Source organism: Mobula hypostoma, chromosome 11 (assembly GCF_963921235.1).
Source record: "Mobula hypostoma chromosome 11, sMobHyp1.1, whole genome shotgun sequence".
Classification (NCBI taxonomy): domain Eukaryota; kingdom Metazoa; phylum Chordata; class Chondrichthyes; order Myliobatiformes; family Myliobatidae; genus Mobula; species Mobula hypostoma.
Genome location: NC_086107.1, coordinates 116,545,175 through 116,689,353, shown reverse-complemented (window position 1 = coordinate 116,689,353; position 144,179 = coordinate 116,545,175). Strand labels below are relative to the sequence as shown.

Genomic DNA, 144,179 nt, shown 5'->3' with positions numbered 1-144,179 from the left:
TGCAGTCTGTGGCAGAGCATCCTACAGATTCACTAATCTCTGGCTAAAAATATTCCTCATTTCCTCTGTCCATGCCCATATCTTTCCCGTGACGCCATAGGGTTTTATCCTGTTAAACAAACTCATGTGAGGCACCTCATCAAATGCCTTCTGAAAATCCAAGTAAATGACATCCACTGTCTCTCCTTTGTCCACCCAGCTTGTATCTTCCTCAAATAACTCTGACAGATTTGTCAGACAAGATTTCCTTTTACAGAAACCATGCTGACTTTGACCTATTTTATCATTAGTCTCCAAGTAGCCCGAAACCTCATTCTCAATAACAGACACCAACACTTTCCCAACCACTGAGGTTAGGCTACTGGCCTGTAATTTCCTTTCTTTTGCCTTCCTCCCTTCTTAAAGAGTGGAACCATGCCAGAATCAAGTGATTCTTGAAAGATCATGACCAATGCATCCGTTATCTCTTCAGCAACCTCTCAGGAATCTGGGATGTAGTCCATCTGGCCCAGGTGACTTATCCACCTTTAAGACCTTTCAGTTTGCCTGGCACTTTTTCCTTTGTAATAGTAATAGTAATGGCACTCACTCCTGCTCCCTGACACTCGCGGACCTCTGGCACGTTGCTCGTGTTTTCCACAGTGAAGACAGGTGCAAGTACCCGTCAAGTTCATCTGCCATTTCTTTGTCCCCCACTACTACCTCAGCAGCATCATTTTCCAGTGGTCCAATATCAACCTCACCTCCTTTTTATTCTTTATAGAACTGAAAAATCTTTTGGTATTATTGGCTAGTTTGCCAATTATTTCAAAGTTGCTGGTGAACGCAGCAGGCCAGGCAGCATCCCTAGGAAGAGGTACCATCGATGTTTCAGGCCGAGACCCTTCGTCTGATGAAGGGTCTCGGCCTGAAACATCGACTGTACCTCTTCCTAGAGATGCTGCCTGGCCTGCTGCGTTCACCAGCAACTTTGATGTGTGGTTGCTTGAATTTCCAGCATTTGCAGAATTCCTGTTGTTTGCCAATTATTTCATCTTTTCCCTTCTTATAGCTTTTTAGTTGCCTTTTGTTAGATTTTAAAAGCTTCACAATCATCCAACTTCCCACTCTTTTTTGTTACCTTATATGCAATCCTTAACTTCCCTTGTTAGCCACGGTTGCCTACTGCTGAACATGGTGTTCAGACACAGTGACTCACCTGAATCAACACTTTCCCCAGACAGACGAAGGGTGTGCTGACCTCAGCCAGAAAGAGGCAGCCCACAAAGTAGTCTCCACGTCCATCCCGTAGAAACTGGAAGAGAATAGGATAATGGTGAGATCAGCCATCTCAGGGGAACGCAAGCTCAATCCCAACTCCCCCACCGCTGTCTGCACGCAGCTTGCATGCTCTTCCTGTCACTGGGTGGCTTCCTGTTCCCTCTCACTTCCCAATGATCAGACCTCCTCCCCCTGACCCAGAGGCCTCAATGGGGCAAACAGCCTCTGTCTGATAATGTCCAATGAAACACAAGATGAATGGAAGGGCTGGCTGTTGGTTGGGATGAGAGACAGAAAGTAGAGAGGGAGGCAGGGAGAAGGGGAGGGGTAAAGGGGAGAGGGAGAGTTGGAAGAGGAGTAGAGAGGGGAGAGGAGGATAGGAGAGAGAGAATAGGGGGAGGTAGAGAGATGGGAAGGAAGAGGGGGAAAAGTTGGAGAGCAGGGGTAGAGAGGGGGAGAAAGGAGGAAGGGAAAGGGGTAAGAGAGAAAAGGGGGAGGTATGGCAGAGAGATGGACAGAGAGGAGAGGGAGGGGAAAGGGGAAGAGGAGGAAGGGGAGAGAAGTGGGGAGGGGAGGAGATGGGGAGTGCGGGGAGAGGGCAGAGAGAGGGGGAACGATGGTAGAGTAAGAGAGTGAGGAGGAGGAGAGTGGTGGAGGGGGGGGAGAATGTGATGGTGGGAGTGTGATTAGTATGGAGCCGATGACACTGGGTGCACTGTTCGGTCCCGTGTGTGATGTACACTGTATGTTACTGTGTGCGCTGTGTTAATATATTATACATTACTGTGTATGCTGTACAATATAGCGTACGCTGTGTCGCGATGTGGCGCTGACCTGGTAGAACTCACCACAGAGACGGGGAAGCAGATGGTGAACATCACACTGTGGTGAATGACCATAAGGAGGTCCTTCCTCAGGTAGGAGCGCAGAACACTGACACAAGCTTCCTGTTCCACCCCGTGCCCTTTCACACGGGTCCTGTGCCAGTGGCAGAGGTACATGGCATAGATATCATAGGCAAAGTAGGGAACCGCAAACAGCACATAGGTGTTGGTCAGCCAGTGCCTGGAAACACAGCAATGGGTCAGTTCTGCATACAGAGATGTCAGGTACCACACAGAGTACCTTTGTTCACCGAGGTCCCTCTGTCCTTCGATACTCCCCACCATTCACACTGCGTGTCCTATCCTCGTACACCGAGTTCCCTCTGTCCCTCTACACTCCCCACCATTCACACTGTGTGTCCTACCCTCGTACACCGAGGTCCCTCTGTCCCTCGACACTCCCCACCATTCACACTGTGTGTCCTACCCTCGTACACCGAGTTCCCTCTGTCCCTCGACACTCTCCACTATTCACAGCATGTGTCCTACCCTTTTATACCAATGTCCTTTTGTCCCTTGTCACGCCCAACATTCACACTGTGCATCCTACCCTTCTACGCTGGTGTCTGTTTGTCCCTCATTCACGATGTTTGTCCTACACTTGTGCGTTGAGGTTCCTCAGCACTCCCCATCATTCACGTTGTGTGCCCTACCCCTTGTAGACCGAAATCCCGCTATCCCTTGACACTACCCACTATTCATGGTGTGTACCCTACCCTTGCACCACGAGGTCCCTCTGACCTTCTGCACTCCCTACCATTCATGGTGCGTGTCCTACCCTTGTACACTGAGGTCTCTTTGTTCCACAACACTCCTTAGGATCCCACTGCTCACATGGGCAGGAAGGATTTACAGTGGGAGATTATCACTGAGGTATAAAACCAATTGCAGTCAGTTCAGATAGTGGCATGATCACGTGGTGATCCCAGTCACTAAGGTTTAATCCCACGGGACAGGGGTAGCTGAGCTGAATCCCTAATAGGCCTGCTATTCCTGTAACTTAACCAGCAGGACATCCTACACCCTAAGCAGTCCCTAATTACAGACTAGGGTAACCTCGCAACACAGGCTGGAGTGAAACACAACCCTCAGTGTGGAAACACTAGCACGAGAATCTAGGCCAGCCTGCCAGCTGCGAGGGACAGAGGGGTTTTCTGGCTGCCAACAAAACCCAGGCTCCTCGGGGAGAGAGGAGGGAATTTGGGGAGACTTATCTAGTAGTTGATATGTCGATCAGAGTTAGTGATGGAGCAGGAGGAGAGTAGACTAGATCCAGAGGGAGGTGTCTGTGTGTTAGTGAAAAGGGTTGTGAGGTGGCAGACAGAGTAATGTCCCAAGAGAAGACATGCGTGTTGGGAGTGTTAATGAGGCTGGGACACATATTGAATGATGCTGAGTATCAACCCGTAGACCAGAGGACACTGAAGTAGAATTAAGCCATTTGGCCCATCGAGTCTCTCTGCCATTCCATCATGGCTGATTAATTATTGCTCTTAACCCCATTCTCCTGCCTTCTCCCTATGATGCCCTGATTAATCAAGAGCATACAAACTGTCACTTTAAATATACCCAATGACCTCGCCTCCATAGCTGTCTGTGGCAAAGAATTCAACAGATTCACCACCCTCTGACTAAAGCAATTCTTCTAAATCTATGTTCTAAAGAGATTCTGAAGCTGTGCCCTCTGGTTCTGGACTCCCCACTGTAGGAAACTTTCTCTCCACATGTACTCTATCTAGCCCTTTATTTCTCCGATAGGTTTCAGTGAGATTCCGCTTCCCCTTCATTCTCCTAAACAAGCCCAGAACCATCAAATGTTCCTCATACATTAATCCTTTCATTCCTGTGATCATTCTCATGAACTTGCTCTGGGCCCTTTCCAATGTCAGCATATCCTTTGTTAGATTAGAGGCTCAAGCTGCTCACATTAATCCAAGTGAGGCCTCACCACTGCCTTATAAAGCCTCAGAATTACATCCTTGCAAGTTAACCTTTAGGAAATCCTGCATGAGGACCCCCAAGTCCCTTTGCACCTCAGATTTTTGAATTTCTCCCCATTTAGAAAACAGTCTATGTCTTTATTCCTTCTACCAAAGTGCATGACCATACACTTGCCTGCACTCTATTCCATCTGCCACTTCTTTGCCCATTTTCCCAACTTGCCCAAGTTCTTCTGTCGACTCTCTGCTTCCTCAACACTACCTGTCCCTCTTTATATCTCTGCATCAACCGCAAACTTAGCCATAAAGCAATCAATTCTGTTATTGAAATCATTGACATATAATGTGCAAGAAGTGTTCCCAACACCAGTCCCTGCAGAACACCATTAGTCCACCAGCGTTCAACCAGAAAAGACCCCTTTATTCCCACTGTTTGCCTCCTGCCAGTCAGCCAAACTTCTATCCATGCTAGTAACTTTCCTGCAATATCATGGGCTCTTAGCTTGTTTAGCAACCGCATGTGCGGCACCCCGACTCTCCTTTGTCTATCCTACCTGATATTTCCTCAAAGAATTCCAACAGATTTGTCAGGCAAGATTTCCCCCTGAGGAAATCATGCTGACTTCGTCCTATTTTACCATGTGCCTCTAAGTACCTCAAAACCTTTTTCTTAATAATGGTCTCCAACATCTTACCAACCACTGCAGTCAGGCTAACCTGCCTATAATTCCCTGTCTTTTTCCTCTCCACACCATGAATGGTGGGGAGTGTCAAGTAACAGAGGGACCTCAGTGTACAAGGGTCAGAGACATGTTGTAATGGTGGGGAGACTCTTTAACCAACAGACCTCAGATATCAAAATGTTCTCCCATCATCCTCAAAACAGGTGCCCCTCCTCCATGGCTGTGTGCAGAGCCCATTGCTCACACAAATCTGCATTACCAAACACACAGGTGATCACATTGTCAAGTTCATTGATGATACAACAACGGTGGGGCTCATCACCGACAATGATTAGGTGGCCTACAGAGGTGGTGAAAGAGTTTGTGGCCTGATGCCAGGCAAATAACCTCTTCCTCAGTGTCAACAAGACAAAGGAGATGGTTATTGATCTCAGGAGAACTCATACCACTCACACTCTTCTGTACATCGGCAGCACAGTGGTGGGAACTGCGAGCAGGATCAAACTCCTGGTGGTACACATTTCACACAACTTCTCATGGTCTCAGAACACATCCTACACAGTCAAAGAAAGCTCTACTTTCTGAGGAGGCTGAAGACAGCTGCACTATGCACATCCATACTCACGACCTTCTGTAGACGCACAGCAGAGAACATCCCAACGAGCTGCATCACTGCTTTGAAAGGAAACTGCACTGCAGCGGACAGGACGGTCTACAGCGGGAGCCACTCTGCATCACTGGCACCATGTATACAGAAAGGTGCCAGAAAAAAGCCCAGGATATATATATTTATATATCCTGACCCTTACTTCTCTCTACAGGATTTTGAACACAGTGTGCGCAAGACATCCCGAAGATGTACTGATAACTGGATGTTTGTTCAACAGTCCTGTCACCTGGCGTATTGTACACAGTTGTGGTCACCAAACTATAGGAAGGGTCTGCTGGTAATACAGAGGGTTCTGAAGAAATTCATCAGGAAGTTACCTGGATTGGAGGGTTGTTGTAATAAGGAGAGATTAGTTAGGCTAGATCTGTTCTCTCTGGAGTGTAGGAGACGGAGGGGTGATCTTACAGAGGTCTTTAAAACCATGCATTAGAGTTAGGGTTAATGTGCACAGTCCTTTCCCCTGGGCTGTGGAATCAAGAACCAGAAGGCACATGTCTCGGGGGGGGGGCGGGTAGATTTAATAGGGACCCGAGGGGCAACATTTTCATGCAGTGGATGGTCTGTATATAGAGTCCTAGAGAAGTATAGCCCAGAAACAGGCCCTTTGGCCCATCTAGTCCATGCCAAACCATTTAAACTGCCTACTCCCTCGACCTGCATCAGGACCATATCCCTACCATCCATGTACCTATCCAAACTTCACTTAAATGTTGAAATTGAGTTTGCATGCACCACTTGTGATGGCAGCTCGTTCCATACTCACATGACCCTCTGCATGAAGAAGTTTCCTTCATTTTCCCCTTAAACGTTTCACCTTTCACCTTTAACCCATGACCTCTGTTTGTAGTCCCACCCAGCCTTAGCATTTATCCTATCTATGCCCCTCATAATTTTGTACACACCTATCAAATCTCCTCTCAGTCTTCTACATTCAAAGGAATATCGTCCTAAGCTATTCAAAATTTCCTTATAATGTAGGTCCTCCAGACCAGGCAACATCCTCATAAATTTTTTCTGCACTCTTTCAAACTTGCTTACATCTTTCCTGCAGGCAGGTGACCAGATCTTCACACAACACTCCAAATTAGGCCTCACCAGCGTCTTATACAACTTCAGCATAACATACCATCTCCTGTATTCAATACATGATTTATGAAGGCCAATGTGCCAAAAGCTTCCTTTACCACACTATCTACTGTACAGCCACTTCCTACAAATTATGGACCAGTATTCCTAGATCCCTTTGTTCTACCTCTCACTCACTGTGTAAGACCTACCCTGGTCAGTCCTACTGAAGTGCAACACCTCGCACTTGTCTGCATTAAATTCCATCTGCCATTTTGCAGACCATTTTTTCAGCTAGTCCAGATTCCACTACAAGCTGTGATAATCTTCCTCATTGTCCACGACACCCCCACTCTTGGTGTCATCCACAAATTTGCTGATCCAATTAACCACATTATCATCCAGATCAGTGCTAGAGATGACAAACAACAAAGGGCCCAGCATCGATCCTTGTGGCACACCACTAGTCACAGGCCTCCAGTCAGAGAGGCAACATAAGACCATAAGACCATAACATAGAGGAGCAGAAGTAGGCCATTCAGGCCATCGAGTCCGCTCCGCCATTGAATCATGGGCTGATCCAGTCATCCCCACTCCCCTGCCTTCACCCCATACCCTTGGCTACTCAAGAACCTATCTATCTCTGCCTTAAGTTTACCCAATGACTTGGCCTCCACAGCCACTCCACAGAGTTACCACTCTCTGACTAATTTCTGCACATCTCTGTTCTAAATGGACGTCCTTCAATCCTGAAGTTGTGCCCTCTTGTCCTTGACTCCCCATGGGAAATAACTTTGCCATATCTAATCTGTTTAGGCCTTTTAATATTCAGAACATTTCTATGAGATCCCCCCTCATTCTCCTGAACTCCAGGGAATACAGCCCAAGAGCTGCCAGACGTTCCTCATATGGTAACCCTTTCATTCCTGGAATCATTCTCATGAATCTTCTCTGTACCTTCTCCAATGTTAGTATATACTTTCTAAAATAAGGAACCCAAAGCTGTACACGATACACCAAGTGTGGTCTCACGAGTGCCTTATCGAGCCTCAATATCACATCCCTGCTCTTATATTCTATACCTCTAGAAATGAATGCCAACATTGCATTCACCTTCTTCACAACCAACTCAACCTGGAGCTTGTGGTAGCATCCGTTAGTCTCGCGAGACCATGGATCTGTGCCTGGAAAGTTCCAGGGCGCAGGCCTGGGCAAGGTTGTACCCACGCAGCAAGTCTCCCCTCTCCACGACACCGATGTTGTCCAAGGGAAGGGCAAAGGCTGATAGAGCTTGGCACTAGTGTCGTCACAGGAGTTGCCAGAACAAGGTTGAAGGCAACGTCAGACTGCCTTAGGGACTTCCAGCTCCGGATTTGCAAGGCAGCGGAGGTTTGAAATCAGAGTTTTCCTTCTCTTAGATGGACTGCCTTCCCAGCTGACGAGCTCCATCTACCCGAAACTCTATACCTGGAGGATAATCTTCAGGGTATCTTGCACAAGGACTCCCAAGTCCCTTTGCATCTTTGCATTTTGAATTCTCTCCCCATCTAAATAATAGACTGCCTGTTTATTTCTTCCATCAAAGTGCATGACCATACACTTTCCAACTTTTTATTTCATTTGCCACTTCTTTGCCCATTCCCCTAAACTATCAAAGTCTCTCTGCAGACTCTCTGTTTCCTCAACACTACCCACAAATTTAGCCACAAATCCATTAATGCTATAGTCCAAATCATTGACATACATCGTAAAAAGCAGGAGTCCCAACACCGACCTCTGTGGAACTCCACTGGTAACTGGCAGCCAGCCAGAATAGGATCCCTTTATTCCCACTCTCTGCTTTCTGCCAATCATCCAATGCTCCACCCATGCTAGTAACTTCCCTGTAATTCCATGGGCTCATTTCTTGCTAAGCAGCCTCATGTGTGGCACCCTGTCAAAGGCCTTCTGAAAATTCAAGTACACCACTTCTACTGCATCTCCTTTGTCTACCCTGCTTGTAATTTCCTCAAAGAATTGCAGTAGGTTAGTCAGGCAGGATTTTCCTTTCAGGAAACCATGCTGGCTTTGGCCTATCTTGTCATGTGCCTCCAGGTACTCCGTAACCTCATCCCTAACAATCGATCCCAACAACTTCCCAACCACTGATGTCAGGCTAACAGGTCTATAGTTTCCTTTCTGCTGCCTCCCACCCTTCTTAAATAGCAGAGTAACATTTGCAATTTTCCAGTCATCCAGTACAATGCCAGAATCTATCAACTCTTGAACGATCACTGCTAATGCCTCCGCAATCTCTCCAGCTACTTCCTTCAGAACCTGAGGGTGCATTCCATCAGGTCCTGAGCACCTTCTCAGTCATAATTTTCACTGCACAAACCTCACTTCCCTGACACTCTTGAATGTCCAGTATACTGCAGATGTCTTCCACTGTGAAGACTGATGCCATCTCCGCATCTCTCATTACAATATATCCAGCGTCATTTTGTATTGGTCCTATATCTACTCTCAACTCTCTTTTACCCTTTATATACTTAAAAAAGCTTTTAGTATCTTCTTTGATATTAGTCGCCAGCTTCCTTTCATAATTCATCTTTTCCTCCCTATAACCTTCTTAGTTTCCTTCTACAAGTTTTTAAAAGCTTCCCAATCCTCTATCTTCCCACTAGCTCTGGTTTCCTTGTATGTCCTCTCTTTTGCTTTTACTTTGGCTCTGACTTCACTTGTCAGCCACGGTAGTGTCCTTCTTCTATTTGAAAATTTCCTCTAATTTGGAATTTATCTGTCTTGCACTACCCTCATTTTTTGCGGAAACTCCAGCCATTGCTGCTCTGCTGGCTTCCTGCAAATGTCCCTTTCCTGTCAACTTTGGCCAGTTCCCCTCTCATGCTATTGTAATTTCCTTTATTCCACTGAAATACCGACACCGTGGATTTTATTTTTTACCCTCTCAAATTTCAATGTGAACTTAATCATATTGTGATTACTGTTCCTTAGGGGTTCCTTAACCTTAAGCTCTCATATCACCTCCAGATCATTGCACAACATTCAATCCAGCACCCTAGTGGGCTCAACAACAAGCTGTTCTAAAAAGCCATCCCTTAGACATTCTACCAATTATCTCTCTTGAGGTCCCGTACTGACCTGGATTTCCCAATCCACTTTCATGTTAAAATCCCCAACAATTATCATGACATTGCCTTTCTGACACGCCTTTTCTATCTCCTGCTCTAACTTGCAATCCACATCCCAGCTGCCGTTTGGAGGCCTGCATATAACTGCCATTAGGGTCCTTTTACCCTTGCCATTTCTTAACTCAACCCATAGAGACTCTACACCTTCCAATCCTATGTCAACTCTTTCTAATGATTTAATATTATTTGTTATACACAGAGCCACACCACCCCCATCGCCTACTAACCTATCTTTCCAATACACCGTATATCCTTGGACATTCAGCTCCCAATGGCAGCCATCCTTCAGCCAAGTTTCAGAGATGGCCACAACGTCATATTTGCCAATCTGTAGCTGAATTTCAAGATCGTCCATTTTATTCCTTATGCTGCATGCATTCAAATATAACACTTTCAGTCCAGTATTTGTTGCTTTCTGTTTTAACTGCACCATGTCTCTATTGTAACTCATGCCACTGGCTGTGATTAAGCTTCATCTCCTGCTGTACTTTCTCTAATCTCTGTTGCACGCTCTCTGATTTATTTCTGTTTTCCCCCTCCTCAGCCCTATCACTCCAGTTCCCATCCCCCCACCAAATTAGTTTAAACCCTCCCTGACAGCTCTATTAAATGTGTCCGCCAGGATATTGGGCCTCTTTGTGTTCAGGTCTATTATCACTCTCTGGTTTCTTCCACAAAGCCAATGTCTGATCCAATTTAGTACCTCATCTTGAACACTGAGTGACTGAACCTTCATAACCAAACTCCCATGCAGAACCTTGTCAAATGCCTTGCTAAAGTCCATGTAGACAACAGCCACTGCCTTACCTTCATCCACTTTCCTGGTAACGCTTTTCAAAATCTCTGTTAGATTGGTTAGACTTGACCTACCATAGAAACATAGAAAACCTACAGCACAATACAGGCCCTTTGGCCCACAAAGCTGTGCCAACCATGTTCTTACCTTAGAAATTACCTAGGGTTACCCATAGCTCTCTATTTTTCTGAGCTCCATGTACCTATCCAGGAGTCTCTTAAAAGACTTTAACATATCCGCCTCTACCATCATCGCTGGCAGCCCATTCCATGCACTCACCACTCTGCGTAAAAAACTTACCCCTGACATCTCCTCTGTACCTACTTCCAAGCACCTTAAAACTGTGTCCTCTCGTGCTAGCCATTTCAGCCCTGGGAAAAAGCCTCTGACTATCCACACAATCAATGTCTCTCATCATCTTACACACCTCTATCAGGTCACCTCCCATCCTCTGTCACTCCAAGGAAAAAAGGCAGAGTTCACTCAACCTATTCTCATAAGGCATGCTCCCCAATCCAGACAACGTCCTTGTAAATCTCCTCTGCACCCTTTCTATAGTTTCCACATCCTTCCTGTAGTGAGGTGACCAGAACTGAACACAGTACCGTACTCCAAGTGGGTCTGACTAAGGTCCTATATAGCTGTAACATTACCTCTCAGCTCCTAAACTCAATCCCATGATTAATGAAGGCCAATGCACCGTATGCCTTCTTAACCACAGAGTCAACCTGCGCAGCAGCTTTGAGTGTCCTATGGACTCGGACCCTAAGACCCCTCTGATCCTTACCATGAGTCTTACCATTAATACTATATTCTGCACACACAAAGCCAGGCTAACTATCCTTAATCAGTCTATAGCTATCCAAATACTTATATATCCAGCCCCTTAGAATACCTTCCAATAACTTTCCCACAACTGATGTCAGATTCACTGGCCTACAGTGTCCTGGTTTATGTTTACATACGTTTTTAAACAGTGGAACAACAATGTCTATCCTCCAATCCTCTGGTACCTCCCCTGTCACTAAGGATGATTTAAATATCTCTGTTAGGGACCCGGGAATTTCTGCACTTGCCTCCCACAGGGTTCAAGGGAACACATTGTCATGCCCTGGGGATTTATCCATGCTGATTGGCCTCAGGATAGAAAGTGGCAGTTGTCATGGGGGATTTTAACTTCCACATAGATTAGGTGAATCAGGTTGGTGAAGGAAGTCTTGAGGAGGACTTCATAGAATGCATCCGTGACGGCTTTCTTGAGCAGCATGTTTGTGAACCTACAAGGGAAAATACTATCTTAGATCTAGTCCTGTGCAATGAGAAAGGTAAGATTAACAATCTTGTAGTCAGGGATCCTCTTGGAAAGAGTGATCATAGTATGATTGAATTTCGCATTCAGATGGAGGATGAAATAGATCTAAAACTAGTGTATTATGCTTGAACAAGGGAGACTACAACAGGATGAGGGAGGAGTTGGCTAATGTGGATTGGGAGCACAGGCTCTTTGGTAGGACAGTTGAGGAACAGTGGAATACTTTCAAAGAGATTTTTCACAGTGCTCAACAAAAGTATATTCCAGTCAAAATTAAAGACAGTAAGTGTGGAGAGAGCCAGCCTTGGATAACTAGGGAAATAAAAATTAGTATCAAATTAAAAGCTCATGTGTACAAAGTCGCAAAGAGTAGTGGGAGACTGGGGGATTGGGAAAACTTTAAAAAGCAACAAAGAACAACCAAGTAAGAAATAAGGAAAGGGAAGATAGAGTATGAAAATAAATTAGCACAAAATATAAAAACAGATAGCAAAAGTTTTTATAAATGTTGTATATAAAGCGGAAGAGGGTAAAGTCAACGTAGGTCCCTTGGAAAATGAGAAGGGAAAATTGATATTGGGTGATAAGGAAATGGCTGAGTCATTGAACAACTGTTTTGTGTCGCTCTTCATGGTGGAGGACACGCCTGATATTCCAAAGAAGGATGTTATGGACAAAATGGAGATGAGGACCTCGATAAAATCACTGTCACTAAAGAGACAGTGATGAGCAAGCTAGAGGGCCTGAAGGTAGATAAGTCCCCTGGTCCTGATGGGATGCATCCCAGGGTGCAGAAGGAATTGGCGGAGGTTATAGTAGACGCGTTGGTAATCATTTATCAAAGTACTGTGCTGTACTATTCTATGTTCTATGTTCTAAAATTCTCCAGACTCTGGGCAGGTTCCGGCGGATTGGAAGACAGCAAATGTCACACCAATTTTTTAAAAAGGATGCAGGCAAAAGACAGGCAACTATAGGCCAGTTAGCTAACATCTGTAGTTGGAAAAATGCTTGAAGCTGTTATTAAGGAAGAAATAGTGAAACATTTAGAAAGGAGTGGTTCCATTAGACAGACGCAGCATGGATTCAGAAAGGGCAGGTCCTGTTTGACAAACTTACTGGAGTTCTTTGAGGACATAATGAGTGCAGTGAATAGAGGGGAATAGCTGGATGTTGTATACTTGGATTTCCAGAAGGCGTTCGATAAGGTGCCACACAAGAGACTTATAAATAAGATACGCATGGAGTCGGAGGAAGTGTATTGGCATGGATAGTGGATTGGCTAATCAATAGAAGGCAGGGAGTTGGATAAATGGGTGTTTCTCCAGTTGGCTGTCAGTGGTGAGTGGGGTGCCGCAGGGGTTGGTGCTGGGCCCGCAGCTGTTTACCATTTACATTGATGATTTGGAAGAGGGGACTAAGTGTAGCATAGCAAAATTTGCTGATGACACTTAACTGAGTGGAAAAGCAAATTGTACAGAGGATGTGGAGAGTCTGCAAAGGGATATAGATAGGTTAAGTGAGTGGGCCAAGAGCTGGCAGATGGAATACAACATTTGTAAATGCGAGATCATCCACTTTGGAAGGAATAATAGAAGAGCAGATTATTATTTAAATGGTGAAAGATTGCAGCATGCTGTTGTGCAGAGGGACTTGGGAGTGCTTGTTCATGAATTGCAAAAAGTTGGCTTGCAGGTGCAACAGGTTATTAAGAAGGCAAACGGAATGTTGGCCTTCATTGCTAGAGGGATTGAATTCAAGAGCAGGGAGGTCATGCTGCGACTATACAGGGTACTGGTGAGGCCGCACCTGGAGTACTGCGTGCAGTTCTGGTCTCCATACTTGAGGAAGGATATACTGGCTTTGGAGGCAGTGCAGAGGAGGTCCACCAGGTTGATTCCAGGGATGAAGGGGTTAACCTATGAGGACAGATTGTGTCGCCTGGAACTATACTCTCTGGAGTTCAGAAGAATGAGAGGGGATCTTATAGAAACGTACAAAATTTTGAAAGGGATAGATAAGATAAAAGTAGGAAAGTTGTTTCCATTGGTAGGTGAGACTAGAACTAGGGGACATTGCCTCAAGATTCAGGGGAGAAGATTTAGGACGGAGATGAGGAGAAACTATTTTTCCCAGAGAGTGGTGAATCTGTGGAATTCTCTGCTCAGGGAAGCAGTTGAGGCTTCCTCACTAAATATATTTAAGATACAGTTACATAGGTTTTTACATAGTAAGGGAATTAAGGGTGATGGGGAAAAGGCAGGTAGATGGAGATGAGTTTACCAACAGATCAGCCATGATCTTATTGAATGGCGGAGCAGGCTCGAAGGGCCAGATGGCCTACTCCTGCTCCTATTTCTTATGTTCTTATGTATGTCCTCCTGCTCTGTAATCTGTACAGGGTCCATGAAATTGATGCCACTTTGCCTCACTTCTATAGACTCTGTATCCATCTCCTGAGTAAATACAGATGCAAAAACAAAATATTTAATATCTTCCCCATCCCTTTTGGCTCCACATATGTATTAGAATTCTGATCTTCCAGGGAACCAATTTTGTCCCTTGCAATCCTTTTGTCCTAAACATACCTGTAGAATCCCCTGGGGTTCTCTTTCACCCTGTCTGCTTCAGCAACTTCATGCCTTCTTTTAGCCCTTATGATTTCTTTCTTCAGTGTTCTCTTGCATTTTGTACTCCATAAGCACCTCATTTGTTCCTACCTGCCCATTCCTGCTCTGCACCTTTTTTTCTCTTAATCAGGACCTCAATGCTCTTGAAAACCAAGGTTGCCTACACTAGTTATCTTTACCTTTTATTCTGACAGCCACATACAAGGTTTGTATTCTCAAAATTTCACTTTTGAAGGCCTCCCACTTACCAAGTACAACTTTGCCAGAAAACAGCCTGTCCCAATACACACATGCCATATCCTTTCTGAGACCATCAAAATTGGCTTTTCTCCAATTTAGAATCTCAGCCCACAGACCAGACCTATCTTTACCCATATTTACTTTAAAACTAAGGCATTATGGTCACTAGATGCAAAGTGTGGCCCTACACAAATCTCTGTCTCCTCCCTGTCTCATTCCCCAATAGCAGATCAAGTATCGCACACTCTCTCTTTGCAACTTCTACATACTGAAGGAGGAAACTTTCCTGAACACATTTGTCACACTGTCCCATCTAGTCTTTTTACAGTATGGGATTCCCAGTCAATGTGTTGAAAGTTAAAATCACCTACTTCAACAACCTTGTTTCTGACAACAGTCTTCAAATTTGCTCCTCTAAATCCTTAGGACTGCTGGGTGGTCTGCAATATAGCCCCATTAACATGGTCATACCTTTCTTATTTCTCAGTTCCACCCACAACACCTCACGAGAAGAGATCTCCCATCTGTCCTGACAGAGCACTGCTGTGACATTTTCCCTGACTAGTAATGCCACCCCTCCTGTTTTAATCCCTCCTGCTATGTCACGTCTAAAACAACAGAACGCCGAAATACTGAGCTGCCAGTCCTGCCCCTCCTACAACCAAGTCTCACTAATGGCCACAATGTTATAATTCCAGGTCTCATCCATGCCCTGAGATCATCCGCCTTTCTTACGATACTTCTTGCATTGAAATATGGAAGAACGAGCTGGTAGAGGGCGGGTAAAACTACAACGTTTAAAAGACAGATGACTGCATTGGAAAGAATCACGGGGTTATGAAGCAGTGGCAGCGGATGGCGAATTAGAGAAAGGGAGGAGTGCGAGGGGATAGAGAGTGCATAGAGATCAGAGAAGGTCACAGCGATGAGGTGGAGAGTAAGGAGGGAGAGTTTTAGAGAAATGGGCAGGGGTGTGGAGTAGGGAACTATAGGGGGTTTCACGGAGAAAGGGAGAAGAGCAGAGGTTTCAGAGAGAAGGAGAGTGGTGTAGATGCCGAACAAGGTCACACAGATGAGGAGGGGAGTGGGAAGAGAGGGGTTTAGAGAAATGGCCAGGAGTATAGAGTGGGCAGGGAGTGATGCAGACAAGGAGGGGTCTAGAGAAAGAAACAAGTCACACACATGAGGGAGTGCAGGGAAGACAGGGAGGGTCATAGAGATGGGTAAGGAGGGGGCGGTGTTGGACCTAGGGAAACGAGGGTATCACAAGGTCGGGGAAGAGTGTAGTAGAGGGAAGGGTGATGGAGATGGAGAGAGAGGGTTTGACAGAGTCAGGGTGGGATGTAGGGGAGGGAGGGGGTGATAGAAATGGGGAGAAGTACAGGGGAGGGAAAGGGGTGACGGAGACGGGAAGGAGAGTGGGGGATGGAGGGGATAATGCGGAAGGGAAGAGGTGTAGGGGAGGGAGGGGGTGATAGAGACAGGGAGGGTTGTAGGGGATGGAAGGGGTGATGAAGACTGGTAGGGAGGGTTGATGGAGATATGGAGGGAGGGGTAGAAGACAGGGAAGGGTATAGGAGAGGGAGGGGTGGCAGAGACAGAGAGGGGAGTAGGTGATGAAGGTGATTATGGAGACGAGGAGGGTGGAGATGATGGAGACAAGGAGGGAGGGGTGACAGAGATGGGGGAGGGGTGATGGAGATGAGGAAGGAAGGGGTGATGGAGATGGGGAGGGCTGTATGCGAGTGAGGGGGTGATGGAGATGAGGAGAGGTGTACGGGGTGACAGAGGGGTGGGGGTTTAACGGAGATGGGGAGGGCTGCACGGGAGGGAGGGGATGACAGAGATGGGGAGAGGTGTAGGGGAGGGAGGGGATGATGGAAACGGGGAGAGGGGATGGGGGGGCTGATGGGGAAGGGTGTATGGGAGAGGGGGGAGACGGGGATAGGTGTGGAGTGGGAGGGACGACAGACACGGAGAGGGGGAAGGGGGTGACAGAGACGAAAATGGGTGTAGGAGAGGGAGGAGGTGATGGAGACATGAGGGGTGTAGGGAAGGGAGGGGGTGACAGATGGCGAGGGGTGCAGGCATGGGAGGGGATAATGGAGCCAGGGAGGGGATTAAGAGAGGGAGGGAGTGACAGAGATGGGAAGTGGTGTAGCGGAGGGAGAGGGTGATGGAGTCAGGGAAGGGCGTAGGAGAACAAGGGAGTAAGGGAGGTGTGGGTACGACAGGGAGGTGTGTAGGGGACGGAGGGTTTTACGGAGATGGGAGGGGCATAGGGGAGGGAGGGATGTTGACGGAGATGGGAAGGGGTGTAGAGTAGGAAGGGGTGACAGAGATGGATGAGGAGGGGTGACGAGATAGGGAGGGAAGGTTGGGAGATGAAAGGGTATGGGGAGGAAGTGGGTGGTGGAGACAGGTAGAGGAGTAGGTGATGGAGGTGGTTACTGAATTGGGAAGGGGTAAGAGGAAGGTACATAGGGGAGGGTGGTGGTGATGGAGATGGGGCACAAGGGAGGGGGGTGTCGGAGATGGGGAGGAAGCGAGTAATGATGGGCAGACTGTAGGGGCGTGAGGGGCTGATGGAAACAAGGAAGGGGGAATCAGGGATGACAGAGTTGGGGAGGGAGGGGTGACGGAGACGGGGGGGAGTGAAGGGAAGGGAGGAGGTGATGGAGACGGGGGAGTGTAGGGAAGGGAGGAGGTGATGGGGATGGGGAGGAGTGTAGGGAAGGGAGGAGGTGATGGGGAAGTGGGTACAGGAGAGGGGGGTAGATGGGGAGGGGTGTAGTGAGTGATGGTGTGACAGTCACAGGAAGGGGTGTAGGGGAGGGAGGGGGTGACAGAGATGGGGAGGGGTGTAGGGGAGGGGGGTGACAGAGAGGGGGAGGGGTGTAGGGGAGGGGAGTGACAGAGACGGGAAGGGTGTTGGGGAGGGAGGGGGTGACGGAGACGGGAGGGGTGTTGGGGAGGGAGGGGGTGACGGAGATGGGAGGGGTGTGGGGCTGGGAGGGAGTGACAGAGATGGGAGGGGTGTGGGGGAGGGAGGGGGTGACAGAGATGGGAGGGGTGTTGGGGAGGGAGGGGGTGACAGAGACAGGAAGGGGTGTCGGGGAGGGAGCGGGTGACGGAGATGGGAGGGGTGTGGGGGAGGGAGGGAGTGACAGAGATGGGAGGGGTGTGGGGGAGGGAGGGGGTGACGGAGATGGGAGGGGTGTTGGGGAGGGAGGGGTTGACAGAGACAGGAAGGGGTGTCGGGGAGGGAGAGGGTGACGGAGACGAGGAGGGGTGTTGGGGAGGGAGGGGGTGACAGAGACGGGAGGGGTGTAGGGGAGGGAGGGGGTGACAGAGACGGGAGGAGTGTTGGGGAGGGAAGGGGTGATGAAGACAGAGTGTTTGCATAAGCAGATCCTTTGATAAGGACTGAGATTAAAGCCTTTACATTACACGAGGTCATGTGCTTCTCTGACGATAATCTGAGTGGCAGCGTGTGGTGTGACTGTCTGCATGTGTGGCAAATCCCCTTGACATTTCCTTAACCGAAACACGAAAACTGGTTAAACCCCACTAGGACTCTCCGAGAAATACCTTGTGAATCACTCTCCAGACTCTCCTCTGCCAGCATCTGCTCCCTCCCTCCCTTGAGGGGCCTCATCAAGTTGCAGTTCTTCCTGTGTCACCCCCAGCGGATCTCTCACACTCTGCTCCGGGGATCTCAGTGATATCAGCACACATCCGCCCCACCAAATAGACCGTGAGAGTTTGTCTCAGCCTGCACACCCTCCACTGGCACCCCTCCCTCTGTTGCAGCCTCCATGCTCTCTCCCTCTAGATTGCTATCTCTGCCTTCTCTCCATCTCCTCTCTCTATCTCTCTCCTCTCTCTCCATCTCTCCCTTTCTCTCCATATCTCTTTCTCCCCATCTCTTTATCCTCTCTCTATTTCTCTCCTGCCTGCCTCCATCTCTCCCTCTCGCTCTCTATTCCTCCATCCCTCCCTTTCTCTCTCCATCTCTCCCTGCCTCCCTCTCCCTTTCTCTCTGTCCATCTCTCCCTCCACTCTCTCCATCTTTCTCTCTCCCCCTCACTCTCATAGCTCCATCCCACCCTCTATCCCCCTATCCGCCAGTGTCCCATCCCAGTCCCTCTGGTGAATGTCTCACCTGGTTTCCAGGATGTTATTTCGGCAGGACCGGACGATGATAAGACCTGCACTTGATGCCATCACTGCCTGTACTGAGGATACCAGCCTGTAGAGAGGGGGAGAACCATCGAACATAGAACACTACAGCACAGTACAGTCCCTTTGGCCCATGATGTTGTGCCAACTTTTAATCTATCCTAAGATCAATCTAACCTTTCCTCCCACATAGCCCCCCGTTTTTCTTTTATCCATGTGCTTATCTTAAATGTCCCCGATGTATCTGCCTTCAACACCACCCCTGGCAGCGTGTTCCACACACCCACCACTCTCTGTGTAAAATACCTACCTCTGACATCCACTCTGCACTTTCCTCCAATCACCTTAAAATTATGCCCTCTTGTATTAGCCATGTTCATCCTGGGAAAATGTCCCTGGCTCTCCACTCGATTTATGCTTTTCATTGTCTTATATACCTCTGTCTTCACCTCTCATCTTCCTTCGCTCCAAAAAGCCCTAGCTCACTCAGCCTTTCTGCATATGACACGCTCTCTAATCCAGGCAGCATCCTGGTGAATCTCCTCTGCACTCTCTCTAAATCTTCCATATCCTTCCTCTAATGACCAACCACAACTCAACACAATGCTCCAAATGTGCTCTAAGCAGGGTTTTATAGCTGTGACATTACTTTGCGGTGCTTGACTCAGTCCCCTGGCTAATGAAGGCCAACCACCATAAACTTTCTAAACAACCCAATCAACTTGCGTAGCAACTGTAAGAAATCGACGGACATGGGCCTCAAGATCTTTCTGTTCTTGCAAATTGCTAAGAAACCTGCCCTTAACCCTGTACTCTGCCTTTGTACGACCTTCCAAAGTGAATCACTTCACACTTTTCCAGATTGAGCTCCATCTGCCACTCCTCAGCCCATCTCCACATCATGTCAATATCCTGTTGTAAACTACAACAATGTTCTACGCTATCCACACCTCCAGTAACCTTTGTGTCAACTGCAAACTTACTAACCAACTTTCCCCTTCCTGATCCAAGTAATTTATAAAAATCATAAAGAGCAGGGGTCCAAGTACAGATCCCAATCGTCACCAACACTTGGGCAGAATACGCTCCATCTATAACCAATGTTCCCTCTGAGGTGGTCACAGGTGAACAAGCACACAACTTTTGCTACTAGTACACAAAGGAATTTAAATTGCACATGTTAAGTATATTTCATGATCACATTTCTTTTTCCGGTTTCTGATGTGGATGGTGTTGACAATGTGGAGTTTGTGATTATTTGTCTGCGGATTTTAGAACTGGCATATTTATACTGTTTTTATTGAAGAAATTATTCAGTGCACACATGTTATTGGCATTGGGCAAAAAATTGCACAGCACAAGATTTTTGTGCACACTGGTCATTACAAATTAAAGGGAACATTGCCTTCTATGGGAAAGTCAATTCTGCATCCATACAGCCAAGTTTCCCTGGATCCCATACCTCCTGACTTTCTGAATGAGCCTACCATGGGGCACCTAATCAGATTCCTAACTTAAATTCATATTCACCACATCCACTGCTCTATCTTTATCAATGTGCTCTGTCACATCCTCAAAGAATTCAATCAGACTCATGAGGCAAGACCTGCCCCTCACAAAGCCAAGTTGACTATTCCTAATCAGACTATGCTTCTCCAAATGCTCATAAATCATGTCTCTAAGAAGCATCTCCAATAATTGCCCACCACTGAAGATTCAGTTAATTAATTGGCTAGTTAAGCTCGTCATCCCTACAAGGGCATAGGCTGCCGACAGCAGATTGCCAGAGTTCTCCAATCTGGGCCAGACTGCTGGTGGTCCTGGATGATAGAAGGTTGATTGACCAGTGGCTTCCACGGACTAGCAGCTTTCGCTGCACGACTTCATACGTCTTCTAGGCAAAGATCCTTCCTCTCCCAGGAATGAGGTCTTCAGTGTTTCTGTAGCTCTGGGTTTTTATGGGATGGGGTTCATAGCCCCATGCCCAACTGTCCTTCTTTCTCAGCCGGACATGGGACTGTCCATAGCAAAGTTGCAGTTAGACTCACTGGTCTGTAATTCCCAGGGTTATCCCCACTCCCTCTCTTGAAAAAAGGAATTACATTTAGCACCCTCCAATCATGTGGCACTGCTCTTGTAGGCAGTGATAATGTAAAAATCATTGCCAAAGGCACAGCAGTCCCTTTCCTTGCTTCTCACTGTAACTTTCCGGGGTATAATCCTTCCGGTCCTGGGGACTTACCTATCCTAATGTTTTTCAAAAGTTCTAGCATACCCACTTTATTAACATCCAGCACATAAGCCTGTTTCATGGTGTCCTCACAAACATCACTAAGGACCTCCCATACCTCCTCCAACTCCAAGCACGCTTTCTCTCGGGCTCTGATCAGTGTTCCCCTCACTCTGGCCATCCACCTGCTCTCCGCCTGTAGAATGCTGTGGAGTTTTCCATAATCCCACTTGCCCTCGCCTTAGAATTTCCCCTTTGAGATTTCGGGTGGGAGTGAGAAGTGGTGAGAGGGAAAGCAGAGAGGCAGTGCAGTGAGGGGAGAGGGGGGAAGAGCAGGGGGCAGGGGGAAGGGTGGGGGTGATGGGGGAATGGGGACACGTGATGGAAGAAAAGGAAAGGGGAAGGGGAGAAGGTGAAGGGGAAGTGGGAAGAGGAGATGGCTGGAGAAGGGAATATATAAGATGAGAGGGTGGGCAGAGAGGGAGAAGGGGAGAAGGAGGAAAGGAGAGGGGGAGAGGGGAAGGGAGATAGGGAAGGGGAGAGAGAGAAGGGGTGGGGGAAGGGACAGATGAAGGAAAGGGAAGGGGAAGGGGTGAGGGGGAAGGGAGAGGAAAGGGGAGAGGGAGAGAGAGACGGAGAGGGTAGGGGAGACGGAGGGGGAGGGGAGGGGAGAAGGGAGAGCAGAAGAGAGGGGAAGCAGGAGGGGGAAGGGGAGAATGTGAAGGGAAAGGGTGGATAGGAAGGAGAAGGGGAAGAGAAAGTGGGCCAAGAGGAAAGCAGGTGGGTGAAGAAGAAGGGGAAGGAGAAAGTGTGAAGGAGAGGGGTGGAAGGGGAGGGAGAAGGGGTACAGGGAAGGGGAGTAGGAGAGAGGAGAGAGGGGAAGGGAGAGGGGGAAGGGAGGGGGAAAGGGAGGGGGAAAGGGAGGGGGAAAGGGAGAGGGGAAAGGGAGGGGGAAAGGGAGGGGGAAAGGGAGAGGGGAAAGGGAGAGGGGGAAGGGAGAGGGGGAAGGGAGAGGGGGAAGGGAGAGGGGGAAGGGAGAGGGGGAAGGGAGAGGGGGAAGGGAGAGGGGGAAGGGAGAGGGGGAAGGGAGGGGGAAAGGGAGAGGGGAAGGGAGAGGGGGAAGGGAGGGGGAAGGGAGGGGGAAAGGGAGGGGGAAAGGGAGGGGGGAAGGGAGAGGGGAAAGGGAGGAGGAAAGGGAGGGGGAAAGGGAGAGGGAAAGGGAGAGGGGGAAGGGAGAGGGGGAAGGGAGAGGGGGAAGGGAGAGGGGGAAGGGAGAGGGGGAAGGGAGAGGGGGAAGGGGGAAGGGAGAGGGGGAAGGGGAGAGGGAAGGGGAGGGAGAAGGGGAAGGGGGAAGGGGGAGGGAGAAGGGGAAGGGAGAAGGGGAAGGGAGGGGGAAAGGGAGGGGGAAGGGAGGGGGAAAGGGAGGGGGAAAGGGAGGGGGAAGGGGAGGGGGAAGGGAAAGGGAGAGGGGGAAGGGAGAGGGGAAAGGGAGAGGGGAAAGGGAGAGGGGGAAAGGGAGAGGGGGAAAAGGAGGGGAAAGGAGAGGGGGAAAGGAGAGGGGGAAAGGAGAGGGGGAAAGGAGAGGGGGAAAGGAGAGGGGGGAAGGAGAGGGGGGAAGGGAGGGGGAAGGGAAAGGAGGGGGGAAATGGAGAGGGGGGAAGGGAGAGGGGGAAGGGAGAGGGGGAAGGGAGAGGGGAAGGGAGAGGGGAAGGGAGAGGGGAAGGCAGAGGGGAAGGGAGAGGGGAAGGGAGAGGGGAAGGGAGAGGGGGAAAGGGAGGGGAAAGGGAGAGGGAGAAAGGAGAGGGGGAAGGGAAAGGAGAGGGGGAAGGGAGAGGGAAATGGAGAGGGGGGAAGGGAGAGGGGAAGGGAGGGGGGAAAGGGAGGGGAAAGGGAGAGGGGGAAAGGAGAGGGGGAAGGGAGGGGGAATGGAGAGGGGGAAGGGAGAGGGGAAGGGAGAAGGGAAGGGAGAAGGGAAGGGAGAAGGGAAGGGAGGGAGAAGGAAGAGGGGAAGGAAGAGGGGAAGGAAGAGGGGAAGGGAGAGGGAAAGGGAGAGGGAAAGGGAGAGGCGAAGGGAGGGGGAAGGGAAAGGAGGGGGAAGGGAGGGAGAAAGGGAGAGGGGGAAGGGAGGGGGGAGGGAGAGGGGGAACGGGAGGGGAAGGGAGGGGGGAGGGAGGGGGGAGGGAGAGGGGGAAGGGGAAAGGAAGGAGAGAGAGGGAAGGAGGAGGGGAAGATGATTGGGGAAGGAGAGAAGGGAAGGGGAGGAAGAGGAGGATGGGGAGAAGAGAGGGAGAGGGGGAATGGAGGAAGGGAGGGAGGACAAAGGGGAGAGGGGAGTGGGAGATGGGTGGTGAGTGAAGAAGAGAATATGTGAAGTGAGAGGATGGGGAAAGAGGAAGGAAGAGAAGGGAGATGGGAGTGATAGAGACTGGGGAGACACAGTCCATTTGAGGGGCACAGGCTAGGGTCTGACAGTCACCACAACCTGGCTCACACTCACCTGGAGGAGAGAATGACAGCATCGGTCTCCCCCCATCCCGGTACTGGCAGCTGCTTCAGGCACCTCCGGCACAGACTGAACAGAGCGGGGAAGAACAGGGAGCCCAAAGCCAACTCGGTCAGCATGTCTGGAGAAGGGAAAGAGGAGTGAGTGAGGCAGTTAAACCACTCACTGTCTCCATCATCTCCTACCCATCTCTGACACCCTCTCTCCATCTCCATCACCCCCAACCCCTCCCCATCAACACAAACCCCTTCCTCCCCTACACCACTCCCCATTGTCATCAGCCCCTTCTCCCCTCCGTCAGACCCTTCCCGCTTCCGTCTCTACAAATCACCCCCTGTCTCTGTCACCCCTTCCATCCCCTACACCCGTCCCCATCTCCATCTCTACAAATCCCTCCCCATCTCCATCACCCCTTCCCTGAATCTATCACCACTTCCCCATCTCTGTCAACCCCTCTCCATCTGAGACACTCCCTCCCCATCTCTGTCAACTCCTCCTTGTCTGCATCACCTTCTCCCCATCTTCGTCACCCCCCCCCTCCATTCCATCACCACCTCCCTATCTCCATCACCCCCTCTGTCCTGGACACTGCCCTCCCAACTCCACTACCCCTCACTATCTCCATTAACCCCTCTCTGTCTCTGTCAACCGCTTCCTCCCCTACACATTCCCCATTTCCATCATCCCTTCCCTCCCCATACCTCTCTCTGTCTCTGTGGCCCCTCTGGCCCTGACGGTTAATGTGAGAGGTTTGACAATCTGTGCAGACCCTCAGCCACAACAGACAACCCCAGTGGATCTGGGAACAGGTGAGAAATGGAGATCATGTGGAGACCTCTTCCCCCCCAACTTTGGCTCAGAGCCCTAGAGTCATCTGTTTAACATTTGCATCTTGGTAAAAGTGAGTAGAGCTCCCTCTCACCCCTGTCTCCTTTCTCTCTCTCTCTCTCTCTCTCTCTCTCTGGGATTCACTCACCTCTGTTTCTCCCTCTCGCTTTCTGACTCTCTCTGTCTCTCGTTCTCTCCCTCTTTCTCTTGTCTCACTGTATCTTTCCCTGTCTCTCTCTCCATCTCTATTGCTCCCTATCTGTTTCTTTCTCCCCATCTCACTCTATGTCTCTTCCTGTCTCTTCCTCATTCCATCTCTCTATTGCCCTCTCTATCCATCTCCATCTCTCTCTCTCTCCAAACGCAGTTCATAGTCTGACCACAGCCGCACTCCTCAACAACCTCTCGCAGAATCTGATGTAACTCCCCTGCACGTTCATCCTGCCATGTACAGAAACTGCTCTGGAGGGAGGGGGACATGCAGTGAAGAGTGATAGAGAGAGGTGAGAATGAGGAGGAAGTGGGGAGAGGGAGACAGAAATGGAAGAGCAGAGGGAAGGGGACAGGGTGTGAGAGAGGAGGAAGGAGAGGAGGGAGGGGGACAGAGGGAAAGGAAGGAAGAGGGGAAGAGAGGTGAGGAGAGAGGAGGAGGGGGAAAGTGGGAAGAGGAAGACAGGAAGATGAGAGAAATGGGATGGGGCAATAAAGAGGGTATGGAGGGCAAGAAGGTGAGGTAAAGAGTTTGGTTAGAGTGAGGGAGAGAGAAAGGTGAGTGAGGTGAGAAAATGGGGAGGAAAGAGATTGAGAAGAGGCAGAAGACGGGGAGAAAATGCAGAAAAAGGGTTGACAGGGTGGGAGAAGAATTAGAGACAGGGACAGAGTGGTGGAGAGAGGTGTGGGGAAGAGAGGGAGGCAGAACAATGGAGGGGAAGAAAGAAGGAGAGGGGAGAGAAGGAAAGAGAAGAGAGAGTAAGGGAGAGAGGGGGTAGAGTGGGAAGAAAGAGGAAGGTGGGACTGGGGTTACAGATGGGGATTCGAGGAGAAAGAAGGAGAGAGGGAGGGTTGAGTGGCAAGAAGGAAGGGGTGAGAGGGTGTGAAAGACAAAGGGGTGGGGAGAGTGGTTGAGAAAGTGGAAGGAAGGTGAAGAATGTGGGATAGAGAGAGTGTGGAGGAGGGGAGAGAGAGTGGGAGAAAAAGAATGGAGAAAGAGGAGAGAGAGGTGGAGAGGGGGACAGAGAGAGGAGGAAGAGAGGGGGAAGAGAGGAGGACAAAGAATGGTGAAAGAGGAGGAGAAAGAGGTGGAGAGGGGGACAGAGAGAGGGGGAAGAGAGGGGGGAAGAGAGGAGGAGAGAGAATGGCAAAAGAGGAGGAGAGAGATGTGGCAAGGGGAACAGAGATAGGGGGAGAGAGAGGGGGAAAGAGGAGGAGAGAGAGGTGGAGAGGGGGACAGAGAGAGGAGGAAGAGAGGGGGGAAGAGAGGAGGACAAAGAATGGTGAAAGAGGAGGAGAAAGAGGTGGAGAGGGGGACAGAGAGAGGGGGAAGAGAGGGGGGAAGAGAGGAGGAGAGAGAATGGCAAAAGAGGAGGAGAGAGATGTGGCAAGGGGAACAGAGATAGGGGGAGAGAGAGGGGGAAGAGGAGGAGAGAGAGGTGGAGAGGGGGACAGAGAGAGGAGGAAGAGAGGGGGGAAGAGAGGAGGACAGAGAATATGAAGGAGGAGGAGAGAGAGGTGGAGAGGGGGACAGAGAGAGGGGGAAGAGAGGGGGGAAGAGAGAAGGACAGAGAATGGTGAAAGAGGAGGAGAGAGAGGTGGAGAGGGGGACAGAGAAAGAGAGGGGGAGAGGAGGAGGAGAGCGAAGGGGAGATGGATGAAGAGAGAGGGTTGAAGATTAGGCCCGGTCATTATCAGTGGGAAAGGAAAGGGGATGGAGGCAGACAAAAGAAATTAACAAGATGGAAGATGGGAAGAGAGAGAGAGAGAGGGAGAGAGTCAGAGAGACAGAGACAGAAAGACAGAGAGAGAGAGAGAGAGAGAGAGAGAGAGAGAAGGACGCAGTGAATAAATAGATGAAGAGAAATGGGAGGGAGCAGGAGAGACTGGAGGGGGAAGGGTCAAAATGAGATGGGGAGGGAGGGAGGCAGAGGGGTGATGGACAGACAGGGAGAGACAGAGCGACAGAGATGGAGAACGAGACAGAGAGAGTCTCTCTCCGCCTGGCCCTCTCACTCACACTCTCTCTCACACTGACTCACTGTCAAGATATACATGATATTGTGTGTGATCTTACCCACACGAAGCTGAATGCCCCCCCGGCTCAGTGCATACCGAGTGCCTGTGTACGAGAGCAGCGAGATCAGTGACTGGTGGGCGATGGGAGTGGATCGAGGTAGAGAGAGAGAGAGAGAGAGAGAGAGAGAGAGAGAGAGAGAGAGGGAGAGAGAGAGTGTGCTTAAGAGGCTGTACCGGTGTTTGGCTCTGCAGCAGATTACCCGAGATTAAAATGCTGCCACTCAGCTGTTTATGCGAACAGAGCCAGGATATGGATCAGCGTGACATTGCTTCAAGGGTGACGTGGTTCCAAATCCCTGGGATTACTTCCCATGGTCTGCCCCCACCCCCCTTCCTCTCCCCACCTCCCTCAGGGCCTGAGAGCATCTGTCCTGGAGGTGGCTGGAGAGAGGGGATGGGAAATCAGCTGTGTGTCTGTCTCTCTCTGTGTTTTGTTGTGTGTGTTTATGTGTGTACATGTCTGTGTTTATATGTACTGTATATCCGTGTTTGTCTCTGTGTATTGTCGTATGTGTGTGTCTGTGTTTATGTGTGTACATGTCTGTGGTTATACATATATCCCTATATGTGTCTGTTTTGTTGTGTGTGTGTGTGTGTGTGTTTATGTGTATATCTGTGTGTGTTGTGTATGTGGCACTGTTTATGTGTACATATGCCTGTCTTTCTGTTTTTGTTGTATCTGTAGTTGTTATGTGAATCTATATGTATGTTGTGCCTGCATGTCAGTGTTCATGCATACATTTACATTGCATCTGTGTGTCAGCTTCAGTGTTTTTGTTGAGTCTGTGTGTCACTGATAATGTGTGTGTCTATGTTATCTTTGTGTGTCTGTATACGTCTCGTGTTTTTGTGTCTGTCAGTATTTATGTTTGTGTATATGTTGCTGTGTGTCGTGCATGTGTCTATCTGGATATAAGTCTGTGTCTGTTATCTGTTTTTCTGTATCTGTGTTATGTTGGTGTGTGATGAGGGTGACAAAAGTCACAGCAATGAGTGGCTACGTGTGAAAAAATGGGTACTTGTCAATTTCAGAATGTGTGTGCACAGCTGGTAAATGTATGTGAATGTGCAAATGTATGTTCTGAGTGTGTAAACCCATATACGTATCTGTAACACACATCAAAGTTGCTGGTGAACGCAGCAGGCCAGGCAGCATCTCTAGGAAGAGGTACAGTTGACATTTCGGGCCGAGACCCTTCGTCAGGACTAACTGAAAGAAGAGCTAGTAAGAGATTTGAAAGTGGGAGGGGGAGGGGGAGATCCGAAATGATAGGAGAAGACAGGAGGAGAAGGATGGAGCCAAGAGCTGGACAGGTGATTGGCAAAGGGGATATGAGAGGATCACGGGACAGGAGATCTGGGGAGAAAGACGGTGGGGGGACCCAGAGGATGGGCAAGGGTATAGTGAGAGGGACAGAGGTAGAAAAAAGAGAGAGAGAAAAAGAATGTGTGTATATAAATAAATAACGGATGGGGTACGAGGGGGAGGTGGGGCATACGTGCAACTCAATTCAAGTCGTTTATTGTCATTTAACTATATACAATGAGACAACGTTTCCCCGAACCAGGGTGTAAGGCACAGTAGTACACATAACACACATAACACATAATAACTTATGAAGGTAAGAATAAAATCTACAGATGAATCACACATAAATAACAAACTAAAGTGCAATAATGTTAAATATTGTAAGGTACAGGTACAGAACAGATTAACCAGTGACAGTTCTAAGATGATGCGGCAGGGAGTTCAGAAGCCTACTAGCCTGGGAGACGAAACTGGTTCTCATCCTGATCATTCTTGTTTTTTTGTCTCCTGCCTGATGGTAGGAAGTCAGAGGATGCTGGGTGGGTGGCTGGGATCCTAATTAATACTAAGAGCTCTGTGTACACATGCTCCTGGTAAATGTCCTTGATGGGTGGTAGGGAGACCCCTATGATCCTCTCAGCTGTTATCACAGTCCTCTGTAGGGGCTTCTGGTCCGATGTTCTGATGATCCCAGACTAGATGGAGATGCAACTTGTCAGGATGCTCTCAATGGTGCTCCTGTACACGCAGTAAGGATAGTGGTGGGGGGGACCTCACTGCCTCAGTCTTAGAAACACAGAGAACCTACAGCACAATACAGCCCTTCAGCCCACAAAGCTGTGCTGAATAAGTCCTTACCTTAGAACTACCAAGGATTACCCACAGCCCTCTATTTTTCTAAGCTCCATGTGTCCATCCAGGAGTCTCTTAAAAGACCCTATCATTTCCACCTCCACCACCGCCGCCGGCAGCCCATTCCACACACTCACCACTCTCTGCGTAAAAAACATCTCCTCTATACCTGCTTCCAAGCACCTTACAACTATGCCCTCTTGTGCTAGTCATTTCAGCCCTGGGAAAAAGCCTCTGACTATCCACACGATCAATGCCTCTCATTATTTTATACACCTCTATCAGGTCACACCTCAACCTCCTTCACTCCCAGGGTAAAAGGACGAGTTCACTCAATCTATTCTCATAAGGCATGCTCCCCAATCCAGGTAACATCCTTGTAAGTCTCCTCTGCACCCTTTCTATGGTTTCCATGTCTTTCCTCTAGTGAAGCGACCAGAACTGAGCACAGTACTCCAAGTGGGGCCTGACCAGGGTCCTATATACCCGCAACATGATCTCTTGACTCTTAAACTCAATCCCACGATTGATGAAGGCCAATGCACCGTATGCCTTCTTAACCACAGAGTCAACCTGCATAGCAGCTTTGAGTGTCCTAAGGACTTGGACCCCAAGATCCCTCTGATCCTCCACACTGCCAAGAGTCTTACCATTAATACTATATTCTGCCATCATATTTGACCTACCAAAATGAACCACCTCACACTTATCAGGGTTGAACTCCATCTGCTATTTCTCAGCCCAGTTTTGCATCCTATCAAGATCCCGCTGTAACCTCTGACAGCCCTCCACACTATCCACAACACCCCCAACCTTTGTGTCATCAGCAAATTTACTAACCCATCCTGCCACTTCTTGGGTCCCAGAACCGATCCCTGTTTCAAGAAGGCCGATTGATGACCTTTGAGAAATTAGTAACTAAATATTCTCTCTCATACTCACACTTTTTGCAATATCTTCAGGTCAGTCATTTCTTACAAGAATATTTAAGTAATTTTCCATATATACAAGATTCCGACCTGTTAGACATTATTTTAAGAATGAATCCTTTAGTGAAAGGTTTTATTGGGAAAATTTATAATTTACTATTACAACAGGATAATTATCCTTTACCTAAGATTAAGCAAGATTGAGAAAGAGAGCTTAACATGACCTTGATAACAGAGGATTGGTTGTGAATTTTGAAGTTGTTAACTCTTCTCCGATTTGCGCCAGTCACTCTCTAATTCAATTTAAAATTGTACATCGTTTGACAAAGGAGACACTGTCTAAAATATTTCCTAATGTTAATAGTCAGTGTAATAGATGTAAAACTGAGACAGCTACATTGACACATATGTTTTGGTCGTGTTCTGTACTGAAACAGTTTTGGAAATCTATTTTTTCTGCAATTTCTAAAGCTTTAAAAATTAATTTACAACCTAATAAATTGACAGTTTTGTTTGGTATAATTCCTCAATATTATCATGGTATTTCTATATCAGACCAACGTGTAATTGCATTTGTCACATTATTGGCCAGAAGGGCTATTTTATTGAAATGGAAAGATGTCTCTGCTCCCACTTTGATACAATGGTTCTCTTGGATGATGCTATGTCTTATTTTGGAAAAAATCAGAAGTTGAACTTTTGATCCTCGATTTGACTTTGAGAAAATGTGGGGCTCTTATGCCTGCTACTATCATTTGATTTGATTTAATTAAGATGGTCCCCTTCTGATTCTTGGGTAAATGGATTTGGTTGACAGATTGATGTTTCTGTTATGGAAGCTTGTACAGCGTATAGCTCCAGGTTTGTGCTCCAAATGGGCTTTTTTTCCTCGTTTTACTTTGTTAGTGGGGGGGGGGTTGCTTTAGTTAGTAGGGTTCTTTTTTCCTTCTTTCTTTTTTCCAAAAAAAAACAGCTTTAACATTTTGTTTTTTTTATTATTATTATTATTATTGATATATTTTTAGCTTGGTTGATAGTTTAACTTATTATACATATTGATATGTTGACTTGATTATTTTAATGTATTTTTGTTGTTGATTTTCAATAATAATTAATAAAAAGATTTAACAATGAAAATGAAAATACTGTATTCTGCCATCATATTTGACTTACCAAAATGAACCACCTCACACTTATCTGGGTTGAACTCCATCTGCCACTTCTCAGGCCAGTTTTGCATCCTATCAATGTCCCGCTGTAACATCTGACAGCCCTCCACACTATCCACAACACCCCCAACCTTTGTGTCATCAGCAAATTTACTAACCCATCCCTCCACTTCTTTATCCAGGTCATTTATAAAAATCATGAAGAGTTGGCGTCCCAGAACAGATCCCTGAGGCACACCACTGGTCACCAACCTCCATGCAGAATATGACCCATCCACAACCAGTTCTGGATCCACAAAGCAATGTCCCCTTGGATCCCATGCCTCCTTACTTTCTCAATAAGCCTTGCATAAGGTACCTTGTCAAATGCCTTGCTGAAATCCATATACACTACATCTACGGCTCTACTTTCATCAATGTGTTTAGTCACATCCTCAATAAATTCAATCAGGCTTGTAAGGCACGACCTGCCTTTGATAAAGCCATGCTGACTATTCCTAATCATATTATACTTCTCCAAATTTCATAAATCCTACCTCTCAGGATCTTCTCCATCAACTTACCAACCACTGAAGTAAGACTCACTGGTCTATAATTTTCTGGGCTATCCCTAATCCCTTTCTTGAATAAGGGAACAACATCCGCAATCCTCCGGAACCTCTCCCATCCTCATTGATGATGCAAAGATTATCACCAGAGGCTTCCCACAGTAGCCTGGGGTACATCCCGTCCAGACCCGGTGATGTATCCAACTTGATGCTTTCAAAAAGCTCCAGCACATCCTCTTCCTTATATCTACATGCTCAAGCTTTTCAGTCCACTGCAAGTCATCCCTACATTTGCCAAGATCCTTTTCCGTATTGAATACGGAAGCAATGTATTCATTAAGTACCTCTGCCATCTCCTCCGGTTCCATACACACTTTTCCACTGTCACACTTGATTGGTCCTATTCTCTCACATCTTATCCTCTTGCTCTTCACATACTTGTAGAATGCCTTGGGGTTTTCCTTAATCCTGTCCGCCAAGGCCTTCTCATGGCCCCTTCTGGCTCTCCTCATTTCATTCTTAAACTCCTTCCTGCTAGCCTTATAACCTTCTACAGTGGTCCCCAGCCTCCGGGCCGTGGACCGACACATTGCTGCGAAGAATTCAGCGGTGCAGCGGTAGTCGGAACGCACCCAGCACATCTTTAAGAAAAAAGCTGAAATAAACAAGCTAATTAATTAGGTGCCGCCCAGCACGTAAATGTCGGCCTAGATCAGAGGTGACGCAATCGGCAATCACCTCTGATCTGGGCCAACATTTATGTGCCAGACGGCACCTAATTAATTAGTTTGTTTATTTCGGCTTTTTTCTTAAAGATGTGCTGGGTGCGTTCCGACTACCGCTGCACCACTGAATTCTTCGCAGCAATGTGTCAGTCCGTGGCCCGGAGGCTGGGGACCACTGATCTTCTAGATCTCTATCATTACCTAGTTTTTTGAACCTTTTGTAAGCTCTTCTTTTCTTCTTCACTAGATTTACAACAGCCTTTGTACACCACAGTTCCTGTACCCTACCATCCTTTCCCTGTCTCATTGGAACATATCTATGCAGAACCCCACGAAAATATCCCCTGAACATTTGCCACATTTCTTCCGTAAGTTTCCCTGAGAACATCTGTTTCCAGTTTTGCTTCCAAGTTTCTGCCTGATAGCATCATATTTCCCCTTACTCCAATTAAACGTTTCCCTAACTTGTCTGTTCCTATCCCTCTCCAATGCTATGGTAAAGGAGACAGAATCGTGATCACTATCTCCAAAATGCTCTCCCACTGAGAGACCTGATACCTGACCAGATTCACTTCTCAATACCACTTCTTAGGAAGTGGAAGCACTGCTGTGTCTTCTTGCTCAGGGAAGTGATATTTAGGGACCAGGTGAGATCATCCATGTTGTCAACTCTCAGGAATTTGCTGCATTTAACTCTCTCTATGGAAGAGTCATGTAGTCACAGAGGTGGATGGTTCACCTGCACCTTCTGGAGTCCTGAAATCACAGCAGGTAGGTCATTGTAATGGCATGTTAGTGTGTGTATATCTGTAAGGTTAAGTGTGTGTGTGTGTGTGTGTATGTGAGAGAGAGAGAGACCCTCCTAGAACGTGAGGGAAATGTTTGATTGCGTGGAGGTAGATGTACTATATGTGTGTGTGTGTGTCAGAAAGAGGGACAGAGAGAGAGAAAGACCATTGTGTCTGTTGTGACAGAGATACCTCCACATATGTGTGAGAGAAAATTGCACTATGTGCATGCATATGAGGTACCAACACTGTGTGTACAAGATGCTGGTGAGGTCACATTTGGACTATTGTTAAAAGAAAGATACCATGAAAAAAAAATAGAAACATAGAAAACCTACAGCACAATACAGGCTCTTTGGCCACAATGCTGTGCTGAACATGTCCTTACCTTAGAAATTACCTAGGGTTACCCACAACCCTCTCTTTTTCTGAGCTCCATGTACCTATCCAGGAGTCCCTTAAAAGACCCTATCATATCCGTCTCCACCGTTGCCGGCAGCCCATTCCACACACTCACCACTCTCTGCATAAAAAACTTACCCCTGACTTCTCCTCTGTACCTACTTCCAAGCACCTTAAAACTATGCCCTCTTGTGTTAGCCACTTCAGCCCTGGGAAAAAGCCTCTGACTATCCACACGATCAATGCCTCTCATCATCTTATACACCTCTATCAGGTCACCTCTCACCCTCTGTCACTCCAAGGAAAAAAGGCCAAGTTCACTCAACCTAAGGCATGCTCCCCAATCCAGGTAACATCCTTGCAAATCTCCTCTGCACCTTTTCTATGGTTTCCACATGCACAGTACTCCAAGTGGGGTCTGACCAGGGTCCTATATAGCTGCAACATTACACCTCAGCTCCTAAACTCAATTCCACCATTGATGAAGGCCAATGCACCGTATGCCTTCTTAACCACAGAGTCAACCTGCATAGTAGCTTTGAGTGTCCTATGGACTCAGACCCCAAGATCCCTCTGATCCTCCACACTGCCAAGAGTCTTACCATTAATACTATATTCTGCCATCATATTTGACCTACCAAAATGAACCACCTCACACTTACCTGGGTTGAACTCCATCTGCTACTTCTCAGGCCAGTTTTGCATCCTATCGATGTCCCGCTGTAACCTCTGACAGCCCTCCACACTATCCACAACACCTCCAACCTTTATGTCATCATCACGAAGAGTTGGAGTCCCAGAACTGATCCCTGAGGCACACCACTGGTGACCGACCTCCATGCAGAATATGACCCGTTTACAACCACTCTTTGCTTTCTGTGGGCAAGCCAGTTCTGGATCCACAAAGCAATATCCCAATCTGTTCCCAATATATGCTTCCAAGTTTCTGCCTTATAGCCTCATATTTCTCCTTACTCCAATTAAAAGCTTTCCCAACTTGTCTGTTCCTATCCCTCTCCAATGCTATGGTAAAGGAGTTGGGTTGAGATCACTATCTCCAAAATGCTCTCCCACTGAGAGTTCTGACACCTGACCAGGTTCATTTCCCAATACCTGATCAAGTACAGCCTCTCCTCTTGTAGCTTATCTACATATTGTGTCAAGAAACTTTCTTTTCGGAAGACCAAACGGGTTTTATTAAAGGTCGTTACTCTTTTTATAATATTCGCACACTGTTAAATATTGTTTATACTCCCTCACAAAATGTTCCTGAGTGTGTTATCTCTTTAGATGCTGAGAAAGCTTTTGATAGAGTAGAATGGCCTTATTTATTTAAGGTGCTTGAAATGTTTAATTTTAGCTCGAAATTTATATCCTGGATTAAACAGTTATATCATTCTCCTGTGGCCTCGGTCCGTACTAACTCTTTAAGTTCACCTTTTTTCCCTCTTTTTCGAGGTACTCGACAAGGTTGTCCTCTTAGTCCTTTATTATTTGATATTGCATTAGAACCTCTTGCAATTGCCATTCGAGAATCTCCAAATATTACTGGGATAACTCAGGGCTTAAAGTCCCATAAAATATCACTCTATGCTGATGACTTACTTTTATATATTTCTAATCCCCAAAAATCCATCCCGGCTGTTTTAGAGCTATTAGAACAATTTGGTCTTTTTTCAGGTTATAAATTAAATCTTAGTAAGAGTGAACTTTTTCCGATTAATAAACAACTTCCCTTATATTATAACTTTCCATTTAAATTGATTAATAATTATTTTTCATATTTTGGGATTAAAATTACTTGTAAACACAAAGATTTATTTAAGATTAACTTTTTACCATTAATAGACCATATTATTCAACTTTCATCTAAATGGTTTCCTTTATATTTAACTTTGGTTGGTCGTATTAATGCAGTTAAGATGTTTTTTTGCCAAAATTTTTATATATATTTCAGGCATTACCAATCTTTGTTCCAAAATCTTTTTTTGACAAAGTCGACTCTAAAATTTCTTCATTTATTTGGCAAAATAAAAACCCGAGACTGGGTAAAATACATTTACAGAAAGCTAAGAGAGATGGAGGCTTAGCATTACCTAACTTTAGACTTTATTACTGGGCAATTAATATTCGACATATGAAATTCTGGTTACTTGACCAGGATATACTATCCATTCCTAAATGGGTAGCATTGGAATTACAATCTGTTCAGGGTTATACACTTGGCTCTATTTTAGGTTCCTCTCTTCCTTTTGATTTGAAACGCCTTAAACAGGTGTCTAACCCGATAGTTAAATATACCTTACGTATTTGGTTTCAATTCAGAAAATTTTTTGATCTTAATCAATTTGGGTTAGCGATTCCTATTTTAGGTAACATATTTTTTCCTCCCTCTTTTACGGATCGTGCTTTTCAAATTTGGAAGACTAAGGGTATTTCACGGTTTTTGGATTTATTTTTAGATGGTTCCCTTATGTCTTTTGAACAATTATCTAATAAATATAACTTATCAAGAATACATTTTTTTTAGATATCTACAAGTTAGAAATTTCCTAAGTACTATACTCTCTTCCTTTCCAATGCTTCCTCCTACATACATTTTAGATACTATAATTAACCTTAATCCATGTCAGAAAGGTGCATCAGCTATGATTTATAATATTATTATGAAACTTAGGAAAGCTCCATTTGATAAGATTAGGGTAGATTGGGAACAGGAATTGGGGTTTATCATTTCCGTGGATGACTGGGGGCAGATTTTACAATTAGTCAATACTTCCTCTATCTGTGCTAAACATTCCCTAATTCAATTTAAAGTTGTTCATAGAGCACATATGTCCAAAGATAAGTTAGCGCGCTTTTATTCTCATATTAATCCTTTTTGTGATAGATGTCCGGGGCATATAGCCTCTTTAACTCATATGTTTTGGTCTTGCCCTACTCTGGAAACTTTTTGGAGAGACATTTTTAATATTATCTCAAAGGTATTGAATATAGATATCTCTCCTCACCCTATTACTGCTATCTTTGGACTACCTAAAATTTCTAGTAATCTTTCTCCTTCAGCCCATAGAATGATTGCATTTCTTACTTTAATGGCGAAAAGATGTATCTTACAACATTGGAAAGAGCTTAATGCTCCAACTACCTTTTTTTGGTTTTCTCAGACGATATTATGCTTGAATTTGGAGAAAATTAGAAGCAATCTTTATGACTCCTCATTTAAATTTGAACAGACCTGGAGATCTTTTATTCAATATTTTCATTTAATGTAATATATACCCTTCTTGTTTTTTTTCACTGTTTTTAATGGAGGTCGGAATTGAGGACGTGATTTTAAGTTTAACTCTGTTTGGTTTCAAGTTAGCCCATTGCTTTGCTTTGCTTTTAGTTAGTTGCACGGTGGGTTTTTTTTGGGGTTTTTTTTCCTTTTCTCTATTGATATATATATAAAATTAGTATACTATTATGTTACCTTGGTATGTTATGTTTAAATTACATTGTTTGTAGTATTTTTTTTGTATTAATATCTTCTGTAATTTTATTATATTCTAACAGTGTATTAGTGCCTATATGGCTTACCTTTTTGTATACTTATTTAATAAAAAGATTTAAAAAGAAAGAAAGAAACCTTCTTGAACACACCTGACAAACTCCACCCCATCTAAACCCCTCGCTCTAGGGACATGCCAATCAATATTTGGGAAATTAAAATCTCCCACAACGACAACCCTGTTATCATTACACCTTTCCAGAATCTGTCTCCCCATCTGCTCCTCGATGTTCCTGTTACTATTGGGTGGTCTATAAACAGCACCCAGTGGAGTTATTGACCCCTTCCTGTTCCTAACTTCCACCTACAGAGATTCCGTAGACAATCCAGGCCGACTAGGGGGAATGCCATACTAGATCTAGTATTAGGTAACGAACCGGGTCAGGTCACAGATCTCTCAGTGGGTGAGCATCTGGGGAACAGTGACCACCGCTCCCTGGCCTTTAGCATTATCATGGAAAAGGATAGAATCAGAGAGGACAGGAAAATTTTTAATTGGGGAAGGGCAAATTATGAGGCTATAAGGCTAGAACTTGCGGGTGTGAATTGGGATGATGTTTTTGCAGGGAAATGTACTATGGATATGTGGTCGATGTTTAGAGATCTCTTGCGGGATGTAAGGGATAAATTTGTCCCGGTGAGGAAGATAAAGAATGGCAGGGTGAAGGAACCATGGGTGACAAGTGAGGTGGAAAATCTAGTCAGGTGGAAGAAGGCAGCATACATGAGGTTTAGGATGCAAGGATCAGATGGGTCTATTGAGGATTATAGGGAAGAAAGAAAGCAGCTTAAGAAGGGGCTGAGAAGAGCAAGAAGGGGGCACGAGAAAGCCTTGGCGAGTAGGGTAAAGGAAAACCCCAAGGCATTCTTCAATTATGTGATGAACAAAAGGATGACAGGAGTGAAGGAAGGACCAATTAGAGATAAATTGCGGGGGCCCTGGCAGAAATATTTAAAATGTCGCTGTCTACGGGTGAAGTGCCGGAGGATTGGAGAGTGGCTCATGTTGTTCCGTTGTTTAAAAAAGGATCGAAAAGTAATCCGGGAAATTATAGGCCGGTGAGTTTAACGTCAGTAGTAGGTAAGTTATTGGAGGGAGTACTAAGAGACAGAATCTACAAGCATTTGGATAGACAGGGGCTTATTAGGGAGAGTCAACATGGTTTTGTGCGTGGTAGGTCATGTTTGACCAATCTGTTGGAGTTTTTCGAGGAGGTTACCAGGAAAGTGGATGAAGGGAAGGCAGTGGATATTGTCTACATGGACTTCAGTAAGGCCTTTGACAAGGTCCCGCATGGGAGGTTAGTTAGGAAAATTCAGTCGCTAGGTATACATGGAGAGGTGGTAAATTGGATTAGACATTGGCTCGATGGAAAAAGCCAGAGAGTGGTGGTAGAGAATTGCTTCTCTGAGTAGAGGCCTGTGACTAGTGGTGTGCCACAGGGATCAGTGCTGGGTCCATTGTTATTTATCATCTATATCAATGATCTGGATGATAATGTGGTAAATTGGATCAGCAAGTTTGCTGATGATACAAAGATTGGAGGTGTAGTAGACATTGAGGAAGGTTTTCAGAGCCTGCAGAGGGACTTGGACCAGCTGGAAAAATGGGCTGAAAAATAGCAGATGGAGTTTAATACTGACAAATGTGAGGTATTGCACGTTGGAAGGGCAAGCCAACGTAGAACATACAGGGTTAATGGTAAGGCACTGAGGAGTGCAGTGGAACAGAGGGATCTGGGAATACAGATACAAAATTCCCTAAAAGTGTCGTCACAGGTAGATAGGGTCGTAAAGAGAGCTTTTGGTACATTGGTCTTTATTAATCGAAGTATTGAGTATAAGAGCTGGAATATTATGATGAGGTTGTATAAGGTATTGGTGAGGCCAAATCTGGAGTATTGTGTTCAGTTTTGGTCACCAAATTACAGGAAGGATATAAATAAGGTTGAAAGAGTTCAGAGAAGGTTTACAAGGATGTTGCCGGGACTTGAGAAACCCAGTTACAGAGAAAGGTTGAATAGGTTAGGACTTTATTCCCTGGAGCGTAGAAGAATGAGGGGAGATTTGATAGAGGTATATAAAATTATGATGGGTATAGATAGAGTGAATGCAAGCAGGCTTTTTCCACTGAGGCAAGGGGAGAAAAAAACCAGAGGACATGGGTTAGGGGTGAGGGGGGAAAAGTTTAAAGGGAACATTAGGGGGGGCTTCTTCACACAGAGAGTGGTAGGAGTATGGAATGAGCTGCCAGACGAGGTGGTAAATGCGGGTTCTTTTTTAACATTTAAGAATAAATTGGACAGATACATGGATGGGAGGTGTATGGAGGGATATGGTCCGTGTGCAGGTCAGTGGGACTAGGCAGAAAATGGTTCGGCACAGCCAAGAAGGGCCAAAGGGCCTGTTTCTGTGCTGTAGTTTCTATGGTTCTATAAAGGTGGGAAGATGTGCCTGGAGGCTGTGGAAGTGAGCAAGGTCCTCAATGAATACTTCTCTTCGGTATTCACCAATGAGAGGGAACTTGATGATGGTGAGGACAATATGAGTGAGGTTGATGTTCTGGAGCATGTTGATATTAAGGGAGAGGAGGTGTTGAAGTTGTTAAAATACATTAGGACAGATAAGTCCCCGGGGCCTGACGGAATATTCCCCAGGCTGCTCCATGAGGCAAGAGAAGAGATTGCTGAGCCTCTGGCTAGGATCTTTATGTCCTCATTGTCCACGGGAATAGTACCAGAGGATTGGGGGGAGACGAATGTTGTCCCCTTGTTCAAAAAAGGTAGTAGGGATAGTCTGGGTAATTATAGACCAGTGAGCCTTACATCTGTGGTGAGAAAGCTTCTGGAAATAGGATAGGATCTATGGGCATTTAGAGAATCATGGTCTGATCAGGGACAGTCAGCATGGCTTTGTGAAGGGCAGATCATGTCTAACAAGCCTGATAGAGTTCTTTGAGGAGGTGACCAGGCATATAGATGAGAGTAGTGCAGTGGATGTGATCTACATGGATTTTAGTAAGGCATTTGACAAGGTTCCACATGGTAGGCTTATTCAGAAAGTCAGAAGGCATGGGATCCAGAGAAGTTTGGCCAGGTGGATTCAGAATTGGCTTGCCTGCAGAAGGCAGAGGGTAGTGGTGGAGGGAGTACATTCAGATTGGAAGATTCTAACTAGTGGTGTCCCACAAGGATCTGTTCTGGGACCTCTACTTTTCGTGATTTTTATTAATGACCTGGATGTGGGGGTAGAAGGGTGGGTTGGCAAGTTTGCAGACGATGCAAAGGTTGATGGTGTTGTAGATAGTGTAGAGGATTGTAGAAGATTGCAGGGAGACATTGATAGGATGCAGAAGTGGGCTGAGAAGTGGCAGATGGAGTTCAACCCAGAGAAATGTGAGGTGGTACACTTTGGAAAGACAAACTCCAAGGCAGAGTACGAAGTACAAACCCTATTTCCAGAAAAGTTGGGATATTTTCCAAAATGCAATAAAAACAAAAATCTGTGATATGTTTATTCACGTGAACCTTTATTTAACTGACTAAAGTACAAAGAAAAGATTTTCAATAGTTTTACTGACCAACTTTAATTGTATTTTGTAAATATACACAAATTTAGAATTTGATGGCTGCAACACACTCAACAAAAGTTGGGACAGAGTTAAAATAAGATTGAAAAGTGCACAGAATATTCAAGTAACACCGGTTTGGAAGACTCCACATTAAGCAGGCTAATTGGTAGCAGGTGAGGTAGCATGACTGGGTATAAAAGTAGCGTCCATCAAAGGCTCAGTCTTTGCAAGCAAGGATTGGTCGTGGCTCACCCCTTTGTGCCAAAATTCATGAGAGAATTGTTAGTCAGTTCAAAAGAAACATCTCTCAATGCAAGATTGCAGAGAATTTAGGTCTTTCAACATCTACAGTACATAATATTGTGAAAAGATTCAGAGAATTCAGAGACATCTCAGTGCGTAAAGGGCAAGGTCGGAAACCACTGTTGAATGTGCGTGATCTTCAAGCCCTCAGGCGGCACTGCCTGAGAAACCGTCATGCTACTGTGACAATTATAGCCACCTGGGCTCGGGAGTACTTCGGAAAACCATTGTCACTCAACACAGTCCGTCGCTGCATCCAGAAATGCAACTTGAAACTGTATTACACAAGGAGGAAGCCATACGTCAACTCTATGCAGAAACGCCGGCGAGTTCTCTGGGCCCGAGCTCATCTCAGATGGACTGAAAGACTGTGGAACCGTGTGCTGTGGTCAGATGAGTCCACATTTCAGCTAGTTTTCGGAAAAAACGGGCGTTGAGTTCTCTGTGCCAAAGATGAAAACGGCCATCCAGATGGTTATCAGTGAAAGGTGCAAAAGCCAGCATCTGTGATGGTGTGGGGGTGCATCAGTGCCCACGGCATGGGTGAGTTGCATGTATGTGAAGGTACCATTGACTCTGAGGCGTATATTAGGATTTTAGAGAGACATATGTTGCCATCAAGGCGACGTCTCTTCCCGGGACGTCCATGCTTATTTCAGCAGGACAATGCCAGACCACATTCTGCACGGGCTACAGCAGCGTGGCTTTGTAGACACAGAGTGCGTGTGCTTGACTGGCCTGCTGCCAGTCCAGATCTATCTCCTATTGAAAATGTACGGCGCATCATGAAGAGGAGAATCAGACAACGGAGACCACGGATTGTTGAGCAGCTGAAGTCTTATATCAAGCAAGAACGGACAAAATTTCCAATTGCAAATCTACTACAATTAGTATCCTCAGTTCCAAAACGATTAAAAAGTGTTATTACAAGGAAAGGTGATGAAACACAATGGTAAACATGTCTCTGTCCCAACTTTTGTTGAGTGTGTTGCAGCCATCAAATTCTAAATTTGTGTATGTTTACAAAATACAATTAAGTTGGTCAGTAAAACTATTGAAATTCTTTTCCTTGTACTTTTGTCAGTTAAATAAAGGTTCACGTGAATTAACATATCACAGATTTTTGTTTTTATTGCATTTTGGAAAATATCCCAACTTTTCTGGAAATGGGGTTTGTAAATGGCAGGATACTTGGTAGTGTGGAGGAGCTGAGGGATCTGGGGGTACATGTCCACAGATCCCTGAAAGTTGCCTCACAGGTAGATAGGGTAGTTAAGAAAGCTTATGGGGTGTTAGCTTTCATAAGTCGAGGGATAGAGTTTAAGAGTCGCGATGTAATGATGCAGCTCTATAAAACTCTGGTTAGGCCACTCTTGGAGTACTGTGTCCAGTTCTGGTCACCTCACTATAGGAAAGATGTGGAAGCATTGGAAAGGGTACAGAGGAGATTTACCAGGATGCTGCCTGGTTTAGAGAGTATGCATTATGATCAGAGATTAAGGGAGCTAGGGTTTTACTCTTTGGAGAGAATGAGGATGAGAGGAGACATGATAGAGGTATACAAGATAATAAGAGGAATATATAGAGTGGACAGCCAGCACCTCTTCCCAGGGAACCACTGCTCAATACAACAGGACAGGGCTTTAAGGTAAGGGGTGGGAAGTTCAAGGGGGATATTAGAGGAAGGTTTTTTTACTCAGAGTGGCTGGTGCGTGGAATGCACTGCCTGAGTCAGTGGTGGAGGCAGGGACACCACTAGTCACAATCCTCCAATCTGAATGTACTCCCTCCACCACGACCCTCTGCCTTCTGCAGGCAAGCCAATACACTAGACAGGTATATGGAGGAATTTAAGGTGGGGGGGTTATATGGGAGGCAGGGTTTGAGGGTCGGCACAACTTTATGGGCCGAAGGGCCTGTAATGTGCTGTACTATTTTATGTTCTATGTAATCCCTCCATGTCTTCCTCCTTTTCTGCAGCCATGACACTATCTCTGACCAAGTGCCACGCCCCCAACTCTTCTGCCTCCGTCCCTGTCCTTTCTGAAACATCTGAAGCCTGGCACTCGAAGTAACCATTCCTGCCCCTGAGCCAACCAAGTCTTGTAACATCATCTGGAAATACTGCAGTTCTGGGTGTAATTACAGAAATATTTTCAGGACTTGAGAGACTGAGTTATGGAGATGGTTGGGTAGGTTGCAACTTTATTTCTTGGAGCGTAGGAGACCGAGGTGTATAAAACCACGAGGGGCACAGATAGGGTGAAGGTGCAGTCTTTTTCCCCAGGGTTGGGGAATCAAGAACCAGAGGGCAGAGGTTTAAGAGGAGAAAGAGATTTAATAGGGACCTGACGGGCAACATTTTCACCCAGAGGGTGGTCTGTACATGGAATGAGCTGCCAGAGGCAGATACATTAACAAAATTTAAAAGACACTTGCACAGATGAGTGGATGAGAAAGAGAGAGACGGGCTAAACGTGGGCAAATGGGATGAGCTCAGATGGGAATCATCGCCAGCATGGAGTGGCTGGGCCAAAGGGCCTGTTTCCGGCAATGTGACTCTCTGACTCCTTAACCATTGAGGACATCTTCAAGAGGCAAAGTGGCATCCATCAGTAAGGACCCTCATCACCCTGGACATGCCCTCATCTAATTGCTATCATCAGGGAGAAGGGACAGGGGCCTGAGGCCCCACACTTGATGATGCAAGAACAGCTTCTTCCCCTGTACAATCAGAATTCTGAATGGTCCAGGAACCATGATCACAGAAACATAGAAAACCTACAGCTCAATACAGGCCCTTTGGCCCACAATGCTGTGCTGAACATTTACTTACTTAGAAATTACTTAGGGTTACTCATAGCCCTCTATTTTTCTTAGCTCCATGTACCTGTCCAGGAGTCTCTTAAAAGAGCCTATCATATCCGCCTCCACCACCGTCGCCGGCAGCCCATTCCACACACTCACCACTCTCTGCGTAAAAAACTTACCCCTGACATCTCCTTGGTACCTACTTCCAAGCACCTTAAAACTTTGCCCTCTCGTTAGCCATTTCAGCTCTGGGAAAAAGCCTCTGACTATCTACACAATCTCTCATTATCTTATACACCTCTATCAGGTCACCTCTCATCCTCCGTCGCTCCAAGGAGAAAAGGCCGAGTTCACCCAACCTATTCTCATAAGGCATGCTCCCCAATCCAGGCAACATCCTTGTAAATCTCCTCTGCACCCTTTCTATAGTTTCCACATCCAGTTTCCACACTACCTCACTATTCCCTTTTGTCTGCATTATTCACTAATTTTTGCAATTTATAGTAACTTTATACCGGCCTTTTCTCCTTGGATATGTTTCTATCTTTGCACTGTACTACTGCCATAGAATAACAGATTTCACACCATAGAAGTCATTGATAATAATTGATCCCATGTTTAAAATGGGCTGGGACACATACAGAGAAATATAGAATGGTAATAAGGGCAGAAATGTTTGATGGCTCTGGGCCTGTACTTGCTGGAGTTTAGGAGAATGAGGATGGGGGTGGATCTTATTGAAGTCTCTAGAATATTGAAAGGCCTAGATAGAGTGAAGGTATAGAGAATGTTTTTATCAGTGGGAGAGTCCAGGACCAGATGACATAGCCTCAGAATCGTAAAATATCCCTTTAGAACAGAGATGAGGTAGAATCTCTTTAGCCAGATAATGATGAATCTGTAGAATTCATTACCACAGACTGCTGTAGAGGGCAAGTGATTGAGCATATTTAAAACAGAGGTAGGTAGGTCCTTGATTAGTAAGGGTGTCAAAGGTTATTGGGAGAAGGCAGGAGAATGGTGTTGAGAGGGATAATAGATGATTCTTGGTTGAATGGCGGCAGACTCAGTGGGCCGAACGGCCTCATTCTACTCCTCTGTCTTGTGGTCTAAAGCAGGGGTTCCCAATCTGGGGTCCACAGACTCCTTGTTTAAGGATATTGTTCCATGGCATAAAAAATGTTTGGGAACCCCTGGACTAAAGAATAGCAATGAACAGAAAGACACTGGGATCCAAGTCCACAACTCCCTGAAAGTGGGAACACAGGTTGATTGGGAGGTAAAGAAGCCCTATGGCATAGTTGCCATACGGCAGACTGGAAGGCACAGGCGGTGGTGTGGTTCTGTTGGTAAGAGATGGAATTACATCTTTAGAGAGAGGTGACATAGGGTCAAAGAATGTTGAATATTTGTGGGTGGAATTAACAAACTGCAAGAGTAAAAAAAAAACTATTATGGGAATCATATGTATAGACCTCCAAACAGTAGCCAAATGTGGGGTTGAGATTGCAAAGGGAGCTGGAAAAGACATGTAATAAGGGTAATGACACAATTATAATGGGAGGGCTTCAATGTGCAAGGGGATTGTGAAAGTCAGGTTGGTATCAGATCGCAACAGAGGGAATTTGTTGAATCCCTATGAGATGGCTTTTTAGAGCATCTTGTGCTTGAGCCTACTCGGGGAAAGGCTATCTTAGATAGGGTGTTGTGTTATAATCCAGATCTTATTAACATATACAAAATGTTGGAGGAACTCAGCAGGCCAGGCAGCATCTAAAAAGCATCGAAAAAGGTACAGACAACATTTCAGGCCGATCTTATTAGGGAGCTTAAAGGAACCCTTAGGAGGCAGTGATCATAATGTGATTGAAGTCATACTGCAATTTGCAAGGGAGAAGCTCACATGTATCTGTATCGCAATGGAATAACGGGAATTACATAGGCATGAGAGAAGAGCTGCCAAGGTGGATTGGAGGAGGATACAGGCAGGGATGACGGCAGAGCAGAGATGGCGAAGTTTCTGGGAATCGTTCACAAGGTGCAGGATAGATATGTCCCACAGAGAAAAAAGTTCTCAAATGGCAGGGGTAGGCAACCATGATGGACAAGGGAAATTAAGGACCAAATAAGAGCCAAGCAAAGGGCATATAAGGTAGCAAAAGTGAGTGGGAAGTTGGATGATTGGGAAGCTTTTAAAATCCAACAGAAGGCAACTAAAAAAGCTCTAAGAAGGGAAAAGATGAAATATGAGGGCAAACCCGCCAATAATATAAAGCAGGACACTAAAAGTTTTTTCAGTTGTATGAAGTGTAAAAGGGAAGTGAAAGTTGATATTGGATCAATGGAAATGATGCTGGTGAGGTAATAATGAGGGACAAAGAAATGACAGATGAACTTAATGGGTACTTTGGATGCGATGGGAGGTGAGGACTCAACACAATAGCTATCTCTAAAGAGGTAGTGCTGAGCAAACTTGTGGGCCTGAAGACAGATAAGTCGCCTGGTCTTGATGGGATGCATACCACAGTACTGAAAAAAATGGCAGAAGTTATAGTAAAGGCTTTGGTAATAATATACCAAAATTCTCTGGACTCTGGGCAGGTTCAGGTGGATTGGAAGATGGCGAATGTCACGCCACTGTTCAAAAAAGCATGTAGGCAAAAGGCAGGTAACTATGGGCCCGTTAGTTTCCCTGTAGTTGGGAAAATGCCTGAAGCTATCATTAAAGAAGAAATAGCGAGGCGTCTGGAAAGAAATGGATCCAACAGGCAGACGAAGCATGGATTCAGCAAAGGCAGGTCCTGTTTGACAAACTTACTGGAGTTCTCTGAGGATATAACCAGCGCAGTGGATAAAGGGGAACAGATGGAAGTTATTTACTTGGATTTCCAGAAGGTGTTTGATAAGGTGCCACACATGAGGCAGCTTAATAAGATAAAATCCTATGGTGTTACAGGAAAAATACTTCTTTAATTGTTGGCGTGTGGCCAAGTGGTTAAGGCGTTCGTCTAGTGATTTGAAGGTCGTGAGTTCGAGCCTTGGATGAGGCAGTGTGTTGTGTCCTTGAGCAAGGCACTTAACCACACATTGCTCTGCGACGACACCAGTGCCAAGCTGTATGGGTCCTATTGCCCTTCCCTTGGACGACATTGGTGGCGTGGAGAGGGGAGACTTGCAGCATGGGCAACTGCTGGTCTTCCATACAACCTTGCCCAGGCCTGCGCCCTGGAAACCTTCCAAGGTGCAAATCCATGGTCTCATGAGGCTAATGGATGCCTAAATTTACTGGAATGGATAGAGGAATGGCTGACAGGCAGGAGGCAGCAAGTGGGAATAAAAGAGGCCTTTTCTGGTTGGCTGTCCCTGACTACTGCTGTTGCTCAGGGGTCAGTATAGAACTGCTACTTTTCACATTGTTTGTCAATTATTTAGATAGTGAAATTGATGGCTTTGTGGCAAAGCTTGATGATGATACAAAGATAGCTTGAGCAGTAGATAATGCAGAGAAAGCAATGCGATTGCAGCAGGACTTAGACAAATTGGAAGAATGGGCAAAAAAGTGGCAGATAGAATATAGTGTTGGGAAATGTATGATAATACATTCTGGTAAAAGTAACCATAGTGTGGATTATTATTTAAATAGGGAGAAGGTCAAACATCGGAGGTTCAGAGGGACTTAGGAGTCCTTGTGTAAAACTCCCAGAAGGTTAATTTACAGGTTGAGTCTGTGGTAAAGAAGGCAAATGCAATGTTGGCATTTATTTCAAGGAGAATAGAATATAAAAGCAAGGAGATAATGCTGAGCAACACACACAAATTGCTGGAGGAACTCAGCAAACCAGGCAGCATCTATGGAAAAGAATACAGTCGACATTTTGGGCTGAGACCCTTCAGCAGATACAGAACTACAGGGCACAGCCTCAAAATTGAGAGACAACCTTTTAGAACAGAAGTAAGGAGATTTTTTTTTTAAACCAGAGAGTAGTGAATCTGTGGAATGTTCTGCCACAGGTCCTGCTGAAGGGTCTCAGCCCAAAATGTCAACTGTACTCTTTTCCATAGATGCTGCCTAGCCTGCTGAGTTTGTTCTGCATTTTGTGTGTGTTGCTTGGATTTCCAGCATCTGCAGATTTTCTCTTGTTTGAGATAACGCTGAGCTTTTGTAAGATACTAGTCAGGCCGCACTTGGAGTGTTGTCGACATTTTTGGGCCCCATATCACACAAAGGATGTGTTGTCATTAGAGAAAATCCAGAGTAGGTTCATGAGATTCCGGGAATGAAAGGGTTAACACACGAAGAGTGTTAGGCAGCTTTGGGCCTGTACTCACCAGAATTTATTAGAACACAGGGGATCTCATTAAAACCAACCTAAAGTTAAAAGGACTAAATAGGGTGGATGCAGAGAGGATGTTTCCTATGGTGGAGGTATCCAGAACTACAGGGCACAGCCTCAAGATTGAGGGACAACCATTTAGAACAGAGGTAAGGAGGATTTTTTTGAGCCAGAGAGTAGTGAATCTGTGGAATGTTCTGCTACTGACTGCGGTGAAGGCCATATCCGTGCATATATTTAAGGCGAAAGTTGATATTTTCCTGATCAGTCAGGGCTTCAAAGGATATGGCGAGAAGGCAGGTGTATGGGACCAGCCATGATGGGATGGTGGAGCAGACTTGATGGGCTGAATGGCCTAATTCTGCTTTCATTGGACAGCTCATTGAGTCTAGGGGTTGGGCCTTGATTATATTTCAAAAATATGAAACATCCCTGCATTCGGATTGTTGTATGAAGTTCTGGTCACCCGACTACAGGAATGATATGGAGGCTTTGGAAAGAGTGCAGAAGAGCTTCATCAGGATGCTTTCTGCATTAGAGGGATGAGTTATACGGAGAAGGTGGAAAATGATTCACAGGGTAGTATATGGTGGCATACAGTAAATGGACTTTAATAATAAATTTACTTTGAACTTTGAAGACTGGAGTTGTTTTCTCTGGAGCAGCGGAGGCTAACAGGAGACTAAATAGAGGTTTATAAGTTTGGATAGTCTCTGCATAGAGGTATCAACAAGAGGGTACGGTCTCAGGGATGAAATGGGGAAGGTTTCCCCACACAGAGAGTTAGTGATAACCAGAAAGTGATGCCAGCGGAGCTGTTGGCATCAAAGCTAGTCACTGATTTTAACAGTGACAAGATATGCACCAAGGCAGGCAACAAGGAGGTCTTACTCTGGACAAGTGGGATTGATGTATGGGGCAAAGGTTTGGTGTAGATATTACAGGCAAAAGTACAACTGTACAACTACCATCTGTACATCCCATATCTCTTTCACACATATCAAAACCACCTGAAATCGCTCCATCCAACCAATACGACCCAATTAAACAACATCAATAATTAGCAAAATCACACAATCTGCACTGCCCGATGTCACATCATCAGCATTACCCGATCTCACGACATCAACAACCCCCAATGTCACACTATCTACACTACCCAATATCAAACCATCAGCTTTACCTGATTTCACACCATCAACACTACCCTGTCTCAAACCATCAACATGATCTGATTTCACAACATTGACACTGTCAGATCTCACACCATCGACACTACCCGATGTCACAGCATCAACACTGTCCAATCTCACACCATCAATGCTACCTGATCACACACTACTAACACTACCCAATCTCACACCATCAATAAAGACCAATCTCACACCATCAATAAAGACCAATCTCACACAATCGGCAGTGTCCGATCTCACTCTGTCAACATTCTCTGATTTCACACCATTAATGCTCTCTCGATCACACACCATCAACACTGCCCAAATTCACATCATCAACACTGCCCAATCTCACACCATCAACACCGTCCGATCTCATATCATCAACACTGCCTGATCACACACCATCAACACTATCTCTATCTCACCCATCAACAGTATACAATCTCACTCCATTCAACACTGACCAATTTCACACTATCAACACTTTCCAGTCTCACACCATCAACACTGTTCAATCTCACACCATCAACATGGTCTGATCTCACACTATCAACACTGCCTGATCACACACCATTAATACAGTCAACTCTCACTCCATCAACACTGTTCGATTTCTTACCATCAACACTATCCAATCTCACTCCACAACACTGTCCAATCTCACACCATCAACACTGTCTGATCTTACACCATCCAGATGATCTGACTTCACACCATCAACTCTGTCCAATCTCACACCACTAGCACTGTCTGAACTCACACCATCAACACTGTCCGATCTCACATTATCAACACTGATCTATCTCACTCCATCAATTCTGTCTGATCTCACTCCATCAACACTGTCTGATCTGACTTCATTAACATTCTCTGATTTCACACCATCAATGCTCTCTCATGCCACACCGCAGACACTGATTGATCACACACCATCAACAGTGTCCGAATTCACATCATCAGCATTACCCGATCTCATACCATCCACGTTGCCCGCTCTCACTTCATTGACACATTCTCTCACCATTTACCCAGCACTATCCCATCCGCTCCATTGGGCAAGTTTTAATCCTACAGCAGGAGTTAGTGAGTTAGTTGTCCACAGCTATCCATCCAGTCTAGCCTTCATACTCCTCCCCTATAACAGCAATCCTGACCTGTGGCCTCACATTTTTGTTCTGTATTAAGTGCTGACCTTTACTCCTGACCTGTGACCCCCCCCTCACCCCCCCGAATAGCTTAATGGCATTTGGGATAGATAAGTCCCTATGGCAAGGCAGTATACACTCTGGTTACTATGGGAAGTGAAAGAAGAGCTTACTGAGCCTTTAGCAATATCTTTGCATCATCACTCAATGCGGGTGTAGTACCAGATGATCGGAGGAGGGCAAACGTTATTGCTTTGTTCGAGAAAGTCAGTAGGGATAACCCTGGAAATTATAAACCAGCGAGAATACCTCAGTGGTGAGCAAATTACTGGAAAGGATTCTTGGAGACATGATTGATGGGAATTTGGAGAAGCATAGTCTGATTAGGGATCATCAGCATGGCTTTGTTATCAGCAGGTCATGGTCACGAAACTTGAATGAATTCTCTTGAGGATGTGACAAAGCACATTGACGAACTAGAGCAGTGGATGGGACGTACATGGATTTTAGTAAAGTGTTTGATAAGGTTCCTCATGGGGGGGGCGGGGGGTCTCATTCAGAATGTCGGGAGGCTTGGGATCCAGGGAAACCTGGCTGTGTGGATTCAGAATTAGCTTGCCTTCAGAAGGCAAAAGTTGGGGGGAGGTATTAGATTTTATCTGGAGGCTAAAGACCAGTGGTATTCTACAGAGATCTGTTCTGGGGTCTCTGCTCTTAATGATTTTTATAATTGGCTTGGATGAGGAAGAAGAAGGGTGGGTTAGAAAGTTTGGAGATGACATGAAGGTTGGTGGAATTGTGGATCATGTTAAAGTTGTCGTAGATTACAATAGGATGTGGACAGGATGCAGAGCTGGGCTGAGAAATGGCAGATGGAGTTCAACCCAGAAAAGTGTAAGTGATTCACTTTGGAAGGTGAAATTTGAAGGCGGAATACAGGGTTAATGGCAAGGTTCCTAGTAGAGTAATGGAACAGAGGGATCTTGGGGCCCATGTCCATAGATCCCTCAAAGTTGCCATGCAAGTTGATAGGGTGGTTAAGAAGATGTATGGTGAGTTGGTTTTCGTTAGTCAGGGGATTGAGTTCAAGAGCCGCGAGGTAATGTTGCAGCTCTATAAAATGCTGCTTGTACCACACTTGGAATATTGCGCTCAGTTCTGGTTGCCTCATAAGAGGAATGTGTAAGCTTTAGAGAGGGTGGAGAGGAGATTTACCAGGGTGCTGCCTGGATTACACAGTACGTCTTTTAAGGATAGGTTGAGTGAGTTAGGGTGTTTCTCTTTTGAGAGAAGGAGGATGAGAGCTGTACAAGATGGAATGGACAGCCAGAGGCTTTTTCCCATTACGGAAATGGCTAATACTTGGTGCTTTTTAAGATAATTGGAGGAAAGTAAAGGGAGGATGTCAGAGAATGGTGGGTGAATGGAACAGCATGTCATGGGTGGTTGTAGATATATTAGGCACATTTAAGAAACTCAGATGGGTATATTGATGATTAAACAAATGGCTACGTATGGGGGAACGGTTAGACTGATCTTTGGGAAAAGGGTTGGCATGTCATAGGACAAAGACCCTGTACTGTGCTGGTAATGTTCTATGTCCATTTAGGGAATTGAGTTCAACAGCCACAAGGTAATGCTGCAGCTCTATAAAACCCTTCTTAGACCACACTTGGAATATGAGAGACGGTTTGACAGAGGTGTACAAGATAAGAGTGGGCAGCTTGCAACTTTCTCCCAGGATGGAAATGACTAATACAAGAGGGCATAATTTTAAGGTGATTGGAGGAAAGTGTGGAGGGGATGTCAGAGGTAAGTTTTTTTACACAGAGTGGTGGGTGTGAGGAACGCACTGCCAGGGGTGGTGATAGAAACAGATACATTAGGGATGTTCAAGAGACTCTTAGTGAGGCACACGGATGAAAGAAAAATGGAAGCTATGTGGAACTAAAGGAGTAGATTGATTGTGGAGTGGTTTAAAAGGTCAGCCTATTGTGGGCTTAAAGCCCTGGACTTTGCTGTACTGCTCTACATTCTCTATAACCTGTGACCCTTGACCTGCCACAGACTGAGAGACTGCAATATGCCCAGTATTGCTTTACCTGGGATTATATGATATTGAATGTTGCCATGTAGGTCAGGGTTCAGTGGGAACCCCAAGTAAAGTCAGGGATAAGGTTCAAAGTCAAACAGCCAAAAAGCTAGGGTGATGCAGGGAAATCCCAGGGAATACATGTTAGTAGGGAAGTGGTGTTAGGTAAATTGAAGGGATTAAAGGCAGATAAATCCCCAGGGCCAGATGGTCTGCATCCCAGAGCGCTTAAGGAAGTAGCCCAAGAAATAGTGGATGCATTAGTGATAATTTTTCAAAACTCGTTAGATTCTGGACTAGTTCCTGAGGATTGGAGGGTGGCTAATGTAACCCCACTTTTTAAAAAAGGAGGGAGAGAGAAACCGGGGAATTATAGACCGGTTAGCCTAACGTCAGTGGTGGGGAAACTGCTGGAGTCAGTTATCAAAGATGTGATAACAGCACATTTGGAAAGCGGTGAAATCATCGGACAAAGTCAGCATGGATTTGTGAAAGGAAAATCATGTCTGACAAATATCATAGAATTTTTTGAGGATGTAACTAGTAGAGTGGATAGGGGAGAACCAGTGGATGTGGTATATTTGGATTTTCAAAAGGCTTTTGACAAGGTCCCACACAGCAGATCAGTGTGCAAACTTAAAGCACACGGTATTGGGGGTAAGGTATTGATGTGGATAGAGAATTGGTTAGCAGACAGGAAGCAAAGAGTGGGAATAAACGGGACCTTTTCAGAATGGCAGGCAGTGACTAGTGGGGTACCGCAAGGCTCAGTGCTGGGACCCCAGTTGTTTACAATATATATTAATGACTTGGATGAGGGAATTAAATGCAGCATCTCCAAGTTTGCGGATGACACGAAGCTGGGCGGCAGTGTTAGCTGTGAGGAGGATGCTAAGAGGATGCAGGGTGACTTGGATAGGTTGGGTGAGTGGGAAAATTCATGGCAGATGCAATTTAATGTGGATAAATGTGAAGTTATCCGCTTTGGTGGCAAAAACAGGAAAACAGATTATTATCTGAATGGTGGCCGATTAGGAAAAGGGGAGGTGCAACGAGACCTGGGTGTCATTATACACCAGTCATTGAAAGTGGGCATGCAGGTACAGCAGGCGGTGAAAAAGGCAAATGGTATGCTGGCATTTATAGCGAGAGGATTCGAGTACAGGAGCAGGGAGGTACTACTGCAGTTGTACAAGGCCTTGGTGAGACCACACCTGGAGTATTGTGTGCAGTTTTGGTCCCCTAATCTGAGAAAAGACATCCTTGCCATAGAGGGAGTACAAAGAAGGTTCACCAGATTGATTCCTGGGATGGCAGGACTTTCAGGGGATCTGATTGAAACGTATAAAATCCTAAAGGGATTGGACAGGCTAGATGCAGGAAGATTGTTCCCGATGTTGGGGAAGTCCAGAATGAGGGGTCACAGTTTGAGGATAAAGGGGAAGCCTCTTAGGACCGAGATTAGGAAAAACTTCTTCACACAGAGAGTGGTGAATCTGTGGAATTCTCTGCCACAGGAAACAGTTGAGGCCAGTTCATTGGCTATATTTATGAGGGAATTAGATATGGCCCTTGTGGCTACAGGGGTCAGGGGGTATGGAGGGAAGGCTGGGGTGGGGTTCTGAGTTGGATGATCAGCCATGATCATAATAAATGGCGGTGCAGGCTCGAAGGGCCGAATGGCCTACTCCTGCACCTATTTTCTATGTTTTCTATGTTTCTATTATATGATGCAGGGCAATATCATTAAACCCTGAGCTCCAGGGTTATACTATGCTAGCTGCGACCTTTAACCTGCAACCTAGCATGAGAAAGCCGCACCACCTTTAACCTTTGTCCTGCAAATTATATGACATGCTCTGCTACTCGGTGACTTCTGACCAGTGACCTTGTGTGGCCATCAACACAGGATGGTCATTACGAATTGGGGGAGAATTAATCATAAATTATCCCCCAGAGCCCAGAGAGAATGGAGAAAGGGCTGAAGAGAGGGTTGGAGAGATGAAATAGGGGAGAAAGAGAGAGGGGGAGAGAGGGGAGAGAAAGAGGGTGAGGGAGAGGGGAGGAGAGGGGGAGGGGAGAGAGAGGGGAGGGGGAGAGAGAGGGGAGGGGAGAGGGGGAAGAGAGAGGAGAGGGGAAGAGAGAGGGGAGGGGAGAGGGGGAAGAGAGAGGGGAGGGGAGGGGGAAGAGAGGGGGAGGGGAGGGGAAGAGAGAGGGGGAGGGGAGGGAGAGAGGGGGAAGAGAGAGGGGAGAGGGGAAGAGGGGGGAGAGGGGGAAGAGAGGGGGAGGTGCAGAATGAGGGGAATAGACGGTTAAGAGAGTTAGTAGAGAGAAGAGGGAGAAATAGACACTGAGGGTCAAGGTGCGTGTACCAGGGGTTACAGCCTGGACTTAGCAACAGGGTCAGGGGTCAGAGGGCGACCTCACTCACCGCCGCCTCCAGCTGCGCATGAGCAGTGACGATCCCCGCAAACCTTCCTTCCCATTGGCCCGTGCTCGACACGCCCACAGCCTTACCCAACCATCAGTCTTAAGCGCTGCACGAGCTGGACCCGCTCCCGGCTTCCCATTCCATTGGTCATGTTGTCAGCTCGCACCAGTCGAACGCAATTGTCTCCCGTTGATTGTCCCGCCCTCCATACATTCTCATTGGAACCGTTCACCCATCAATCATTGCTATGCGCGGGACTCGCCTTCTTAACTACCCTATTGTCCCTCCCCTCTCCGAACCGCATTGGTCTGTGCTGGACGCCCGGTCCCATCAATCACACGTACTCCGTGCGAAGCCGCAACCGACCTCATTGGCTTGCACTAGTTCCGTCCTCCAATCCAAGGATACGGAGCCTTGCAGGACCCGCCCCTACGTGATCGCGCGTACCCAATCGTCCTCTCTCCCACTGGACAACGCTGAAGACAGACATCTCATCCGCGACCGCCTTTTCGTTCTGATTGGCCGTCGCCGACCGCCAGTCCGAGCTCTCGACGAATAGGTGAAAGAAGGGGACGGTGTCGGTGCTTTCTCTTGTTGGTCTAGTTGCGTGGGATGAACGATTGAGTTGGTTTCTCCTTTCTTCGAACGCTGACCGACCGCATGTGTGTTTTTAACGTTCCCTGGGTTGTAATCCAAACTCGAAAGTCGACCTTATTTCCCTCCCCTCAGACGCTGACCGACCTGAAGGTTGTTCCCATCCACTTCCCTTGGCCAGAGCAGCACTGGCCCCGGGTTGTTGGAGATCTTGAACATTGAGACCCTATTCTTGCCATAAAATGCTGCCGGATTTGATGTGTGTTTCAACCCACTTCACTGGGTTTATTTTAGATCCAATTAGCCAATACTATGTGGAGTGGAGGCCAATTCTCTGGATTCTTTCAAGAAAGATTTAGATAGAGCTCTTAAAGATAGCGGAGTCAATGGATATGGGGAGAAGGCAGGAAAAGGATACTGATTGTGGATGATCAGCCATGATCACCGTGAATGGCAGTGCTGGCCTGAAGGGCTGAATGGCCTACTCCTGCACCTATTGTCTATTGTCTATGTGCCTCCCCTCAGATGCTGCCCTTATCCCTTAGTTTGTTCTTAGAATTGTCAAATTTATTTCCCTCCATTCACCTTGCACCCATTTCCTTGTGGTTTATACTGTACCAGAACTGTGGGCCCCGTTCCCTCCCTCAGGCACTGACTGGCCGATTAACTATTTCACCTCCTTCTCTGGAGTTATACTAGATATTAAACGTCAACCTTTTTTCCCTACCCTCTGACACTGAGCAAGCATGTATATTGTCACGCACTTCCCTGGGGTTATCCTAGAACACAATCTGGGGTCTCTTGATTCATTAAAGCTACAGTCAATCAGCAAACTGGGGAGTGTCCCATCAGAGCCCTAAATAATGTGGATGCTGTGTTCACGGACTAACTCCTTCCAGGGAAGTGGGGAGTGTGCCACCACCCCCCTAATCTGCAAACAGGGGATAGGTAATGTAGCAGATATTGAGTGAATGGACTAGGCTGGGAGAGAATCACCTTTCGCTAGATCCCCACCCTTGGACCTGCACTTGTTGGTCTGGATCACACCAGGTTGTTGACCAGTGAGTGACTCACCTCCAGTATCAAATGTGGGGATTGTTCCACAGAAATCTGGTAGCCTATGCTCCCAATCTCATCTTGTGATCTTGTCATCACAAGATGACAGTGAGGCTGCAATTGGAGTATGGTGTTCAGTTGGGTCATCCCGCTGTAGGGAAGATCCTGCCATTAAAGTAGGAAGAAGTGCAGAGGAGATTTCAGAAGATACAGTGGCAACGTTTGAGAGGACTCGTGAACAGGCAGGGGTTGATGGGTATGGGTCAGGTTGTGTTTCACAAGCTTGATTTTGTTTTTTAAGGAGGTGAAAAAACAGATTGTTGAAGGCAGAATGGTGTATGTGGTGTATTTAGATTTTAGTAAGAATTTTGAAAAGGCTCATCCATAAAGCCAAGAAGCACGAGATCCAAGGAAAGCTGGCTGCAAAGATTTGGAAGAAGGCAGATCAGTATATTCTGCCAGGAGGTTGGTGACATTGATAGGATACTGAGCTGGGTTGAGAAGTTGCAGTTGAAGTTCAATCTGAAAAAGTATGATCCAAACTGAACAAATTTCATGAAACATGCTGGTGATAATTAACCCAATTCTGATTCTGACATTATTCACTTTAAAAGATCAAACTTGAAGACAAAGTACAAGGTTAATGGCAGAATTCTTAGCATTGTGGAGAACGGAGGGATCTTGGGGCCACATCCTTTAGATCCCTCAAAGTTGCCATATAAGTTGATAAGGTGGTTAAGAAGGCCTATGGTGTGTTGGCCGTCATAAGTCGCAGATTGAGTTCGAGGGTCACGAGGTAATATTGCAGCATTGTAAAACTGATTGGAGTATTGTATTCAATTCTCATTGCCTCCTTATAGAAAAGATGTGGAAAATTTGTAGAGGGTTCAAAGATTTACCAGGATGCTGCCTGGATTAGAGACTATGTTTTTATGAGAAAAGGTAGAGCGAGGTAGGATCTTTGCCCTCTCTGATGGTGACTGAGGAAGAGGCTTGAGGAGGGAGGATACCCGGAGGTGAGCAGGTCACACACGGTATCAGGAGAGTGACAGTGATGTGATTTCTTGTGTCACGGCTATGGACAGTAGTCTCATGTGAGCAGCTGGTGAAGGTGCAATTGTCAGTTGTTTAGCAAAACTCTTTTGGTGTTTGTTTTGTCCAGGTGATCTAAGGCCATGTGAAGAGCCATTGCGATCACATCTGCCATAGACCTATTCTGGTGATGGGCAAATTTCAGTGGGTCCAGGTCCTTGCTGATGCAGGAGTTCATTCTCACTATGACCAACCCTTCAACATTTCATCACCAGAGATGTGAGAGCCACTGCATGATAGTCATTAAGGCAGCTCACACTGCTCTTCATGTTACTTGTCATCTGTCATCTGTAATCAGTAATTTGGTTGAGAATGTACAGTGTACAGGGTATGGATAGTAAGTTTGTAACAAGTAAGTTCAAACAATTACGTTATTGAAAAATAGTAAGTATAAACACTCCAAACAACAGGAATTCTGCAGATGCTGGAAATTCAAGCAACATACATCAAAGTTGCTGGTGAACGCAGCAGGCCAAGCAGCATCTATAGGAAGAGGTGCAGTCGACGTTTCAGGCCGAGACCCTTCGTCAGGACTAACTGAAGGAAGAGTGAGTAAGGGATTTGAAAGTTGGAGGGGGAGGGGGAGATCCAAAATGATAGGAGAAGACAGGAGGGGGAGGGATGGAGCCGAGAGCTGGACAGGTGATTGGCAAAAGGGGATACGAGAGGATCATGGGACAGGAGGTCCGGGAAGAAAGACAGGGGGGGGTGGTTGACCCAGAGGATGGGCAAGAGGTATATTCAGAGGGACAGAGGGAGAAAAAGGAGAGTGAGAGAAAGAATGTGTGCATAAAAATGAGTAACAGATGGGGTACGAAGGGGAGGTGGGGCCTTAGCGGAAGTTAGAGAAGTCGATGTTCATGCCATCAGGTTGGAGGCTACCCAGACGGAATATAAGGTGTTGTTCCTCCAACCTGAGTGTGGCTTCATCTCCACAGTAGAGGAGGCCGTGGACAGACATGTCAGAATGGGAATGGGATGTGGAATTAAAATGTGTGGCCACTGGGAGATCCTGCTTTCTCTGGCGGACAGAGCGTAGATGTTCAGCAAAGTGGTCTCCCAGTCTGCGTCGGGTCTCACCAATATATAAAAGGCCACATCGGGAGCACCGGACGCAGTATATCACCCCAGTCGACTCACAGGTGAAGTGATGCCTCACCTGGAAGGTCTGTTTGGGGCCCTGAATGGTGGTAAGGGAGGAAGTGTAAGGGCATGTGTAGCACTTGTTCCACTTACACGGATAAGTGCCAGGAGGGAGATCAGTGGGGAGGGATGGGGGGGACGAATGGACAAGGGAGTTGTGTAGGGAGCGATCCCTGCGGAATGCAGAGAGACGGGGGGAGGGAAAGATGTGTTTAGTGGTGGGATCCCGTTGGAGGTGGCGGAAGTTACGGAGAATAATATGTTGGACCCAGAGGCTGGTGGGGTGGTAGGTGAGGACCAGGGGAACCCTATTCCTAGTGGGGTGGTGGGAGGATGGAGTGAGAGCAGATGTACGTGAAATGGGGGAGATACGTTTAAGAGCAGAGTTGATAGTGGAGGAAGGGAAGCCCCTTTCTTTAAAAAAGGAAGACATTTCCCTCGTCCTAGAATGAAAAACCTCATCCTGAGAGCAGATGCGGCGGAGACGGAGGAATTGTGAGAAGGGGATGGCGTTTTTGCAAGAGACAGGGTGAGAAGAGGAATAGTCCAGATAGCTGTGAGAGTCAGTAGGCTTATAGTAGACATCAGTGGATAAGCTGTCTCCAGAGACAGAGACAGAAAGATCTAGAAAGGTGAGGGAGGTGTCGGAAATGGACCAGGTAAACTTGAGGGCAGGGTGAAAGTTAGAGGCAAAGTTAATAAAGTCAACGAGTTCTGCATGCGTGCAGGAAGCAGCGCCAATGCAGTCGTCGATGTAGCGAAGGAAAAGTGGGGGACAGATACCAGAATAGGCACAGAACATAGATTGTTCCACAAACCCAACAAAAAGGCAGGTATAGCTGGGACCCATACGGGTGCCCATAGCTACACCTTTAGTTTGGAGGAAATGGGAGGAGCCAAAGGAGAAATTATTAAGAGTAAGGACTAATTCCGCTAGACGGAGAAGAGTGGTGGTAGAGGGGAACTGATTAGGTCTGGAATCCAGAAAGAAGCGTAGAGCTTTGAGACCTTCCTGATGGGGGATGGAAGTATATAAGGACTGGACATCCATGGTGAAAATAAAGCGGTGGGGGCCAGGGAACTTAAAATCATCGAAAAGTTTAAGAGCGTGAGAAGTGTCACAAACATAGGTCGGAAGGGATTGAACATACCTCGACACTGTTTTATCACCCCTTGTTCAATCCCTTCCGACCTATGTTCATGACACTTCTCACGCTCTTAAACTTTTCGATGATTTTAAGTTCCCTGGCCCCCACCGCTTTATTTTCACCATGGATGTCCAGTCCTTATATACTTCCATCCCCCATCAGGAAGGTCTCAAAGCTCTACGCTTCTTTCTGGATTCCAGACCTAATCAGTTCCCCTCTACCACCACTCTGCTCCGTCTAGCGGAATTAGTCCTTACTCTTAATAATTTCTCCTTTGGCTCCTCCCATTTCCTCCAAACTAAAGGTGTAGCTATGGGCACCCGTATGGGTCCTAGCTATGCCTGCCTTTTTGTTGGGTTTGTGGAACAATCTATGTTCCGTGCCTATTCTGGTATCTGTCCCCCACTTTTCCTTCGCTACATCGACGACTGCATTGGCGCTGCTTCCTGCACGCATGCAGAACTCGTTGACTTTATTAACTTTACCTCTAACTTTCACCCTGCCCTCAAGTTTACCTGGTCCATTTCCGACACCTCCCTCACCTTTCTAGATCTTTCTGTCTCTTTCTCTGGAGACAGCTTATCCACTGATGTCTACTATAAGCCTACTGACTCTCACAGCTATCTGGACTATTCCTCTTCTCACCCTGTCTCTTGCAAAAACGCCATCCCCTTCTCACAATTCCTCCGTCCCCGCCGCATCTACTCTCAGGATGAGGCTTTTCATTCTAGGACGAGGGAGATGCCTTCCTTTTTTAAAGAAAGGGGCTTCCCTTCCTCCACTATCAACTCTGCTCTTAAACGTATCTCCCCCATTTCACGTACATCTGCTCTCACTCCATCCTCCCACCACCCCACTAGGAATAGGGTTCCCCTGGTCCTCACCTACCACCCCACCAGCCTCTGGGTCCAACATATTATTCTCCGTAACTTCCGCCACCTCCAACGGGATCCCACCACTAAGCACATCTTTCCGTCCCCCCCTCTCTCTGCATTCCGCAGGGATCGCTCCCTACACAACTCCCTTGTCCATTCGTCCCCCCCCATCCCTCCCCACTGATCTCCCTCCTGGCACTTATCCGTGTAAGTGGAACAAGTGCTACACATGCCCTTACACTTCCTCCCTTACCACCATTCAGGGCCCCAAACAGTCCTTCCAGGTGAGGCAACACTTCACCTGTGAGTCGACTGGGGTGATATACTGCGTCCGGTGCTCCCGATGTGGCCTTTTATATATTGGTGAGACCCGACGCAGACTGGGAGACCGCTTTGCTGAACATCTACGCTCTGTCCGCCAGAGAAAGCAGGATCTCCCAGTGGCCACACATTTTAATTCCACATCCCATTCCCATTCTGACATGTCTGTCCACAGCCTCCTCTACTGTGGAGATGAAGCCACACTCAGGTTGGAGGAACAACACCTTATATTCCGTCTGGGTAGCCTCCAACCTGATGGCATGAACATCGACTTCTCTAACTTCCGCTAAGGCCCCACCTCCCCCTCGTACCCCATCTGTTACTTATTTTTATGCACACATTCTTTCTCTCACTCTCCTTTTTCTCCCTCTGTCCCTCTGAATATACCTCTTGCCCATCCTCTGGGTCACACCCCCCCCCGTCTTTCTTCCCAGACCTCCTGTCCCATGATCCTCTCGTATCCCCTTTTGCCTATCACCTGTCCAGCTCTCGGCTCTATCCCTCCCCCTCCTGTCTTCTCCTATCATTTTGGATCTCCCCCTCCCCCTCCAACTTTCAAATCCCTTACTCATTCTTCCTTCAGTTAGTCCTGACGAAGGGTCTCGGCCTGAAACGTCGACTGTACCTCTTCCTATAGATGCTGCTTGGCCTGCTGCGTTCACCAGCAACTTTGATGTAGTATAAACACTCCCCTCTGTTTCCTTGTCCCCAATCAACCTCGCCCCCTCCTTACTGCCTTCCCTCTCCACCCCATCTTCCCTCTCACCCTCACATTGGACATAAGTTCAGGGTGAAAGGTGAAATATTTTAGGGGAATCTGAAGGGGAATTCTTCACTCAGAGGTTGATGGGAGTGTGGAATGAGCTGCCAGCGGAAGTGGAAGATGTGGGTTCAATTTAGACACTAAAGAGAAATTTGGGTGATGATATGTATGGGAGGTTTGTGGAGGCCATAGTGCAGGTAGTTGGAAATGGGCAGTCAAAACAAAAACAGGTCAGCATTGACTAGAAGCGCCGAAGGGCCTGTTTCAGTGCTGCCTGGCTCTGTGACTCTGTGACTCTTTGAGTGGAGGAGGATGAGAGACAACTTGATAGAGTTGTATAAGATGATGAGCCATAAATAGAGTAGAGAGCCATTAACTTTTTCCTAGGACACTTCCGCCTGCTGCTTAATGGAGTAACACACAATTTCTGTGACTGCCTTTAATTCTTCCTTTTCCCCAGTTTAAACTCTGATTTTTTAACTTTTATTTGTCGGATCTTGGAGGGGAATAGTTGTCATTATGTCACAATCTTTAAGAAGTGGAAAGCAGCTTTCTGAATCCAGCAATGGAAAGGGAAAAACTTCGAACGAAAAATCAGAAGATATGCCTGTTTGGGCTGAGCATTTGGGACATGCATTGATGGCTCTCGATAAGAAAATAGATAATAACATTTCTGAGATGAAGTCGTTTCGACAGTTTTCAGTTTGTTGAGGAAAATATTATTTCCTTGAATTCTGAGCATAAAGAGTCAAAGCGTCAGATAGCGGATATTTCAGCCTGCTTGGAACAGTCTCAACGCAAGATTATCGATCTGGAAGCAAGGTCTCATCGGATTAACATTCGAATTGTTGGACTGAAGGAAGGATCTGAGAGTGGGGAGTTATTGGACTATTTTGCTATTTTGTTTCAATCTCTGTTTCCGGATATTCTACCTCAGCCTCCCAATATGAAAGAGTGCATAGAATTTTCACTTCGAAATCTCAAGATCCAGATAAACCAAGGTCAGTTTTGGTCAGTTTTCTTCGTTTCAAAGTTAAAGATCAAATCATAAAATATGCAAGGAAACACAGAACTTTTAAATTCAAGGGTTCCAAGATTCGTTTTTATGAAGACTATCCACGGGAAGTTATGGAACAGCAGTTCAAATTCGTTCCAGCCATGAAAATAGCCCATGATAAGGGATTATTCCCATCACGTCACTATCCAGCCCGATTAAAATTATTTCCTAAAGATTCAACTCCACGTGTTTTTTTGGATCCCAAAGCAGCATTGGACTATGTTAACAACAGGAATTCTGCAGATGCTGGAAATTCAAGCAACACACATAAAAGTTGCTGGTGAATGCAGCAGGCCAGGCAGCATCTCTAGGAAGAAGTGCAGTCGACGTTTCAGGCCGAGACCCTTCGTCAGGACTAACTGAAGGAAGAGTGAGTAAGGGATTTGAAAGTTGGAGGGGGAGATCCAAAATGATAGGAGAAGACAGGAGGGGGAGGGATGGAGCCAAGAGCTGGACAGGTGATTGGCAAAAGGGGATACGAGAGGATCATGGGACAGGAGGTCTGGGAAGAAAGTCAAGGGGAGGGGAACCCAGAGGATGGGCAAGAGGTGTATTCAGAGGGACAGAGGGAGAAAAAGGAGAGAGAGAGAAAGAATGTGTGTATAAAAATAAGTAACAGATGGGGTACGAGGGGGAGGTGGGGCATTAGCGGAAGTTAGAGAAGTCGATGTTCATGCCATCAGGTTGGAGGCTACCCAGACGGAATATAAGGTGTTGTTCCTCCAACCTGAGTGTAGCTTCATCTTTACAGTAGAGGAGGCCGTGGGTAGACATGTCAGAATGGGAATGGGATGTGGAATTAAAATGTGTGGCCACTGGGAGATCCTGCTTTCTCTGGCAGACAGACCATAGATGTTCAGCAAAGCGGTCTCCCAGTCTGCGTCGGGTCTCGCCAATATATAAAAGGCCACATCGGGAGCACCGGATGCAGTATATCACCCCAGACGACTCACAGGTGAAGTGTTGCCTCACCTGGAAGGACTGTTTGGGGCCCTGAATGGTGGTAAGGGAGGAAGTGTAAGGGCATGTGTAGCACTTGTTCCGCTTACAAGGATAAGTGCCAGGAGGGAGATCAGTGGGGAGGGATGGGGGGGACGAATGGACAAGGGAGTTGATCAGTGGGGAGGGATGGGGGGGATGAATGGACAAGGGAGTTGATCAGTGGGGAGGGATGGGGGGGATGAATGGACAAGGGAGTTGATCAGTGGGGAGGGATGGGGGGGACGAATGGACAAGGGAGTTGGACTATGTTAATTTTATTTTGGAGGTGGCCGAGGTTTGAATGGTATTAGATCTGCTGAATAATTTTCTGAAAGAGAACAAGCTTTGAAGATTTCTGATATATTGAAGATGTCCTTTGATCAATGAGCCATTTAAAGAAGATGTGAACTTCTTGATTTGACTGATGAATGACTTTTCCGAAATCTGTTTGGTATACTGAGTGAATTAACACAGCGGACAGATTGTTAACTGGTTTGATTATTTGTTTTTATTCTTGCTTTTCTTCATTAATTAAGTGGTAGTTTTGATAGTTTATAAAGACTTTTTCATATATATAGTGAGGAATGCTTAGTAAATAGATAATTAGTCTCAGTTTTTCTTCTAAAAACAGTTTTTTTTAATTGGGCAGTAAGTCAAAGGGATAATGGCACCGATTTTTCATCGTTAGAGATTACATAGACATTTTTCTCTTTGTTTAGGTTTAATTGTATTGTTTTGACGTCTTTGGAGATTGTTTTTGCATTCCCCAGTTTATTTTTAATGATTAAGCATAAACATCTTATTTTCCCTCTGCAGGGCTTTCCTATTTTAGGGCCGTGTGTTTTTGTAAAGGGGGGGGTAATTAAGAAAAACATTTAAAATCATTGTTTCAATTGAGCAGCTCGCAGAGTTCTCTTTCTTTTTTCTTTTTCTATGGGGACGCATTCTGGCCTGTTCCTTCTCTTTGCTGGATTTCTAGCTCTTGGGATGGTGGGAGGGTAGTTTCAAACTATAGGTTTCATTGTAGGATGAATTTCATTTTTTTCAGTTTTTTTTCTTGTATTTTTTCCCATTACAGAGTCCTGGAGCATGCATGTTTTCTATATGGTTATACTTATCACTGCCATTTTTGATTAGCCCGCATTGGTATGCGTGTATTTATGTGTGAAAAAAACTTATGGTAGTTAAACAGATAAACGTTATTAGTTGGAACGTACGTGGCTGGAATCACCCTATAAGCGAAAGAAGACTTTTAAAATTATTAATCGATTATAGCCTGATATAATTTTTGCTCAAGAAACACATATCAGAACGGATGATCAAAATAGATATTTTAAAATGTGGAAGGGCCTTCAATATCATGCCACTTGTCAAAATAAAATGAAGGGAGTATCTATTTTTATCAAATCTAATATTTTATTTATCCAAGAAGACATTGTGTCAGATAGTTAGATATGGCCCTTGTGGCTAAAGGGATCAGGGGGTATGGAGAGAAGGCAGGTACAGGGTTCTGAGTTGGATGATCAGCCATGATCGTACTGAATGGCAGTGCAGGCTCGAAGGGCCGAATGGCCTACTCCTGCACCTATTTTCTATGTTTCTATACTAATGATAGATTTTTAATTGTCAAAGGAACAATTTGTCATAGAAAAATTGTCCTGGTTAATCTGTATGGACCTAATGTAGATGATCCTTCTTTTTTAAAAAACATATTTGGTTTATTGCCAGATTTAAATTAATATATGTTGTTAATGGGTGGTGATTTTAACTGTTGTCTAAATCCTTTGATTGACAAGAGTTCAACCAATCAGCGACTTCCGAATTGTTCAGCATCACTTATTAACTCTTTTTTAATTGATTATGGTTTGATTGAAATCTGGAGACATCTACATCCTAATGACAGAGATTATTCCTTTTATTCACATGTTCATAAAAAGTATTCAAGAATCGATTATTTTATAGCTGATTTCTGATTGTTGTCCAAAGTCCAGAAATGTGAATATGATGCTATCGTTGTTTCGGATCATGCACCTTTAAGCTTAGCTTTTGAATTGAATGATGTCAGTATTGCAAACTTGCCTTGGCGTTTTCCTGAAAATTTATTACAAAGTTCGGACTTTGTCAAATTTATTGAGACTGAGATAATTTTTTTCTTTTCAACAATATGGGAAATGTGTCGAAATTGATTATATGGGATACATTTAAAGCATATTTGCGAGGTCAGATAATCTCCTATTTAGCTAAGTTTAAGAAACAGACAAAAATAGAGTTAGATAAGATTTCAAAACAAATTAAAGACTTGGATATATTTATGCAGTCTCTCCTAATTTCCTAATCTTTATTTAAACAACGGGCTGAACTTCAATCACATTATAATTTACTATTAACTTATCCTATTGAAAGAAATTTGCCTAAATTGAAAAGTCAATTTTATGTGTTTGGAGATAAAAATAATAAGCTATTAGCATCCCAATTAAAGGCAGCTAGAGCTAAAAGACAAATTTTAAAAATTCATAAGGGAGACAGTAGTTTAGCTTGTAATTAGGAAGATTATTAATAAAATTTTTCAAGACTTTTACAGTGAACTTTATAAATCTCAGTTTCCAGCTGATCCTTCTAAAATGAGTGCTTTTTTACAAAAGATTGATTTTCCTAGAATATCTGTTGAAGATCAATGAACTCTTGATACTCCTATTACTGAAAAAGAAATTCAGAAAGCTATTCTTTCAGAAAGCTCCTGGATTGGATGGTTTTTCTGTAGGATTTTATAAAAAATTCGAAAAATTGCTTTCTCCATATATGTTGGAAACGCTTAAAGATTCTTTTTTGGTAGGAGAGTTACCTTCCACATTTTATGAAGCTTCTATTTCTTTAATTCTTAAGAAAGATAAAGACCCTACTGATTGTGCTTCATATAGACCTATTTCCTTATTAAATGTGATGCTAAAATTCTTTCAAAAATAATGGCTAATCGACTGGAGAACATTCTAGCTAAAATTATTTCTCAGGACCAAACAGGTTTTATAAAAGGCCATTATTCCTTCTCTAATACTCGGAGACTGTTGAATGTTATATATTCATCCCTGTCTAAGACTCTCCAATGTGTTGTTTCTCTAGATGCTGAAAAGACATTTCATACAGTTGAATGGAAATACTTATTTAACATTTTAGAGAAATTCAGCTTTGGTACTAATTTTAATATGTGGATTAGAATGATATATAAAATCCCTATTGCCACTGTTATTGCTAATAATTGCAGATCTCCTTTTTTCTGACTTTCGCAGGGTACGAGACAAGGATGTCCGTTAAGTCCTTTGTTATTTAATTTGGTGCTGGAACCTTTGTCTATTGCACCTCGTGAAGTTAAAGATATTAAAGGAATTTCCATAAATGGGACTATTCATAAGATCTCCCTTTATGCTGATGATCTCTTAGTTTATGTTTCGAATCCTGAAGAATCCATTCCTAGTTTATTGAAACTATTAAATGAATTTGTAAAGTTTTCAGGATATAAACTAAACCTTCATAAAAGTGAATTATTTCCTCTAAATGATTCTGCTTTTGTATATAATGACATTCCTTTTAAAGTTACAGAGTCTTAAATATTTAGGTATTATCATCACTAAAAATTATAGACCTTTATAGAGCTAAATTGGTTCCCTTTAGTGGATTTTACAAAGCAATTATTTTGTAGATGGAATTCACTTACACTTTCGTTAGCTGGCCGAATTCATGCAGTTAAAATGATGATTTTACCAAAATTTTTATATGCATTTCAAAATAATCCTTTTTTTTTAAACTAAGTTTTTTTGATCAGGCTGATTCTATTATTTCATCTGTTGTTTGGAATAATAAAAGACCAAGAATTGGGAAATATCATTTACAAAAATTAAAAAAGGATGGAGGTCTTGCTCTGCCAAATTTAAGAATGTATTATTGGGCTGTTAATATACGTTATGTGTGTTCATGGTTATATTGGATTGATAAAAATGAATAACCACCTTGGGTTGATTTGGAATTAAAAGCTGTGAAACAATTTTACCTAACTTCGTTATTGGGAGCTTTTTTACCTGTACAACTAGCCAAAATTTCTAATCTAAATTTATATCCTATGATTAAGCAGTCATTATGAATTTGGTATCAGTTTCGTAATTTTTTTAGTCTCAAAAAATTAACCTCCTTAGTTTAATGTATATAAATTATTTATTTAAACTTTCACTTAGTGATCCTACCTTTTTTCTTTGGAGGAATAAAGGAGTCTATTCCTTCAAAGATCTGTTCCAAGAAGGCGGATTGATGTCTTTTGAGAAATTAGTAACTGAATACTCTCTCTCATACTCACATTTCTTGCAATATCTTCAGGTCAGACATTTCTTACAAGAATATTTAAGTAATTTTCCATATATACAAGATTCTGACCTGTTAGACAGTACTTCAAAAATGAATCCTTTAGTGAAAGGTTTTATTAGGAAAATATATAATTTACTATTACAACAGTACAATTATCCTTTACTTAAGATTAAGCAAGATTGGGAAAGAGAGTTTAACATGACCTTGATAACAGAGGATTAGTTGCGTATTTTGAAGTTGGTTAACTCATCTTCGATTTGAGCCAGTCACTCTTTAATTCAATTTAAAATTGTACATCGTTATTATTTGACAAAGGAGACACTGTCTAAAATATTTCCTAATGTTGATAGTCAGTGTGACAGATGTAAAACTGAGACAGCTACATTGATACATATGTTTTGGTCGTGTTCTGTATTGAAACAGTTTTGGAAATCTATTTTCTCTACGATTTCTAAAGCTTTAAAAATTAATTTACAACCTAGTAAATTGGCAGTTTTGTTCGGTATAGTCCCTCAATATACTCATGATATTTCTATATCAGACCAACATGTAATTGCATTTGTCACATTATTGGCCAGAAGGGCTATTTTGTTGAAATGGAAAGATGCTTCTGCTCCCACTTTGATACAATGGTTCTCTCAGGTGATGTTACGTCCTAGTTTGTAGAAAATCAGAAGTCGAACTTTTGATCCTTGATTTGACTTTGAGAAAAGGTGGGGTTCTTTTGCCTGCTACTATTATTTGATTTGATTTAATTAAGATGGTCCCCTTCTGATTCTTGTTTAAATGGATTTGAGTTGGCAGATTGATTTTTTTCTTTTATGGAAGCTTGTACAGCGTATAGCTCTGGGGTTGTGCTCCCAATGGGTTTTTTGTTTGTTTTAGTTAGTAGGGGTTCTTTTTTTCTTCTTTCTTTTTTCCAAAAAATAGTTTTAGCATTTTATTTTTTCTTATTATTATTGATATATTGTTTAGCTTTGTTAATCAGTCATTTGATAATTTAATTCTCATTGTACATATTGACATGTTGACTTGATTAATGTATTTTTTGTTGATCATCAATAATTAATTAAAAAGATTTAAAAATGAAAAAAACTTTTTCCTAAGGTGGCAATAGCCAATACCAGAGGACGTCCATTTAAGGTGGAGGAAAGTAGTACAAGTTATGTGATCACTCGAGTCAAATATGGTGTTCTCCAAAGGGGTCATCTATCGGTGGGTCCTCAGGTAGCTGTGGAGGCTGATCCAGGATCCGCATGGGCACCTGCCCCACAGTCCTTAACAGATCAGGGTCAGGATCAGCGGCATGGTGAGTGGCAACCCTTCACTGCCATTGTGCTGTGTCATCATCTTCGGAGAGATCCACCACTGAGGTCTTGGTTGGAGGAAAGTTTAGGAGGATGTCAGAGATAGGATTTTTTTTTAAACACAGAATGTGGTAAGTGTGAGGGATGCTCTGCCAGGGTAGTGGTACAGGCAGATACATCAACCAGATTCAGATGCATTGATTTATCACGTGTACATCAAAACATACAGTGTAGTGTCTTTTACATTAACAGGCAGCACAACTCAAGGATGTACTGGGGCAGCCTGCAAGTGTCACAACATATTCCAATGGCAACATAGCATGTCCACAATGCAGACTAGCACTATTTCAATCAGCAACATGGATATAAGGAAAATAAAGAGCTACAAAGTTTTACAGGATGAAAAGGTAAGATTAATGGTGGAGTGGGTTACACTCACAGATCTCAATTTTGCAGATGACATAATCCTGCTCTCTGACCAGATGGAGGAAGCACAGCAGCTACTGACAAAACTGGAAATTGAGTGCAATAAAGTTGGACTTCACCTAAATGCTAAAAAGACAGAGTGCATGTCGTTCAACTACAAAAAAGATACTCTCAAGACCGTAAAAAATGATACTATTAAGAAAGTCTTTGACTTCAAGTACCTCGGGTCAAGAATGAGTTCGGAGAAGGACATAAAGATACGGAAGGCGCTGGCGTGCAGGGCTATGAACAACATGAAGGAAATCGAACCTGACCAGAGGGCTTAAAAAGATCTTCGTAGCAGTCATAGAGTCCATTCTCACATACTGATGTGAGACGTGGACACTCAGCAAGACTATGCGAAAGTCTCTAGATGGCTGCTATACACGAATGCTCCAGCTGGCTCATTACGTGAGTTGGCAACAGCACATGTCGAATGTCGAGCTCCATGACGACCTACAAATGCTCACCACTAAAATTGAGGCGAGAAGACTGCAACTAGCGGGGCACTGTCTACACCACCCTGAGCTACCTGTCAGCCTAGTCATCATATGGGAGTCCAAGCACGGGAGAATGAACCCTGGGCACCATCCCAAGACTATGGTCAACATGCTCCTAGAAGACAGCAGCGCGGCTAATGTAGATGAACTGAACACACTGATGAGGGAGAGGGAGAAGTGAAGAGTCCGTCATCATGCCCAACGCCGGCCTCCTAGGCCTGAGTCAACGTAGTAGTAGTAATGAGTTTAAATAGGTCAGCACATCATGGGCTGAAGGGCCATTACTATGCTGTGCAAAATTCTAGGGTAGGACCACTCAAAGATAAAGGAGGGAAATGTGTTTGGATGTATCCTCCAAGAATACTTTGCATCCGTACTTACCAAGGTGATGGACATAAAGGGCAATCAGTATCTAGTGTGTTAATATGCTAGGTCATTTGAGATTAAGAAAGATGTGGTGTTTGATCTCTTGGAGAACACTGAGGTGGATAAGTCCCCAGACCAAACGGGATACAGCCCTAGTTATTGAGAGAGGCAAGAGCTGATATTGCTGGGGTCTTGATCAAAATCTTCAGGCCTTCTTCAGCAGCAGGTGAGAACTCAGAGGATCACCGAATAGTTAATGTTATTCCATTGTTTCACAAGGGAAATGGGGATAATCCTGGATTATCTGAGTCTCACATATAACTCAGATTTCCATCTAAATGAGTCCCATCTCACCACATTTAGCCTATAATCCTTTCCTAATCATTTACCCTCTCGTGTCTTTTAAATGTTGTTAATATTCCTACTTCTTCCATATACAGACCACTCTCTGGGTTAAAAAGTTGTCTCTCAGGTCCCTATTAAACCTCAGTTTAAACCTGTGCCCTCTGATTCTTGGGGAAAAGACTGTGCACATTCACCCAGTCTATGCCCCTCAAGGTTTATACTCCTCTGTAAGGTCACCCCTTGTTCTTCTACACTCCCAACCTGCCCAGATGTCAGTCCAAAACATCGATTACGTCCTTCCATGGATGTTGCCTAAGCTGCTGAGTTCCTCCACCATGTGGTGTGTGTTACTCCAGCATTGCAGCATCTGCAGGATCTCATCTCAGCCAATGGGATTCCTCTGTGTACAACTGGCATAGTGCTGAAAAACCAGGCTATCGATGGCTGTTTTCCAGATAAATGTTTGTAAAATATTCACATTTGGAAAAGCATAAACAGTTTTTGGACAGTCAGCATGGCTTTGTACAAAGCAACTTGCCTAAGTTTTTTTTTGAGGTGGTGTGAAGGTGATTTTTGAGGATGGGGCAGTGAATATAGCCTACATGTATATTAGAAAGCCACTTGACAAAGACCTCTCATGGGAGGCTTATCCAGAAAGTTAAGATGTATGGGATGCACATTGAATTAGCTGTTTGGATTCAGAATTGGCTTGTCCAAGGAAGACAGTGGACAGTATCAATGGGGCTTATTCTATTTGGAGGTCTGTGACTAGTGGTGTTCCACAGGGAACCAGCAGGTACCTCAGATGTTTGTGAGAGATAGAAATGGCCTGATGAAAACATGGGTGGATGGATACAGGGATTGGTGAAGTTGGGGACAGTGTAGAAGTTTGTGAAAGGACACAGCAGGATATAGATCAGTGGCAGACACGGGCGGAGAATTGGCAAATGGAATTTATCTAGGCAAGTGAGAGAGGTTACACTTTGGGGTGTTAAATGTAAAGAGACAGGACAAAGTTAATGGCGGGAATCTTAACAATGTTGATGTACAGAGGAATCTTGCTGTCAAGTCCACCACTCCCTGAAATTGGCCGAGCAGATAAAAAAAGGCGTACGCGTACTTGCTATTGTTAGTCAAAGCATTGAGTTCAAGAGTCAGGATGTTATGTTGCTGTTTTCTAGAACTCTGGTTAGGCCGATTCTGGAGTATTACATTAATCTCTGGTTGTCCCATTACAGGAAGGGTGAGGGGCCTTTGAAGAGGGTCACCAGGATGCTGTCTGGAGTGGCAGAGAATGAAGGGATTCCTGATAGAGGTTTATAAGATTATGAGAGGCACAGATAACAGTGGAGAGCAGGTGGAAATGTCTAATACCAGAGAGCATGCATTTAAGCTGCGAGGGGAGGAAGTTTGAAGGAGATATCCAGGGCAAGTTTATTTTGCACACAAAGTGGTAGGTGTCTGGAATTTTCTGTCAGGGGTGGTGGTAGAGACAGATACGATGAGGTGTTTAAGAGGTTGTTGGACATGAAAAATGATGGATATCGTGTCAGCAGGAGAGACATGGTAGACTGAAGGGTCTGTCCCTCTGTGACACTGTTTGAGGTTCCTATCCCATTCCCTTACTCTCTCCAAATCCCTCAACCTGTGTTCACAATTCCCTCTCTGCTGCCTTACAGAAGTGCTCCTCCATTGCCTCTGTAGCCTCCTCCTCCTCCCTGCCCGTATCTTTCAGATTTACATACACAGGTCTCCCAGTGCATTCTAACACAAGGGGGACTCTGCATGCGGCTTCCGGTTCGGTTTAACGGGAGGGGAACACCGCACATGGCTCCTGGTGCAGTCTAAGAAGAGGGGAACCCCAAACAACAGAGTGTCATGTGATGAAAGACTCATCTCTCATTTGTAACTGGCATTTATTTATACAGAGACAATCCCATTTCCTCCACTTCTCCATGGTCACTCTGCTCCTGCCTTGCCTGCGCTGGTCAGCGGCAGTCCCAACATGCCCTTGGCAGTGGCGAAGAGGTTGACTGGTGTGGAGCCATCAGTGATCAGGGTCGAGTTCAGTCCCAGTCCCTGCAGCAGCTTAACCTGGAGTGCGGATAAAGATTACACGTCAGAGGCTGATGAGGAGGTTGCCTGGCCCCTCCAGTGGCTGCTGCACTTTCCCATTCCACCCTCAACCCATCATCTACTCCTCTCCTTCCCTATTAGCATCTTGCACATCCCCCTCAACTTCTTCCAACCTCAACCACCTCCCTGCTTCGTCCCCTCAACTGATCTACCCATCTACCCCCCCTCAACCTCTCCCACACTCCCCTCACCCTTGTTCACCTGCCCTGCTTTGTTCCTTCAACCGTTCTACCCATCTCCCTCCCTAACCTGTCCCACACTCCCTCAACCTCTTCCCACCTCATCCACATCCCCTGCCTCACCCCCCAGCATACTCCCTGCCCAACCACCTCCACCTCTCTTCTCCAGAAGCCCTTTTCCTTCCCGACATCCTCGTCACTTACCAAAGGGAAAAAAACACTGTTTCCCCACAGCCCCTCCCCACAACATTTTGTCTGAAATATGCCAGCCCCGCGTTTTAAACTGTGACCCCCCCCGCCCAACTTCTCACTTCCAACTCTAGCTTTCCCCACAAGAGGCCATTGTGTCAGTGATGTTTTATAGAACTGTAGAGTGAAGAGACTACCCCATCCATGCCAGTCTCTCCCCACAGTCCCTGCCTGTCTCACTAAGACTATAAGATACAGGAGCAGAACTGGGCAATTCGGCTGCTTGAGTCTGCTCCGCCATTTCATGGCTGATCCAATCTTCCTCTCAGTCCCAATCTCTTGCCTTCTCCCTGTATTCCTTCATGCCCTGACCAATCAAGAATCTATCAACAACCTCTGTCTTAAATATACATGAAGACTTGGCCTCCACAGCTGCTTGTGGCAAAGAATTCCACAGATTCACCACTCTCTGGCTAAAAAAATTCCTCCTCATTTCTGTTCTAAAAGGACACCTCTGTGCCCTCTGGTCTTAGACTCTCCTACTATAGGAAACATCCTCTCCACATCCACTCCATCAAGGCCGAACCATTCCATTAGTTTCAATGAGATCACCTCACATTCTTCTGAATTCTAGGGAATAAGGGCCCAGAGCCATCAAAAGCACTTCATATGATAAACCATTCAATCCTGGAATCATTTTCATGAACCTCCATTGCACCCTCTCCAGTTTCAGCACATCCTTTCTGAGATAAGGGGCTCAAAACTGCTCACAATACTCCAAGTGGGGCCTCACCAGAGCTTTATGAAGCCTCAACATTACATCCTTGCTTTTATATTCTAGTCCTCTTGAAATGAATGCTAACATTACACTTGCCTTCCTCAGCACAGACTCAACCTGTAAATTAACCTTTAGAGAATCCTACACAAGGGCTCCCTGGCCATGGACTCATCTCCTCCTACCTGCCTTTTCCCCATAACCCTTAATTCCCCTACTATGCAAAAATCTATCAAACCTCGTCTTAAATATATTTAGTGAGGTAGCCTCCACTGCTTCATTGGGCAGAGAATTCCACAGATTCACCACTCTCTGAGAAAAGCAGTTCCTCCTCATCACCGTCCTAAATCTACTCCCCTGAATCTTGAGGCTATGTCCCCTAGTTCTAGTCTCACCTATCAGTGGAAACAACTTTCCTGCCTCTATCTTATCTATCCCTTTCATAATTTTATATGGTTCTATAAGATCTACTCTATTCTTCAGAGTCCCTTTGAGCCTTCCACACTGTATTTCTGTATTTTTCTGCCCATTCTCCTGATCTAAGTCCTTCTGTAGCCTCTCTACTTCCTCAAAACTATCTGCCTCTCCTCCTATCTTCATATCATCAGCAGTCCTTACAACAAAGCCATCAATTCCATCATCCAAATCATTGACATATAATATAAAAAGAATTGGTCCCAACACAGACCCCTTTGGAACACAACTAGTCACTGGTAGCCACCAACTCTGCCCCCTGCCAATCAGCAACTGCTTTATCCATGCCAGAATCTTTCCTCTAATACCATGGGCTCGTAACATGCTAAGCAGCCTCACGTGTGGGACCTTGTCAAAGGCCTTCTGAAATTCCAAGTAAACAACATCAACTGATTCTCCTTTGTCTATCCTACTTGTACTTCTTCAAAGAATTCCACCAGATTTGTCAGGCAAGTTTTTCCCTTGAGAAGACCATACTGATTACGGCCTATTTTATCATGTGCCTCCAAGTACCCTGACAGCTCATCCTTAATAATCAACTCCAACATCTTCCCAACCACTGAGTTCAGACTAACTGGCCTATAGTTTCCTTTCTTCTGCCTCTCTCCCTTCTTGAAGAGTAGATTGACATTTGCAATATTCCAGTCTTCCAGAACCATTCCAGAATCTAGTTATTCTTGAAAGATCATTACTAATGCTTCCACAATCTCTTCAGCCACTTCTTTCAGAACCCTGGGGTGTAGACCATATGGTCCAGGAGACTTATCTACCTTCAGAACTTTCAGTTTCCCAAGAACTCTCTCTCTAGTTATGGTAACTTCACACACTTCATGACCCCTGACACCTGGAACTTCCACCATACTGCTAGTGTCTTCCACAATGAAGACTGATGCAAAATACTTATTCAGTCCATCTACCATTTTGTTGCCTCCCATTACTACCTCTCCAGCATAGTTTTCCAGCGGTCCGACATCCATTCTTGCCTCTCATACACTTTATGAATCTGAAGCGACTTTTGGTATCCTCTTTAATACTATTGGCTCACTTACTTTCATATTCCATCTTTACCTTCTTAACGACCTTTTTGTTGTTTTCTGTTGGTTTTTAAAAGCATTCCAATCCTCTAACTTCCCACTAATTTTTGCTCCATTATATGCCCTCTCTTTGGCTTTTATGTTGGTTTAGGTTTCTCTTGTCGCCACAGCTGTGTCATCTTTCCTTCGAAATTTCTAGAAGCAACTTAAAAGGCACAGGATATATTCATCCCAAAGAGGAAGAAGTATTTTAGTCATTGCTGCTCTGCTGTCATCCCTGCCAGTGTTCTTTTCCAATAAATTCTGGCCAACTCCTCTCTCATCCTCTGTAATTCCCTTTACTCCACTGTAATACTGATACATCTGACTTTAGCTTCTCCTTCTCAAATGTCAGGGTAAATTTAATCATATTATGATCACTTGCCCCTGAGGGTTTTTTTTTTTACCTTAAGCTCTCTGGAGCTATAATGTGGCCATTACAGAGACTTGGATTGCTCAGGGGCAGGAATGGTTACTTCAAGTGCCAGGATTTAGATGTTTCAGAAAGGACAGGGAAGGAGGCAAAAGAGGTGGGGGCGTGGCACTGTTGATCAGAGAGCGTCACGGCTGCAAAAAAGGAGGAAGACATGAAGGAATTGTCTACGGAGTCTCTGTGGGTGGAAGTTAGGAACAGGAAGGAGTCAATAACTCTATTGGGTGATTTTTATAGACCACCCAATAGTAACAGGGACATCAAGGAGCAGATAAGGAGACATATTCTGGAAAGGTGTAATAATAACAGGGTTGTCATGGTGGGAGATTTTAATTTCCCAAATATCGATTGGCATGTCCCTAGAGTGAGAGGTTTAGATGGGGTGGAGTTTGTTAGGTGTGTTCAAGAAGGTTTCTTGACACAATATGTAGATAAGCTACAAGAGGAGAGGCTGTATTTGATCTGGTATTGGGAAATGAACCTGGTCAGATGTCAGATCTCTCAGTGGGAGAGAATTTTGGAGAGAGTGATCACAATTCTATCTCATTTACCATAGCATTGGAGAGGGATAGGAACAGACAAGTTAAGGAAGAGTTTAATTACAGTAAGAGGAAATATGAGGCTATCAGGCAGGAACTTGGAAGCATAAATTGGGAACAGATGTTCTCAGGGAAATGTACGGAAGAAATGTGGCAAATGTTCAGGGAATATTTGCATGGAGTTCTGCACAGGTACATTCCAATGAGACAGAGAAAGGATGGTAGGGTACAGGAACAGTGGTGTACAAAGGCTGTTGTAAATCTAGTCAAGAAGAAAAGAAGAGCTTACAAAAGGTTCAAAAAACTAGGTATTGATAGAGATCTAGAAGATTATAAGGCTAGCAGGAGGGAGCTTAAGAAAGAAATTAGGAGAGCCAGAAGGGGCCATGAGAATGCCTTGGTGGTCAGGATTAAGGAAAACGTCAAGGCATTCTGCAAGTACGTGAAGAGCAAGAGGAGAAGACATGAGAGAATAGTACCAATCAACTGTGACAGTAGAAAAGTGTGTTTGGAACCAGAGGAGATGGCAATGTACTTAATGAGTACTTTGCTTCAGTATTCACTATGGAAAAGGATCTTGGCGATTGTAGGGATGACTTACAGCGGACTGAAAAACTTGAGCATGTAGATATTAAGGAAGAGGATGTGCTGGAGCTTTTGGAAAGCATCAAGTTGGATAAGTCTCCAGGACTGGACGAGATGTTCCCTAGGCTATTGTGGGAGGTGAGGGGGGAGATTGCTGAGTCTCTGACGATGATCTTTGAATCATCAATGAGGATGGGAGAGGCTCTGGAATACTGGAGGGTTGCAGATGTTGTTCTATTATTCAAGAAAGGGAGTATGGATGGCCCAGGAAATTATAGACCAGTGAGTCTTACTTTAGTGGTTGGTAAGTTGATGAAGAAGATCCTGAGAGGCAGGATTTATGAACATTTAGAGAGGCATAATATGATTAGAAATAGTCAGCATGGCTTTGTCAAAGGCAGATCGTGCCTTACGAGCCTGATTGAATTTTTTGAGGATGTGACTGAACACATTGATGAAGGTAGAGCAGTAGATGTAGTGTATATGGATTTCAGCAAGGCATTTGACAAGGTTCTCCATGCAAGGCTTATTGAGAAAATAAGGAGGGATGGGATCCAAGGGGACATTGCTTTGTGGATCCAAAACTGGCTTGCCCACAGAAGGCAAAGAGTGGTTGTAGACGGGACATATTCTGCATGGAGGTCAGTGACCAGTGATGTGCCTCAGGGATCCGTTCTGGGACCTAAGAACTGCAGGGATGGGTTGGTAAATTTGCTGATGACACAAAGGTTGGGGGTGTTGTGGATAGTGTGGACGGCTGTCAGAGGTTACAGCGGGACCTTGATAGGATGCAAAACTGGGCTGAGAAGTGGCAGATGGAGTTCAACCCAGATAAGTGTGAGGTAGTTCATTTTAGTAGGTCAAATACGATGGCAGAATATAGTATTAATGGTTAGACTCTTGGCAGTGTGGAGGATCAGAGTGATCTTGGGGTTGACTCTGTGGTTAAGAAGGCATACGGTGCATTGGCCTTCATCAATCGTGGGATTGAGTTTAAGAGCCGAGAGGTAATGTTGCAGCTACATAGGGCCCTGGTCAGACACCACTTGGAGTACTGTGCTCAGTTCTGGTCACCTCACTAACAAGAAGGATGTGGAAACTATAGAAAGGGTGCAGAGGAGATTTACAAGGATGTTACCTGGATTGGGGAGCACGCCTTTTGAAGACAGGTTGAGTGAACTCGACCTTTTCTTCTTGGAGCGGCAGAGGATGAGAGCTGACCTGATAGAAGTGTACAAGATGATAAGCATTGATCGTGTGTATAGTCAGAGGGTTTTTCCCAGGCTGGAATAACTAGCATGAGACAGCACAGTTTTAAGGTGCTTGGAAGAAGGAACAGAGGATGTCAGGGGTAAGTTTTTTTTTATGCAGAGAGTGGTGAGTGCGTGGAATGGGCTGCTGGCGACAGAGGTGAAGGAGGATACAAAAGGGTCTTTTAAGAGACTCCTGGACAGGTACATGGAGCTTAGAAAAATGGAGGGCTATGAGTAACCCTAAGTAATTTCTAAGGTAGGAACACATTCAGCACAGCTTTGTGGGCCGAAGCGCTTGTATTGTGCTGTAGCATTTCTATGTCTCTAATCAAATACAGTTCACTGGACAATACCCAATCCAGAATAGCTGATTCCCTTGGTTGCTGAACCACGAGCTGCTAAAAAGCCATCTCATAAGTATTGTAGAAATTCACCCTCTGGGAGTCCAGCACCAAACTGATTTTCCCAGTTTACCTGATTATTGAAACCCCCTACGACTATCGTAACATTGCCCTTTTGTCATACATTTTCTATCTCCCATTGTAATTTGTGGACCACATTCTTATTACTGTTTTGGGGTCTGTATACCACTCCCATCAGGGACTTTTTATCCTTGCAGTTCCTTAGCCTATCCACAATGATTCAACACCTTCTGACTCTATTTCATCTCTGTCTAATGAATTGATTTCATATTCTTACCAACAAAGCAATGCCGCCCCCTCTGACTTTCTGCCTGTCCTTTCAATACAATGTGTATGCTTGGACGTTAGAGTTCCCAGCTATAATCTTTCTTTTGCCATGATTCAGTAATGCTTACAACATACCTGCCAATCTGCAACTGTTCATCCATATACTGCACTCATTCAAATATAACGCCGTCAGTCCTGTATTCATCTTTTTCGATTTTGTCCACCTCTTATGTTGCAACTCATCTGTTGACTGCAATTTTGCCCCATCAACAGCCTCTTCTCTGTTTGTAAACCAGCTACCTAATTCTCAGCGCTATTATCTGCCTTTTCTACGGTACAACTTGCACTGAGATTTATGCAACTCAGGACACTAGTCACACCAAGCTCAACATTTTGATTCCTAACTTTGTCTGAGGTCTTTCCAATATCTCCCTCCACAACCTCTCCACTAACTGTCCTGGCATTCTTGTTCCCATCCCCCCTGCAATTCTAGTTTAAACTCCACTGTGCAGCATGAACAAACCTTCCTGCTAGGATATTAGTCTCCCTCCAGTTCAGATGCAAACCTTCCCTTCTGTACAGGTCCCACTTCCCTGGAGGAGAGCCCAAAAATTCAAAAATCATGCCCTTCCTCCAACACCAACTCCTTAGCCTTGTATTAACTATTATAATCATCCTAGTTCTGGCCTCACTAGCACGTAGCATAGGTAGTATTCCTGAGATCACAACCCTGGAGGTCCTGCCATTTAACTTAGTACCTAACTCCCTGAACTCCCTGTGCAGAACCTTGACACTTATCCTACCCATGGCATTGGTCCTTACATGGACCATGACTTCTTCCTGTTCACCTTCCCACTTAAGTATGCTGAGGACTCAATCCAAGATGAATATAGAACACAGAAAATCTACAGCACAATCTTCGGCCCACAATGTTGTACCGACCATGTAACCTACACTGGAAGCTGCCGAGAATTTCTTTACTGCATAGCCCTCTGATTTTCTAAGCTCCATGAGTCTCTTAAAAGACCCTATTATATCTGCCTCCACCACCGTCACTGGCAGTGCATTGCACGCACCCACCACTCTTATGTGTGAAAAACTTGTCTCTGACATCCCCCTTGTACCTACTTCCAAGCGCCTTAAAACTATGGCCCCTCGTGTTAGCCATTTCAGCCCTGGTTAAAAGCCTCTGGCTATCCACACAATCAATGCCTCTCATCATCTTATACACCTCTATCAGGTCACCTCTCATCCTCTGTCACTCCAAGGAGAAAAGACCAAATTGACTCAAGCTATTCTCATAAGGCATGCTCTCCAATCCAGGCAACATCCTTGTAAATCTCCTCTGCACCCTTTTTATGGTTTTCACGTCCTTCCTGTAGTGAGGTAACCAGAACTGAGCAATACTCCAAGTGAGGTCTGACCAAGGTCTTATATAGTTGTAGCATTACCGCATTACCTCTGGTTGATGAAGGCCAACACACCAGCCTTCTTAACAACACTCTCAACCTGGACTCTGGAACTCAGGAGGCAACATACCAACAGAGAGTCTTATTCTCACCCACAAAACCGCCCGTCCATTCCCCTAACTAACGGCAGGTGTATGGGGTTAAGTGGGATCCAGGATTAACCATGATGGAATGGTGGAGCAGTCTCGATGGCCTAATTCTGCTCCTATGTCATATGGTTCTGTGGACTCCCCCTATCACCACAGCATGCCTCTTCCTCCTCCCCTTCCCTTCTGAATCACAGAGCCAGACTCAGCCAGAAAACCCGACCACTGTGACTTTCCTCTGTTAGGTCATCCCACCGACAGTATCCAAAGTGATATACCCATTTCTGAGGGGGATGGCCACGGGGTACTCTTAACCCCTTTCCTCTTCCTGACTGTCACCCCGTTTCCTGTGCCTTGCATCTTGGGTGTAACTAACTCTCTATATGTCCTGTCTTTCACCCCCTCAGCCTCCCGAGTGATCCAGGGTTCACCCAGTCCCAGGTCCAACTCCCTAACGCAGATCTTTAGAAGCTGCAGCTGGATGCACCTCTCGCAGCTGTCGTCAGGAACACTGGCATCTCCCTGCTTTCCCATATCCCGCAAAAGGAGCATCTCTACTATCCTACTGAGCAGATATAAAGGGAAGAGCAAAACTCAACCTTCAGCTTTTCTTTGCTTTCTCTGACTGAAGCCTCTCCTTGCAGAAGCCTCAAAGAGCTAAAGCCTCAAGATCACCAGTCCAACTCTGTCCACTCAGATGATGGCTGCCGCACTTGCCCCGTTAATTTACTCTTGCTAATCAATCCCAAACACGGATTGATTGCTGATCAAAGCTGTTTCTCGCTGTAGCGACCCGCTGCTACTTTTGTGCTTAGGCAGTGGACCTGATTGAAGTCGCTACCTCTCAAAACCTCCGATGTCCAGATTGGCCACGCCAATCTTTCCTCAGAGGCCCTGCCTGACTCACTGAGTAATTCCCCATCTGTATCAAACTCTATCCACAGGCCCTGCCTGACTCACTGAGTAATTCCCCATCTGTAACAAACTCTATCCACAGGCCCTGCCTGACTCACTGAGTAATTCCCCATCTGTATCAAACTCTATCCGCAGGCCCTGCCTGACTCACTGAGTAATTCCCCATCTGTATCAAACTCTATCCACAGGCCCTGCCTGACTCACTGAGTAATTCCCCACTTTGGGTTTATCTCAGACGTTTCACAGTGGACGACAGGACTTAGGGGATTGTTGTTGAACAGAGGGACTGAGGTTCCCTGGAAACAGAGTCACAGGTAGACAGGGTGGTGACGGTGGTGTTTGGCTCACCGGTCTTCATCAGTCAGGGCACTGGGTACAGGATTTAGGATGTTTAGTTGCATTGTGTGAATGGGCCGGTTTAGGAGTGGCTTTGGTTCATCAAGCTTTGGCAAGGTAAGCATTTGGTAAGTTTCTTCATTTAGGACACGGTTTGTGCAGTGAAAATGGTTCCAGAGGCTGTGTTGTGTTCTTTGTGTGAGATGTGGGTATTGTGGGAGAGCTCCAGGTTCTCGAACAACCACAACTGTACCAGGTGCACCGAGCTGCAGCTCCTCAAGGAACGTGTTAAGAAACTGGAAGGAAATGCAGCTTGATCGTCCTCGGCTCATACGGGAGACTGAGGAAGTGAGAGATGGGAGCTACATGGAGGTAGTCAACCCCAGGTTGCAGGAGGCAGATAACTGGGTGACTGTCAGGAGAAGGAAGGGAAATGGGCAGCCAGTGCAGAGTCCCCCCTTGGCTATTCCCTTCAATAATAAGTATACCACTTTCGACACCGTTGAGAGTGAGGAGCTCTCGGGGGAGCCGCAGCAATCAGGTCTCTGGCACGGAGTCTGGTGCTGTGGCTCAGAAGAGAAGAGAGGGGTAGAGGACTGCAGTAGTGATAGATTCCATAGTTGGAGGGATAGAGACGAGATTCTGCAGGCGTGGTAGAGACACCCAGTTGGTGTGTTGCCTCCCACATCCCAGAGTCAGGGATGTGTCAGACCGGGTCCATGGCATTCTGAAGGGGAATGTGAACAGACGAGTCTTGGTACATATTAATACCAATGAAATGGGTAGGAAAGGTGAGAAGGTCCTGAAGAAGGATGTTAGGGAGCTTGGCAGGAAGGTGAAAAGCGGGACCTCCAGGGTAGTAATCTCTGGATTGCAGCCTCCGCCAGCACCAGTGAGGGTAAGAATGGACTGAATGCACAACTAAAGAACTGGTGCAAGGGGCAGGGCTTCAGATTTCTGGATCATTGAGTTCTCTTCTGGGGAAGGTAGAACCTATACAAAACAGATGGGTTACATCTGAACCTGGGGGCGGGGGGGGGGAACCAATATCCCTGTGGACAGGTTTGTTACAGCTGTTCAGGAGGGTTTAAACTACCTTGGCAGGAGGTTGGGAACCAGCATATTGGGCTAAGGGTTAGTTGGTTTAGGGCTGAGGGCCAGTTGGTCTACAAACAAAGGCAGCATGTAGTCGGAAGTGGTTGATTACAGGCCAAAATTGCAATCAACAACAGGATGGGTTGCAATGTAAAATCATTAGAAAGAGGGTGATAGTCACTGGGGATTTCAATATGCAGGTCATTGGAAAAGTCAGTTTGGTGCTGGATCCTAACAGAAGGAATTTGTAGAATGCCTTTTAGAGCAGCTCATGGCTGAGTTCACGTGGGGAACAACTATTCTGGATTGGGTGTGTGTAATGAATGGGAATTGGTTAGAGTTTAACGCATTAGGGTTAGGGTTAGGGTTAATGTACAGGAACCCCTGGGGCCAGTGATCAAAACATGATAGAATTCATCCTGCAGTTCGAGAAGGAGATGTTTCTGACGCACTAAGCAATGATGCAGAGGGGCAGCACAGTTGTACCTGGAGTTCAGGCCCGGACACAGCAATGTCCCGAATGGTCTCGGGGCCAATGGCCTGTACCATCTCCTGAAAGCGCTTAGATTCCACCTGGGCCAACTGTTGGTTTTTTTCCACTTCCAGGCGGTTCTGCGCCTCCATGTACTTCAGTTCCTGCTCCCGAGCCTTGGTAAGTCGCAGGAGCTCAGCGTCCTGGGTGGAGGAGAGGTGGACAGCAAGAGAGAAGTGGGGGGGGGAGAGGGGGGGAGAGGGGGAGGAGGGGAGGAGGGGGGAGGAGGGGAGGGGGAGAGGGGGGAGGGGGAGAGGGGGGAGGGGGAGGGGGAGAGGGGGGAGGGGGAGGGTGAGAGGGGGGAGGGGTAGAGAGGGTGAGAGAAGGGGTGGGGAAGGGGCAGAGAGGGGGAGAGGTGGAGGAAGGGGAGGGGGCAGAGAGGAGGAGGGAGAGTGCAGGGGAGAGGAGAGGTTTTGGGAGAGGGGAGGTTTTGGTGAGAGGAAGGGTTGGGGGAGAGGGGAGGTTTTGGGGAGAGGAAGGGTTGGGGGAGAGGGGAGGTTTTGAGGAGAGGAAGGGTTGGAGAGGGCAGGTTTTGCAGGGAGGTTTTGGGGAGGGGAGGGGGAGGTTTTGGGGAGAGGGGAGGAGTGGAGTGAGACAAGGATAGTTCAGGTATATCTCTCACACACAGTGGAGGAAATCTCTTTTTCCAATTCACGACAGTGGGGGGAGGATGACTATGGTAGGTGGGTATCTCTACGGTTAGGGGGGTGGTGGGGGATTCAGCAGTCAGAATCTTGGAAGGTGGGGTTGTGGTAAACCATTATATATATATGTTGTAACTGGGTTACCTGTCTGGACATGCCCCTCTGCTGACTGCCCCCGTGGCTCCTCCCACAGACCCCTGAATAAAGGTGATTTCGCCTTGCCCCTCGCCGTCAGTCCAGGGGCAGACGCTCACCAGGGAGGTCGTATTGTACAGCGAGTAAAAGCCTTTCAGTATTTTACCCATCTTCAGTCTTTTGGAGTTATTGAAGGTGCTTCAGGGGGGTGGGACGGTGGGAGTGTGGGGTTCTCAGCGGTCCAGGGGGTGGTGGAATATCACTCACGGTTTCGATGTCCAGTGCCTGGGCCTTCAGCCTAGCCTGTAAGACAGCTCCCTCACCCTCGATCCTCGCCGCCTCCGCCTTCGATTGTGCCTCCGCCTTCGCGGCCCCTGTGCTCTCCACTGCCATGCTGTGGAAACGGAGATGGGTCAGTGGGGAACAGACAGACAGACGGACAGCAGGGTGGGCCATGAGTGTGGGAACAGTCGGGGTTAGCGGACAGACAGGAGGAGGGGCACACAGATGGGGGAGATACGGACTTACGGCGTGGGTGGGGGAATACGGACGTACAGGGTGGATGGGGGAGTACGGACCGACGGGGTGGATGGGGGAGTATGGACCGACGGGGTGGGGGGAACACGGACCGACGGGGTGGGAGGAACACGGACCGACGGGGTGGGGGGAACACGAACTGACCTGTTGGCCTCCAGTTCAAGCAGCTCCTTGCGGGCTCTCTCTGCCTCTACCTGGTCGAGGATGCGTTGGCGCTCCAGACGGCCCTTGGCCTCTTGTTCCAGACGCTCCGCCTCATGTCTGCGGGTCAGGAAGAGATATCCTCGAGTTAACCACGTTCTCCCAGCTACCCTTTTCTCAGTTCTGACCCACTCCCAGCTCCGACACCACCCTCACTATCCATCCCCTTATCACCCACCCTCTCTCACCTCCCTCTTTCCCTCCACTCATTTCCACCCTCCTTTCCTCATCCTTCCCCTCCTGTCTCCTCTCCCCTCCCCATCTTCCTTACCCCTTTGTCCTCTCTCATGCTCCAGCCACCCTCTCCCCTCCTCAACCTGCCCCTCTCCTCCCCTCCACACACTGTTCCCTCCCATCCCCATCTCCTCACCCTGTTCCCTCCCTTCCCCCTCCTCTCCTCACCCTGTTCCCTCCCTTCCCCCTCTCCTCACCCTGTTCCCTTCCTACCCCCTCCTCTCCTCACACTGTTCCCTTCCTCCCCTCCTCTCCTCACCCTGTTCCCTTCCCCCTCCTCTCCTCACCCTGTTCCCTTCCTCCCCTCCTCTCCTCACCCTGTTCCCTCCCTTCCCCCTCCTCTCCTCACCCTGTTCCCTTCCTCCCCTCCTCTCCTCACCCTGTTCCCTTCCTCCCCTCCTCTCCTCACCCTGTTCCCTTCCTCCCCTCCTCACCCTGTTCCCTTCCTCCCCTCCTCTCCTCACCCTGTTCCCTTCCTCCCCTCCTCTCCTCACCCTGTTCCCTTCCTCCCCTCCTCTCCTCACCCTGTTCCCTCCCTTCCCCCTCCTCTCCTCACCCTGTTCCCTCCCTACCCCCTCCTCTCCTCACCCTGTTCCCTCCCTACCCCCTCCTCTCCTCACCCTGTTCCCTTCCCCCTCCTCTCCTCACCCTGTTCCCTTCCTCCCCTCCTCTCCTCACCCTGTTCCCTTCCCCCCTCCTCTCCTCACCCTGTTCCCTTCCTCCCCTCCTCTCCTCACCCTGTTCCCTTCCCCCTCCTCTCCTCATCCTGTTCCCTTCCTCCCCCCTCTCCTCACCCTGTTCCCTCCCTCCTCTCCTCACCCTGTTCCCTTCCTCCCCTCCTCTCCTCACCCTGTTCCCTCCCTTCGCCCTCCTCTCCTCATCCTGTTCCCTCCCTTCTCTCCTCACCCTGTTCCCTTCCTCATCTCCTCTCCTCACCCTGTTTCCTCCCTTTCCCCTCCTCTCCTCACCCTGCTCCCTTCCTCCCCTCCTCTCCTCACCCTGTTCCCTTCCTCCCCCCCTCTCCTCACCCTGTTTCCTCCCTTCCCCCTCCTCTCCTCACCCTGTTCCCTTCCTCCCCTCCTCTCCTCACCCTGTTCCCTTCCTCCCCTCCTCTCCTCACCCTGTTCCCTTCCCCCTCCTCTCCTCACCCTGTTCCCTTCCCCCCCTCTCCTCACCCTGTTCCCTTCCCCCCCTCTCCTCACCCTGTTCCCTCCCTTCCCCCTCCTCTCCTCACCCTGTTCCCTCCCTTCCCCCTCCTCTCCTCACCCTGTTCCCTCCCTTCCCCCTCCTCTCCTCACCCTGTTCCCTTCCCCCTCCTCTCCTCACCCTGTTCCCTTCCTCCCCTCACCCTGTTTCCTCCCTTCCCCCTCCTCTCCTCACCCTGTTCCCTTCCTCCCCTCCTCTCCTCACCCTGTTTCCTCCCTTCCCCTCCTCTCCTCACCCTGTTCCCTTCCTCCCCTCCTCTCCTCACCCTGCTCCCTTCCTCCCCTCCTCTCCTCACCCTGTTCCCTTCCTCCCCCTCCTCTCCTCACCCTGTTCCCTTCCTCATCTCCTCTCCTCACCCTGTTCCCTCTCATCCACGTCCTTCCTTCTTCCCTCATCAGCCACCCATCCTCCTCTGCCCTCGCCCTCGTCACTGCACGGACCTGGCCGCCGCCTCCTGTGCGTTAGTTGTGATCTCGATGGCCAACTGAACACTCTTCTGCAGTGAGTCGCGGGTCCTCTGGTCAACAGGCTCCACCGCCTGTATGTCCACGCTGGTGACACACAGATTATTCTGCGAGAACACCAGCCGGTCCCTCACCTTCAGCTCGCCGTCAAAGCCAAACACTGCCGAACGGATTATCCGGGCCGAGTTCTGTGGGAAGAGGAGAGAAGGGCAGGACGGAGGAGGGGAAAAGAGGGAGGAGGGAGGGGAGAAGAGAGGGGAGGTGAGGGTGGGGGGTGAGGAGAGGGGAGGGGAGAGGAGAGTGGAGGGGAGACGGGGAGAGGGGAGATGGGGAGAGGGGGGAGGGGAGAGGGGAGGGGAGAGGGGAGGGGAGAGGGGAGGGGAGGGGAGAGGGGAGGGGGTGAGGGTGGGAGGTGGGTGCAGAGTGAGGGTTGTTCCAGTTTAAGGCTGCTACTGAAGACAGACGACAGCTTACTGGCTGTTCAAAGAGCAAGAAATTCAACTACTTTACAACAACACTCTTTTGTGCAAAATTTTGGTAAAGAATGACCGCAAGCAATGAAGGTGCAAGCGACGGGAGGCTGACTCGAGGGTTGAGGGACAGTTGGAGCAGAATTGCAGCGTTGAGGAAGTGGTGGGAGCAAGGTGGAGTGGTGGTGAGACAGAGTCAGGGAGTGTGATACAGAGGAGTTTCAAAGCCCACCCACCCACCCACCCACCCAAACCAAGAGCCAGGATGGATCGAGCTAAGGTCAGCTATAGGCTAGATTGTGACGGCAGGGACCAGACCCAGAGTGTATCGAAGCAGGTCTTCGACCGACAAACAAGCCGATGCTTTGACAATTGAAAGGCCTGGCTGGACAGATGGAAAAGGCTGGGTATCGTGACCAGGGTGAGGGATGGTTCACTTCTGCTCACTGCTCCTCAGCGCTGAGGCTGGGACTGGGGCCTGTAGAGAGGCGAGCTGTGAAAGAGAGAGACAGAGTGCGAGGCAGGGAAAGGGGAGGGAGCAGAGAGACCTGGAGACCTGGAGACCCGGTTAGTGGTGTCAACACCTTCCCTGCTGTTGCTGCCCCTCCAAGCCACCTCACCTTGTGAAAGTCGTCAAACTGCACAGCAGCCACAGCCCCCCGGATTCGAGAGGCAATGGCCTTGCAGGCATCCCCCACGAAATCCAGCACGCTGAAGACCTTGGCTGCCTCCTTAGGATCGCTGCGATCTGACACCTCAAAGTGCCTGAGGGGCAGAGGGGAGGGAACGGGTCAGGGGGAGGCAGGAGTGTGTCTTTCCCCACGCCCTTCCACCAAACCCCTACCAGGACTCAGCTTGCTATCATGGGAAGATAGAAACATTAACTTAGGAAGCTTGATAACAGATTCTGAAAATCAGATATGGGCAGAGAAATGGCAGATGGAGTTTGATCTGGGCAAGTGTGAGGTGTTGCACTTTGGGAGGTCAAATGTAAAGGACAGAACCCTTAAGTGTTGACCTACTGAGGGATCCTGGGGTCCCTGTCTACAGCTCCCTGAAGGTGACCACACAGGCTGACAGGGTGGTAAGGGAGGCGAACGGCGTGTTTGGCTTTATCAGACGGGGCACTGAGTTCAAGAGTCAGGACGTTATGTTGCAGCTTCATAAACCTCTGGACCGGCTGCATCTGGGTATTACATTTAGTTCTGGGTGCCCCACAACAGGAAGGGTGTGGGGGCTTTGGAGAGGGTGTGGGGGATTAGGAGAGGGTGTGGGGGCTTTGCCGAGGGTGTGGGGGCTTTGAAGAGGGTGTGGGGGCTTTGCCGAGGGTGTGGGGATTTGGCGAGGGTGTGGGGATTTGCCGAGGGTGTGGGGGATTTGAAGAGGGTGTGGGGGCTTTGCCGAGGGTGTGGGGGATTTGAAGAGGGTGTGGGGGATTTGAAGAGGGTGTGGGGATTTGAAGAAGGTGTGGGGGCTTTGCCGAGGGTGTGGGGATTTGGCGAGGGTGTGGGGGATTTGGCGAGGGTGTGGGGATTTGAAGAGGGTGTGGGGGCTTTGCCGAGGGTGTGGGGATTTGGCGAGGGTGTGGGGATTTGGCGAGGGTGTGGGGGATTTGGAGAGGGTGTGGGGGATTTGGAGAGAGTGTGGGGGATTTGAAGAGGGTGTGGGGATTTGAAGAGGGTGTGGGGGCTTTGCCAAGGGTGTGGGGATTTGAAGAGGGTGTGGGGATTTGGCGAGGCTGCAGAGGTTCACCAGGATGCTGCCTGGGTTTGAGAACCTGAGCTATGAGGAGAGGTCAGGGAAACTTGCATTGTTCTCTCTGGAAGGGTGGGGGCTGAGGAGAGATCTGATAGAGGTTTACAAGATGAGAGGTTCGGATAAAGCAGCCATCTGGTATCTTCTCCCCCCCACCCCCGGGTGAAAATGTTTAATATTAGAGGGCATGAATTGCCAGGGCTGGTGGAAGTAAAAACGACAGAGATGTTTAACAGTCCCTTAGATGGGCACATAGATGTACAGGGGATGGAGAGATCTGCACAGACAGAAGCGATTTAGTTTCATTCAGCACAGATAATGTGGGTCGAAGGGCCTGTACCTGTGTTGTAGAGACGAGAGACGCACCCCCCTCCCCTCCCCTCCTCACCAGTTGTAGAGACGAGAGACGCACCCCCCTCCCCTCCCCTCCTCACCAGTTGTAGGCGAGCTGGAGCTGGAGGCGAGCATGATCAGCCGTCTCGACCACGACGATGTCGGTGCAGAAATCGGGACCCAGCAGCAGGCAGATAGAACGCACCACCCCTGGCCGTTTGGGACGTCCTCCGGACAGACTCAGCACTGTGAACTGCTCGTCGGGTCCCAGGATCACCAGGTCCGGCCCAAACACCACCCTGGGGGAGGGATGAAAGGAGGGAAGTGGATGGAGGCTGTGGCTGGGGGAGTGCGAGGGCAACGGGGAGAATTCGAGGGAGGGAGAGTGAGGATAAGGGACAAAGGGTGGAGTGTGTGAGCGAGGGGTGAGGCTCCCTACCTGGCTGCCTTGCTGCTGAAGTCATAGATCTGGACGGCGGCGTTGTGGGGGACGCGGAAGGTGACCACACGAGTGGGGTCCCTCCTCGTGGCCCCCTCTCCACTATTGCCCACTCCCACATCGCGGGACGGGCCACTGCGGTCCAGTACTGGGTTCTTGTCCAGGCACAGTAGCTCCTCCACAGTTGGGGGCAGCACTTTGGCCCAGAGCTCCTCATCCTGGGTCAGCATATAGGTCTGCCCAATCACCGCACGTACCTGCAGGGGCAATGGCGAGGAGGGAGAAGGGGCAGAGGTAACAAAGGAGGGATGCAAGGAGAAGATAAATAGGAAGGCGCAGTGAGGGGTACCGAGAGGAGCAAGAAATGAGGAGGGGGCAATCAGAAAGGGAAAAGGAAGCAGGGCAGGTAACAAGATGGGACAAGGAAGGTAATGAAAGGGATGAGGAGAAAGGCAGAGAATAATGGGGGGTGGTAAGGAGTTACAGGGTGGAGTGACAAGAGGGGGCAAGGAGAAAGGGTGTGGAACATTGCAAACAGTACACATCTCCCCAGCTCCTGGCAGAACATTACCATCCCCATCCCTTTCCTTCAGGCATTTTCACAGTGAGGAAGAAATTTGGCATGACTCCAGCAACCATCACCAAATTTCCCGATATGCTGTAGAAAGCATCCTCTCCAGATGTATCACAGCTTCATAAGGGCAACTGTGCTGCCCATAAGGGGAAGCAACTGCAGAGAACTGTGGTCACATCACAGAAACCAGTCTCTCCTCCTCTGCCTCTGAGCAGACTTCCTGCTGCTTCGGTAAATCAAAGATCCAACACTCTCTCTCGCCCCTTTTCCATCTGACAGACGATTAAAGCCTGGGAGGAGGATGAGAGCTGACTTGATATCAGTGTATAAAGGGTGTGGGGCCTAGACAGAGTGGACAGCCAGAGACTTTTACCCAGGGTGGAAATGGGTAAGATGCTAGAATTTTAAGGTAATTAGAGGAAAGTGTAGGGGGAATGATAGAGGTAATTTTTTTTTAAACACGCAGAGTGGTGGGTGCGTGGGACGTGCTGGCAGAAGTGGTGGTGGGGGAAGATATATTCATTGCACTTCAGAAACTCCTGGATAGTCAGATGGATGATGGAGAAATAGAGAACTGTGTGGGGAGAGAAGGGTAGATTGATCTTGCAGTAGGTTAAAAGATCGTCATAACATTGTAGATCAAAGGCCCTGTACTGCTCTACACCCCAGCAGAAAGCCCTTCCCCATACCTTGCCAGTCTTGTTGTCTCGGACGTAAATACCCTCGTTCTGGTCAAGAGGAATAGCCTGACGCAGTGACACCACCTCCACCATCACCGGTGGGACGTAGTCCACAGGACCCCGGATCATCCAGCGGTCCCCAGGCTTTCGAGCGATCACCTTGCCCTCCTGTGGAGACGGGGCGAAGACCGCGAGTGAGCACGCTGGCGAAGCAGGGTGCAGAGAGGAGTGAAAGGGGAAGCAGGAGAGAGGTCAGGCAAGGGTGGGGGGGGAGAGAATTTGTTCAGCTGCCGTCACTCACAGCATCCTCATCGTCAAAGCCCTCAACCGTCCGTAGCACCAGACCCTGCTCCTCGGACAGGATGTAGGTGTCCCGGATTCCATCCTCCAGCTGCTCGCCAGGGCGAAGGAAAAACGACTTCTCTCCCTGAGGGAAAGCACACACAGGCTGAGGGTGAGACGGGGGGACACGGGAAAGGAGCGGAGAGACAGGGGACACGGGGAAGGAGGGGAGAGACGGGGGACACGGGGAAGGAGGGGAGAGACGGGGGACACGGGGAAGGAGGGGAGAGACGGGGGGACACGGGGACAGGGGAGAGACGGGGGGACACGGGGAAGGGGGGAGAGACGGGGGACACAGGGAAGGAACGGAGAGACGGAGGACACAGGGAAGGAGGGGAGAGACGGGGGGCACGGGGAAGGAGGGGAGAGAGGAGAGACACGGGGAAGGAGGGGAGAGAGGAGAGACACGGGGAAGGAGGAGAGAGATGGAGACACGGGGAAGGAGGGGAGAGACGGGGGACACGGGGAAAGAGGGGAGAGACGGGGGACACGGGGAAGGAGGGGAGAGACGGGGGACACGGGGAAGGAGGGGAGAGACGGGGTACACGGGAAGGAGGGGAGAGATGGGGGACACAGGGAAGGAGGGGAGAGATGGGGACACGGGGAAGGAGGGGAGAGATGGGGGACACGGGGAAGGAGGGGAGAGATGGGGGACACAGGGAAGGAGGGGAGAGACGGGGGACACGGGGGACACGGGAAGGAGAAGACAGGCCAGGGAAATGGAGGTAGCAGGCAGCAACCCTGACCTTGACTACCAGTTTCTGCCCCAGCTGCGGTTTGCCGTCTATGCCCACGGGGTCGAGGACCACACAGTACTGGCGGCTGCCTAGTGTGGTGACGTCCACCACCCTCACCACCTCCTCGTGCACTCCCGGGATGTGGGCCTCCGCATCGTCCAGTGTCACCAGCCACTCCTCGCCTGTCCGCCTGGTCCGATCTCGGAAATCCTTGAAAGTCTGCAGTGCCCGCAGGTGGAGAGCTCTCTATGAAGGAGGGACAGACAGGTGTGAGGGGTGGAGTGTCGGGGGTGTGAGGGGTGGAGGGACGGGGGTGTGAGGGGTGGAGGGACGGGGGGTGTGAGGGGTGGAGTGTCGGGGGTGTGAGGGGTGGAGTGTCGGGGGTGTGAGGGGTGGAGTGTCGGGGGTGAGGGGTGGAGGGACGGGAGTGTGAGGGGTGGAGTATCGGGGGTGCGAGGGGTGGAGTGTCGGGGGTGTGAGGGGTGGAGGGACGGGGGTGTGAGGGGTGGAGAGACGGGGTGTGAGGGGTGGAGGGTCGGGGGTGTGAGGGGTGGAGGGACGGGGGTGTGAGGGGTGGAGTGTCGGGGGTGTGAGGGGTGGAGTGTCGGGGGGTGTGAGGGGGGAGGGTCGGGGGGTGTGAGGGGGGAGGGTCGGGGGGGTGTGAGGGGGGGAGGGTCGGGGGGTGTGAGGGGTGGAGGGACGGGTGTGTGAGGGGTGGAGTGTCGGGGGTGTGAAGGGTGGAGGGTCGGGGGGTGTGAGGGGTGGAGGGTCGGGGGGTGTGAGGGGTGGAGGGTCGGGCGGTGTGAGGGGGGGAGGGACGGGCGGTGTGAGGGGTGGAGTGTCGGGGGGTGTGAGGGGTGGAGTGTCGGGGGTGTGAGAGGTGGAGGGTCGGGGGGTGTGAGGGGTGGAGTGTCGGGGGGTGTGAGAGGTGGAGTGTCGGGGGTGTGAGGGGTGGAGGGTCGGGGGGTGTGAGGGGTGGAGTGTCGGGGGGTGTGAGGGGTGGAGGGTCAGGGTGTGTGAGGGGTGGAGGGTCAGGGTGTGTGAGGGGTGGAGTGTCGGGGGGTGTGAGGGGTGGAGTGTCGGGGGTGTGAGGGGTGGAGGGATGGGGTGTGAGGGGTGGAGGGACGGGGTGTGAGGGGTGGAGGGTCGGGGGTGTGAGGGGTGGAGGGTCGGGGGATGTGAGGGTTGGAGGGTCTGGGGGTGTGAGGGGTGGAGTGTCGGGGGTGTGAGGGGTGGAGGGTCGGGGGGGTGTGAGGGGGGGAGGGTCGGGGGTGTGAGGGGTGGAGGGACGGGGTGTGAGGGGTGGAGGGACGGGGTGTGAGGGGTGGAGGGTCAGGGGGTGTGAGGGGTGGAGTGTAGGGGGTGTGAGGGGTGGAGGGTCGGGGGTGTGAGGGGTGGAGGGTCGGGGGTGTGAGGGGTGGAGGGTCGGGGGGTGTGAGGGGTGGAGGGACGGGGGTGTGAGGGGTGGAGGGTCGGGGGGTGTGAGGGGTGGAGGGTCGGGGGGTGTGAGGGGTGGAGGGTCGGGGGATGTGGGGGGGGAGGGTCGGGGGGTGTGAGGGGTGGAGGGTCGGGGGGTGTGAGGGGGGGGGACGGGGGTGTGAGGGGTGTAGGGTCGGGGGTGTGAGGGGTGGAGGGTCGGGGGGTGTGAGGGGTGGAGGGACAGGGGTGTGAGGGGTGGAGGGTCGGGGGGTGTGAGGGGTGGAGGGTCGGGGGGTGTGAGGGGTGGAGGGACGGGGGTGCGAGGGGTGGGGGGACGGGTGTGTGAGGAGTGGAGTGTTGGAGGTGTGAGGGGTGGAGGAACGGGTGTGTGAGGGGTGGAGTGTCGGGGGGTGTGAGGGGTGCAGTGTCGGGGGTGTGAGGGGTGGAGGGTCGGGGGGTGTGAGGGGTGGAGGGTCGGGGGGTGTGAGGGGTGGAGGGTCGGGGGGTGTGAGGGGTGGAGTGTTGGGGGTGTGAGGGGTGGAGGGACGGGGTGTGAGGGGTGGAGTGTCGGGGGTGTGAGGGGTGGAGGGACGGGGTGTGAGGGGTGGAGTGTCGGGGGTGTGAGGGGTGGAGGGACGGGGTGTGAGGGGTGGAGGGACGGGGTGTGAGGGGTGGAGGGTCGGGGGGTGTGAGGGGTGGAGGGACGGGGGGTGTGAGGGGTGGAGGGACGGGGGTGCGAGGGGTGGGGGGACAGGTGTGTGAGGGGTGGAGTGTCGGGGGGTGTGAGGGGTGGAGGGACGGGGGGTGTGAGGGGTGGAGGGTCGGGGGGTGTGAGGGGTGGAGTGTCGGGGGGTGTGAGGGGTGGAGGGACGGGGTGTGAGGGGTGGAGGGTCAGGGTGTGTGAGGGGTGGAGTGTAGGGGGTGTGAGGGGTGGAGGGTCGTGGGTGTGAGGGGTGGAGGGTCGGGGGGTGTGAGGGGTGGAGGGTCGGGGGATGTGGGGGGGGGAGGGTCGGGGGGTTTGAGGGGTGGAGGGTCAGGGGGTGTGAGGTGTGGAGGGACGGGGGTGTGAGGGGTGGAGTGTCGGGGGTGTGAGGGGTGGCGGGACGGGGTGTGAGGGGTGGAGGGTCGGGGGTGTGAGGGGTGGAGTGTCGGGGGTGTGAGGGGTGGAGGGTCGGGGGGTGTGAGGGGTGGAGGGTCTGGTGGTGTGAGGGGTGGAGGGTCGGGGGATGTGAGGGGGGTCGGGGGGTGTGAGGGGTGGAGGGTCGGGGGGTGTGAGGGGTGGAGGGCGGGAGGTGTGAGGGGTGGACGGTCAGGGGGTGTGAGGGGTGGAGGGTCGGGGGGTGTGAGGGGTGGAGGGTCGGGGGATGTGAAGGGGGGAGGGTCGGGGGGTGTGAGGGGTGGAGGGACGGGGGTGCGAGGGGTGGAGGGACGGGTGTGCGAGGGGTGGAGGGACGGGTGTGTGAGGGGTGGAGTGTCGGGGGTGTGAGGGGTGGAGGGACGGGGTGTGAGGGGTGGAGGGACGGGGAGTGAGGGGTGGAGGGACGGGGAGTGAGGGGTGGAGGGTCGGGGAGTGTGAGGGCTGGAGGGTCGGGGGGTGTGAGGGGTGGAGGGTCGGGGGTGTGAGATGTGGAGTGTCGGGGGTTGAGGGGTGGAGGGACGGGGGTGTGAGGGGTGGAGTGTCGGGGGTGCGAGGGGTGGAGTGTCGGGGGTGCGAGGGGTGGAGTGTAGGGGGTGTGAGGGGTGGAGTGTCGGGGGTGTGAGGGGCGGTGGGACGGGGTGTGAGGGGTGGAGGGACGGGGGTGTGAGGGGTGGAGGGTCGGGGGGTGTGAGGGGGGAGGGTCGGGGGGGGTGTGAGGGGGGAGGGTCGGGGGGTGTGAGGGGTGGAGTGTCGGGGGTGTGGAGGGGTGGAGGGTCGGGGGTGTGAGGGGTGGAGGGTCGGGGGTGTGAGGGGGACGGTCGGGGGGTGTGAGGGTTGGAGGGACGGGTGTGTGATGGGTGGAGTGTCGGGGGTGTGAGGGGTGGAGGGTCGGGGGGTGTGAGGGGTGGAGGGTCGGGGGGTGTGAGGGGTGGAGGGACGGGGTGTGAGGGGTGGAGGGTCAGGGTGTGTGAGGGGTGGAGTGTCGGGGGTGTGAGGGGTGGAGGGTCGGGGGTGTGAGGGGTGGAGGGACGGGGTGTGAGGGGTGGAGCGTCGGGGGTGTGAGGGGTGGAGGGTCGGGGGATGTGAGCGGTGGAGGGTCGGGGGATGTGAGGGGTGCAGGGTCTGGGGGTGTGAGGGGTGGAGTGTCGGGGGTGTGAGGGGTGGAGGGTCGGGGGGGTGTGAGGGGGGGAGGGTCGGGGGTGTGAGGGGTGGAGGGACGGGGTGTGAGGGGTGGAGGGACGGGGTGTGAGGGGTGGAGGGTCAGGGCGTGTGAGGGGTGGAGTGTAGGGGGTGTGAGGGGTGGAGGGTCGGGGGTGTGAGGGGTGGAGGGTCGGGGGGTGTGAGGGGTGGAGGGTCGGGGGATGTGGGGGGGGAGGGTCGGGGGGTTTGATGGGTGGAGGGTCAGGGGGTGTGAGGTGTGGAGGGTCGGGGGTGTGAGGGGTGGAGTGTCGGGGGTGTGAGGGGTGGAGGGACGGGGTGTGAGGGGTGGAGGGTCGGGGGTGTGAGGGGTGGAGTGTCGGGGGTGTGAGGGGTGGAGGGTCGGGGGGTGTGAGGGGTGGAGGGTCTGGTGGTGTGAGGGGTGGAGGGTCGGGGGATGTGAGGGGGGTCGGGGGGTGTGAGGGGTGGAGGGTCGGGGGGTGTGAGGGGTGGAGGGACGGGAGGTGTGAGGGGTGGACGGTCAGGGGGTGTGAGGGGTGGAGGGTCGGGGGGTGTGAGGGGTGGAGGGTCGGGGGATGTGAAGGGGGGAGGGTCGGGGGGTGTGAGGGGTGGAGGGACGGGGGTGCGAGGGGTGGAGGGACGGGTGTGCGAGGGGTGGAGGGACGGGTGTGTGAGGGGTGGAGTGTCGGGGGTGTGAGGGGTGGAGGGACGGGGTGTGAGGGGTGGAGGGACGGGGAGTGAGGGGTGGAGGGACGGGGAGTGAGGGGTGGAGGGTCGGGGAGTGTGAGGGCTGGAGGGTCCGGGGGTGTGAGGGGTGGAGGGTCGGGGGGTGTGAGGGGTGGAGGGTCGTGGGGTGTGAGGGGTGGAGGGTCGTGGGGTGTGAGGGGTGGAGGAACGGGGTGTGAGGGGTGGAGGGTCGGGGGGTGTGAGGGGTGGAGTGTCAGGGCTGTGAGGGGTGGAGGGACGGGTGTGTGAGGGGTGGAGGGTCAGGGGTGTGAGGGGTGGAGGGTCGGGGAGTGTGAGGGGTGGAGGGTCGGGGAGTGTGAGGGGTGGAGGGACGGGGTGTGAGGTGTGGAGGGACGGGGTGTGAGGGGTGGGGTGTGAGGGGTGGAGGGTCGGGGGGTGCGAGGGGTGGAGGGTCGGGGGGTGTGAGGGGTGGAGGGTCGGGGGTGTGAGGGGTGGAGGGACGGGGTGTGAGGGGTGTGAGGGGTGGAGGGACGGGGGTGTGAGGGGTGGAGTGTCGGGGGTGTGAGGGGTGGAGGGTCGGGGGGTGTGAGGGGGGATGGTCGGGGGGGTGTGAGGGGGGAGGGTCGGGGGGTGTGAGGGGTGGAGTGTCGGGCGTATGAGGGGTGGAGGGTCGGGGGGTGTGAGGGGTGGAGGGTCGGGGGTGTGAGGGGGCAAGGGACGGGTGTGTGAGAGGTGGAGGGTCGGGGGGTGTGAGGGGTGGAGTGTCGGGGGGTCTGAGGGGTGGAGTGTCGGGGGGTGTGAGGGGTGGAGGGACGGGGTGTGAGGGGTGGAGGGTCGGGGGGGTGTGAGGGGTGGAGGGACGGGGTGTGAGGGGTGGAGAGTCGGGGGGTGTGAGGGGTGGAGGGTCAGGGGGTGTGAGGTGTGGAGTGTCGGGGGTGTGAGGGGTGGAGTGTCGGGGGTGTGAGGGGTGGAGGGACGGGGTGTGAGGGGTGGAGGGTCGGGGGTGTGAGGGGTGGAGTGTCGGGGGTGTGAGGGGTGGAGGGTCGGGGGGTGTGAGGGGTGGAGGGTCTGGTGGTGTGAGGGGTGGAGGGTCGGGGGATGTGAGGGGGGTCGGGGGGTGTGAGGGGTGGAGGGTCGGGGGGTGTGAGGGGTGGAGGGATGGGAGGTGTGAGGGGTGGACGGTCAGGGGGTGTGAGGGGTGGAGGGTCGGGGGGTGTGAGGGGTGGAGGGTCGGGGGATGTGAAGGGGGGAGGGTCGGGGGGTGTGAGGGGTGGAGGGACGGGGGTGCGAGGGGTGGAGGGACGGGTGTGCGAGGGGTGGAGGGACGGGTGTGTGAGGGGTGGAGTGTCGGGGGTGTGAGGGGTGGAGGGACGGGGTGTGAGGGGTGGAGGGACGGGGAGTGAGGGGTGGAGGGACGGGGAGTGAGGGGTGGAGGGTCGGGGAGTGTGAGGGCTGGAGGGTCCGGGGGTGTGAGGGGTGGAGGGTCGGGGGGTGTGAGGGGTGGAGGGTCGTGGGGTGTGAGGGGTGGAGGGTCGTGGGGTGTGAGGGGTGGAGGAACGGGGTGTGAGGGGTGGAGGGTCGGGGGGTGTGAGGGGTGGAGTGTCAGGGCTGTGAGGGGTGGAGGGACGGGTGTGTGAGGGGTGGAGGGTCAGGGGTGTGAGGGGTGGAGGGTCGGGGAGTGTGAGGGGTGGAGGGTCGGGGAGTGTGAGGGGTGCAGGGACGGGGTGTGAGGTGTGGAGGGACGGGGTGTGAGGGGTGGGGTGTGAGGGGTGGAGGGTCGGGGGGTGCGAGGGGTGGAGGGTCGGGGGGTGTGAGGGGTGGAGGGTCGGGGGTGTGAGGGGTGGAGGGACGGGGTGTGAGGGGTGTGAGGGGTGGAGGGACGGGGGTGTGAGGGGTGGAGTGTCGGGGGTGTGAGGGGTGGAGGGTCGGGGGGTGTGAGGGGGGATGGTCGGGGGGGTGTGAGGGGGGAGGGTCGGGGGGTGTGAGGGGTGGAGTGTCGGGCGTATGAGGGGTGGAGGGTCGGGGGGTGTGAGGGGTGGAGGGTCGGGGGTGTGAGGGGGCAAGGGACGGGTGTGTGAGAGGTGGAGGGTCGGGGGGTGTGAGGGGTGGAGTGTCGGGGGGTCTGAGGGGTGGAGTGTCGGGGGGTGTGAGGGGTGGAGGGACGGGGTGTGAGGGGTGGAGGGTCGGGGGGGTGTGAGGGGTGGAGGGACGGGGTGTGAGGGGTGGAGAGTCGGGGGGTGTGAGGGGTTGAGGGTCGGGGGGTGTGAGGGGTGGAGGGACGGGGGTGTGAGGGGTGGAGGGTCGGGGGGTGTGAGGGGTTGAGGGTGGGGGGGTGTGAGGGGTGGAGGGTCTGGGGGTGTGAGGGGTGGAGTGTCGGGGGTGTGAGGGGTGGAGGGTCGGGGGGTGTGAGGGGGGGAGGGTCGGGAGGTGTGAGGGGTAGGGACGGGGTGTGAGAGGTGGAGGGTCAGGGGGTGTGAGGGGTGGAGGGTCGGGAGTGTGAGGGGTGGAGGGTCGGGGGTGTGAGGGGTGGAGGGTTGGGGGGTGTGATGGAGCGTCGGGGGGTGTGAGGGGGAGGATCGGGGGGTGTGAGGGGTGGAGGATCGGGGGGTGTGAGGGGTGGAGGGTCGGGGGGTGTGAGGGGTTGAGGGTCGGGGGGTGTGAGGGGTGGAGGGTCGGGGGGTGTGAGGGGTTGAGGGTGGGGGGGTGTGAGGGGTGGAGTGTCTGGGGGTGTGAGGGGTGGAGTGTTGGGGGTGTGAGGGGTGGAGGGTCGGGGGGTGTGAGGGGAGGGGGGAGGGTCGGGGTGTGTGAGGTGTGGAGGGTCGGGGGTGTGAGGGGTGGAGTGTCGGGGGTGTGAGGGGTGGAGGGACGGGGTGTGAGGGGTACAGGGTCGGGGGTGTGAGGGGTGGAGTGTCGGGGGTGTGAGGGGTGGAGGGTCGGGGGGTGTGAGGGGTGGAGGGTCGGGTGGTGTGAGGGGTGGAGGGTCGGGGGATGTGAGGGGGGTCGGGGGGTGTGAGGGGTGGAGGGTCGGGGGGTGTGAGGGGTGGAGGGACGGGGGTGTGAGGGGTGGAGGGTCAGGGGGTGTGAGGGGTGGAGGGTCGGGTGGTGTGAGGGGTGGAGGGTCGGGGGATGTGAAGGGGGGAGGGTCGGGGGGTGTGAGGGGTGGAGGGACGGGGGTGTGAGGGGTGGAGGGTCGGTGGGGTGGAGGGTCGGGGCGTGTGAGGGGTGGAGGGACAGGGGTGCGAGGGGTGGAGGGACGGGTGTGTGAGGGGTGGAGTGTCGGGGGTGTGAGGGGTGGAGGGACGGGGTGTGAGGGGTGGAGGGACGGGGGTGTGAGGGGTGGAGGGTCAGGGGGTGTGAGGGGTGGAGGGTCGGGGGGTGTGAGGGGTGGAGGGTCGGGGGATGAGAAGGGGTGAGGGTCGGGGGGTGTGAGGGGTGGAGGGACGGGGGTGTGAGGGGTGGAGGGTCGGTGGGGTGGAGGGTCGGGGGGTGTGAGGGGTGGAGGGACGGGGGTGCGAGGGGTGGAGGGACGGGTGTGTGAGGGGTGGAGTGTCGGGGGTGTGAGGGGTGGAGGGACGGGGTGTGAGGGGTGGAGGGACGGGGTGTGAGGGGTGGAGGGACGGGGAGTGAGGGGTGGAGGGACGGGAAGTGAGGGGTGGAGGGTCGGGGAGTGTGAGGGGTGGAGGGACGGGGTGTGAGGGGTGGAGGGTCGGGGGGTGTGAGGGGTGGAGGGTCGGGGGTGTGAGAGGTGGAGGGTCGTGGAGGAACGGGGTGTGAGGGGTGGAGGGTCGGGGGGTGTGAGGGGTGGAGGGTCGGGGGGTGTGAGGGGTGGAGTGTCAGGGCTGTGAGGGATGGAGGGTCAGGGGGTGTGAGGGGTGGAGTGTAGGGGGTGTGAGGGGTGGAGGGTCGGGGGTGTGAGGGGTGGAGGGTCGGGGGGTGTCAGGGGTGGAGGGTCGGGGGGTGTGAGGGGTGGAGGGTCGGGGATGTGGGGGGGAGGGTCGGGGGGTGTGAGGGGTGGAGGGTCGGGGGGTGTGAGGGGTGGGGGACGGGGGTGTGAGGGGTGGAGGGTCGGGGGGTGTCAGGGGTGGAGGGTCGGGGGGTGTGAGGGGTGGAGGAACGGGTTGTGAGGGGTGGAGGGTTGGGGGGTGTGAGGGGTGGCGGGTCGGGGTGTGTGAGGGGTGGAGGGTCAAGGTGTGTGAGGGGTGGAGGGACGGGGTGTGAGGGGTGAAGGGTCGGGGGTGTGAGATGTGGAGTGTCGGGGGTTGAGGGGTGGAGGGACGGGGGTGTGAGGTGTGGAGTGTCGGGGGTGCGAGGTGTGGAGTGTCGGGGGTGCGAGGGGTGGAGTGTAGGGGGTGTGAGGGGTGGAGTGTCGGGGGTGTGAGGGGTGGTGGGACGGGGTGTGAGGGGTGGAGGGACGGGGGTGTGAGGGGTGGAGGGACGGGGGTGTGAGGGGTGGAGGGTCGGGGGGTGTGAGGGGGGAGGGTCGGGGGGGGGTGTGAAGGGGGAGGGTCGGGGTGTGTGAGGGGTGGAGTGTCGGGGGTGTGAGGGGTGGAGGGTCGGGGGTGTGAGGGGTGGACGGTCGGGGGTGTGAGGGGGACGGTCGGGGGGTGTGAGGGGTGTAGGGACGGGTGTGTGATGGGTGGAGTGTCAGGGGTGTGAGGGGTGGAGGGTCGGGGGGTGTGAGGGGTGGAGGGTCGGGGGGTGTGAGGGGTGGAGGGACGGGGTGTGAGGGGTGGAGGGTCAGGGTGTGTGAGGGGTGGAGTGTCGGGGGTGTGAGGGGTGGAGGGTCGGGGGTGTGAGGGGTGGAGGGACGGGGTGTGAGGGGTGGAGGGACGGGGTGTGAGGGGTGGAGGGTCGGGGGTGTGAGGGGTGGAGGGTCGGGGGATGTGAGCGGTGGAGGGTCGGGGGATGTGAGGGGTGGAGGGTCGGGGTGTGTGAGGGGTGGAGGGTCGGGGTGCGAGGGGTGGAGGGTCGGGTGTGTGAGGGGTGGAGTGTCGGGGGGTGAGGGGTGGAGGGACGGGGGTGTGAGGGGTGGAGTGTCGGGGGTGTGAGGGGTGGAGGGACGGGGTGTGAGGGGTGGAGGGACGGGGGTGTGAGGGGTGGAGGGTCGGGGGGTGCGAGGGGGGAGGGTCGGGGGGGGTGTGAGGGGGGACGGTCGGGGGGTGTGAGGGGTGGAGGGACGGGTGTGTGCGGGGTGGAGTGTCGGGGGTGTGAGGGGTGGAGGGTCGGGGGGTGTGAGGGGTGGAGGGTCGGGGGGTGTGAGGGCTGGAGGGACGGGGTGTGAGGGGTGGAGGGTCAGGGTGTGTGAGGGGTGGAGTGTCGGGGGGTGTGAGGGGTGGAGGGTCGGGGGTGTGAGGGGTGGAGGGACGGGGTGTGAGGGGTGGAGGGTCGGGGGTGTGAGGGGTGGAGGGTCGGTGGATGTGAGGGGTGGAGGGTCGGGGGGTGTGAGGGGTGGAGGGTCGGGGGTGTGAGGGGTGGAGGGACGGGGTGTGAGGGGTGGAGGGTCGGGGGTGTGAGGGGTGGAGGGTCGGGGGATGTGAGGGGTGGAGGGTCTGGGGGTGTGAGGGGTGGAGTGTCGGGGGTGTGAGACAAGTCCTGGGTTCAAGAGTGAAGAACCGCCTGGTTAGGCTGATTTAAGTACCGGGCCACATTGAGAAGGTCAGTGTTTTGGGGCTGGAGGCGAGGTTCGGGGTTTACTCGTCCCTGCACTGAACTGAAGCTGTGGGTCGTCTGCAGTGACGATGGGCTTTGTGGCTGGCTACTGCGGACTCACTTTCATGAATTTCACTTATGAATATTATTTTCTTACTTTTATTCTTTGCAGAGTTTGTTATTTTCTGCACACTGGTGTTTCATGGTCTTTATTTTAAATGGGTTCTATTTCGTTTGTTTATTTGCTGGCTGCCGGTAAGGAGATGAATCAAGTATACATACTTCAATAATATCAGTACTTTGTTTGAACTTTGAAGATTCACCCTGGAGACACATCTCCCTCCTATAGCCTCTCACCTTCTCAGTCAGGATGTAGGCATTCACAACAGTCAGTACCTCCTCGTACACGCCTGGGAGATATGCCCCCACCTTCTGAACAAGCCATTCCTCCCCTGAGGGGCAAAGAAACAGGGAGGGGGTGTGAGAGATGAACCAGTGACTGTGAAGGTCACGAGACTCCTGATCCTTTTAGTTTGTGCCCTTGTCTCTCACTCTGCCCCGCCATCTAACCCTTCTCCATCCCTCCCCTCACCCTCAGCCTAATCCCTCTCCATCCCTCCCCTCCCCCTCAGTCTAATCCCTCGCCATCCCTCCCCTCACCCTCAATCTAATCCCTCTCCATCCCTCCCCTCCCCCTCAGTCTACTCCCTCGCCATCCCTCCCCTCCCCCTCAGTCTGATCCTTCTCCATCCCTCCCCTCCTTCTCCATCCCTCCCCTCCCTCTCCATCCCTCCCCTCCCCCCAGTCTGATCCCTCTCCATCCCTCCCCTCCCCCTCAGTCTAATCACTCTCCCTCCCTCCCTCTCCTTCCTCCCTCTCTTGCCCTCCATCTCCATCCCCTCCCTCTCTTGCCCCCCATCTCCATCCCCTCCCTCTCTCATGCCAGTCCAGACTCTCTCACACCTGTGTAATTCAGGAATCACTGGGGTCAGGGAGAGCCCCGGAGGACGGGCAAATCTCAGTGATCATACACTACCCCTGTTTAAAGGGGAGAGGTTACAAAAGACTGGCTAGCCAGAACTCAGTCATTGGTCAGATTTTAGAGCCCATTATCAAGGGTGAAATTTTGGAGCATTTTGATAAAATAGGAAGGTGCCAGCACAATCTCTCCAGACCAATCTGGTGAAATTTTTTTGTGTAGGTAACGAGCAGCAGAGGCAAAGGAGAGTCACTGGATGTCACTTACTTGTATTTTCAGAAGGCCTTTGACAAGGTGGCACACGTGAGGCAGCTTAACAAGCTGGGAGCCCGTGGTGTTAGAGGCAAGGTGCTAACATGGAGGGACTGGCTGACTGAGAGTGGGGAAAAAGGGGATTGGGTCTTTTCAGGATGGCTACCAGTGACTAGTTGAGTTTCACAGGGGTCATTACTGTATCTACAACTTTTTAATGAGGACATTAATGATTCTGGTGAAGGATCAATGGCTTTGTACATAACACACAGAGCACGGAGAAACAGGGAGCATCGTGCACAAGTTGGGAGTGTGGGCAAAGAGGTGGCAAGTGGAACACTGCCTAGGGAAGTGCAGGGTTACAGATTGTGGCAGGAATAAAAGGCGTAATAACACACACAAAATGCTGGAGGAACTCAGCAGCTATGGAGAAGCTGACGCCACTTCCGATGAAGGGTTTCGCCCTAAAATATCGACCCATAAATGGTACCTGACCTGCTGAGTTCCTCCAGCACTTTGTGTGTGTTGCTCTAGATTTCAGCATCTGCACAATCTCAGGTTAATAAAATGCATAGACTTTTGTTTTAGAAGAGAAGGGAATTCAGAAATGGCAGGTGCTAAAATCTGCTTGGGTATCTCATTTCAGGTTTCCCTCAAGGTTAACCTGCACATCGATTTGGTCTAAAGACGACAAGTAGAATTTATTTAGGGATATTTTGTGGAACAGGTGCTTCCAGCCCATTTAACCCCAGCCTTACTGTAAGACAATTTACACAGACCAATTAACCAACTAACCCATACAGTCTGTGGACTGTGAGAGAAAACCCCCATGGTCATGGGGAGAACGTACAGACAGCTGTGAGAATTAAACCCAGGTTGTTCACACTGTACACTAAACTCTACACTGCTGTGTCAGTCGCGTTAACATTGATTTGGAGAGGATGAATACTCCCTCAGATCCCACTGTTCACAGTTCGTGTCCTACCCTTGTACACTGAGGTCCCCCTGTCCCTCGACACTCCCGACCTTTCACAGTTCGTGTCCTACCCTTATATACAAAGGTTTATTTCCTCTAATCTCCACCTCCCCCCCCCCATTGGCTCCAGGACAGACTCAATCACCCATCCCTCTTGACTGAGGTTTCCAGGACAGGGCGAATGAGGAGGGGTCTGCACTCACCTGTCACCCGATTGTGACCCTCCCTATCTTTAGTCTCCTTCCGTGCTCTCAGACGAATGGCTTGGTTATGATGAATCACTGTCGCCTCGATGGTCTGTACAATTTCCACCTCCTTCCGCGGGATGTAGGTTCCTGTTTCAGAGGTGGGTGTATGGTGAGAGGCAAAATGTAACCAGTGTTAATGGAAGAGCGATCATGCCAGCACAATACAGGCCCTTCGGACCATGAAGTTCTGCCGATATCAAGACCAATCTAACCCTTCCCTCCTATTTAGCCCTCCACTTTTCTTTCACCCGTGTGCATATCAAAGGTACTGTTAAATGTCTCCAGTGTACCTGCCTCTAGCTCCAGCCCTGGAAGGGTGTTCCATGCACCCACCACTATGCGCAGAAAACTTACCTCCGATATCATAAAATCATAAGACTCACCCCGCCGCTGCATTCTTCTAAAATCCAGTGAGTACAGGCCCAAAGCTGCCAAACACTCCTCATATGTTAACCCCTACATTCCTGGAATCATCCTCGTGAACCTCGTCTGGACTCTCTCCAATGACAACCCATCCTCTCTGAGATATGGAGCCCAAATCTGTTGACAATTCTCGGAGGGGCCTGTCTTGTGTCTTATAAAGGCTCAGCATTATCTCCTTGCTTTATATTCCAGTCCCCTTGAAACAAATGCCAATATTCCATTTGCCTCCTTTATCACAGATTCAACCTGTAAATTAACCTTCTGGGAGTCTTGCCAAAGAACTCCTAAGTTCTTCTGTATCTCTGATGTTTGAACCTTCTCCCCATTTAGATAATAGTCCACATTAATGTTCCTTTTACTAAAATGCATTATCATATATTTCTCAACACTGAATTCCATCTGCCACATTTTTGCCCATTCTTCCAATTTGTCTAAGTCCTGCTGTAATCGCATTTCTTCCTCAGCACTACCTACCCCTCCACCTATCATCATATCATCTGCAAACTTTGCCACAAAGCCATCAATTCCATTACCTAAATCATTAACAAACAATGTGAAAAACCCGAGGTCCCAATACTGACCCCTGAGGAACACCACTGGTCACTGGCAGCCAACCTGAAAAGCACTATTTATTCCCACTCGCTGCCTCCTGCCTGTCAGCCTTTCCCCAATCCATGCCAGTATCTTTCCTGTAACAACACAGGATTTTATCTTGTTAAGTAGCCTCATGTGTGGCGTCTTGCTTTCTGAAAATCCAAGTAAATGACATCAACAGCCTCTCCTTTGTCCACCCAGCTTGGTACTTCCTCGAAGAACTCTAACAGACTTGTCAGGCAAGATCTCCCTTTACAGAAGCCATGCTGACTTTGACTTATTTTATCATTAGTCTCCAAGTACCTCAAGACGGAGGCAGAGTTAAGATGGCGCTAATGACAACTCCTTTCTTTGCATCTTGGGAAACAGTTCTATTTCCATCTTTAATATCTTTATATTTTTGCCTTTCAGGGTTCTTTTGAAGACCCTGGTCTGGAGTTACACCCTGACTTTGGTTCTTTGTGGGGATGGGACCCATTCTGGGGGTTTTAGGACCAGCCGTTGTTCGGCACGCCAAGGACTCAGCCTGAGAGGAGGCCTAGTGTTCGGAAGCCTAGGATCACGGGGCTCTGGAAACGGGGGGATTGATGGTCGGTGTCATGGCAGGAGACTCGTGTGTCGTCGGGGAGGCCGGAAAATCTTTCGCTGTGGGCCCAAAGACCCGAGATCTTTGCGATCTTCTGGCACAGAGCTCATAAAAAGCAACGAAACAGACTTTTAACATCATAAATCAGCGGGTTGTTATGTTTCCCACTCACTGTGAAAATGGGGAACACCGCCCTCTGCCTTATTAGGGTGAGAAAGAACCTGTGGGTTGCCGAATGCCAGATGAAATGCGATAGTCCTTGGGGTAACTGCAGGGTCTATGTCTTTGCTATCGCCTAGCTCACGCTTGTGCTCGGTAGCGGTGTGCTTTTTGTTTTGCTGGTGGGGAGAGGAGGATTGTTACTCACCACCACTTGCACACGAGGGGGGAGCTGGGGGTGGGGGGACTTTGGGGTTCTCACATTTAACTGGCATTCATTCTTTGGGGCACTTCTCTGTTTTCGTGGATGTTTTGCAAAGAAAAAACATTTCAGGATGTATATTGTATACATTTCTCTGACATTAAATTGTACCTTTGAACCTTTCAACCTCGTCCTTAATAATCGACTCCAACACTCTCCCAACCACTGAGGTTAGTGTAACTGGCCAATAATTTCCTTTCTTTTGCCTTCCTCCCTTCTTAAAGAGTGGAGTGACATTTGCAATCTTCCAGTCCTCTAGGACCATGCCAGAATCAAGTCATTCTTGAAAGGTCATGACCAATGAATCCGTTATCTGGCCCAGGTGACTTATCCACCTTTAAGACCTTTCAGTTTGCCTGGCACTTTTTCCTTTGTAATAGTAATAGAAAAGGCACTCACTCCTGCTCCCTGACACTCGCGGACCTCTGGCACGTTGCTCGTGTCTTCCACAGTGAAGACAGATGCAAAGTATTCATTAAGTCATCTGCCATTTCTTTGTCCCCCACTACTACCTCAGCAGCATCATTTTCCAGTGGTCCAATATCAACCTCACCTCCCTTTTACTCTTTATATAAATGAAAAAACTTTTGGTATCCTGCTTTATATTATCAGCTAGTTTGCCCTCATATTTCATCTTTTCCCTTCTTGCAGCTTTTTAGTTGCCTTTTGTTGGATTTTAAAAGCTTTGCAATCATCCAACTTCCCACTCACTTCAGCTACTTTATACGCTCTTTCCTGTACTTATCTTCCGTTGTCAGTCACGGTTGCCTACCCCTGCCATTTGAGAACTTCTTCCTCTGTGGGACATATCTATCCTGCACCTTGTGATCTATTCCCATAAACTTCAGCCATCTCTGCTCTGCCATCATTCCCACCAGTATCCTCCTCCAATCCACCTGGGCAAGCTCCTCTCTCAAGCCTCTGTAATTCCCTTTATTCCATTGTGATAGATACATGTGAGTTATGCTTCTCCCTCTCAAACTGCAGTATGAATTCAGCCATATTTTGATCACTGCCTCCTAAGGGTTCTTTTACATTAAGATGTAGGTTAGGCCCAAACACAAGCTGCTCTGAAAAGCCATCTCATAGGCATTCAACAAATTCCCTCTCCTGCAATCCGACATCAACCTGAATTTCTCAATCCCCTTGCATATTGAAGTCCCCCATTACAGTTGTGTCATTACCTTTATTACATGCCTTTTCCAGCTCTCTTTACAAACTCAACCCCACATCTTGGCTACTATTTGGAGGCCTATATATGATTCCCATAATGGTTTTTTTTTCACCCTTGCAATTTCTTAGCTCCACCCACAAAGATTCAACATTCTTTGACCCTATGTCACCTCTTTCCAAAGACGTAATTCCATCTCTCACCAACAGAGCCACACCACTGCCTGTACCCAATACATACCACGACTTCTGGCTGCTCACGCCCCCACCCCCCTTCGGGATATTGTGGACACATCCAGAAACATCTCGGACCCTGGCACCTGGGAGGCAAACTACCATCCGTGTTCCCTTTTTTCACTTTCCTCCAATCATCTTTAAATTATGTTGTTGGCTAGAAAGAACTAAAATCTAGAAATCAGTGAACAGGAATGAGGTAAAGACGGTGGAAGCAGACAGAGTCAATGCTTTTGTTCTTGCCATGTGTTTGCAGGAATGGAGACGGCCATTTTGTGAGTGTTCACGCAGCAGCTGCCATTTTGTGAACTGTTTCTTGCTCTGCTAAAGAACAAAAACAGTATTACTCATGTCAGAAGGCTGACCAGAGAGTCATAAAGCAATACTGTTTCCAGCCTTGGGCCACACCCATAAACATTAAGATTAGATTAGGATCAAGAGAATATCTCGTCAGAGCCGACTCCTTTTCCTGGGCATTACCTTTCCCTATTTGCATGTTCATAGGGGCTGTGCACAGAGCTATTCCATTGTGTAAATTCACATGCTTGTGAATTTAGCCAATAAAGGTAATCGCAGACCCTCGCTGTGCCCAACTAGTCATTATTCTTAGGGTTATTACCTATAACTATGCCCTCTCAAATTAGCCATTTCCACCCTGGAAAAAGTCTCTACCAGTCCACTCTACCACTGCCTCTCATCACCTCTATCAAGTTGTCTCTTGTTGGATCGGGTGATACTGATCCAGAGGCTCTGTGGAAATCAGGAATGGTTATAAAACTTAGTGCTTAAGACCATTTCATCAAGTGCTACAAGAACAAAGAACTCACAAAGATGAAGAACTTGTGGCCATCTCATACTAAGACTAAACAATATTCCAGTGATAACACTTAATCTAAAAGCTAGAGAGATTCAAGTGGTCTGACACCTGCTGCTGACAGACTTTTAGATAACAGTCAGCTATAGCACAATTACTAGAAAATTTACTGAACAATTACACATATATAGGTGTGAAACGGGGACACCTCTTTTTGCCTCATTAGGGAGAGAGAGAGCCGGTGGTATGTCGAATACCGGGTGAACAAGTAGTCTTTGGGGTACTGCAAGTCTGTGTCTTTGCTCTTGCTTTGCTGCACGTTCGAGTGCTCAGTGACGGGTGCCGATGCTTTTTTGCCGGTGGGGGAGGGGGGATTGTTGCTTGCTGCCACTTACACGTGGTGGGGGGGGAGCTGTGGGGGAATTTGGAGGTTTTAACATTTAACTGTCATTCATTCTTTAGGGCTCTCCTCTGTTCTCGTGGATGGTTGCGAAGAAAAACCATTTCAGGATGTATATTGTATACATTTCTCTGACATTAAATGTACATTTGAAACCTTTGATTATATATAATCTCAAGCAAGCATAGGAGAGTTAACTTATGATGAAAATAACAATTCTTCATCCTAACCCAACATGCATCCTCCTTCACCTCAAAAAGAAATGTTCTAACAAGCTCAACTTCTCCCCATAAAACACCCTCTCTAATCCAGGCAGCATCCTGGTAAATCTCCTCTGCACCCCCTCTAATCCAGGTAGCATCCGGGTGAATCTCCTCTGCACCCTCTCTAATCCAGGCAGCATCCAGGTGAATCTCCTCTGCACCCTCTCTAATCCAGGCAGCATCCTGGTGAATCTCCTCTGCACCCTCTCTAATCCAGGCAGCATCCTGGTGAATCTCCTCTGCACCCTCTCTAATCCAGGCAGCATCCTGGTAAATCTCCTCTGCACCCTCTCTAATCCAGGCAGCATCCGGGTGAATCTCCTCTGCACCCTCTCTAATCCAGGCAGCATCCTGGTGAATCTCCTCCGCACCCTCTCTAATCCAGGCAGCATCCGGGTGAATCTCCTCCGCACCCTCTCTAATCCAGGCAGCATCCTGGTGAATCTCCTCCGCACCCTCTCTAATCCAGGCAGCATCCTGGTGAATCTCCTCCGCACCCTCTCTAATCCAGGCAGCATCCGGGTGAATCTCCTCCGCACCCTCTCTAATCCAGGCAGCATCCTGGTGAATCTCCTCTGCACCCTCTCTAATCCAGGCAGCATCCTGGTGAATCTCCTCTGCACCCTCTCTAATCCAGGCAGCATCCTGGTGAATCTCCTCTGCACCCCCTCTAATCCAGGCAGCATCCGGGTGAATCTCCTCTGCACCCTCTCTAATCCAGGCAGCATCCAGGTGAATCTCCTCTGCACCCTCTCTAATCCAGGCAGCATCCTGGTGAATCTCCTCTGCACCCTCTCTAATCCAGGCAGCATCCTGGTAAATCTCCTCTGCACCCTCTCTAATCCAGGCAGCATCCGGGTGAATCTCCTCTGCACCCTCTCTAATCCAGGCAGCATCCTGGTGAATCTCCTCCGCACCCTCTCTAATCCAGGCAGCATCCGGGTGAATCTCCTCTGCACCCTCTCTAATCCAGGCAGCATCCTGGTGAATCTCCTCCGCACCCTCTCTAATCCAGGCAGCATCCAGGTGAATCTCCTCTGCACTCTCTCTAATCCAGACAGCATCCTGGTGAATCTCCTCTGCACCCTCTCTAATCCAGGCAGCATCCTGGTAAATCTCCTCTGCACCCTCTCTAATCCAGGCAGCATCCAGGTGAATATCCTCCGCACCCTCTCTAATCCAGGCAGCATCCTGGTGAATCTCCTCCGCACCCTCTCTAATCCAGGCAGCATCCTGGTGAATCTCCTCCGCACCCTCTCTAATCCAGGCAGCATCCTGGTGAATCTCCTCCGCACCCCCTCTAATCCAGGCAGCATCCGGGTGAATCTCCTCCGCACCCCCTCTAATCCAGGCAGCATCCGGGTGAATCTCCTCTGCACCCTCTCTAATCCAGGCAGCATCCTGGTGAATCTCCTCTGCACCCTCTCTAATCCAGGCAGCATCCTGGTAAATCTCCTCTGCACCCTCTCTAATCCAGGCAGCATCCGGGTGAATCTCCTCTGCACCCTCTCTAATCCAGGCAGCATCCTGGTGAATCTCCTCCGCACCCTCTCTAATCCAGGCAGCATCCGGGTGAATCTCCTCTGCACCCTCTCTAATCCAGGCAGCATCCTGGTGAATCTCCTCCGCACCCTCTCTAATCCAGGCAGCATCCAGGTGAATCTCCTCTGCACCCTCTCTAATCCAGACAGCATCCTGGTGAATCTCCTCTGCACCCTCTCTAATCCAGGCAGCATCCAGGTGAATATCCTCCGCACCCTCTCTAATCCAGGCAGCATCCTGGTGAATCTCCTCCGCACCCTCTCTAATCCAGGCAGCATCCTGGTGAATCTCCTCCGCACCCTCTCTAATCCAGGCAGCATCCGGGTGAATCTCCTCTGCACCCTCTCTAATCCAGGCAGCATCCTGGTGAATCTCCTCTGCACCCTCTCTAATCCAGGCAGCATCTTGGTGAATCTCCTCTGCACCCTCTCTAATCCAGGCAGCATCCTGGTGAATCTCCTCTGCACCCTCTCTAATCCAGGCAGCATCCTGGTGAATCTCCTCTGCACCCTCTCTAATCCAGGCAGCATCTTGGTGAATCTCCTCTGCACCCTCTCTAATCCAGGCAGCATCCTGGTGAATCTCCTCCGCACCCTCTCTAATCCAGGCAGCATCCGGGTGAATCTCCTCTGCACCCTCTCTAATCCAGGCAGCATCCTGGTGAATCTCCTCTGCACCCTCTCTAATCCAGGCAGCATCCTGGTGAATCTCCTCTGCACCCTCTCTAATCCAGGCAGCATCTTGGTGAATCTCCTCTGCACCCTCTCTAATCCAGGCAGCATCCTTCCTATAATGAGGAGACCAGAACTGAACACAATATTCTAAGTGTGGTCTGACCAGGGTTTTATAGAGCTGCAACATTACCTCATGACTCTTGAACTCAATCCTCCCACTACTGAAGGCCAACACACCATACATCCTCTTAAACACTCTTTCAACTTGCACAACAACTTTGAGGGGTCGATGGATATGGATGCCAGGACCACTCCGTTTCTCCACATTTCTAAGAAACCTGCCATCAATCCTGTATTGTGCCTTCAAGATTAACCTTTCAAAGCCAATCACCTCTCCCGTTTGAACTCCATATCCCCCTAAACATTTCCTATCTGTGTAGCAGTCCAAGTATCTTTTAAATACTATTAATGTAGCTGCCACAACCACTTCCTCTGCCCTTCTGACCACATGCACCAGCTTTCTTGTGATATCCTTTGATGCCCTGACTGATAAGACCGTAAGACATTATACAGACAACACCTTTCCTGTAAGGGGCGACCAGAACAGAACTGAATTCAGGACTCCAGAGTTTATCAAGCTGAAATGTAACTTCCTGACCGATGAGCGCAGTGCCTCGACTAATGAAGGCCGGTGTCAGCTTGTGTGGCCACCTTCGTAGTGCCGTGGGCACGGACACCAAGATCCCTTCCCGTCATTAACTGTGCCCTGTCGCTTTACAATGGAACTCCCAAAGCGCACACTGGTCCAGCGGCCATTTCTCCGCCCGTGTTTCCAGAGCGTGGCAGAGGGGGTGGGGGAGGATTTGCAGATTTTCCTACCTGGCCCCTCGAAGAGCCATTCGTCACCAGCCACGTGCTTCTCTCCCGATTCATCCTCGAAGTCCAGCAGGGCCAGGAGGTGAAGGGCCGAGTTGGTCCGCACAACCTGCAGCGGGGTGGCTCCCTGGCCCAGTTCCTCTCCCGGATACAGCGGGAAGGGGTCCTGAGCCAGCCGCACCTCCTGGTCACCGTGCCTCAGCCGGACCTGCCCAAATTTGTCCATCAGCGGCCTCTGTGCATCGTCCCGGGCCACCGGGTTGACCACCACACAGTAGTGACGCGGAGGGACCGTCACCATACGAGCCGGGGCGAACAGAACCCTGGGGAGGGGAGGGGCAGGGCAGAGTTCGAAATCATTTCACTTCCTCACTGACAATCAACACAACAAAATGTCTGCACCCACTGCCCTGCTCAGGAGCCCCTCGGCTCGGCTCGGCTCGGCTCGGCTCAAATACCATCTGTATTTTAACCTGTTCTTTAACAGATTTGACAGTGCGGCCGCTGCCCATCCCTCACATGAGTCATCTGTTGTCGGCCCCCAACCAACTCATATTCCACTCTCCCCTCCTACCCCTCCTCACAACCCCCCACCCTGCGCTCATGACTATGCCCCTTCCCCACATGAAGCCACCACGGGGAGCTTCACGGCTGAACAGGTGAGAAGACAGCTGAAATGTCTCAACCCAAGTAAGGCTGCAGGACCGGATGGTGTCAGTACCAGGGTGCTCAAAGCCTGTGCCCCTCAGCTATGTGGAGTACTTCGCCATGTATTCAACCTGAGCCTGAGGCTCCAGAGGGTTCCTGTGCTGTGGAAGACGTCCTGCCTCGTCCCTGTGCCGAAGACGCCGCGCCCCAGCGGCCTCAATGACTACAGACCGGTGGCATTGACCTCCCACATCATGAAGACCCTGGAGAGACTTGTTCTGGAGCTGCTCCGGCCTATGGTCAGGCCACACTTAGATCCCCTCCAGTTCGCCTACCAGCCCCGACTAGGAGTTGAGGATGCCATCGTCTACCTGCTGAACTGTGTCTACGCTCACCTGGACAAGCCAGCGAGCACTGTGAGGGTCATGTTTTTTGACTTCTCCAGTGCGTTCAACACCATCTGCCCTGCTCTGCTGGGGGAGAAGCTGACAGCGATGCAGGTGGATGCTTCCCTGGTATCATGGATTCTTGATTACCTGACTGGCAGACCACAGTACGTGTGCTTGCAACACTGTGTGTCCGACAGAGTGATCAGCAGCACTGGGGCTCCACAGGGGACTGTCTTGTCTCCCTTTCTCTTCATCATTTACACCTCGGACTTCAACTACTGCACAGAGTCTTGTCATCTTCAGAAGTTTTCTGATGACTCTGCCATAGTTGGATGCATCAGCAAGGGAGATGAGGCTGAGTACAGGGCTATGGTAGGAAACTTTGTCACGTGGTGTGAGCACAATTATCTGCAGCTTAATGTGAAAAAGACTAAGGAGCTGGTGGTAGACCTGAGGAGAGCTAAGGTACCGGTGACCCCTGTTTCCATCCAGGGGGTCAGTGTGGACATGGTGAAGGATTACAAATACCTGGGGATATGAATTGACAATAAACTGGACTGGTCAAAGAACACTGAGGCTGTCTACAAGAAGGGTCAGAGCCGTCTCTATTTCCTGAGGAGACTGAGGTCCTTTAACATCTGCCGGACGATGCTGAGGATGTTCTACGAGTCTGTGGTGGCCAGTGCTATCATGTTTGCTGTTGTGTGCTGGGGCAGCAGGCTGAGGGTAGCAGCCACCAACAGAATCAACAAACTCATTCGTAAGGCCAGTGATGTTGTGGGGATGGAACTGGACTCTCTGACGGTGGTGTCTGAAAAGAGGATGCTGTCTAAGTTGCATGCCATCTTGGACAATGTCTCCCATCCACTACATAATGTACTGGTTGGGCACAGGAGTACATTCAGCCAGAGACTCATTCCACCGAGATGCAGCACAGAGCGTCATAGGAAGTCATTCCTGCCTGTGGCCATCAAACTTTACAACTCCTCCCTTGGAGGGTCAGACACCCTGAGCCGATATGCTGGTCCTGGACTTATTTCATAATTTACTGGCATAATTTATATATTATTATTTAACTATTTATGGTTCTATTACTATTTATTATTTATGGTGCAACTGTAACGAAAACCAATTTCCCCGGGGATCAATAAAGTATGACTATAAATCTGCCAACCTCGACCTCCCCCAACTACCCTCCAAACCCTCCTCCACACCCACTCCCCTCCAAACCCTCCTCCTCCCTACCCCCACCACTCCCCTCCAAACTCACCACCCTCCTCCCCTCCAACTCTTTTGCACTTCCCCATAGCAGAACTCCCACACCTTACCCCACACTCTTACCAAGACATCCCACCCTGCAAAAACTCTTTTCACGGAGGTAGCACCATCAGTTTGCGGGAGAGGTGGGATGTCTGCTTACCCCACTGATCCCTCCTCACTCCCTTCCACAGCTCCCTCCAAACCACCCGCCCCCGACTCCTTCAAAACATGCCGCTGCCAATTCCTCCCTCCCCAACCTCTCGTTGTCCTGCCGGATATATGTTTTTGGTCCGATCTCCACACGAGCCACGTTGCTGTTCTGGTCCAAAACATGGATGTAGTGATAGGGGGCAATGCGGATAATCGATTCCTCCGCCATGCTCGTCTGTGACCTGGTGGAGAGGCAGAGAGAGCATAACACAACTCCCCACCTCCTTCGTCACCATCAGCCCTACTCTCCCCTACACCCCTCCCCGTCTCCATCACCATCCGTCCCCTAAACACCTCCTCGTCTCCGTCACCACCTCCCTCCCCAACACCCCTCTACGTCTCCATCACCGTCCATCCCCTACACCCCTCCCCATCTCCATCCGTCCCCTACACCCCTCCCTGTCTCCATCACCATCGGTCCCCTACACCCCTCCCTGTCTCCGTCACCATCCGTCCCCTACACCCCTCCCCGTCACCATCCGTCCCTCACACCCCTCCCCGTCACCATCCGTCCCTCACACCCCTCCCCGTCTCCATCTCCATCCGTCCCCCACACCCCTCCCCATCTCCATCACCGTCCGTCCCCTACACCCCTCCCCGTCTCCGTCACCATCCGTCCCCAACACCCCTCCTCGTCACCATCCGTCCCCTACACCCCTCCCCATCTCCATCACCATCCGTCCCCTACACCCCTCCCCATCTCCATCAACCCCTCCCTCCCCTACACCCCTCCCCATCTCCATCAACCCCTCCCTCCCCACACAACTCCCCGTCTCCCTCACTCCCTCCCCACACAACTCCCCGTCTCCCTCGCTCCCTCCCCTACACAACTCTCCGTCTCCCTCGCTCCCTCTACACCCCTCCCCGTCTCCCTCACTCCCTCCCCTACACCCCTCCCCGACTCCCTCGACCCTCCCCTACACCCCTCACCGTCTCCCTCGCTCCCTCCCCTACACCCCTCCCTGACTCCCTCGTTCCCTCCCCTACACAACTCTCCGTCTCCCTCGCTCCCTCCCCCACACAACTCCCCGTCTCCCTCGCTCCCTCCCCTACACAACTCTCCGTCTCCCTCGCTCCCTCTACACCCCTCCCCGTCTCCCTCGCTCCCTCCCCTACACCCCTCCTCATCTCCCTCGCTCCCTCCCCTACACCCCTCCCCGTATCCCTCGCTCCCTCCCCTACACCCCTCCCTGACTCCCTCGTTCCCTCCCCTACACAACTCTCCGTCTCCCTCGCTCCCTCCCCCACACAACTCCCCGTCTCCCTCGCTCCCTCCCCTACACAACTCTCCGTCTCCCTCGCTCCCTCTACACCCCTCCCCGTCTCCCTTGCTCCCTCCCCTACACCCCTCCTCATCTCCCTCGCTCCCTCCCCTACACCCCTCCCCGTATCCCTCGCTCCCTCCCCTACACAACTCTCCGTCTCCCTCGCTCCCTCCCCTACACTCCTCCCCGTCTCCCTCGCTCCCTCCCCTACACCCCTCCCCGACTCCCTCGCTCCCTCCCCTACACCCCTCCCCATCTCCCTCGCTCCCTCCCCTACACCCCTCCCTGACTCCCTCGCTCCCTCCCCTACACCCCTCCCCATCTCCCTCGCTCCCTCCCCTACACCCCTCCCTGACTCCCTCGCTCCCTCCCCTACACCCCTCCCCATCTCCCTCGCTCCCTCCCCTACACCCCTCCCTGACTCCCTCGCTCCCTCCCCTACACCCCTCCCCATCTCCCTCGCTCCCTCCCCTACACCCCTCCCTGACTCCCTCGCTCCCTCCCCTACACAACTCCCCATCTCCCTTGCACCCTCCCCTACACCCCTCCCCGTCTCCCTCGCTCCCTCCCCTACACAACTCTCCGTCTCCCTCGCTCCCTCCCCTACACAACTCTCCGTCTCCCTCACTCCCTCTGCTACACCCCTCCCCGTCTCCCTCGCTCCCTCCCCTACACCCCTTCCCGACTCCCTCGCTCCCTCCCCTACACCCCTCCCCATCTCCCTCCCTCTGCTCTCCCCGGTGGGGAATGCAAATGCAATGTTTGCATTCATTTCAAGAGGATTAGAATGTCTTTGGCCGGAGGCTGGTGAATCTGTGGATGGCTGTGGGGCATCTCATTGGGTATAGTTAAAGTGGAAGGGGATGTGTTCTTTGCTAGTCAAGGTGTTAAAGTTTACGGGGAGAAGGCAGGAGAGTGGGGCTGAGAGAGATAATAAATCAGCCATGATGGACTGGCAGAATAGATTCGATGGGCCGAGTGGCCTACTTAGCATAGGAACAGACCCATCAGCCCAAAATGTTGTACTGAACCAATTAAATTAATAATCAATTGGCTAACTACAGTAATCGGCTGTGCCGACACAATGTTCATATCCTTTCATTTCCCTCACACTCACGTGCCTGTCCAAACGTCCCTAATGGTTCTGCCCCTACCCCAGCCCAGGCACCCACCACTCCATGGGAATAAACCTGCCCTTGCATCCCCTTTGAAATTACCCCCCCCCCCACCTTCAATGCATGTCCTCTGGTATTAGAGTTCTCCATTGTGGGGTAAAAGATACTCCCTCTCTACTCTGCCAGTGCTCCTCCAGATCTCAAACCTCGATTAGATCTGCCCTCAACCTCCGTCCTCCAGAGAAAACAACCCATATTTGTCCAACCTCTCCTTCCAGCTCAGGCCCTCAAACCCAGACAGCATCCTGCTGACCTCTTCTGAACCCTCTCCAAAGCCCCGACATCCTCTGCAAAGCCCCCACACCCTCTCCAAAGCCCCAGCACCCTGTCCAAAGCCCCCCAGACCCTCTCCAAAGCCCCCGCACCCTCTCCAAAGCCCCCGCACCCTCTCCAAAGCCCCAGCACCCTGTCCAAAGCCCCCCACACCCTCTCCAAAGCCCCCGCACCCTCTCCAAAGCCCCCCAGACCCTCTCCAAAGCCCCCGCACCCTCTCCAAAGCCCCCCAGACCCTCTCCAAAGCCCCAGCACCCTGTCCAAAGCCCCCCAGACCCTCTCCAAAGCTCTGGCACCCTGTCCAAAGCCCCCGGACCCTCTCCAAAGCCCCCCAGACCCTCTCCAAAGCCCCCCAGACCCTCTCCAAAGCCCCCCAGACCCTGTCCAAAGCCCCCGCACCCTTCCTCTCTTCCTATAATGGGGGGAGGGGGCGGCGACCAGAACCATATGCAATACTCCAGATGCAGCCTAGTTAGAGATTTATAAAACTGCAGTTTATCTTTCCAACTATTGCCCTCAGCGTCTTGACTAATAAAACAAACTTGCTCCCTGTCAATCTGCAAAATTCTACTCCAACACGTCTTCTGCTGCAGAGAAAGCGTGGGGAATTGTACTCGAAACCCGGGCAGTTCCCTCCCGTCTCCCACACGGAAATTCCCTGTTTGTTCTTGGCTGCCAAAGCAACCATTTTACCTAACAGTAAACTCATGAGACAGTGCGGGAAACACTAGGGATGCCCAGCAGGTGAAGCAGTTTCGAGGGCGGCCATCAACAGTCGACGGCTCCGTCCTGATGAGGAGTCTCGTCCCGAAGCACCGACTGTCTATGGGGCCAGACCTGCCGAGTTTCTCCAGTGATTTGTGTGTGGGTGTGAAACCGGAGGGCCCGGCGTTTGCTTGCTCTTCCCGCTTCCATCCCGACCGGGTGTTGGTGAGGGAGACGCAGAGTGGACGGAAATTGTCAGGAAACGGGATCCCGTTGGCAAAGTTTGCCCACTGTCGCAGGGTGGGGTGGCATCTTACCGTAACCCCGCACCGGCAAAGGAAAACGAGTCACCGAGAAATCCGCTCCCAGGTTCGCGAACTCACTGCCCGGTGACTCTCACTTCACTTCACTCCACTTCACTTCACTCCACTCCACGTCACTCACGTCACGTCAGGCCCCTCGTCGGAGAAATCTGACTCGCAAATTAGGCCTCACCCCTCCCTCCTCCGGAGTCAGACACTCAGATTTAACTCTCCGGGTGCCAGCCCCATCCAAGAGAAACTCGGGCAGCGGCGGGTCACCGGCACTGACAATGCCGGGGGCACTTCCCAAAATACACGGCGGCTTGGAAACCCACCAGCACCCGCGGCCACTCAGCCCGTCTAGGCCAGCAGAACACGATGGAGGGGTAGGACGGGGGCTGTGTGGCTTGGTGAATGGTGACTCAGGGATACACCTTCCGGGCTCGACGTTCCTGTTCTCCCCTCCCTCCATTCACCTTTGTTTCTATCCCACCTGACCCCACCCTCACATCTCCCCCCCTGTAAACCCCAACTCCCCCCAAACCCACCCTCACAGCGAACCCTCAACATCACCCTCCCCGCTCCCCTCCAACCCTCAACTCCTCACACCAACTCTCCCTACCCCCCACGTTTGTCTCTGTCCACTCCGTCCTCCACTCCCCATCTCCATCAACCGCTCTCTCCAGATCTCCAACGGTCCCTCTCTCCCCATCTCTGACACTCCCTCTCCCCCATCTTCATCAACCCCTCTCTCCCCATCTCCGACACCCCTCAATCTCCATCAACCCCCTCTCCCCATCTCCGACACCCCCCAATCTCCATCAACCCCTCTCCCCATCTCTGACACTCCCTCTCCCCCATCTCCGACACCCCCTCTCCCCCCATCTCCATCAACCTCTCTCTCCCCATCTCTGACACCCCTCAATCTCCATCAACCCCCTCTCCCCATCTCTGACACCCCCCAATCTCCATCAACCCCTCTCCCCATCTCCGACACCCCCTCTCTCCCCATCTCTGACACCCCTCTCTCACCCCCTCTCCATCAAAACCTCTCTCCCCTCCATCAACCCCTCTCTCCACATCTCCATCAACCCCTCCCCCATCTCCGACACCCCCTCTCTCCCCACCTCCGACACCCCCCTCCCCATCTCCATAAACCCCTCTCTCCCAATTTCCGACAACCCCCTCTCCCCATCTCCGACAACCCCCTCTCCCCATCTCTGACACCCCCCAATCTCCATCAACCCCCTCTCTGCATCTCCAACACCCCTCTCTCCCCATTTCCGACACCCCTCAATCTCCATCAACCCCCTCTCCCCATCTCCAACACCCCTCTCTCCCCATCTCCGACACCCCTCAATCTCCATCAACCCCCTCTCCCCATCTCCAACAACCCCCTCTCCCCATCTCCTACACCCCCTAATCTCCATCAACCCCTCTCCTCATCTCTGACACCCCCTCTCTCCACATCTCCATCAACCCCTCTCTCCCTCCGACAACCCCTCTTTCCCCATCTCCGACACCCCCCATCTCCATCAACCCCCTCTCCCCATCTCCAACAACCCCTCTCTCCACATCTCCATCAACCCCTCTCTCCACATCTCCATCAACCCCTCTCCCCATCTCCGACACCCCCTCTCTCCCCACCTCCGACACCCCCCTCCCATTCTCCATCAACCCCTCTCTCCCCATCTCCGACAACCCCCTCTCCCCATCTCCGACACCCCCTAATCTCCATCAATCCCTCTCCCCATCTCTGACAACCCCTCTCTCCCTCCGACAACCCCTCTTTCCCCATCTCCGACACCCCCCATCTCCATCAACCCCTCTCCCCATCTCCAACAACCCCTCTCTCCACATCTCCATCAACCCCTCCCTCCATCTCCGACGACCCCTCTTTCCCCATCTCCGACACCCATCTCCATCAACACCTCTTTCCCCATCTCGGACACCCATCTCCATCAACCCCCTCTCCCCATCTCCATCAACCCCTCTCTCCCCATCTCCGACGGCCCCTCTCTCCCAATCTCTGACACTCCCTCTCCCCCATCTCCGACACCCCCTCTCTCCCCATCTCCATCAACCCCTCTCCCCATCTCCATCAACCCCTCTCCCCATCTCCAACACCCCTCTCTCCCCATCTCCGACAACCCCCTCTCCGCATCTCTGACACCCCCCAATCTCCATCAACCCCCTCTCCCCATCTCCATCAACCCCTCTCTCCATCTCCGACAACCCCTCTTTCCCCATCTCCGACACCCCCCATCTCCATCAACCCCTCTCTCTTCATCTCCGACACACCCTCTCTCCCCATCTCCGACACCACCCCTCCCCATCTCCGACAACCCCTCTCTCCCCATCTCCATCAACCCCTCTCTCCCCATCTCCATCAAACCTTCTCTCCCCATCTCCATCAACCCCTCTCCCCATCTCCATCAACCCCTCTCCCCATCTCCAACAACCCCTCTCTCCACATCTCCATCAACCCCTCTCTCCACATCTCCGACAACCCCTCTTTCCCCATCTCCGACACCCATCTCCATCAACCCCTCTTTCCCCATCTCGGACACCCATCTCCATCAACCCCCTCTCCCCATCTCCATCAACCCGTCTCTCCCCATCTCTGACAGCCCCTCTCTCCCAATCTCTGACACTCCCTCTCCCCCATCTCCGACACCCCCTCTCTCCCCATCTCCATCAACCCCTCTCCCCATCTCCATCAACCCCTCTCCCCATCTCCATCAACCCCTCTCCCCATCTCCAACAACCCCTCTCTCCACATCTCCATCAACCCCTCTCTCCACATCTCCATCAACCCCTCCCTCCATCTCCGACAACCCCTCTTTCCCCATCTCCGACACCCATCTCCATCAACCCCTCTTTCCCCATCTCGGACACCCATCTCCATCAACCCCCTCTCCCCATCTCCATCAACCCCTCTCTCCCCATCTCCGACAGCCCCTCTCTCCCAATCTCTGACACTCCCTCTCCCCCATCTCCGACACCCCCTCTCTCCCCATCTCCATCAACCCCTCTCCCCATCTCCATCAACCCCTCTCCCCATCTCCAACACCCCTCTCTCCCCATCTCCGACAACTCCCTCTCCCCATCTCCGACACCCCCCAATCTCCATCAACCCCCTCTCCCCATCTCCATCAACCCCTCTCTCCATCTCCGACAACCCCTCTTTCCCCATCTCCGACACCCCCCATCTCCAACAACCCCTCTCTCTTCATCTCCGACACACCCTCTTCCCCATCTCCATCAACCCCTCTCCCCATCTCCATCAACCCTTCTCCCCATCTCCATCAACCCCTCTCTCCCCATCTCCAACAACCCCTCTCTCCCCCTCTGACACCCCCTCTCCCCATCTCCATCAACCCCTCACCCCATCTCCATCAACCCCTCTCTCCCCATCTCCATCAACCCCTCTCCCCATCTCCATCAACCCTTCTCCCCATCTCCATCAACCCCTCTCTCCCCATCTCCAACAACCCCTCTCTCCCCCTCTGACACCCCCTCTCCCCATCTCCATCAACCCCTCACCCCATCTCCATCAACCCCTCTCTCCCCATCTCCATCAACCCCTCTCCCCATCTCCGACACCCCCCAATCTCCACCAACCCCTCTCTCCCCATCTCCAACACCCCCAATCTTCATCAACCCCTCTCTCCCCATCTCCATCAACCCCTCTTTCCCCATCTCGGACACCCATCTCCATCAACCCCCTCTCCCCATCTCCATCAACCCCTCTCTCCCCATCTCCGACGGCCCCTCTCTCCCAATCTCTGAGACTCCCTCTCCCCCATCTCTGACACCCCCTCTCTCCCCATCTCCATCAACCCCTCTCCCCATCTCCAACACCCCTCTCTCCCCATCTCCGACAACCCCCTCTCCCCATCTCCGACACCCCCCAATCTCCATCAACCCCCTCTCCCCATCTCCATCAACCCCTCTCTCCATCTCCGACAACCCCTCTTTCCCCATCTCCGACACCCCCCCATCTCCATCAACCCCTCTCTCTTCATCTCCGACACACCCTCTCTCCCCATCTCCGACACCCCCCCTCCCCATCTCCGACAACCCCTCTCTCCTTATCTCCATCAACCCCTCTCTCCCCATCTCCATCAAACCTTCTCTCCGCATCTCCATCAACCCCCCTCTCCCAATCTCCGACAACCCCTTTCCCCATCTCCATCAACTCCTCTCTCCCCATCTCCGACATCCCTCTCTCCCCATCTCCGACACCCCCCTCCCCATCTCCATCAACCCCTCCCTATCTCCATCAACCCCTCTCTCCATCTCCGACACCCCCCATCTCCATCAACCCCCTCTCCCCATCTCCATCAACCCCTCTCCCCATCTCCAACAACCCCTCTCTCCACATCTCCATCAACCCCTCCCTCCATCTCCGACAACCCCTCTTTCCCCATCTCCGACACCCATCTCCATCAACCCCTCTTTCCCCATCTCGGACACCCATCTCCATCAACCCCCTCTCCCCATCTCCATCAACCCCTCTCTCCCCATCTCCGACGGCCCCTCTCTCCCAATCTCTGACACTCCCTCTCCCCCATCTCCGACACCCCCTCTCTCCCCATCTCCATCCACCCCTCTCCCCATCTCCATCAACCCCTCTGCCCATCTCCATCAACCCCTCTCCTCATCTCCAACACCCCTCTCTCCCCATCTCCGACAACCCCCTCTCCCCATCTCCGACACCCCCCAATCTCCATCAACCCCCTCTCCCCATCTCCATCAACCCCTCTCTCCATCTCCGACAACCACTCTTTCCCCATCTCCGACACCCCCCATCTCCATCAACCCCTCTCTCTTCAACTCCGACACACCCTCTCTCCCCATCTCCAACACCCCCCCCCATCTCCGACAACCCCTCTCTCCCCATCTCCATCAACCCCTCTCTCCCCATCTCCATCAAACCTTCTCTCCCCATCTCCATCAACCCTCCTCTCCCCATCTCCGACAACCCCTTTCCCCATCTCCATCAACTCCTCTCTCCCCATCTCCGACACCCCCCCTCCCCATCTCCATCAACCCCCTCCCCATCTCCATCAACCCCTCTCTCCATCTCCGACACCCCCCATCTCCATCAACCCCCCTCCCCATCTCCATCAACCCCTCTCTCCAGATCTCCATCAAACCCTCTCTCCCCATCTCCGACACACCCTCTCTCCCCATCTCCGACAGCCCCACTCTCCCAATCTCTGACACTCCCTCTCCCCAATCTCTGACACCCCCTCTCTCCCCCATCTCTGACACACCCTCTCTCCCCCCTCTCCGACACCCCCCTCCCCATCTCCATCAACCCCTCTCCCCATCTCCGACACCCCTCTCTCCCCATCTCCGACAACCCCCTCTCCCCATCTCCAACACCCCCAATCTCCATCAACCCGCTCTCCCCATCTCCATCAACCCCTCTCTCCATCTCCGACAACCCCTCTTTCCCCATCTCCGACACCCCCCATCTCCATCAACCCCCTCTCCCCATCTCCATCAACCCCTCTCTCCCCATCTCCATCAAACCCTCTCCCCATCTCCGACACACCCTCTCTCCCCCATCTCCGACACACCCTCTCTTGCTCATCTCCAAAACCCCCCTCTCCCCATCTCCAACAACCCCTCTCTCCCAATCTCTGACACTCCCTCTCCCCAATCTCTGACACCCCCTCTCTCCACATCTCCATCAAACTTTCTCTCCCCATCTCCATCAACCCCTCTCCACATCTCTGACACCCCCCTCCCCATCTCCATCAACCCCTCTCCCCATCTCCGGCAACCCCTTTCCCCATCTCCATCAACTCCTCTCTCTCCATCTCTGACAACCCCTTTTTCCCCATCTCCATCAACCCCTCTCTCCCCATCTCCGACAGCCCTCTCTCCCCATCTCCGACACCCCTCAATCTCCATCAACCCCCTCTCCCCATCTCCGACACCCCCCATCTCCATCAAACCGTCTCCCCATCTCCAACAACCCCTCTCTCCACATCTCCATCAACCCCTCTCTCTACATCTCCATCAACCCCTCCCTCCATCTCCGACAACCCCTCTTTCCCCATCTCAGACACCCATCTCCATCAACCCCTCTTTCCCCATCTCGGACACCCATCTCCATCAACCCCCTCTCCCCATCTCCATCAACCCCTCTCTCCTCATCTCCGACGGCCCCTCTCTCCCAATCTCTGACACTCCCTCTCCCCCATCTCCGACACCCCCTCTCTCCCCATCTCCATCAACCCCTCTCCCCATCTCCATCAACCCCTCTCCCCATCTCCAACACCCCTCTCTCCCCATCTCCGAGAACCCCCTCTCCCCATCTCCGACACCCCCCAATCTCCATCAACCCCCTCTCCCCATCTCCAACAACCCCTCTCTCCATCTCCGACAACCCCTCTTTCCCCATCTCCGACACCCCCCATCTCCATCAACCCCTCTGTCTTCATCTCCGACATACTCTCTCTCCCCATCTCCATCAACCCCTCTCTCCCCATCTCCATCAAACCTTCTCTCCCCATCTCCATCAACCCCCCTCTCCCCATCTCCGAGAACCCCTTTCCCCATCTCCATCAACTCCTCTCTCCCCATCTCCGACAACCCCTCTCTCCCCATCTCCGACACCCCCCCACCCCATCTCCATCAACCCCCTCCCCATCTCCATCAACCCCTCTCTCCATCTCCGACACCCCCCATCTCCATCAACACCCTCTCCCCATCTCCATCAACCCCTCTCCCCATCTCCATCAACCCCTCTCCCCATCTCCATCAACCCCTCTTTCCCCATCTCGGACACCCATCTCCATCAACCCCCTCTCCCCATCTCCATCAACCCCTCTCTCCCCATCTCCGACGGCCCCTCTCTCCCAATCTCTGACACTCCCTCTCCCCCATCTCCGACAACCCCTTTCCCCATCTCCATCAACTCCTCTCTCCCCATCTCCGACACCCCCCTCCCCATCTCCATCAAGCCCCTCCCCATCTCCATCAACCCCTCTCTCCATCTCCGACACCCCCATCTCCATCAACCCCTCTCTCCACATCTCCATCAAACCCTCTCTCCCCATCTCCGACACCCCCTCTCTCCCTCATCTCCGACACCCCCCTCTCCCCATCTCCGACAACCCCTCTCTCCCCATCTCCGACAGCCCCACTCTCCCAATCTCTGACACTCCCTCTCCCCAATCTCTGACACCTCCTCTCTCCCCCATCTCCGACACACCCCCCTCCCCATCTACATCAACCCCTCTCTCCATCTCCGACAACCCCTCTTTCCCCATCTCCGACACCCCCCCATCTCCATCAACCCCCTCTCCCCATCTCCATCAACCCCTCTCCCCATCTCCGACACACCCTCTCTCCCCCATCTCCGACACACCCTCTCTTCCTCATCTCCAAAACCCCCCTCTCCCCATCTCCGACAACCCCTCTCTCCCCATCTCCGACGGCCCCTCTCTCCCAATCTCTGACACTCCCTCTCCCCAATCTCTGACACCCCCTCTCTCCACATCTCCATCAAACCTTCTCTCCCCATCTCCATCAACCCCTCTCCACATCTCTGACACCCCCCTCCCCATCTCCATCAACCCCTCTCCCCATCTCCGACAACCCCTTTCCCCATCTCCATCAACTCCTCTCTCTCCATCTCCGACAACCCCTCTTTCCCCATCTCCATCAACCCCTCTCTCCACATCTCCATCAACCCCTCTCTCCCTCCGACAACCCCTCTTTCCCCATCTCCGACACCCCCCATCTCCATCAACCCCCTCTCCCCATCTCCAACAACCCCTCTCTCCACATCTCCATCAACCCCTCTCTCCACATCTCCATCAACCCCTCTCCCCATCTCCGACACCCCCTCTCTCCCCACCTCCGACACCCCCCTCCCATTCTCCATCAACCCCTCTCTCCCCATCTCCGACAACCCCCTCTCCCCATCTCCGACACCCCCTAATCTCCATCAATCCCTCTCCCCATCTCTGACAACCCCTCTCTCCCTCCGACAACCCCTCTTTCCCCATCTCCGACACCCCCCATCTCCATCAACCCCTCTCCCCATCTCCAACAACCCCTCTCTCCACATCTCCATCAACCCCTCCCTCCATCTCCGACGACCCCTCTTTCCCCATCTCCGACACCCATCTCCATCAACACCTCTTTCCCCATCTCGGACACCCATCTCCATCAACCCCCTCTCCCCATCTCCATCAACCCCTCTCTCCCCATCTCCGACGGCCCCTCTCTCCCAATCTCTGACACTCCCTCTCCCCCATCTCCGACACCCCCTCTCTCCCCATCTCCATCAACCCCTCTCCCCATCTCCATCAACCCCTCTCCCCATCTCCAACACCCCTCTCTCCCCATCTCCGACAACCCCCTCTCCGCATCTCTGACACCCCCCAATCTCCATCAACCCCCTCTCCCCATCTCCATCAACCCCTCTCTCCATCTCCGACAACCCCTCTTTCCCCATCTCCGACACCCCCCATCTCCATCAACCCCTCTCTCTTCATCTCCGACACACCCTCTCTCCCCATCTCCGACACCACCCCTCCCCATCTCCATCAAACCTTCTCTCCCCATCTCCATCAACCCCTCTCCCCATCTCCATCAACCCCTCTCCCCATCTCCAACAACCCCTCTCTCCACATCTCCATCAACCCCTCTCTCCACATCTCCGACAACCCCTCTTTCCCCATCTCCGACACCCATCTCCATCAACCCCTCTTTCCCCATCTCGGACACCCATCTCCATCAACCCCCTCTCCCCATCTCCATCAACCCGTCTCTCCCCATCTCTGACAGCCCCTCTCTCCCAATCTCTGACACTCCCTCTCCCCCATCTCCGACACCCCCTCTCTCCCCATCTCCATCAACCCCTCTCCCCATCTCCATCAACCCCTCTCCCCATCTCCATCAACCCCTCTCCCCATCTCCAACAACCCCTCTCTCCACATCTCCATCAACCCCTCTCTCCACATCTCCATCAACCCCTCCCTCCATCTCCGACAACCCCTCTTTCCCCATCTCCGACACCCATCTCCATCAACCCCTCTTTCCCCATCTCGGACACCCATCTCCATCAACCCCCTCTCCCCATCTCCATCAACCCCTCTCTCCCCATCTCCGACAGCCCCTCTCTCCCAATCTCTGACACTCCCTCTCCCCCATCTCCGACACCCCCTCTCTCCCCATCTCCATCAACCCCTCTCCCCATCTCCATCAACCCCTCTCCCCATCTCCAACACCCCTCTCTCCCCATCTCCGACAACTCCCTCTCCCCATCTCCGACACCCCCCAATCTCCATCAACCCCCTCTCCCCATCTCCATCAACCCCTCTCTCCATCTCCGACAACCCCTCTTTCCCCATCTCCGACACCCCCCATCTCCATCAACCCCTCTCTCTTCATCTCCGACACACCCTCTTCCCCATCTCCATCAACCCCTCTCCCCATCTCCATCAACCCCTCTCCCCATCTCCATCAACCCCTCTCTCCCCATCTCCAACAACCCCTCTCTCCCCCTCTGACACCCCCTCTCCCCATCTCCATCAACCCCTCACCCCATCTCCATCAACCCCTCTCTCCCCATCTCCATCAACCCCTCTCCCCATCTCCGACACCCCCCAATCTCCACCAACCCCTCTCTCCCCATCTCCGACACCCCCAATCTTCATCAACCCCTCTCTCCCCATCTCCATCAACCCCTCTTTCCCCATCTCGGACACCCATCTCCATCAACCCCCTCTCCCCATCTCCATCAACCCCTCTCCCCATCTCCAACACCCCTCTCTCCCCATCTCCGACAACCCCCTCTCCCCATCTCCGACACCCCCCAATCTCCATCAACCCCCTCTCCCCATCTCCATCAACCCCTCTCTCCATCTCCGACAACCCCTCTTTCCCCATCTCCGACACCCCCCCATCTCCATCAACCCCTCTCTCTTCATCTCCGACACACCCTCTTTCCCCATCTCCGACACCCCCCCATCTCCATCAACCCCTCTCTCTTCATCTCCGACACACCCTCTCTCCCCATCTCCATCAACCCCTCTCTCCATCTCCGACACCCCCCATCTCCATCAACCCCCTCTCCCCATCTCCATCAACCCCTCTCCCCATCTCCAACAACCCCTCTCTCCACATCTCCATCAACCCCTCCCTCCATCTCCGACAACCCCTCTTTCCCCATCTCCGACACCCATCTCCATCAACCCCTCTTTCCCCATCTCGGACACCCATCTCCATCAACCCCCTCTCCCCATCTCCATCAACCCCTCTCTCCCCATCTCCGACGGCCCCTCTCTCCCAATCTCTGACACTCCCTCTCCCCCATCTCCGACACCCCCTCTCTCCCCATCTCCATCCACCCCTCTCCCCATCTCCATCAACCCCTCTGCCCATCTCCATCAACCCCTCTCCTCATCTCCAACACCCCTCTCTCCCCATCTCCGACAACCCCCTCTCCCCATCTCCGACACCCCCCAATCTCCATCAACCCCCTCTCCCCATCTCCATCAACCCCTCTCTCCATCTCCGACAACCACTCTTTCCCCATCTCCGACACCCCCCATCTCCATCAACCCCTCTCTCTTCAACTCCGACACACCCTCTCTCCCCATCTCCAACAACCCCCCTCCCCATCTCCGACAACCCCTCTCTCCCCATCTCCATCAACCCCTCTCTCCCCATCTCCATCAAACCTTCTCTCCCCATCTCCATCAACCCTCCTCTCCCCATCTCCGACAACCCCTTTCCCCATCTCCATCAACTCCTCTCTCCCCATCTCCGACACCCCCCCTCCCCATCTCCATCAACGCCCTCCCCATCTCCATCAACCCCTCTCTCCATCTCCGACACCCCCCATCTCCATCAACCCCCCTCCCCATCTCCATCAACCCCTCTCTCCAGATCTCCATCAAACCCTCTCTCCCCATCTCCGACACACCCTCTCTCCCCATCTCCGACAGCCCCACTCTCCCAATCTCTGACACTCCCTCTCCCCAATCTCTGACACCCCCTCTCTCCCCCATCTCTGACACACCCTCTCTCCCCCCTCTCCGACACCCCCCTCCCCATCTCCATCAACCCCTCTCCCCATCTCCGACACCCCTCTCTCCCCATCTCCGACAACCCCCTCTCCCCATCTCCAACACCCCCAATCTCCATCAACCCGCTCTCCCCATCTCCATCAACCCCTCTCTCCATCTCCGACAACCCCTCTTTCCCCATCTCCGACACCCCCCATCTCCATCAACCCCCTCTCCCCATCTCCATCAACCCCTCTCTCCCCATCTCCATCAAACCCTCTCCCCATCTCCGACACACCCTCTCTCCCCCATCTCCGACACACCCTCTCTTGCTCATCTCCAAAACCCCCCTCTCCCCATCTCCAACAACCCCTCTCTCCCAATCTCTGACACTCCCTCTCCCCAATCTCTGACACCCCCTCTCTCCACATCTCCATCAAACTTTCTCTCCCCATCTCCATCAACCCCTCTCCACATCTCTGACACCCCCCTCCCCATCTCCATCAACCCCTCTCCCCATCTCCGGCAACCCCTTTCCCCATCTCCATCAACTCCTCTCTCTCCATCTCTGACAACCCCTTTTTCCCCATCTCCATCAACCCCTCTGTCCCCATCTCCGACAGCCCTCTCTCCCCATCTCCGACACCCCTCAATCTCCATCAACCCCCTCTCCCCATCTCCGACACCCCCCATCTCCATCAAACCCTCTCCCCATCTCCAACAACCCCTCTCTCCACATCTCCATCAACCCCTCTCTCTACATCTCCATCAACCCCTCCCTCCATCTCCGACAACCCCTCTTTCCCCATCTCAGACACCCATCTCCATCAACCCCTCTTTCCCCATCTCGGACACCCATCTCCATCAACCCCCTCTCCCCATCTCCATCAACCCCTCTCTCCTCATCTCCGACGGCCCCTCTCTCCCAATCTCTGACACTCCCTCTCCCCCATCTCCGACACCCCCTCTCTCCCCATCTCCATCAACCCCTCTCCCCATCTCCATCAACCCCTCTCCCCATCTCCAACACCCCTCTCTCCCCATCTCCGACAACCCCCTCTCCCCATCTCCGACACCCCCCAATCTCCATCAACCCCCTCTCCCCATCTCCAACAACCCCTCTCTCCATCTCCGACAACCCCTCTTTCCCCATCTCCGACACCCCCCATCTCCATCAACCCCTCTCTCTTCATCTCCGACATACTCTCTCTCCCCATCTCCATCAACCCCTCTCTCCCCATCTCCATCAAACCTTCTCTCCCCATCTCCATCAACCCCCCTCTCCCCATCTCCGAGAACCCCTTTCCCCATCTCCATCAACTCCTCTCTCCCCATCTCCGACAACCCCTCTCTCCCCATCTCCGACACCCCCCCACCCCATCTCCATCAACCCCCTCCCCATCTCCATCAACCCCTCTCTCCATCTCCGACACCCCCCATCTCCATCAACACCCTCTCCCCATCTCCATCAACCCCTCTCCCCATCTCCATCAACCCCTCTCCCCATCTCCATCAACCCCTCTTTCCCCATCTCGGACACCCATCTCCATCAACCCCCTCTCCCCATCTCCATCAACCCCTCTCTCCCCATCTCCGACGGCCCCTCTCTCCCAATCTCTGACACGCCCTCTCCCCCATCTCCGACACCCCCTCTCTCCCCATCTCCATCAACCCCTCTCCCCATCTCCATCAACCCCTCTCCCCATCTCCAACACCCCTCTCTCCCCATCTCCGACAACCCCCTCTCCCCATCTCCGACACCCGCCAATCTCCATCAACCCCCTCTCCCCATCTCCATCAACCCCTCTCTCCATCTCCGACAACCCCTCTTTCCCCATCTCCGACACCCCCCATCTCCATCAACCCCTCTCTCTTCATCTCCGACACACCCTCTCTCCCCATCTCCGACACCCCCCTCCCCATCTCCGACAACCCCTCTCTCCCCATCTCCATCAACCCCTCTCTCCCCATCTCCATCAACCCCTCTCTCCCCATCTCCATCAAACCTTCTCTCCCCATCTCCATCAACCCCCCTCTTCCCATCTCCGACAACCCCTTTCCCCATCTCCATCAACTCCTCTCTCCCCATCTCCGACACCCCCCTCCCCATCTCCATCAAGCCCCTCCCCATCTCCATCAACCCCTCTCTCCATCTCCGACACCCCCATCTCCATCAACCCCTCTCTCCACATCTCCATCAAACCCTCTCTCCCCATCTCCGACACACCCTCTCTCCCTCATCTCCGACACCCCCCCTCTCCCCATCTCCGACAACCCCTCTCTCCCCATCTCCGACAACCCCACTCTCCCAATCTCTGACACTCCCTCTCCCCAATCTCTGACACCCCCTCTCTCCCCCATCTCCGACACACCCCCCTCCCCATCTACATCAACCCCTCTCCCCATCTCCGACACCCCTCTCTCCCCATCTCCAACACCCCCAACCTCCATCAACCCGCTCTCCCCATCTCCATCAACCCCTCTCTCCATCTCCGACAACCCCTCTTTCCCCATCTCCGACACCCCCCCATCTCCATCAACCCCCTCTCCCCATCTCCATCAACCCCTCTCCCCATCTCCGACACACCCTCTCTCCCCCATCTCCGACACACCCTCTCTTCCTCATCTCCAAAACCCCCCTCTCCCCATCTCCGACAACCCCTCTCTCCCCATCTCCGACGGCCCCTCTCTCCCAATCTCTGACACTCCCTCTCCCCAATCTCTGACACCCCCTCTCTCCACATCTCCATCAAACCTTCTCTCCCCATCTCCATCAACCCCTCTCCACATCTCTGACACCCCCCTCCCCATCTCCATCAACCCCTCTCCCCATCTCCGACAACCCCTTTCCCCATCTCCATCAACTCCTCTCTCTCCATCTCCGACAACCCCTCTTTCCCCATCTCCATCAACCCCTCTCTCCCCATCTCCGACAGCCCTCTCTCCCCATCTCCGACACCCCTCAATCTCCAACAACCCCCTCTCCCCATCTCCGACACCCCCCTCTCCCGATCTCCGACACCCCCCAATCTCCATCATCCCCCTCTCCCCATCTCCGACACCCGTCAATCTCCATCAACCCCCTCTCTTCATCTCCGACACCCCCAATCTCCATCAACCCCCTCTCCGCATCTCCAACACCCCTCTCTCCCTATCTACGACACCCCTCAATCTCCATCAACCCCCTCTCCCCATCTCCGACACCCCCCAATCTCCATCAACCCCCTCTCCACATCTCCAACACCCCTCTCTCCCCATCTCCAACACCACTCAATCTCCATCAACCCCTTCTCCCCATCTCCGACACACCCCTCCCCATCTCCGACACCCACCAATCTCCATCAACCCCCTCTCCCCATCTCCGACACCCCTCAATCTCCATCAACCCCCTTTCCCCATCTCCGACACCCCCCTCCCCCCATCTCTGACACCCCCCAATCTCCATCAACACCCTCTCCCCATCTCCGACACCCCTCAATCTCCATCAACCCCCTCTCCGCATCTCCAACACCCCTCTCTCCCCATCTCCGACACCCCTCAATCTCCATCAAGCCCCTCTCCCCATCTCCGACACCCCCCAATCTCCATCAACCCCCTCTCCGCATCTCCAACACCGCTCTCTCCCCATCTCCGACACCCCTCAATCTCCATCAACCCCCTCTCCCCATCTCCAACAACCCCCTCTCCCCATCTCCGACACCCCCTAATCTCCATCAACCCCTCTCCCCATCTCTGACACCTCCTCTCTCCACATCTCCATCAACCCCTCTCTCCCTCCGACAAACCCTCTTTCCCCATCTCCGACACCCCCATCTCCATCAACACCCTCTCCCCATCTCCAACAACCCCACTCTCCCCATCTCCGACAACCCCCTCTCCCCATCTCCGACACCCCCTAATCTCCATCAATCCCTCTCCCCATCTCTGACAACGCCTCTCTCCCTCCGACAACCCCTCTTTCCCCATCTCCGACACCCCCCATCTCCATCAACCCCTCTCTCCCCATCTCCATCAAACCCTCTCCCCATCTCCGACACACCCTCTCTCCCCCATCTCCGACACACCCTCTCTTCCTCATCTCCAAAACCCCCCTCTCCCCATCTCCAACAACCCCTCTCTCCCCATCTCCGACGGCCCCTCTCTCCCAATCTCTGACACTCCCTCTCCCCAATCTCTGACACCCCCTCTCTCCACATCTCCATCAAACTTTCTCTCCCCATCTCCATCAACCCCTCTCCACATCTCTGACACCCCCATCCCCATCTCCATCAACCCCTCTCCCCATCTCCGGCAACCCCTTTCCCCATCTCCATCAACTCCTCTCTCTCCATCTCTGACAACCCCTTTTTCCCCATCTCCATCAACCCCTCTCTCCCCATCTCCGACAGCCCTCTCTCCCCATCTCCGTCACCCCTCAATCTCCATCAACCCCCTCTCCCCATCTCCGACACCCCCCATCTCCATCAAACCCTCTCCCCATCTCCAACAACCCCTCTCTCCACATCTCCATCAACCCCTCTCTCTACATCTCCATCAACCCCTCCCTCCATCTCCGACAACCCCTCTTTCCCCATCTCAGACACCCATCTCCATCAACCCCTCTTTCCCCATCTCGGACACCCATCTCCATCAACCCCCTCTCCCCATCTCCATCAACCCCTCTCTCCTCATCTCCGACGGCCCCTCTCTCCCAATCTCTGACACTCCCTCTCCCCCATCTCCGACACCCCCTCTCTCCCCATCTCCAACACCCCTCTCTCCCCATCTCCGACAACCCCCTCTCCCCATCTCCGACACCCCCCAATCTCCATCAACCCCCTCTCCCCATCTCCATCAACCCCTCTCTCCATCTCCGACAACCCCTCTTTCCCCATCTCCGACACCCCCCATCTCCATCAACCCCTCTCTCTTCATCTCCGACACACTCTCTCTCCCCATCTCCATCAACCCCTCTCTCCCCATCTCCATCAAACCTTCTCTCCCCATCTCCATCAACCCCCCTCTCCCCATCTCCGACAACCCCTTTCCCCATCTCCATCAACTCCTCTCTCCCCATCTCCGACAACCCCTCTCTCCCCATCTCCGACACCCCCCCACCCCATCTCCATCAACCCCCTCCCCATCTCCATCAACCCCTCTCTCCATCTCCGACACCCCCCATCTCCATCAACACCCTCTCCCCATCTCCATCAACCCCTCTCCCCATCTCCATCAACCCCTCTCCCCATCTCCATCAACCCCTCTTTCCCCATCTCGGACACCCATCTCCATCAACCCCTCTCCCCATCTCCATCAACCCCTCTCTCCCCATCTCCGACGGCCCCTCTCTCCCAATCTCTGACACTCCCTCTCCCCCATCTCCGACACCCCCTCTCTCCCCATCTCCATCAACCCCTCTCCCCATCTCCATCAACCCCTCTCCCCATCTCCAACACCCCTCTCTCCCCATCTCCGACAACCCCCTCTCCCCATCTCCGACACCCGCCAATCTCCATCAACCCCCTCTCCCCATCTCCATCAACCCCTCTCTCCATCTCCGACAACCCCTCTTTCCCCATCTCCGACACCCCCCATCTCCATCAACCCCTCTCTCTTCATCTCCGACACACCCTCTCTCCCCATCTCCGACACCCCCTCCCCATCTCCGACAACCCCTCTCTCCCCATCTCCATCAACCCCTCTCTCCCCATCTCCATCAAACCTTCTCTCCCCATCTCCATCAACCCCCCTCTTCCCATCTCCGACAACCCCTTTCCCCATCTCCATCAACTCCTCTCTCCCCATCTCCGACACCCCCCCTCCCCATCTCCATCAAGCCCCTCCCCATCTCCATCAACCCCTCTCTCCATCTCCGACACCCCCATCTCCATCAACCCCTCTCTCCACATCTCCATCAAACCCTCTCTCCGCATCTCCAACACCCCTCTCTCCCCATCTCCGACACCCCTCAATGTCCATCAACCCCCTCTCCCCATCTCTGACACCTCCTCTCTCCACATCTCCATCAACCCCTCTCTCCCTCCGACAAACCCTCTTTCCCCATCTCCGACACCCCCCATCTCCATCAACACCCTCTCCCCATCGCCAACAACCCCTCTCTCCCCATCTCCGACAACCCCCTCTCCCCATCTCCGACACCCCCTAATCTCCATCAATCCCTCTCCCCATCTCTGACAACGCCTCTCTCCCTCCGACAACCCCTCTTTCCCCATCTCCGACACCCCCCATCTCCATCAAACCCTCTCCCCATCTCCAACAACCCCTCTCTCCACATCTCCATCAACCCCTCTCTCTACATCTCCATCAACCCCTCCCTCCATCTCCGACAACCCCTCTTTCCCCATCTCAGACACCCATCTCCATCAAACCCTCTTTCCCCATCTCGGACACCCATCTCCATCAACCCCCTCTCCCCATCTCCATCAACCCCTCTCTCCTCATCTCTGACGGCCCCTCTCTCCCAATCTCTGACACTCCCTCCCCCCATCTCGGGCACCCCCTCTCTCCCCAACTCCATCAACCCCTCTCCCCATCTCCATCAACCCCTCTCCCCATCTCCAACACACCCTTCTCTCCCCATCTCCGACAACCCCCTCTCCCCATCTCCGACACCCCCCAATCTCCATCAACCCCCTCTCCCCATCTCCATCAACCCCTCTCTCCATCTCCGACAACCCCTCTTTCCCCATCTCCGACACCCCCCCATCTCCATCAACCCCTCTCTCTTCATCTCCGACACACTCTCTCTCCCCATCTCCATCAACCCCTCTCTCCCCATCTCCATCAAACCTTCTCTCCCCATCTCCATCAACCCCCCTCTCCCCATCTCCGACAACCCCTTTCCCCATCTCCATCAACTCCTCTCTCCCCATCTCCGACAACCCCTCTCTCCCCATCTCCGACACCCCCACCCCATCTCCATCAACCCCCTCCCCATCTCCATCAACCGCTCTCTCCATCTCCGACACCCCCCATCTCCATCAACACCCTCTCCCCATCTCCATCAACCCCTCTCCCCATCTCCATCAACCCCTCTCCCCATCTCCAACAACCCCTCTCTCCACATCTCCATCAACCTCTCTCTCCACATCTCCATCAACCCCTCCCTCCATCTCCGACAACCCCTCTTTCCCCATCTCCGACACCCATCTCCATCAACCCCTCTTTCCCCATCTCGGACACCCATCTCCATCAACCCCCTCTCCCCATCTCCATCAACCCCTCTCTCCCCATCTCCGACGGCCCCTCTCTCCCAATCTCTGACACTCCCTCTCCCCCATCTCCGACACCCCCTCTCTCCCCATCTCCATCAACCCCTCTCCCCATCTCCATCAACCCCTCTCCCCATCTCCAACACCCCTCTCTCCCCATCTCCGACAACCCCCTCTCCCCATCTCCGACACCCCCCAATCTCCATCAACCCCCTCTCCCCATCTCCATCAACCCCTCTCTCCATCTCCGACAACCCCTCTTTCCCCATCTCCGACACCCCCCATCTCCATCAACCCCTCTCTCTTCATCTCCGACACACCCTCTCTCCCCATCTCCGACACCCCCCCTCCCCATCTCCGACAACCCCTCTCTCCCCATCTCCATCAACCCCTCTCTCCCCATCTCCATCAACCCCTCTCTCCCCATCTCCATCAAACCTTCTCTCCCCATCTCCATCAACCCCCCTCTTCCCATCTCCGACAACCCCTTTCCCCATCTCCATCAACTCCTCTCTCCCCATCTCCGACACCTCCCCTCCCCATCTCCATCAAGCCCCTCCCCATCTCCATCAACCCCTCTCTCCATCTCCGACACCCCCCATCTCCATCAACCCCTCTCTCCACATCTCCATCAAACCCTCTCTCCCCATCTCCGACACACCCTCTCTCCCTCATCTCCGACACCCCCCTCTCCCCATCTCCGACAACCCCTCTCTCCCCATCTCCGACAGCCCCACTCTCCCAATCTCTGACACTCCCTCTCCCCAATCTCTGACACCCCCTCTCTCCCCCATCTCTGACACACCCTCTCTCCCCCCTCTCCGACACCCCCCTCCCCATCTCCATTAACCCCTCTCCCCATCTACAACACCCCCAATCTCCATCAACCCGCTCTCCCCATCTCCATCAACCCCTCTCTCCATCTCCGACAACCCCTCTTTCCCCATCTCCGACACCCCCCATCTCCATCAACCCCCTCTCCCCATCTCCATCAACCCCTCTCCCCATCTCCGACACACCCTCTCTCCCCCATCTCCGACACACCCTCTCTTCCTCATCTCCAAAACCCCCCTCTCCCCATCTCCGACAACCCCTCTCTCCCCATCTCCGACGGCCCCTCTCTCCCAATCTCTGACACTCCCTCTCCCCAATCTCTGACACCCCCTCTCTCCACATCTCCATCAAACCTTCTCTCCCCATCTCCATCAACCCCTCTCCACATCTCTGACACCCCCCTCCCCATCTCCATCAACCCCTCTCCCCATCTCCGACAACCCCTTTCCCCATCTCCATCAACTCCTCTCTCTCCATCTCCGACAACCCCTCTTTCCCCATCTCCATCAACCCCTCTCTCCCCATCTCCGACAGCCCTCTCTCCCCATCTCCGACACCCCTCAATCTCCATCAACCCCCTCTCCCCATCTCCGACACCCCCCTCTCCCGATCTCCGACACCCCCCAATCTCCATCATCCCCCTCTCCCCATCTCCGACACCCGTCAATCTCCATCAACCCCCTCTCTTCATCTCCGACACCCCCCAATCTCCATCAACCCCCTCTCCGCATCTCCAACACCCCTCTCTCCCTATCTCCGACACCCCTCAATCTCCATCAACCCCCTCTCCCCATCTCCGACACCCCCCAATCTCCATCAACCCCCTCTCCACATCTCCAACACCCCTCTCTCCCCATCTCCGACACCCCTCAATCTCCATCAACCCCCTCTCCCCATCTCTGACACCCCTCTCTCCCCAGCTCCGACACCCCTCAATCTCCATCAACCCCTTCTCCCCATCTCCAACACCCCTCTCTCCCCATCTCCGACACCCCTCAATCTCCATCAACCCCTCTCCCCATCTCCAACACCCCTCTCTCCCCATCTCCGACAACCCCCTCTCCCCATCTCCGTCACCCCCCAATCTCCATCAACCCCCTCTCCCCATCTCCATCAACCCCTCTCTCCATCTCCGACAACCCCTCTTTCCCCATCTCCGACACCCCCCATCTCCATCAACCCCTCTCTCTTCATCTCCGACACACCCTCTCTCCCCATCTCCGACACCCCCCCTCCCCATCTCCGACAACCCCTCTCTCCCCATCTCCATCAACCCCTCTCTCCCCATCTCCATCAACCCCTCTCTCCCCATCTCCATCAAACCTTCTCTCCCCATCTCCATCAACCCCCCTCTTCCCATCTCCGACAACCCCTTTCCCCATCTCCATCAACTCCTCTCTCCCCATCTCCGACACCTCCCCTCCCCATCTCCATCAAGCCCCTCCCCATCTCCATCAACCCCTCTCTCCATCTCCGACACCCCCCATCTCCATCAACCCCTCTCTCCACATCTCCATCAAACCCTCTCTCCCCATCTCCGACACACCCTCTCTCCCTCATCTCCGACACCCCCCTCTCCCCATCTCCGACAACCCCTCTCTCCCCATCAACGACAGCCCCACTCTCCCAATCTCTGACACTCCCTCTCCCCAATCTCTGACACCCCCTCTCTCCCCCATCTCTGACACACCCTCTCTCCCCCCTCTCCGACACCCCCCTCCCCATCTCCATTAACCCCTCTCCCCATCTACAACACCCCCAATCTCCATCAACCCGCTCTCCCCATCTCCATCAACCCCTCTCTCCATCTCCGACAACCCCTCTTTCCCCATCTCCGACACCCCCCATCTCCATCAACCCCCTCTCCCCATCTCCATCAACCCCTCTCCCCATCTCCGACACACCCTCTCTCCCCCATCTCCGACACACCCTCTCTTCCTCATCTCCAAAACCCCCCTCTCCCCATCTCCGACAACCCCTCTCTCCCCATCTCCGACGGCCCCTCTCTCCCAATCTCTGACACTCCCTCTCCCCAATCTCTGACACCCCCTCTCTCCACATCTCCATCAAACCTTCTCTCCCCATCTCCATCAACCCCTCTCCACATCTCTGACACCCCCCTCCCCATCTCCATCAACCCCTCTCCCCATCTCCGACAACCCCTTTCCCCATCTCCATCAACTCCTCTCTCTCCATCTCCGACAACCCCTCTTTCCCCATCTCCATCAACCCCTCTCTCCCCATCTCCGACAGCCCTCTCTCCCCATCTCCGACACCCCTCAATCTCCATCAACCCCCTCTCCCCATCTCCGACACCCCCCTCTCCCGATCTCCGACACCCCCCAATCTCCATCATCCCCCTCTCCCCATCTCCGACACCCGTCAATCTCCATCAACCCCCTCTCTTCATCTCCGACACCCCCCAATCTCCATCAACCCCCTCTCCGCATCTCCAACACCCCTCTCTCCCTATCTCCGACACCCCTCAATCTCCATCAACCCCCTCTCCACATCTCCAACACCCCTCTCTCCCCATCTCCGACACCCCTCAATCTCCATCAACCCCCTCTCCCCATCTCTGACACCCCTCTCTCCCCAGCTCCGACACCCCTCAATCTCCATCAACCCCTTCTCCCCATCTCCAACACCCCTCTCTCCCCATCTCCGACACCACTCAATCTCCATCAACCCCTTCTCCCCATCTCCGACACACCCCTCCCCATCTCCGACACCCTCCAATCTCCATCAACCCCCTCTCCCCATCTCCGACACCCCTCAATCTCCATCAACCCCCTTTCCCCATCTCCGACACCCCCCTCCCCCCATCTCTGACACCCCCCAATCTCCATCAACACCCTCTCCCCATCTCCGACACCCCTCAATCTCCATCAACCCCCTCTCCCCATCTCCGACAATCCCCTCCCCCCATCTCCGACACCCCCCAATCTCCATCAACCCCCTCTGCCCATCTCCGTCACCCCCCATTCTCCATCAACCCCCTCTCCCCATCTCCATCAACCCCTCTCCCCATCTCCAACACCCCTCTCTCCCCATCTCCGACACCCCCTCTCCCCATCTCCATCAACCCCTCTCTCCCCATCTCCGACAACCCCTCTCTCCCCCTCCGACACCCCCTCTCCCCATCTCCATCAAACCCTCTCTCCCCATCTCCATCAACCCCTCTCCCCATCCGACACCCCTCAATCTCCATCAACCCCCTCTCCAACACCCCCCAATCTCCATCAACCCCCCTCTCCATCTCCGACACCCCTCAATCTCCATAAACCCCCTCTCCTCATCTCCGACACCCCCCAATCTCCATCAACCCCCTCTGCCCATCTCCGACACCCCCCATCTCCATCAACCCCCTCTCCCCATCTCCATCAACCCCTCTCCCCATCTCCATCAACCCCTCTCCCCATCTCCAACAACCCCTCTCTCCACATCTCCATCAACCTCTCTCTCCACATCTCCATCAACCCCTCCCTCCATCTCCGACAACCCCTCTTTCCCCATCTCCGACACCCATCTCCATCAACCCCTCTTTCCCCATCTCGGACACCCATCTCCATCAACCCCCTCTCCCCATCACCATCAACCCCTCTCTCCCCATCTCCGACGGCCCCTCTCTCCCAATCTCTGACACTCCCTCTCCCCCATCTCCGACACCCCCTCTCTCCCCATCTCCATCAACCCCTCTCCCCATCTCCATCAACCCCTCTCCCCATCTCCAACACCCCTCTCTCCCCATCTCCGACAAGCCCCTCTCCCCATCTCCATCAACCCCTCTCTCCATCTCCGACAACCTCTCTTTCCCCATCTCCGACACCCCCCATCTCCATCAACCCCTCTCTCTTCATCTCCGACACACCCTCTCTCCCCATCTCCGACACCCCCCTCCCCATCTCCGACAACCCCTCTCTCCCCATCTCCATCAACCCCTCTCTCCCCATCTCCATCAAACCTTCTCTCCCCATCTCCATCAACCCCCCTCTTCCCATCTCCGACAACCCCTTTCCCCATCTCCATCAACTCCTCTCTCCCCATCTCCGACACCCCCCCTCCCCATCTCCATCAAGCCCCTCCCCATCTCCATCAACCCCTCTCTCCATCTCCGACACCCCCCATCTCCATCAACCCCTCTCTCCACATCTCCATCAAACCCTCTCTCCCCATCTCCGACACACCCTCTCTCCCTCATCTCCGACACCCCCCTCTCCCCATCTCCGACAACCCCTCTCTCCCCATCTCCGACAGCCCCACTCTCCCAATCTCTGACACTCCCTCTCCCCAATCTCTGACACCCCCTCTCTCCCCCATCTCTGACACACCTTCTCTCCCCCCTCTCCGACACCCCCCTCCCCATCTCCATCAACCCCTCTCCCCATCTACAACACCCCCAATCTCCATCAACCCGCTCTCCCCATCTCCATCAACCCCTCTCTCCATCTCCGACAACCCCCTCTCCCCATCTCCAACACCCCCAATCTCCATCAACCCGCTCTCCCCATCTCCATCAACCCCTCTCTCCATCTCCGACAACCCCTCTTTCCCCATCTCCGACACCCCCCATCTCCATCAACCCCCTCTCCCCATCTCCATCAACCCCTCTCCCCATCTCCGACACACCCTCCCTCCCCCATCTCCGACACACCCTCTCTTCCTCATCTCCAAAACCCCCCTCTCCCCATCTCCGACAACCCCTCTCTCCCCATCTCCGACGGCCCCTCTCTCCCAATCTCTGACACTCCCTCTCCCCAATCTCTGACACCCCCTCTCTCCACATCTCCATCAAACCTTCTCTCCCCATCTCCATCAACCCCTCTCCACATCTCTGACACCCCCCTCTCCATCTCCATCAACCCCTCTCCCGATCTACGACAACCCCTTTCCACATCTCCATCAACTCCTCTCTCTCCATCTCCGACAACCCCTCTTTCCCCATCTCCATCAACCCCTCTCTCCCCATCTCCGACAGCCCTCTCTCCCCATCTCCGACACCCCTCAATCTCCATCAACCCCCTCTCCCCATCTCCGACACCCCCCTCTCCCCATCTCCGACACACCCCAATCTCCATCATCCCCCTCTCCCCATCTCCGACACCCGTCAATCTCCATCAACCCCCTCTCTTCATCTCCGACACCCCCCAATCTCCATCAACCCCCTCTCCGCATCTCCAACACCCCTCTCTCCCCATCTCCGACACCCCTCAATCTCCATCAACCCCCTCTCCCCATCTCTGACACCCCCCAATCTCCATCAACCCCCTCTCCGCATCTCCAACACCCCTCTCTCCCCATCTCCGACACCCCTCAATCTCCATCAACCCCCTCTCCCCATCTCCGACACCCCTCTCTCCCCAGCTCCGACACCCCTCAATCTCCATCAACCCCTTCTCCCCATCTCCAACACCCCTCTCTCCCCATCTCCGACACCACTCAATCTCCATCAACCCCTTCTCCCCATCTCCGACACACCCCTCCCCATCTCCGACACCCTCCAATCTCCATCAACCCCCTCTCCCCATCTCCGACACCCCACAATCTCCATCAACCCCCTTTCCCCATCTCCGACACCCCCCTCCCCCATCTCTGACACCCCCCAATCTCCGTCAACCCCTTCTCCCCATCTCCGACACACCTCAAT

The 144,179-nt window shown here is 51.3% G+C and overlaps 2 protein-coding genes across 11 annotated transcripts in view; both read right to left on the bottom strand.

Annotated features, from left to right (window-relative positions):
• tlcd3ba (TLC domain containing 3Ba) overlaps positions 1-55,047 on the bottom strand; it is a 77,971-nt gene extending 22,924 nt beyond the window's left edge. For 2 of the 9 annotated variants that reach the window (XM_063063067.1, XM_063063076.1), the window contains exons 1-5: positions 54,844-54,899; positions 23,581-23,707; positions 18,837-18,923; positions 2,109-2,325; positions 1,199-1,294 (exon numbers count right to left, since the gene is read on the bottom strand). In XM_063063067.1, the coding sequence (XP_062919137.1) occupies positions 1,199-1,294; positions 2,109-2,325; positions 18,837-18,923; positions 23,581-23,707; positions 54,844-54,898 (582 nt within the window). In that variant the 5' untranslated portion in view covers position 54,899. Of the gene's footprint in view, positions 1-1,198; positions 1,295-2,108; positions 2,326-18,836; positions 18,924-23,580; positions 23,708-24,287; positions 25,707-26,701; positions 26,796-54,843; positions 54,900-54,929 lie in introns of those variants that run through there. The other 7 variants (XM_063063071.1, XM_063063069.1, XM_063063072.1 and 4 more) reach the window with 7 other exon arrangements.
• An 18,050-nt stretch (positions 55,048-73,097) lies between these two features.
• mvp (major vault protein) lies at positions 73,098-119,618 on the bottom strand. Of its 2 annotated transcripts, XM_063063064.1 has the most exons (16): positions 119,461-119,618; positions 115,773-115,907; positions 113,222-113,541; positions 105,177-105,308; positions 103,124-103,218; positions 92,725-92,961; positions 91,938-92,063; positions 91,646-91,804; positions 90,383-90,639; positions 90,045-90,242; positions 88,476-88,620; positions 87,362-87,573; positions 85,425-85,541; positions 85,011-85,137; positions 83,919-84,107; positions 73,098-73,300 (listed from the first exon to the last, which is right to left on the bottom strand). In XM_063063064.1, the coding sequence occupies exons 2-16, from the start codon at positions 115,892-115,894 to the stop codon at positions 73,166-73,168; spliced, it is 2,571 nt and encodes an 856-aa protein (XP_062919134.1). In that variant the 5' UTR covers positions 115,895-115,907; positions 119,461-119,618; the 3' UTR covers positions 73,098-73,165. The 2 variants fall into 2 exon arrangements, with proteins under 2 accessions (XP_062919134.1, XP_062919136.1); XM_063063066.1 differs by lacking the exon at positions 92,725-92,961.
• Between the last annotated feature and the right edge of the window lie 24,561 nt (positions 119,619-144,179).

Excerpts from the sequence above, each read along its gene's own strand:
- mvp (XM_063063064.1), bottom strand. The coding sequence starts at position 115,894 with ATGGCGGAGGAATCGATTATCCGCATTGCCCCCTATCACTACATCCAT. Across the intron at positions 90,243-90,382 it reads TTCAGCAGCAAGGCAGCCAG|GGTGGTGTTTGGGCCGGACC; the intron begins GTAGGGAGCCTC and ends TCCCTCCCCCAG. Across the intron at positions 87,574-88,475 it reads AGTTTGACGACTTTCACAAG|AACTCGGCCCGGATAATCCG; the intron begins GTGAGGTGGCTT and ends CTCTTCCCACAG.